General features: G+C 35.0%; 3 protein-coding genes across 5 annotated transcripts; all 3 read left to right on the top strand.

Moving 5' to 3' along the window:
• Positions 1-381: 381 nt before the first annotated feature.
• LOC123549523 (programmed cell death protein 6-like) lies at positions 382-33,227 on the top strand. Of its 3 annotated transcripts, none has more exons than XM_045337681.2 (6): positions 382-529; positions 15,842-15,903; positions 16,611-16,655; positions 17,895-18,053; positions 20,004-20,113; positions 28,697-33,227. In XM_045337681.2, exons 1-6 carry the CDS (start codon positions 432-434, stop codon positions 28,796-28,798), a joined length of 576 nt encoding a protein of 191 aa, XP_045193616.1. In that variant the 5' UTR covers positions 382-431; the 3' UTR covers positions 28,799-33,227. The 3 variants fall into 3 exon arrangements, with proteins under 3 accessions (XP_045193616.1, XP_045193615.1, XP_045193614.1); XM_045337680.2 differs by lacking the exon at positions 20,004-20,113 and adding an exon at positions 21,257-21,366 and having other exon boundaries at positions 383-529; XM_045337679.2 differs by lacking the exon at positions 20,004-20,113 and adding an exon at positions 21,114-21,223 and having other exon boundaries at positions 383-529.
• Positions 33,228-39,476: 6,249 nt separating this feature from the next.
• Positions 39,477-82,648, top strand: LOC123550277 (vesicle-associated membrane protein/synaptobrevin-binding protein-like). The gene is made up of 7 exons (XM_045338702.2): positions 39,477-39,646; positions 52,449-52,601; positions 52,971-53,077; positions 57,881-57,955; positions 62,790-62,891; positions 76,212-76,286; positions 81,345-82,648. Exons 1-7 carry the CDS (start codon positions 39,580-39,582, stop codon positions 81,450-81,452), a joined length of 687 nt encoding a protein of 228 aa, XP_045194637.2. The 5' UTR covers positions 39,477-39,579; the 3' UTR covers positions 81,453-82,648.
• Positions 82,649-89,891: 7,243 nt separating this feature from the next.
• On the top strand, positions 89,892-96,316 carry LOC123549525 (perlucin-like). Its single transcript, XM_045337682.2, has 4 exons — positions 89,892-90,215; positions 90,410-90,516; positions 92,198-92,288; positions 96,001-96,316. Exons 1-4 carry the CDS (start codon positions 90,035-90,037, stop codon positions 96,222-96,224), a joined length of 603 nt encoding a protein of 200 aa, XP_045193617.2. The 5' UTR covers positions 89,892-90,034; the 3' UTR covers positions 96,225-96,316.
• The last annotated feature ends 15,456 nt before the right edge of the window (positions 96,317-111,772 follow it).

Genomic DNA, 111,772 nt, shown 5'->3' with positions numbered 1-111,772 from the left:
ACATATAAATAGCATTGTTTAACATGGTAGTACTTTAACTTCAAAACATGTACAGTACTCAGTTTTATTCTACAATAAACGTCTTGCTGAAGTTATGGCTGATAGTTGTTAAACTTTATTTTCTGAAAGTTCGCAGAAAAAAAGTTTTTGTATTTGTTCAATAGCTTCTATCTAATGTTTTATTTGGTTTTCTTGATGGGTATTCCAAAGTTGGGCACATAAACTCCAGATTAGGTCTAACTTGTGTTTTGTAATCTGGTTCTTTGACTTTAGGCGGACAATGAGTTATATAACATTCCCAGTTTATATAGTACCTTAGTCATATTAAACACAGTCGGTGTTTTTTTTTATTTTGAGACTTTGGCTTCTTTTCATTTAATTGGGTTTTTTTCATTTGGATTCATCGGATATTTCGCAAGACAAATTGCAAAATGGCGTACTACGGGCAACAGCAACAAGGATATGGTCAACCTGGCGCTCCTCCGCAAGGACAGGCTGATCAGAACTTCCTTTGGGGTGTTTTTCAAAGGTGAGAAATCATGCTTCAATCCTAACGTGATTGACTGAGATAATTAAACCTTTCGGTCAGTATAAATCTGATAGAAACCAAAAATGTACCCAAAAATAAAAAGGAAGTGTCTAGCCGTACGGATCCGTACCTCTAGAATCTGATTCTAGAGGTACGCATCCGTACCTCTAGACAAGCCTGTAAGGGGTTTTCTAGGGGTACGGACCTCCGATTTTCTAGAGATTAAGGGTCATTTACATTTCAAATTTTGTTGAAAATGAAATAACAAATAAGACTTCATCATAATTCACCTTAAACTTAAACCTAAATGGTTTACAGACAACACTGTTCACCCGATTTGTTACATTTTCTTTCAAAACGTAAATAACCGAGGAACACCAAATAAATCATAAGGATTCGAACTGGCAGAAAAAAATACAAAGATTAAACAAAATAATGTTAAATATGTTGGGGGAAGAAACTATTTTTAATGATAATTAACCCTTAGGGTATTTATGTTTTCCACTCATTTGGTAGCCGTTACGAGATACAAGGGACGTTTTCACAAACAGTTTTCTTTACTTAATGTCGGTTAATTGATTATTAAACAATCAGTTCTGTGCCGATTATCATTATATCTTGTTAAATAACAAAATAAATAGGTGCATATTATTATGCTTAATTTATTTTTTTTCTGCAGAATTTCAAATAGAAATCATTTAAGGGTTACATGCACTCACTTATAAGTTATCAACAGTTTATTTTACAACAAACTGATCGGCACGGAACATTTTATTCATTTGGAGTTCCTCGGTTATTTTGGTTTTGAAATAGAAGGTAAACAATCGGGTGAACGCTGGTATCTGTAAACCAGTTAGATCCAAGTTTTAAGTGAACACTAGTTAAGTCTTACTTTTTTATTTCATTTTCAACAAAATTTAAGATATATATATAACCCTAAATCTCTAGAAAAAGGAGGTCCGTACCCCTAGAAAACCCCTAACAGGATTGTCTAGAGGTACGGATCCGTACCTCTAGAATCAGATTCTAGAGGTACGGATCCGTACCCCTAGACACTTCTAAATAAAAAAGTCAAAATGTACCCACAAGAAGTCAAAATGTACCCGCTTGTGAAAGTCAAATTGTACACATGTTAGTTAAGAAGTCAAAATGTACCCATGTTATTTTTTATTAGAAGTCAAAATGTACCCATGTTTTTTTTTTACCTTGTTCATTTCCACCAGGAAGTGGACCTAAATTCTAGTGCGAGAAAAACCAGAAATCGAATGGGGAATATGCACCATATCAGGGCATCGAAAATTCCCCTGTCAACAAAAGGTAAGGTAACATTTTGGGCCATATATGCTAAATTCTGATAAAATAATAGCTACACTTGCATATCTATTAAACAAAATTAGGAAAGAATAAAAAAGTTTAAAGCGGACTTGTGTTATTGATTTTTGAATAACAAATAAATGATGGTACACAACAATTCTATTTAGTAATTAAAGTACGGCACAACTGACTGAGGATCTTAAAAACTTAAAGAAAGTCATCTTGATAATTAAATTAGGTGTCACTCCATTAACAGTTTGAAACTTTTGCAGCAATAACTTTTTCTTGTCAACTTGTTGTCAGGTGTGAAAGTACTCTGCTCAGTTGCTGAATGTGTGAAAATTAATCAATGATTGTATTAAAACTAAGTAAATTTAAGTTTTATAACTCAGTATCATTGAATTAAAACCTTACATTTAAAATCGTATAAATGATTAAATATTACTCGGAATTTATGGGTACATTTGATATTTAAAATTTTTTTAAAGTGGGTACATTTTGACCAAACAATGTGGGTACATTTTGGTCTTTTGGGTACATTTTGACTTTACCATGTGGGTACATTTTGGTTTGGGTATGTTTTGACCATAATCCGATAGAAACCAACATAATTTTTTTCAATGATTCAAAAATTATTATCGAACAATCGCCGTTTATTCATCGGTGATACCAAACGACAACTTATCTCAGAATACCCAAAGACACTGGATAAATCCAGTGACACAAATAAACTGAATGAATGGAGTAATAGCTATGCAGGAAGACCTGGGCTGGCGTTCCCTTGAATATCGCAGACTAGACTGCAGACTCATCATGTTTTACAAAATATACCATAACCTGGTTGCAGTTAACCTCCCACCAAATATCCAAGTCCCTCATAGGTTAACAAGACACATGCACCCTCTGTCTTAGTCCAACAAATTGTACGCAAGTCGCGATATTATGATAATTTTTCAGCGTTTGACACTAACTTTTTTGCCAGGTATCCCGAAGGAATACCTGCTGGGAAATTTAGGAATCCCTGCTGAAAATTAGGAGTCCCTGATAACAAAATGTGGTAAGAATATGAAAAAACTAAAATCTAACAAACACAACTGTTTACAGTACTACATGACAACATTCTATTTTATTTCCACTTTATTTCCATTTTACATCAATGACAACAATAGCTTGTATGACTTTTGCTGTAAAAGAATAATGTCATTTCTGTCCAAGTCCTCTTCCCCCTCATCTTCACTACCATCGCACTCCTCTGCCATTTGTTGTAGTTCGTCTAAATGTATGCCGCCTAGTTCATTCCCCCTTATAACCCCCTTATTTGTAATCATTTTTTTGACATAAAAAAAAATTCCTAAAAGTCTCCTTTTAATAAAAAAAAAATTCAAAAAAAAAAATGTTCCGACCTACCTACCCTAATTTTTTGAGCATGTTACCAGATACAAAGATTTTTTAGGCCTTATTAATGCAACTCCCACATCTACTTTATCTAAAACTAGTACATTTTCTTAAACATTTCATATTTTAGTTGTTTTATTTTGCACATTGCCTAAAAGTGGGTGGGGTTTAGTGTTTGCATGCTTTTATTATCAGCAAATTCTTCTAAATAAGAGCTGCTTTGGCATAGGGCTGGGTACCGCCTTGAAAAAAATACCACGGTATACCACGGTTTTTTCCTAATTACCGCGGTATATACCACGGTATACCACCATATTTATCGTAAGACTTACAGCTATGGTAGTGGTCATAAAAATATTGAAAAACTCTCAGAAATACTTAATTTATTATGAGCAACAAAGAAGACTAGTTACTTGACTAGAATTAAAGAAAAAAATACACTGGAATATTAACTTGACTAATGACTAGTTAGATTAATGACCCTTAGTATTTTTTACTAGCGTGTATTCGTCGGAAGACGCCATATTGTCTCTAGGGAAGCACTGGGTCACATGTATATAGGCCGCGCTTGTTTGAAGTTCGATTCGTGCACCCGTTTGATAAACGAGTAACGTTTATGAAGGCTTCATCAGATCGTTTTCAAACAAAAAATGAAAAATTTCGACAACATTTTCCATACTATTTATTTCTTTTTTAATACGTGCAAATACATACTGGGATAATTTAAACTATCATCATTTAAACAAGAAGTCGGGACTCGCCGAATTTACCAGACTCAAAGTAAAAACAAGTGCGCTCATGACGTCGTCAATCTATACGGAATAATCTGGAGGTTTTCGAAGGTTTTGATTGGGGATCACGCGGTCGATCATACATGTTCGCATGTTCAACTGCACCATTGGGTGGTTATTTTTGGAAACTAATAATAGTAGCATGGGAATTCCAGAGAAATAAATCGGAAAATCATGCATGGTGTCAATTGCTGTTACGGAAGGCTACATAGACAATGTAAATTAAAAATAAACAAAAGTAGGGATAATGTTGATAAAATACCGGTATTCCCCGATGGTACCGCGGTATCGTACCACGGGAAGATGGTACCACGGTTACCGGTATACCGGTAATACCGCGCACCTCTACTTTGGCAACAGTGATCATATTTTTCGTAAATGCAGACGTTTTATTGGCTTTTTATTTTAGTTTGTACTAGAAAAATCTTGTAAGAAATGATAAAAATGTTCGAAAATGTCGGTCTAGAAAACGAGTGACAAATACGAAAAACAAAAGTAACAGTTAAAGTTCTTGAAAAGATAACTGTTTTAACTTTATTTTCTCATCATACCACGTATAATTTCTGCTTATTTAATTTGTTTTGCCCAAACAAAGCCTCGGCAATGATAATAAATTTGCTATAGACCGTAACGGCCGACCGGCTCATGTAATCGTATCGAGCACACAAAATAATGGTACAAACACGATAATCTAAGGCTGCATTGTTTATCAGTTAACTTGTAAACATTGATCAATAAACACCTTTGATAATGACAAGGCATATTGTACTAAATACAAACCGTGAGATAAGCACATGTCATTTGGCGTGTGGCGTGACTGACATCTGTCGGTAGCCAATTTACATACGACGCCTCGTCTACTGCCATATTTCCGCTTGTGCTGGCGAACAATATTGAAATTCACTGGGATTTTGATTGACAGGGGGCAGAACTATCGAACTTGGAACGCATCTAAGTAAATTTCCGCGAGTCAAGCCGACACACATGCCGTAATTTATGCGGGTAAAATACAAGTTTTTCTCGATTTTCGCGGGTCAAAATCCGGGACCTCGGGTCAACTGAACGCCCTGGCTTAGCAAAAGACTGATGTTTGAGAGAACAAGACTGGGGAATTTCATTGTTTAGAATCATATTTTATCTGAAAATCAAGAGTCCCGACGGAACACCGAAATTGTGAACTTTAGGATCTCTTGCGGATTTTTGGTGTCCTCGGGATCCCGGGACACCGTTAGTGTCAAACGCTGTTTTTGCATAAGTCAGTACATGTATCTCTCCTCCACGTACAACATAGAAAGGACCTTTCTGTGGTGAACCAGGGCCCACTCTGCCATTAGCCATTGTAGCCAATGGCTATAAATAAAATGCCACTTTGGCTACAAATTTTGCAATTTTAAACATATTCAGGGTTCTAGCCAGGATTTTATGAAGGCATGTTGCAGAAGGATATTTTTTGACGACCAAAGGGATGGGTGCGGGAGGGGTGTCCCCTCTTTTTGGGGGGTATGGGGGTCACCCCAGAAAATTTTGTGTTACTACAACTCATTTTGGTGCATTCTGGTGCATTTCAGAGTGAAAAACATAGTGGTATTTTCAGTGATTAATAAGCATCATTTACATGCACAACAAGAACAAATAAAGATATTGGGTCATAAAAAATCGTATGGAATTTATTTGCTGAATGACAATTAAAAGTTTGTCAATTTTAAGTTGCTAAAAATGTTCATTTACTATTTATTGTATATAAAACACAATTTTAGCACTGCACACAGATCTATTTGTTTAAAGTTTATGTCTTCTATTCCTGTGGAGTTTATTTGCTGAAAACTTATCCATTTTAAGTTTTGAAAATGTCCACTGTTTGTTGTACATAAAACAACACAATCTGAGACTGTCATCCAGGGAAACGCTGGTTTCCATTTTGTATTAATGCCCGATTTCCTTTGGCCATTCGGCGTGGCTGGGAGGGATTCTGAAATTGTGACCGTGGCCGAGTGGTTAAGGTCGCTGACTTCAAATCACTTGCCCCTCGTTGATGTGGGTTTGAGCCTCACTCAGGGCGTTGAATTCTTCATGTGAGGAAGCCATCCAGCTGGCTTACGGAAGGTCGGTGGTTCTACCCAAGTGTCCGTTCGTGATGAAATAATGCACGGAGGGTATTTCAAACTTTTCTCTACAAGTTCTTTTTTGAAAATGACGACAGAAAACATTAATTCTTGCATTGTCTTTTCGAAATTCCGCCTGAGAAAACGCTTTTCATACATGTGAAAAACATTAATATTACGGCGATAATTGTTCAAAAGCATTTTACCGTGTTGCACAATTTTTGACTTAATTCCTTCCATTGTCTTTCCTTGATTGCGAAAAATATTCAGATGATTGTTGAATCATCTGTCATTATATCTAATGACATGTATAATCTTAAAACTTGCGAAAACAGTCACTTTCATGTACATATCACAAGATACCGCCTGTCAAAGGATTTAAAGGCGGAGCTATGATGAATACATCACACGTTCCACATAGGAAGCTGTCATTGGTTTATCGGTTATCTTAACTGGCATCGCTTTACCTAAACTATCGGGTAAGCACGTGGAAGCTTTTCGAATACACTATCGGATTAATCGGGATGTTTATTGGGATGATTTTATGACATGTCGCTATGGCAATTAAGGGATGATGGGGGAAATAAGGGATGTCGTATATACAACTCAAAAGTCTGAAGGCATGTCGCACGCGACAGGCGATAATAGCCTGGCGAGAGCCCTGATATTTTTATATGATTTTAATAGCTTTTTCTTTATTTGGCTACAGCTAATTATTGGCCAGGGCGGGCCCTGTGAACCTTCCATGACGATTCAACGCGGCAATTTTTAAATCGCATTTTAACTATTCATAATTTTAACATGTCCAAAACGTTGTGGAATGATACTAATTTCACTTGGGTATTGATTACATTTTACTCGGACTTTATCATAGACTCCCTGTGTAAAATCTCAAAATTTTAACAAAAATAAAGGTATTAAATCGATATGATATTTTGATGAAACTTCAAAGTTTTGTTGTTTGTAGCATTATCTGGAGCATATGCAGTGAAAAATCTTAATTTGATTTCTACGATAGTGTGATATTAATTGCTTAAGTCACTATATGTTCATTGTAAATATACTTCGTTTATACCCAAGTGGAAACTGGCAGGTACTCGAAAATGCAGCTCTCTGATTGGTCAGTTAGAACCCCTAATGTACTGTGATGTCATGATAAAGTTATGAATTAAAAACCAAAAATATTAGTGGAATTTTAAGATACTTGGAAAGAATATATCCATTATTTCCTTCCATTCAATTGATGTTTATGTGAATAAACAGCAAACACGAGTTTGTCACTGTTTTAAACAACGCACCCTAAAGTTTACACACATTTTACATGGCTCCGATTCGTGTCACGTGATCGATAACGACCAACCGCACTGTCAGCTGTACTGAGTCACAGAGTGTTATGGCGGACATGTAAATACAGCGAGGTAGCCAAATTTATGAAACATTCGTGTTACGATTGCCCAAATTTCAGCGAATTCTGTAGGAAATCTGTCTGTTCGATAGTATAATCATGTACATATTTAATTAATTCAGCGTTTTAGCTTTAAAATAATACCAAAAACATTAAAATCGATCGTAATTTAGACCGTCGCAACTTTATTTTAAAATCACAGGTCGTCTAATTTAAGCAGGCGTCGCACTGTTGTAAGCCGCCGCCATTTTGAAAATTTTCAATCGGCGTGAAAAAAGTAGATAAACTTCACGAATGTAGACTTAAACCTCTTTCAGCATATTATCTTATGCATCAGTCATATGTTATTTCTTGATTTTATTATAAATTTACTTCGAAATTTATTTCAAATACGGCTGATTTCAATAAATAAATTGCCCACGGACGTTCTGAACTCTCGTACAAAATATTGTAAAAAGATCGCCAATATCTACAAGATTGGTACTGTTTTCCAAAAGATTAATAAATAATCAATTAAATGTATAAATCTGAACAAGCTGATGCAAGAATCTGGCATTATTAAAGCTAGAGAATCGAAACATGTATGAAAATTTTCACGGCGTTACGATCGTGCACCTGATAAATTTATGAGTTTCGGATAGGTAAATTTCAGATATGAATTTAAGGTAGACTTTTTCAATTAAGGAAATTTGTACTTTATTTAGAATTCATGATAATAATAATGCAATATTCAATTTCCTTTTGTTATGTCAAATAGTTATAAACATCATGTTCTATGAAATGTAGGGCTGTCATCGATAGAAACGATATCGATGTATCAACGATATTTTTTTGTCGATCGATTATCGATTCCCATTTTCAAAAATCGATATTTTACAGAGAGAAAAAACTATCCAGATAAACACTCAGACCCTCAAAAACAATTAAGCTTACAAAGTTGTAAATTTAGATAAATGCAAAAGAGAAGTGAAGGCAAAACAAAAATGAAATATTTTATTAATTTTTATTTGTTTCTTTTATTTTCATAAATACAAATACAACACAATCAAACAGTAATATGAAAAGTAGGCAATAAAACTAAAAATAGCATTTACAGGAAGGTATATAGTATGCATATGAACAAATAGGATGTTAATCTAACTTAATAATCGATATATCGATGTATCATCGATATTTGTCTTCTGATATATATCGGTATCGTCGATATGCCTAAGTCCCAATCAATGACAGCCCTAATGAAATGCTAAATTTATTAAAAGAAAATAATGGCACTGAACTATTTACAGAATTTAGAAAAAAATGTCATCTCAGCCATTTTTAGCAAACTTTCTAAATTTACTCTAATTCTTATATTTTCTAGACAACATTTTAGAAGTTTTCATCACTTTTGTACAATGGAGAAAAAAATGTTTTTACTTTTTCATTCAAACTTAATTAATGTATGCATTCATACAAAAATAGTGTTTTTTTTTGGCAGATGTGTGAACTTTTATTTTGTTTTTATCTATACCTACTGATGCTGAAGAAATTCACAAAAAGGATTACATAAATGAAAAGAGCAGGAAAAATTACAGTAGCACCAAATTTGAAAAAAAAAAACGACTAAAAAACGTACGTAAAAAATATTGAAATAATTATCAAAATTGGTTCCGTCGTCTCGCGACAGCTTATATAGGATTTATAGGAGGAAAACTTCTTAAAATTGGCTGAAAATTACGACGCTTAAAATGCTGTAACTTTTGATCTAGAAACGATATTTTGATAATTCAAACTGTTCTGAAGACGTTTCTTCATGCATGCTCTTTAATTTGGTGAAATAAGAAGTTTCAAAAATTGGTTTGGGGTTGCTATTTTTACGTACTGACGAAATGCTTTATCAAACGTCCAATCAGAATGATCAAAAGTTTTTGCGGTATGGATTAAAAAACAGGAACACTTCAACAACAATTCAGTTCTGTTCTTTTTAATATGAATATAATTTCACAGATTTGTAAATGCACTATATACATGTACTTTTTGGGGTTGTGAGAAATACAATTTATAATAGTCAGTTCATGCTACAAAAGTGTGGGAGAAAAAACATTGAACATATCTGAAACCACAAGGGTTAACATGTAGCTATTCCTGATGGCCTGATTTATTATACAGGTACTGTAGTTCATGAGATGATTTCTTTACAGAAATATATAATACTAAATTTACAAGTTCCAAACATTTATATTTCTATGTTATATCCAAAGTGATAAATCTCTTCCAGAAAAAACTGCTTTGCAACAGTTCTTGAATAAATGTCTGGGAAGGGAATTGAACCTTTTTATAGGATTTCTGTTTTATTCTGCTAACACCCCTGAAACTACAATGAATCATGCTCTTTTTAATCATCTTTTATACTATAGTAACACTTGAATACAATCAACATATGAAAAAAGTTTAAGAGAGAATATTAACAAGAATCTTCAAGTAATTCTCACATGGTCTGATGCCCAACTAAAAAAAAAAAAGTTTGCCTACCTACCTACCCTATTTTTTTCAGAGCCGTTAGCGGAAACAAGTAATTATTTTTTTTTGGCCTTAAGTATATTGCCTTATCGTGTTTTTACCTAAATCTATTTTCACCACAGAAAAGGTCTTTACTGGTTTTGACGTAAAGAGAGGGATTCTGTCCTATCACGAAAATATCTCAGAATCAGTTCTGACGTCAGATTATTTGGACTACCTCTATCTCTACGACAAATACAGGTTTCCTTTGACTACCACAAGTACTCCTTCTTTCCTCACAGCATTGTACTTTGGAACAAACCCCCAAGTCACATTGCCACCCTGCCCGATCTTGATCAGTTCAAGCGGGCAGTTGTAAAAATGCAGTATTAATCTGGCTTCCGGTGTTTTTACTTTTTATCCTTTCACTTTTTTCTCACTATTAACATTTTAATCATGACTAGAACACTTTTCCAGTCTCACTTTTCCTGACATGTTCTCACTGTCGGGTTTTATCTCTCTCTCACCTATTTACTAATAATCCTACGTGCACTTATTTCCTGCCTTTACCACTCGCGAGAGGGGTTGGCAGTATTCAGAGATAGATTCTGTGAAATCATTAATATTCGTGGGGGACTAATTTTCATGGATTTTGTGGTTGACTCAATCCACGAAATTTAATCCCAACAAACAAGTAAAATTCCCATTCATTTTATGTTCAAAAGTTGAAATCCACGAATTCATATCTCCACGAAATTTCCGTTTTGACCAAAACCACGAAATTTCATGCCCACGAAATTTAATGATTTTACAGTAGTTTATATGGACTGAGACTTAGACGCTTTCCTACAGTGGTGATGGCCCTGAGTTTGATTCCTGGCTAGTACCATTGCGGTGTGTCCTTGGGCAAGACACTTTATCATGATTGCCTCAGTCGACCCAGCTGTTATTGGGTACCGGCAAATTGCTGGGGGTAAGGTATAATTGGTTTTTAACTGTTCTTAAAACAGGGTTGCTCAAAAGCTCTACAGAGCTTATGTTCATTGTTTCATAAAGCAAAAGTAAATGTAATTTATTAAAAAAGTTAATAAATGGCTTCTGAAATTTAACTCTGAAAAACGTTGTACCTTACACTTTTGAAAATGGAAATGTCTAGGGTCCGATAACTGGACCTCTACCTCTAGACCCAGAGTCTAGAGATCGGGTAATCAGTATACTTGTACTGTTACTGTGATACCATTGTGTAACGCTACTGTGTTACCAGTGTATATGATATTTGCTGGGGAAAAACTCTGATTAGTTGTCATAAAGTTATTACATAGTTTTTGTGTAAATATTTTTCTTGTAAAAGCTTTCACTTGGTTGGAGACATATTGAATATGTAATTTTATGGCAATTTTCGATAGTCACTGTTAGTTTCTTTAGCAGTAAAACAAATTCAGAAATTTTTGAACACAATTTAAGTTTAGAATACTAAAGCATACGTTTATTATTCTAATCATTCAGTCCAAAGGTAACATGAAACTGATAAAATATTCCATTACTAAGCACAAATGGCTAATTATGTCTCCCACCACACAGTGGTGTGGGCAGGGTTGGCATGGTACTTTACCGGTGCGGTAATCACCGGTGGTAATTCCCGTACCGGGAAATACTCCTAAAAATTGCAGAAGTGGGAAATACTGGGAAATACTCAAATTTTCAGCAAAAAACAGTTTATTTTGACAAAAAAATGCAAAATATCTGTTAAATAACTAGCATTTGCATGCACACATACACTATGGCAAAAATCATATTATATTCCATTGTCAGACCCCTGGTGACCATGAAAGTTCCTTCATCACCAGTCCAATTCCTCTTTGGACCTTAACATGCGGAAGCAAAACACCAGTTTTGCTGCTTTTTTCACTCCAAGTCTATTTCTAAGTTTTGTTTGAATGACAGCAAAATTAGAAAACACTCTCTCAATGCCACCAGAGCTAGCTGGCATAACCAGAAGTTTTTTTGCTAGTTCACAAAGTTCCAGACACACAGTTTGCTTTGTGTTTTGAAGCATCATCAGATTCTATGATATCATAAAAATTCCACACAGGATCTTTGGGCTTCATATTAATGCTAACTGTCACAGGATGAAAAGCGGAATGAAGTACTTTTGAAAAATAAAAAGCAATTACATGTATTTTGAGAAAGTGAATAAATGCTCAGAGGTTTGACTGATGAATTTCTTTCACTGTTTTGTGAAATCACAATGGTGGGAATTATTTTACAGCAAAATATTGTTACTTTATTTGCAACAAACATGTGCAATAGGATAGTTAAATATGGTGCTTGGGGCTATATTGTATATTCTGTATCATTATAGAATCTGTCAATAATCCACCAATTAGCAGTAACACCTCCCCTGTATTTTGGAGTGTATAATTGGACTATTTGAAAGGAGTGTAATCTTGTCTAAGGTTAGTATGATAAAATTTTTGGGTCAAATTTACAACGAATGTAAGGCCTGAAGAGTATTCCCAAGTATTTCCCGGGAATTACCAGTATTTCCCGGCGTCCCGGGAAATACAAGTATTTCCCGTCTTTTTGCCAACCCTGGGTGTGGGAGACATATTGATTTACTCCAGTCTGTGTGTATGTGTCTGTGTGTGTGTGTCTGTCACAAAACTTGTCCGCACTCTTTAAGTCGAACATTTCTCATCCGATTCTCACCAAACTTAAACAAAATGTGTTTGACCATAAGACCTCGGCCAAGTTCGATAACTAGCCAAATCGGTCCAGGCGTCTTAGAGTTATGGCCCTTGAATTACCAAAAATCGGTCTTTTTACTCTTGTCTGCACTTTAATTCGAATATTTCTCATCCAGTCTTCACCAAACTTAAACAAAATGTGTTTGACCATGACACCTCGGCCAAGTTCGATAACTAGCTAAATCGGTCTAGGCATTTTGGAGTTACGGCCCTTGAATTATCGAAAAATTGGCCTTTTTACTCATGTCCGCACTCTTAGTCAAACATTTCTCATCCGATCTTCACGAAACTTGAACAAAATGTGTTTGACCATGAGACCTCGTGCAAGTTCAATAACTAGCCAAATCGGTTTAGGCATTTTGGAGTTACGGCCCTTGAATTATCGAAAAATCGGCCTTGTACTCTTGTCCGCACTCTAAGTCGAACATTTCTCATCCAATCTTCACCAAACTTAAACAAAATGTGTTTGACCATGAGACCTCGGCCAAGTTCGATAACTAGCCAAATTGGTCCAGGCATTTTAGAGTTATGGCCCTTGAATTACCGAAAAAATCCGTCTGTTTACTCTTGTCCGCTTTCTAAGTCAAAAATTTCTCATCCGATCTTCACCAAACTTGAACAAAATGTGTTTGGCCATAAGACCTTACCCAGGTTCGATAACTAGCCAAATCCGCCCAGGCACTTTTGATTTATGGCCCTTCAGAATAACTGATTGGATCCACTCATCCAGACCATCTAATTGGATCCACTCGTCTAAAACATCTAGAGAAACTAACATTTTTCATAGGGGCAGTTGTGGGAGACATGCGCTTTTCTCAAAAGCATCTCTAGTTATATTAATGTAATACTATCAAATTCGTGATCATGTTTTTCTCGGTATTAAAGGATTATAAATACTTCAGAATCTGTTTCCCATCATTTGCAGTGTATTTTAAACCACGAAAAAATACAAGTCAGAGCAAAATTTTGAAATCATCACCTGTTTTGGTTTCCTCTCTGCCAATACCACTTTATGTATTTCAGTTTAATTTCACTATATCTCTGTTATTACAGATGGGATTTGATTCAAACGTAAAACAATTGTGGACATTATCACACACTTCATATGACACAAGGGTCATAACTCTGTCACCAATATTTCATTAATTATGCCCCCTTTTTACATAAAAATTCAGATTAAAGTTTTGATGCACATTCACTCTATATCTGTTATTACCAAACGGATTTAAAATAATTTTACCACATCATCACCCACATTATATGACACAATGGCCATAACTCTGGCACTAATATTTGATGAATTATGTCCCCTTTCTACTTAGAATTTCAAGTTAATGTTGTTGCAGTTTCACTTTATCTATGTAATTACTTAATGAATTTGATTCAAACTTAAAATAGTTCTTCCACATCATCCTCCTATCATATGACACAAGGCCCGTTACTCTGGCACAACTATTTAGTGATATAGTGACTCGTGTCCCCTTAAAAAGACTTTTTATTTCAAGGAATTTCAGTTTAATTTTGATGCTTTTACGCTATATCTCTTTTGTTACTGAATCAGAATGGATTTTATTCAAACTTAAAACGGTTGTTCCACATGGCCCCCCACATCATATGACTCAATGTTCATGATGCTGGCACCAAAATGCTATGAGTTATGCCCCCTTTTTACTGGAATTTCAGGTTCAAAGTCTGCTCTATCTCATGTGTTTGATTCAAACTTCAAATAGTTGTTTCACATTATTAGCCACATGATATGACATTGGTGCATTACTTTTTCAGAAATTTTCCATGAATTCTGTCCCTTTCATACTTACTTGATAATTTGATACACTTCTCTATCTCTGTTATTACTAAATACTTTTGACACAGACTTAAGCTATTGTCCAATATCTTCATCCACATTGGAGTAATTAAACATTCCAGTGACAGCTCCAGCTTCTCAGATTTGCCCAGTTTCACTAACCAGCATTGAAATAGTCGAGCATGCTGTCTCCCGTGACAGTTCTTGTTATTGCTAGACTTTATGAATTATATATGGAGAGTTATCCTACTTGACCTGGTGTCCGCCTTCACTTTGATGTCCACACCTTGGTTAAAGTTTTGACACACTTTTTCTGTTATTACTGAATGGTTTTGATCCAAACTTAAAATAGGTGTTCTGCAATCATCATCACCCACATCATATGACACAAGGGCCATAATTTTGGCACCAATAATTTCATGAATTGTGTCCACCTTGTATGCCCCCACCCTTGAATCAGGTATATAGTAATTGCAGTGTCTATCTATCTGTCTGTTGGTCTGGTAGTTTGTTCATCCGGATTTTGTGTCCTGGGTCTGCAACATTTAGGGATTTAAATATTACTTGGCACAAATGCTCCCCATAATGAGAGGACAAGTCATATGCAAGCCCAGACCCCTGGCTAAAAGGTCAAGGTCACACTCAGGGGTCTAAGTTCATCAGGGCTTTTTTCCTGTCAGGTCTTTGAAGCATTGTACCATCCATCAAGGGATTTTATTATCACGTGGCACAAATGTTTCCCATAATGAGGTGATGTGACATACGCAACACCAAGAACCTAACTCAAAGGTCAAGGTCGCTTTTGGAGGTCATAGGTCAGTAGTATTTCTTGAAAGGATTCTATAAATACCATTTACACTGAAGTCTTCAAATTACTCTTGGCGATGCATTAAGCATAGGTTATAGATAATTTATTGACCTTCAAAATTCTTTGGGGTTCTGATTGTTTGATTTGTTTAAAAGAATGCTGAAATCGTCAGAACTCTTTACTGATGGAGATAAAGCATGTTACTTTCCAAAAGCATATGAAAAAGTGTTAAGCACTTTCACATTTTCCTAATTTAACTATAAATATCATATGATACATATAGAATATCCATAATTTTAACCAAAACATAACCCTGAAATCTTTTGTAATATTTTTAGGGAAAATTTGTGTATTGTGGATATTAATAATTTAACTGCAGATGTATTGATACAAAATTTTCAGTTTTGCTGAACACCTATGTTACTATTGTAGTGGTAGAGAGCTTAAAAATATTTTTTCTTTTCACAGAGTGGATAAAGATAGAAGTGGACAGATAACTGCAACAGAATTAGGGCAAGCTTTGAGTAATGGTATGTTCCAAAACTGACTACAGGACTGGGTCCTGATTTCAGGCTTTTATTTGCCAGAATTTCCTTAAATAACCCTATTGAAAAAGAACATTTCACTGATTTTCAGGCTTTAGAAAGTAGACTTTTAGTTGGAATTCCAGGGCTGTTACAAGTTGCATTAAGGCTTACTGGTAACAATCTCCTGTGAACTTACAGTGAATATAATAAGACTTAATCACTTTTAACCCTTAGCCTGCTAAATTTCTAAAATGGACTGTTCCGTCATTCAGTTTGGGCAGTACCATTTATTATTTGAAGGGGTGTTCACTGAAAATTTACTAACTGAATAGCGAACAGCGCAGACCATGATCAGCCTGCACGGATGTGCAGGCTGATCTTGGTCTGCACTGGTCGCAAAGGCAAAACCAATCGCCGCCAGCAGGCTAAGGGTTAATAAACAATAAACAAGTAGCTGTGAAAATAGGCTTATTTGTAGACCATTGTATGTTGTAGTAGATATATGTTGTTGACAGTTGAAAGTAAAACTATTGTAATTTATGTGAGCAAAGGATGTAATTAATGGAAACATCAGATATTTGATCGTATTGGATATATTACCTTATGACAAGGTATTAGGATTCTGAATTCTGTACTGTCTAGGGCATTTTTTCCACAGTCTTAGAATAGTTTCAATTGAAACCTATTTCAAGTTTACAATTTTACTTCAGGAACATGGACACCATTCAATCCAGAAACTGTCAGATTGATGATAGGTAAGTAACAGCAGTTGCATCATCCCTGTCTATTAACCTTTAGCCTGCTAAATTTCTAAAATGGACTTGTCCATCATTCAATTTGGGCAGTACCATTTATTATTCGAAGGGGTGTTCACTGAAATTCACTGACTGAATAGCGAACAGTGCAGACCATGATCAGACTGCACGGATGTGCAGGCTGATCTTGGTCTGCACTGGTCGCAAAGGCAGAATCACTTGCCGCCAGCTGGCTTAAGGTTAAATTAGCTTGGAGCCTCTATGGCTGAGTGGTTAAGGTTATTGACTTTAAGTCATTTGCCCCTCACTATAGCGGGGTCGAAATCTTGTTTGGGGTATAGAATTCTTCACGTGAGGAAGCCATTCAGCTGCCATAGTGATACAGAAGGTGAGTGGTTCTGCCCAGGTGCCTGCCATGATGAAATAATGCCTGAAGGGGTACCTATGGTCTTCAGCCAACATCAGAACTAAAAAAGTGGCCATAGGACTGTAACCCCTCCCACCCACCTATCAGTTGCTTCATAGTTTTCTTTAAAAAACATGCTGGTAAATTTTGTTGAAACAGAAAACCAATTCCCATGCAAATGAATCTTAACTTTGAACATGACAAAATGTATACGTGTAACTAAACACAAATGGACATAAATTGTTTTATGTTTCCTTGAAAGTTTGACTACACATAACATGTTTAGATATATATATCTTTTAGGTCAGATAATTTACCATATTTAGAGCCGCACCATGAGAAAACCAACATAGTGCATTTGAGACCAGCATGGATCCAGACCATCATGCGCTTCCGCGCAGTCTGGTCAGGATCCATGCTGTTCACTTTCAAAGCCTATCGCAATTAGAGAAACTGTTAGTGAACAGCATGGATCCTGACCAGGCCCCGTGTTCACAAAACATTTTTCGGTCTCAGCTGAGTTTGAGTTTGAAATTTTAGTATCAATTTTACTAAAACTTCAAGGTTAAATTCCAACTGAGACTGACCATCAATACTGAATAGCCATTTGAAAATAGTTATTAACTTAAAATTTAGCTTTAAACATGCTATTTAGATGTAAATGACAAATAAGGTTTCATTATCAAACTCAGTTGAGACTGAAAATGTTTTGTGAACACGGGGCCAGACTGTGCGGATGTGCAGGCTGGCCTGGATCCATGCTGGTCGCAAATGCACTATGTTGGTTTTCTCATGGTGCGGCTCAATTAAATTGATGTATGTCATGGTTGCAGGTATGTTTGACAGAGATAATTCCGGCACCATAAACTTCCAGGAATTTTCATCACTATGGAAATATGTGACAGATTGGCAGAACTGTTTCCGTAGTTACGATAGAGATAACTCTGGTGCCATTGATAGAAATGAACTGAAAACAGCTTTAACAAGTTTTGGTAGGTTTTTACTAATGTTACTAAATAATACAACATGTATTTATTGTGAAAAACTGCTTACTTTCAATCTTTTTGTTTTTCATTAGAATTGTGTTTGATCTATTTGTTGTGTGCTTTGTTTAAATGTTTGTTGTGATCTCTAAGTGACAATGACAGTGAAAATCGGTAAACCACTATTCTTGGATTACACTAAAAACCAGTTATCTTCAAGTAATTTGACATGTTCTGATGTAACTAAAAGTCACGTATTGAGCTAGCCAGGAGTCACAGATCAGAAATGTGTGACAGCCTGACATAGTTGGTGAAATTTTATCTGGCCTGGTAAAGGACGACATTTTACAATAAACAAAGACAAAATCTATTTTTCAATGTTGTAAAGATTGGCCGTCTTTTGTGAACACTGCAGATGTCTTGACTTTTACCACAAAATTGAATACTCATAATCGTATCTGTTTTTAGTGCCAAACTGTTTTTTTAGCTCACCTGTCAAGTAGTGACAGGGTGAGCTTTTGTGATCGTCCGTCCGTCTGTTCACAATTTCTTGTGAACACGATAGAGGCCACATTTTGTAACAGATTTTAATCAAACTTGCACACAACTTGTATTGGCATAATATCTCGGTTCCTTTCGAAAACTGGCCAGATCTCATTATGGGTTCCAGAGTAGTAGCCCCTTAAAGGGCCAAAATTTGCTATTTTTGGCTTGTGAACACAATAGAGACCACATTTTGCAGTTGATTTTAATAAAACTTGCACACAACTTGTATTGACATAATACCTCGGTTCCTTTCGAAAACTGGCCAGATACCATCATGGGTTCCAGAGTTATAACCCCTTAAAGGGCCAAAAATTGCTATTTTGGCTTTTGCAGCCATATAGAGATTTCATTTATGGTTTGATTTGATACAAACTTGCAAAATATCTTTAACAACAATAGATCTTGGATTCCATGATGACTCCAGCAGATCCAATCATAGGTTCTGGAGTTACGGCCCCTGATTGACCTCTGAAAGAGCCAAAGTTTGTTCATTTTACCTTGTGAACACGATAGAAGTGACATTTTACATTTGACTTTAACCACACTTACACACAACTTAAGTCATAATGTTATTTCGGTTCCTTTCGAAAACCGGCTAAATTGCATCATGGATTCTAGAGTTACTGCCCCTGAAAGGGGTAAAATTTTCTATATTGGCCCTTTCAGCCATCTAGAGGTTTTATTTATGCTTTGATTTGAAACAAACTTGCACAGAATGTTTATCTTGATGATTCCTAGGCCAAGATAGAAACTGGGTCATGTGGGGTCAAAAACTAGGTCACCCTCTCAAATCAAAGGAAGTGCTTGTTAACACTCTAGAGGCCATATTTATGACCCTATCTTCATGAAACTTGGTCAGAGTGTTTATCTTGATGATTCCTATGCCAGGTTCAAAACTGGGTCATATGGGGTCAAAAACTAGGTCACCCGGTCAAATGAAAGGAAAAGCTTGTTAACACTCTTGAGGCCACATTTATGTTCCTATCTTCATGAAACTTTGTCAGAATGTTCATCTTGATGATTTCTAGGCCAAGTTCGAAACTGGGTCATGTTGGGTCAAAAATTAGGTCACCCGCTTAAATCAAAGGAAATGCTTGTTAACACTCTAGAGGCCATATCTTTGACCCTATCTTCATGAAACTTTGTCAGAATGTTTATCTTGATGATTCCTTTGCCAAGTCCGAAACTGGGTCATGTGGGGTCAAAAACTAGGTCCCCACTCAAATCAAAGGAACAACTTGTTAACACTGTAGAGACCACATTTATGACCCTGTCTTCATGAAACTTGGTCAGAATGTTTATCTTGATGATTCCAAGGCCAAGTTTAACAGGTGAGCGATATAGGGTCATCATGACCCTCTTGTTAGAAATAAGTATTGATAAAGTTTCCAATACAAAAATTGGTTATTTCAGGGTACCGTCTGTCAGACAGATTTTATTTTATATTAATTAAGAAGTTTGACCGTACTGCTAGAGGAACTGTGTCATTTGATGACTTTATACAAGTCTGTGTAGTCATGCAGGTAACAGTGTGTGCATGGAGTTACTTCCCCTTAATGTTGTCACACTAATGGTTCGTGATCAGCAAATAATATCCTGGTTGCTATCACAGAAGTGTGATTGAGGTCCAAATTAGGCAGTGTTTCAGCTTGTTTTTGCTTGCCTTCTAATTAATCACAGTCCAAATGTTTGCACTACTAATTCTGTATGTCCCTGTTAATTAAAGGCATCCGTGTTTATGAGTATTGGGTGGTTATAAAATAACATTTTATGGGAAAATAGGTTTGGTCCTGTTTTATCATACAAATGGGTTGAAAACTGGTTTTACTGAATAAAGAACACCTATATATAACCAATCAACCAACTGGCCAACCAAAGAAAATATATAAACGATAGACCTAAGTAATAAGGGAAGTTATATCTACATGACAGGAGTTTGAAGCATGATCTCAGCAATGTCACCGCGTCTACTGCTGTATTTGAAAATAATGTTTAGCATCATGCTGCATTATGGTCTATGGAGATAATTACATTTTAACATTTTCAGCGTGAAAGAGAAACTGTCACAAAAGTGAAAAGTGTGCATGTTGTTTCTTTGAAGATTATAACAGTACTTTTTTTTTTCAAGAAATTTAAGTCAACATTATATTTACATATATTAAATAAAACTGATGTGTGGGACAGACGTTAGTTACTTTCTCTTCTGATACAATGTAATATCTAAGAAAACATACATCAGAGTGAGCTCCCTTGTTCCAGTTTACACATGCTGTTGTTTATCTCAAATTTAAGTTGATATTTTGTTTGACTTGTTGATTTAAGAATAATCTTTATGAAAATTTGACAGATTGAGATTTTAAACAAAGATGCTTTAAGTTACAGTGGATACTGATGACTAGGTGAAGAAGTGACCGAGACTTATTTGCTGATGCACCATTGGCATTAACTAACTAACCCATTAATACAGACTTAAAAGTTATAAAGGCATGATGTTGCATGGTCTATACTTTCCCGTACTTTCAGGGTACCGACTCTCGGACAGGTTTTATGACGTGTTGGTGAAGAAGTTCGATAGGTCGGGTAGAGGTCAAGTAGCATTTGATGACTTTATTCAATGCGCAGTTTGCATGCAGGTAACTTGTACATTTTAACACTTGAATTTTCAGGATACAAGCTTTCAGACAAATTTTACGATATATTGGTAAGGAAATTTGACAGAACAGCAAAAGGGCAGATATCGTTTGACGATTTTATCCAATGTTCTTGTGTTATGCAGGTATGTTGCCATTCTGTCTTTTTATATCAGGAAGATTTGTATTATTTGCAAGAAGGGAATGAAAACCTGATTAGGGAGATCTTTCTATGTGCATGTGTGTCTGAAAGTTTCTGGAATGTATTTGATGTCTTACGAAATACTGTGTCTGACCATTACAAACTCTTAAAATTCTAGTGAGTCACTGCTTTTTTAGTGTCTTAAAAGGAGTAATTAGAGATGTTTATATCCCTATTGTTAAAAAATGGGGGCATACAAGGTTATTCCTGTCCATATCTGTTGTATTTGTGCATGGTTAAAGCATTAAGAACTTCTTTGTGAGTTGTGGGATTTCGAAATAAATTGTGAAAAATTACTACTGTAGCAAAATTTGGTGTCTCATGCAAAAACCATCTTACCAGTTTAAAGATGAAGGTCAGTATTGGCTAGTGAACTGTCAGTTTATTGATGTTGATTAAAAGTGATAACAGTTTTTAATGTCATTTATAAAGGTCTTACCTGAGAAGTCTAAAGTTTTTTTGTCAGTTTCTTTTCCAGTTTTGTATGCTTTGGTCAATTTTCTAATGTAAACTAAAAGTAGTAACAGTTGTTTGTGTTCGACTAAGTGTAACATTGTGGATTTCATAATAACTTTGCACAAATAGTATCATAACAAGTCAATGTTTTGTGTGCTAAACCCAGCGCCCTAGCTAAAAGGTCATGGGCATACTTTGTAGTTTGAGATCAGTATTCATCTGTTTGAATTATAACTTATGCATTTATGACACCAAAGCAAGATTGTCTGTCATTTGAAAGACTTATATCTCTAGCTCACCATGGATCAGAGATTTTACCATGAAATACTGTTGCTCAGCCAGATGCACTTGGAAAGCATTTAACTGTATTGTATATATCAAACCTATATTCAAGGCATTACATTTTACACATTTTCATTGATTTTACTTTGTAAAAAAAGTAGACATATGGTGAGGTATTTTTACGGACAAAGTGATAAATGCAGTAGTTTCGATAATTTGATTTATTTCATTTTCATCACCCGTAAAACTAACTAACAGGTATCATGTTACATGTTAACTAACTTTATGTGCTCTAATGGTGTAACATGAGGTTATTAACTGCCTATGCTGTAATGATCTAACACGAGGTTATTAACTGTCTTTCCTTTGGGGTAACATGATATCAGTTGACTGTCTTTGCTCTAGTGTTAACACTAGGTTACTGTCAGTGCTCTAATGATGTGACATGAGGTTATTAACTGTTTATGTTCTAATGGAGTGACATGATGTTATTATCTATAGGTGTGCTCTAATGTAACCGCCTCGATAGCCTAGTGGTTGAGCGTCCACTTCGAGTGCGGGAGGTCGTGGGTTCGATCCTCAGCCGCATCATACCAAAGATGTGAAAAATGGTACTGGTAGCTCCCTTGCTTGGCGCACAGCATTAAAAGGGAAACTGGCCTCTTCTCTCATACCCTTGTGGTGATTGATTCCATCAGGAATGAGGTGTCGAGAGTGATTAATATTAGTTGTAGAACTTGTTTCACAATCGGCCTGAAATAAATTAGTATAAACTAAATGTTGTGACATGAAGTGTTCCTGGTCTTATTCTCTACAAAGCATGACTCATGCTTGATTTCAAAAGTGATGTATGTTTTTGCATAAAATGTTCTGTATGTGCATGAATTCTCTCACATGCCTTGGCTGACAGAAATTGGAGTTTGATTGCATCAGTGATTTCTTGAAACACAGTGCTGCAGATAAGCTTTTGGTGCAAATGGGTATTTACCCATCACTTTTTGTCTGAATTGGGTATTCGAAATTTGAATTGGGTAAAAATAATATCATTACCCAGCCTTTTTCAGAAGTAATTGGGTATTTGTTAAAACCAATTGGGTATTTTACCAATCTCGCACTAACAATTGAGAATTTTTTTGCTTACATGGTATATATCATTGAACAGGATTAACTATATACTTAAGTAGCTAAGTACCCTAATGGTGCCCTTCAATGTTAAATGCAAAAATGTATTTAAAATTGTAATGAATGTTCCATACTGTTGTTTTCTTATTCGCTTTTAATGAAGTCGGAAATTAGTTCATCCACAATATCCCGAATGATGTGGTCACCACAATATGCATTCTCCCAAAAGATATCATCCAGTATTGGGGACACTACATCGTCACAAACAGATAACTGTCATTCTTGAACAGTAAAATATCCCACTAATTAGTTTGTGCTGCAACAATGTTTATTCTTCAACTCTTTTACATTTTATCGGCGTAAAATTGTTTACAAAGTATCCAAATAACACCAATCAGCCGACTGAATGGTCCTGTGATTTTTCCGATAAATTGCAACCTGTTCTGCGTAAATGTATAACCAGTCAGTCAAATCTAGCGTTAAAGTCTCATACCCGTTCTAGTAATAAGGAAAATGCGATACGCAAGCGATATTTTACGAATTGGGTATTAGGAATTTTACTTGCGTTTCATTACGCATACTATGAATTCAGTTGGGTTTTCTGCAATTTTAATTGTGTAAATACGCAAGTACGCAGCTTATCTGGAGCTCTGAAACACAAATGTCACATTGCCTTTGACTTTGTGTTAGGTTTAACCCTCGATTTATTATGCCTTTGCGACCAGTGTGTACTATTTCACACAATTCACATGAATGTGCAGGCTGATCATGATCTGCACTGTTCGCCATTCAGTCAGTATCTTTTTGGTAAACACCCCTTTTAACAGTTAATGGTACTGTCCAAATTGAAAGATGGACAAGTTCATTATAGAAATTTAGCAGGATAAGGGTTAAAGCTGTTTAAGAATAGTCAACTTTACCTGACTATTTGCAAAAAAGACCAAGTCATGCATATCGAGGGCTTACAGCGAAACTGGTCTATCTGCTTCTATTTCTATATACAGATAGACCAGTTTCGCTCTAAGCCCTCGATATATGATATAACAGGTTATAACCTTCACTGATATTGTAATATTGAACTTTACTTAAGAAATAACATACCCCAAACTGGTATTTGTTGTTGAATAAATTCATTGTTTTGAGTTCAGATGCAGAGGAATTATATTATGAGGGTGAAGCCTGCGTGATATAATAATATGTATCTGAATAACAAACAGTGATTTTATTCAAGAGCAAGTCAGTGTTTGAGATATACTGTTTGATTCTAACATGATAACAAGAATTATTATTTACATCTTTCACCACTTAACAAATATTTTCCTGTTTTGTGTGGTTTTATTTTGAAACGTGTCACAATGATGTTGTGTAGTATGTTGTAATAATTGTGACATACTAACAGTGATTTTGTTTCGTAATACACAGTTTTGGTCTTCTTTGTTAAATAGGAAAATAAATCAAGTCATGTTAGAGTTAACATTAGCAGTTCCAAAGCTTTTGCATAAAACTTTGTGTAACAAATACTCACTGTACAAACAAGTTGTTGATAATTGTTTAATTTAATCTAAGCACTCACTTTGATTTGTCACAAAAGTAAATTGTACACAATGTAAGGTATTGTGTAAAAAAAGTTCATGTGAATTGTGTGAAATAGTACATAATGTCAGACATTTTTTGAAATAGTACATGATGTCAGACATTTGGTGAAATAGTACACAATTCCAGACATTGTTTGAAATAGAGCATGATATCAAATATTTGGTTAAATAGTACACAGTGTCAGACTTTGGGTGAAATAGTACACAATGATTGTCAAATATTGTGTGAAATAGTACACAATGTCAGACATTGTGTGAAATAGGTCATGATGCCAGACATAGTATATAATAATCATATGGCAGCTTGTGTGACATTGATATTGTCAACCCAAGGGCAGAATGTCACCCGAGGGGAAAGCCAAGTGGTGACATTCTGTTTTGAGGGTTGACATTATCATTGTCACACACGCTGCCATATGATATTTGTTTAATTATACCAAACAAAATTAAGTACATAAAAAGTTAAAAAATGTTTTTAATTTAACAGTTTCATCTTTCGTCTGAATCGCCTGTGTACACATTGAATAGTGACATCACTACAATATGTGAACAAGGGAGGCAATCATTTCATGATTTGGCTAAAAAATTGAAGGAGTTATTTGCCCTTCTATGACATTCAAAATATCAGCGCGGTCACATGACCTAGCTGGCAGTCACTTTCGCTTGGTCACGTGTCAACAAGGTTGAGAGTGTTTTTGATAGTAAAAATACCTCTTTCTCGGTAATAGGATTTTATCATTGTAGACAAAGTGAGGTATAATGATGTGAAATAGTTCATGATGCCTGGCATTGTGTGAAGTAGTTCATGATGTCAGACACTGTGTGAATTTGTACATGATGTCAGACATTGTATGAAACAGTGCTTGATGTCAGACTGTGTGAAATGAGCCGTGCCACGAGAAAACCAACATAGTGGGTATGCGACCAGCATGGATCCAGACCAGCCTGCGCATCCTCGCAGTCTGGTCAGGCTCCATGCTGTTCGCTTTTAAAGCCTATTGGAATTGGAGAAACTATTAGCGAACAGCATGGATCCTGACCAGGCTGCGCAGATGCGCAGGCTGGTCTGGATCCATGCTGGTCACATACCCACTATGTTGGTTTTCCCAGGGCACGGCTCAAATAGTATACATTGCCACGTTCTGTTCATAAAACTTTAGAATGTAAGGTTAGTGCAGCTTATTTCAAGGTATGCCAATATTTTTATGCCCCCGAAGGGAGGCATATAGTTTTTGAACCGTCTGTCTGTCGGTCTGTCCGCATTTTTCGTGTCCGGTCCATATCTTTGTCATCGATGGATGGATTTTCAAATAACTTGGCATGAATGTGTACCACAGTAAGACGACGTGTCACGCGCAAGACCCAGGTCCGTAGCTCAAAGGTCAAGGTCACACTTAGACATTAAAGATTATTGCATTGATGGGCGTGTCCGGTCCATATCTTTGTCATTGATGGATGGATTTTCAAATAACTTGGCATGAATGTGTACCACGGTAAGACGAGGTGTCGCGCGCAAGACCCAGGTCCGTACCTCAAAGGTCAAGGTCACACTTAGACATTAAGGGATAGTGCATTGATGGGCGTGTCCGGTCCATATCTTTGTCATCGATGGATGGATTTTCAAATTACTTGGCATGAATGTGTACCACAGTAAGATGACGTGTCATGCGCAAGACCCAGGTCCGTAGCTCAAAGGTCAAGGTCACACTTAGATGTTAAAGGTCTTTTTTCATGATAGTGCATTGATGGGTGTGTCTGGTCCATATCTTTGTCATTCATGCATGGATTTTAAAATAACTACGCATAAATGTTTGACACAGTAAGACGACGTGTCGCGCGCAAGACCCAGCTCCGTAGGTCAAAGGTCCTAAACTCGAACATCGGCCATAACTATTCATTTAAAGTGCCATCGGGGGCATGTGTCATCCTATGGAGACAGCTCTTGTTATGTTTATATAAAAAGTAAGACCAACTTTGAATGAAATTTTTATTCAGAATTGATATTCTTTACCTGTTAGATACAGTATAGTTTAGACTGTCTATTCCTTTTAGTTAGCATAATCTTACATAACTTGTTTCAGAAATCACATTTTTATGCAAATCAGTTTTTGACAGATTGGTTCATTGATCTTAAATTATCATAATTAAAACTACTGTTTGAAAGTATTATAGAGCAAGTTAACTTGAAAAATATGCATTTTAAGTCATTAATATTTATGATAATTTATGCAGATTTTACGGTTACTTCAGTCCATGAACTTTAATCCTAGTGAAAAAAAGAAAACTTTCGTTCATTTATGTTCAAAATTTGAAATTCACAAATTCAAATCCTCAGGATGTAGGATGGACATATGTGATGGAATAAAACCATTATGGTGCATCTAATGTAGAAGATTTATGTCTACTTGTATTTATGTTTACTTCCATTTATGTCCGTTAATATTAAATTTTAGTTGTACATATATTGAAGTCTACTTATTTATGTCTAAATATATTCAGATGGAACTGATTTCACTAGATGTCCAGTGTTGATTTTATTTCATCACCATCATTTGTTCAGAAGTATTGTTATACTGTTGATATTGTATGTTAAATCATTATACATGTACTTTATAGCTGTTACAGGGAAGATAAAGGGAAGTAACTGTTTCTTGTATGTTCTGACTGGAAAGTATTAGTACATCAACTTTTTCTGGTGACTGATATTCTAGGCAAGCAGATAGAATTTATAAAACTACATTTGCTTTCATGTACTTTCATGGCTGAATTGTTGTGGTTGCAGACTTATAATATCAAGCTCTGCTTGGGTTATCATTTGAGGAAGTCATCTTTCTGGCTTGCAGGGTCTGTGGTTGTAGTCAGGTGCCCACCCAGTGGTGAAATAATGTCCTAATGGGCATTAATGCCTTCCCCCGCCAGTAAAGTCGGCATAGAACCATAATTATGTCACCTGAATTAAAAATCAAACAAAACAAAGACAAATTGTAAAGCTGAACATTTCATTTCTTATAGTTTCACTGTGAAGGAAGCTACATGTAGATCAAGTCTTTATTCAAGAACCATTTGAGTCGCGCCATGAGAAAACCAACATAGTGCGTTTGTGACCAGCATAGATCCAGACCATCCTGCCCAGTCTTGTCAGGATCCATGCTGTTCGCTTTTGAAGCCTATTGCAGTTAGAGAAACCGTTAAGTGAACAACATGGATCCTGATCAGACTGCGCGGATGTGCATGCTGGTCTGGATCCATGCTGGTCGCAAATGCACTATGTTGGTTTTCTCATGGCGCGGCTCATTTCTAGCCATTTCAGAACATGAACTTTGAATATTTTTCATAAGATATATCAGACTTTGGATTTTGTTCATACAATGCACCACTGTTATATAGAAGATATTACATGAGGGTCTTTTCATATTGATTTTATTCAACGAGTTTAATAAATTCAGTGTGGAAAGTCGCAAATATAATATTCTTTTTATCACATGTAAGCTTTTCAAGCCGAAACATAAAAGATTCTACTTTCTTTAACTATTATAAACAAGTCAACTTGACTAACGTCTCCGATACTTTAAACAACATTGACGTCAAAGCTTTATTACACTAGTGTATTATCAAATTTATGTAATAGCTTTATTTCACTCCTGCGATGTCAAACATGTGATAAAAATCTTTAATAAGGTAGTTTTGAATTAAAGTAAATGTTTCCTGCTTAATAAACTTGATAGAGTCTGCAACCACAGTCAGCAAAGAAAGGAGATGCCCATATCAACCGACCTAGAGTTTTATTCAGTTAATTGAAGAATATGTTTTCTGTTACAGACTCTGACGAGTGCCTTCAGACAGCACGACACAGATCAAGATGGCTGGGTGACCATTACATACGAACAATTCTTGTCACTTGTGTTCAGTTTAAAGAGTTGAAGCAGTGTTTTGAACATGCTCAGACATTTACTTATCCACTTTCTTATGTTATTCATGTATATTGTCTTAAGAAGAAAAGAATGTATGGTTTTATTTACATGCTATATATTAAAAGATCACATTTCCAGATTTGAAAATGCTTCTTTAAGTTACATAAAGAAATGTAAATGTGATATAAAACATTTGATACATTAATTATATTGCAATATGTATTTATAAAATCACTCCGGGCCCATTGTCTGTGAAATAGATGGAAAAATGCTTTACCTGGTTCCAGTAAAAACTTAATGTTAACTTATTAACTGTGTTCTTCAATGTTAGTCAGGCGCAACAGACACAAAGCAATAGTTCTGTGTTGTATATGCTCTTATTGATTACCAATACAATTACTTCTGTCCTTTACTACTAAGCAGGATTCTGTTTTTCTACTTGTGCAAAGTTTTGGCTTGGCTGAATGAATTGTATTTCAATTGATAATCTATTTTAAAAAAATGTAGGTTTATTTTTTTGTAAATTGTACAAATATTTTTCCCACCAAAGTGAAATATACATTTATTATTCTTTAATGTTTGGAATACATACATATGATGTTTTGTTGATACTATGTACAATACACCTGTAATATAACTATGGTAAAAACCAGACAATATGTAATAGATTTAAAAGCTCATATTTCAGCATTATTATTAAAATGTAACATCATTGTAAAATAATGGAATATGCTTTTGAAGTTTTAATTATATTTTTTTCTGTTTAAAGGTATTTTTTCCCTTTACGTCTTGAACAGATTATGTTAAAATTGAAAGATTTCATTGTATTGAATAATGTTGTTTAGTAATCATCAAAGTTTGTCTTATTCAAAATAAATGTCAGCATTCTCATGTACATGGCTAAGCCACTGTTCTAAGATTTGCATTAATTTCACTTACCTTTAACCTCTGGGTTCAAGCCCGGCCCAGGTTGTCAGTTGAGGTAGCAGAGTAAGGAATAGGGGAGCCGTAATCTGTAAATTTAAGTGTAGACTGCTCAACCTGGAGGTCATATTTTTTAGCCATCGTGGGGTCATGTATTGACCTTTTGTGACATCAGTATTTGTTTTTCAGGAAGTAGTATTGAACATGATTCAAATAAGAACCAAGCTTTTGTCACAGTCTAGCTAGTTTAATTACTGTGAAATCATTTAATTTCGTGGGCATGAAATTTCGTGGTTTTGGTCAAAACGGCAATTTCATGGGGATATGAATTCGTGGATTTCATCTTTTAAACATAAAATGAATGGGAATTTTACTTGTTCGTTGGGATTAAATTTCGTGGATTGACTCATCCACGAAATCCACGAAAATTAGTCCCCCACGAATATTAATGATTTCACAGTAATATAGAAACATTGAGGAAGCCACCTACCTTGCCTGTGCAAGATCAGTAGTCTTAAGTTACACATAGGTGCCTGAAATAATTGCAGGAGGTACTACAGCATTAAATACTCTGACCCACAGTAAACACTATTATCCTGTGTTAATGATATTGAGGTGTTAACAGAGGATTTAGTCTTGTTGTTGTAGCCTAGGGCATGTTGTGAGGAACAAACAGAAATGACAATTGTTTAATTCTAAATATAGAAAAAACTTCATTACACTACCTATGTCAAAGTTAACACATATTGTTGTTGTTTATGTATTAGGTTGTCAGGGTACGGTTCATATGATAATAATTACAATATCTAATAATTTAAGCAACCCTGCTTGGTTGCCTCAATAGGGAGAAAGCAGATCTAAGGATCGTGGGGTCGTGAGTTCGATCTTTGGGCAAGACCTGTTCTCCCTGACAATTTGATAAAAGGTAACGCGCCTGAAATTGTTTGTCCTCCACCTCAGATTCATGTGGGGAAGTTGGCAGTCACTTGCTGAGAACAGGTTAGTACTGGCACAGGGTCCATAAATATATATTATGATCACAGATAATCCACCACTATGTTACAAAACTAAAAATACAGCAACAAAATGTTTCCAAACCTGCAGAAAAGAGAGTGTCTTCTGCAAAATGCAAAAGAAGAGTGCATGGTGTTACGAAACCAAGTATTTATTTCTTGTATATTTATTTCAATAACACTTTTGCTCCACATGCCGATATCTTTCTGAGTGTTGTTGTTTTAATTTATTGTTGAATGAACATACTTATAGGGTTTGTTCTTTATAAGAACCATATATTGCTTACATTTTATTATATGCAGTGCTGTAGTTTTTTATTAGCTTAAATTTTGTTTATAACCAGTACTGTAATAAGTGGGTAAAAAGATGTAATCAGGAAGACAAATTGGGAGATTTACAGAACCTGGCTATAGTCTGAGGTGTGTGTTACAGAAACTTTGTATACTCTTATAGAAACTTGGTATACTCCGAGGCATGTCTTACAGGATCTAGCTATACTATTAGGCATGTCTTATAGAAACTGGGTATGCTTTGAGGTGTGTCTTACAGGAACTGGCTATACACGGAGGCGTGCCTTATAGAAACTGGCTATACTCGAGTGTCTTACAGAAAAATGGCTATACCCTGTGGCACGTCTTACAGGAAATGGCTATTCTATGAGGCATGTCTTACAGAAAAATGTGAGAAAAATAAATGCTTAGCTTCATATCAATATATACTTAGCCATTAAATTATGATATTGGGCCTATGTTGCCGAGTAGTTAAGGTCTCAGACTTCAGATTACTTGCCCCTGACGCCCCATGTGGTTCTGGATCCATCTATGTATGAAAAGAATTGGAACCACTGCCTTACCCTTGCATGATCGTAAGAGGCGACTAGTAGGGTCTTAACACTTGGTTTTGCATTATCTCTGTGATTCCGGCAGGTATGCAAATTTTGATTCCATACCTCATGTTTTTATTCCGATGTAAATTAGATGTGAAACCAAAATTTGTAGTCCTGTTTGGCGCCATATAACCTGTACTGTGTTGGTGCGCCGTAAAGCCCAAATAAATAAATAAATACTAGCCCCTGACTGCTGTGTGTTTGAAACCTCACATGGAGTGTAGACCTCTTTTGTTTGAGGAAGCTATCCAGCTGGCTTACAAGTCTATGGTTCTACCCAGATGCCCTCCTGTACCTGAAATAATGGCTGGAGAGGCACCTAGGATTTTCCTCCACCATCATAAGCTGGAAAGTGACAGTGTTGTCTGTTTGATGACCTTTGGATATTATTGGCAGATAGATAGGATGTACTTTACGCACGTATACAAACTTATGAATTCTTAACCACTCTTTTGTCTAAAAGCTTTGTCATATCAAATTGCATGTACATATAAGTGTGCTGTTAAAATTTATTTTAGATTGTATTTGAAGTATGACTTTGTTTAGATTGGTGTTTAATACAATATTATACACGTACTTGAGCGTCCTGTAACACATTTTGAAACCCACTAAATTTTTGTTTGTTTCGTTGACAGTAATATTCGTGATGACTTGTACTACATCATACAACCTCTCCAGAGCGACCCTCTCTTAAGCAAAAACCTCTCTATAACAACATCATCAAAATTTCCTTAAGCTGAAATATACTACCAAATTTACCACTCCAGAAAAACAACCTCTACACAACAGTCAATATTTCTATCTCCCAAAGAGTGTTGCTATACGGAGGCTGCACTGTATATAACCATTTATTACTTACTGTACTGAAATAACTTGAACTGATATATAAGAAATAATTACTAACTACATGTACCATTATCATAAAGCAGTAAAATAACATTTTCTTTTATGGTCACATTGCATTCCATTTAAGTCTACCTCTTAAACATGTTTCTTTAAGACAATCTCATAATCTCCAGTTTTGTTATTTACGCAGGAATTAATTTAGAAGAAAGACATGTTTTGTTGACGCATCTTTTTTTAACTCTACTGATACACAAGTCTAGAAATATTGTATGCCATTTAAGTAACTGAATAACTGTTTTGTGTCCTGAAATCAGTTTAAATGACAACTCTAATCATTGCCAAATATTTCAGAAATAAGCAAAAAAAAAAAAAAAAAAAACCCAAAATACCCAGACCAGTCAAGAATTTAATCTGTGACTTCAGACAGTGGTGTAGGAAGACTTTACAACTGTTGCATGCAGATTGAGCTTTTGTTAACTCTCATTTGAAGCAAAGTAATGGTGATTTGTTTTGTAAAGAGACATGATAATAGCTTTGGATTGATTTTTTTTTTTAGAAACATTGAACATCAGAAGTGCATGTTGCATTATCTTCATTTTTTATACTAAAGTGCTTTTGTGTTTAGTTTTTACTTTTCATATCATTGTGTGAAACTCACAATGTGATTTATTGTTAATTTACTGTGCTTTTCATGTTACTGTGCTATCTATAATTACAATACGCATGTATATGTAGAAAACAATTACTAATAAAATATGAAAACTGAAAACGGGACTTTCTGCCTCATTTCAGAAGTATTGAGGCACACATAAACACTGTGGTTCAAGTGCGGGAAAAATGTCCTAAAACCAAAAAGGGGAATATTAACACTGACCCAGAGTGGGTAAATATTGTGTGAACCTTGCTGTTTGTTTACAGGGTGATTTATTAGTATAGATGGATGTTCCGTCGTCCATCGTCCACAATTTCTCCAAAACTACTGGTCAGAAATACCCTGTACTTGTTTTTAGTATCCTGGCAAAATCGTCTCTCAGTTGAGGTGATTAATTGGGTGTTAACACTTGGTTTTGCAGTAACTCTGTGATTCCAGCAGGTATGCAAATTTTGATTTCATACCTCATGTTTTTATTACGATGTAAATGAGATGTGGAACCAAAATTTGTAGTCCTGTTTGGCGCCATATAACCTATACTGTGTTGGTGCGCCGTAAAACCCAAATAGATAAATAAATGCTTTGTTCGTGCTGAGTTTACAGATTCTTAGCTCACCAGAGCACGGAAGTGCTCAAGGTGAGCTATTGTGACCGGTCATTGTCCGGCGTGCGTCATCCATCGTCCATCAACATTTGCCTTGTGAACACTTGAGAGGCCACATTTGTGACCAAATCTTTATGAAACTTGGTCAGAATGTTAGTCTTGATGATCTCTAGGTCAAGTTCGAAACTGGGTCATGTGAGGTCAGTAGGCCAGATCAAAGGAAAAGCTTGTGAACACTCTTAGAGGCCATATTTTTGACAGTCTTTATGAAACTTGGTCAGAATGTTAGTCTTGATGATCTCTAGGTCAAGTTTGAAACTGTGTCATGTTTGGTCAAAAACTAGGTCAGTAGGCCAGATCAAAGGAAAAGCTTGTGAACACTCTAGAGGCCACAGTTGTGGCCTAATATTTATGAAACTTGGTCAGAATGTTTGTCTTAATGATTTCTAGGTCAAGTTCGAATCTGGGTCATGTGGGGTCAAAAACTAGGTCACCTGTTCAAATCGAAGGAAAAGTTTGTGAACACTTGAGAGGCCACAGTTGTGACTCAATCTTTATGAAACTGGGTCAGAATGTTTGTCTTATTGATTTCTAGGTCAAGTTTGAAACTGGGTCATGTTTGGTCAAAAACTAGGTCCGAAGCCCAGTTCAAAGAAAAAGCTTGTGAACACTCTAGAGGCCAGTTGTGACTCAATTTTTATGAAATTTGGTCAGAATGTTTGTCTTGATGATCTCTAGGTCATATTCGAATCTGGGTCGTGTGGGGTCAAAAACTAGGCCAGTAGGCCAGATCAAAGGAAAAGCTTGTGAACACTCTAGAGGTCACAGTTGTGACCCAATCTTTATGAAACTTTGTCAGAATGTTTGCCTTGATGATGTTTAAGTCAGTTTTGAAACTTGGTCATGTGGGGTCAAAAACTAGGACAGTAGGTCAGATCAAAGGAAACGCTTGTGAACACTGTAGGCCACAGTTGTGACTCAATCTTTATGAACTTTGGTCAGAATGTTTGTCTTGATGATCTCTTGATTCCATATTGGCCCGGGTACCCGTGGGTAATTGTTCAACGGGTACCCGGGTACAAAAATTGTACTCGTTTCGGCCCTAATTACATGGAGTTGACCTAGAAAACTTTAACAATAAGGCCTTGTTTGTAGACATTAAAAGACTTGTTTTTTTCAAAATTGTCACATGTTCAAATCAAAGGAAAAGTTTGTGAACACTCTAAAGGCAACAGTTATGACTCAGTTTTTATGAAACTTGGTCAGAATGTTTGTCTTGATGATCTCTAGGTTAAAGTCAAAACTGGCTCATGTATGGTAAAAATCTAGGTCAGTAGGCCAGATCAACTCTGGTGAGCGCTATAGGGCCATCATGGCCCTCTTGTTACAATACAGTTACGAGTCCAGGTGATCGCTTATTTCCCGGGATTAAAGAATTATAGACACTTCTGTTTCCTGTGACTTACCACATATTTAAAACAATGAAAAAAATACGAAAACAATTTTCTTAAAATCATATTCTATGACACAAAGAATAATTATATGTACATGTACACAGTTGAGAATATTTGGCAAGTAATGGCTAGTTCACATTTGTACGAAAGACCCGTGATTACATTTCAGCTTCATTATTTCACGCTTTCTGCTTCATGATTTCACGATTTCCACTTCATGAATTCACGATTTCTGCTTCCTGACTTCACGATTTCACGAATTCAAGATTTCACGATTAAACTTCACGATTTCTTGATTTTGCGATTTCACGATTTCCATTTCACGAATTCACGATTTCTTGATTTCACCATTTCCACTTCACGAATTCACGATTTCACTATGAAACTTCACGATTTCACAGTTTTTATCATTACATGTAGGGCTGAAACGAGTACCCGGGTACCCGCGGGTAAGGTAGAAAATCGTCAGTCCCGGATACATATTCATTACCCTTTACCGATGTATACATTTGTTATTATGGTTAAATAAATAAAGTAACTGGATAACAAACATGAAAATATGTTCGTCGTTATAGCTGATTAATTTACATGGACGAGGTCTGCATCCTGCTGCCTCCTGTACAGAATAATTTTATGCCATCTAAGTTGACATTTTTATGGTGTTTATTTACAAGAAATATAAACTACACCCAAACATGGCTGTCTGCTCCAAATATCCTCGTATAAATAAGGATGACAAACAATGATTATAAGGCACATATTCCGTATTTTCCGTATTAGCCCGGGTACCCGTAGGTAATTGTTGCAACGCGTACCCGGGTACAAAATTTGTACTCGTTTCGGCCCTAATAATAATAATAATAATAATAATAATAACTTTATTTTCTGAAGGTGACATACTAAGTGTACAAATACAGATATTTTACAACTTATTTCCAGTATGGCCTTCAACTGATATACATTCACACATACACACAATCATACAGTCAATTTATAATTAAACATTTATACAAAAATACACATATCAGAATTACTTAAATTTTCTCGACAAACACGTCTCAAATTAAAGAAGTCTTAAATAAACGTAATGTAACAATAACTATGTTTTAAAAGAATTACCATGCGTCACAAAGATTATACATGACAATTAAGATACATACAAAAAAGAAAGTCTGTCCCATAAGATAATAAATAGTTTCAGATTTGAATAATAAGATAGTATGAATATTATTATTATTGGAAACGAATACAGTAACATCAATTCAACAAAATTCTTGTAATTACAAGTAATTAATTGCTAAAAACTATTGTAACAAGAGAAAATTCTTTAAATTATGCTTGAAAGCAGTTATATTATTATCGTGAAGTTTAATGTAAGAAGGAAGTGAATTCCATACGTGTGCAGCTTTGTAGCTAAATGTTTGTTTCAGGTAGTTCGTTTTAGGTTTAACAATAGAAAGATCCATGTTTTCGATTGAGCGCAGACTGTAATGATCATTATGAACAAAATGTAGTAAATCTGAAATGTATATAATTACATGGAGTTGACCTAGAAAAGTTTAACAGTAAGGCCTTGTTTGTAGACATTAAAAGACTTGTTTTTTTTTTCAAAATTGTCGAGATGTTAATTTGTGATAAAATCAAAGATTAGATATTGGTGAAGAAGTAAAGTTCTTATTTTGTGCAGCTGAAGTTTATTTTTTTTAGTGCATAACGTTCATTAAGTACAACGGTACCTTGGGCATCCACATTGACTATAATTCTGCTTCCTTCCCACATCTGAACATGTTATGAACCATGTCTCCCCCATCTTAAAAAGCCTCTCCATTCTCCAATTTGAAACCGTGAATTCGTGAAGTGGAAATCAAGAAATCGTGAATTCGTAAAGTGGAAATCGTGAAATCAGGAAATCATGAAGTTTAATCGTGAATTCGTAAAGTGGAAATCGTGAAATCAGGAAGCAGAAATCGTGAAATAATGAAGTTGAAATGTCACCACGGGTCTTTCGTACATTTGACCTGCGGGGCTTCTGCGGAGACCGTAGACTGTCCGTATCCTCCTTTCCGTGCAGGAGGCGGCAGTGCGATTTTCGTATGGATTCACGGGCTCCGCAGCCTCTACTGTTCTGTTGGTGAAAAGTAAAATCTTAGCCTGTAGACATGTCTAAGGTGGCATTGCACAATCCCCACACGGGCATCCTTAGGAGGCTGCGCGCTGATCGTGCAGCCAACGCACGATTTTCCATGGTCATGGTGCCCAAAAATCGTACCGAGATTGTAGACTCGTGGGACCCTCGCACGACTCTCGCACAGGCGATACAAGGTTGCCACTTGGTGCCCTAGCGGTACACATGGACTCTCACGGATATAAAGCAGTCATCACCTGGTAACCCTACATCGGCCGCTCCATTGCCGTGCGGCGGCCTTGATATGGACAAAACATTTTTCAGATGGTTTTATATATTGGCCATTTCCAACTTTCATTATTCGTCTCTTGAGAGAAATGATAGTACCACTAAGACTCACCCGCCCGCTTAGCTCAGTAGAGATAGCGTTGGTCTACGGATCGCGAGTTCGATTCCCGGGCTGGGCGTATGTTCTCCGTGACGATTTGATAAAAGACATTGTGTCTGAAATCATTCGTCCTCCACCTCATAATTCATGTGGAGAAGTTGGCATTTACTTGCGGTGAACAGGTTTGTACTGGTACAGAATCCAAAAAAAACTGGTGAGGTTAACTGCCCGCCGTTACATGGCTGAAATACTGTTGAAAAACGGCGTTAACCACCCCTCCCCCCCACCCCCCCCCCCCCCAAAAAAATATATATATATATAAAAAACTAAGACTCAGATCGGCATACCTGCGGTTGCAGTTGAGGCAGGTCAGGAGAAAAGAGAGCAGACAGTGATTACAAGCCCGGCCGTCCTTGATGTGCAGCAGTTCTGACAGAGACAGGGGACAATGTGTGTGAAGCTCTGGCTGCTGAAAGGGCAACCCTGGGACACTACGACACCCTGATGCAGGAGTTGATGCGGAAATCGCATGGGAACTTCAAAGCTTACCTCAAGGTCGAGCCATCCCTGTTTCGGGAGATGATGGCCGAACTGACTCCCAGAATTTCTAAGCTATCTTCTCCGCTCAGCCTCTGCATGCACGGAAGCAGTACTGGCGACATGGTTTAGAAAACGCACGACAAAATAAATTTTCTGTTTTTAGCAGCTGTAGCGTGACACTGTATTTTTGTAATTGAAAAAAATATACTGATAGGAAAAAGGAATAAAAGCCTTAAAATTTGATTTCGTATGCAGTCTCATGTAAAAAATACAAAATTACTTATGTTAGATTAGGCATTTACGGACATTTAGTAAATAACAGCCCTTGGTATTGATAGATACATCTAACCGTCTGTAAAATCGCCAGATTCAACATTAAAATGTTAGGTAAAATCTGTATAAAGCTGTTTGGGCTCAATCCATTGATCTTTTGAGATCCCTACACAAAGGTTACGTAAAGATATACATGTTGGCGAGCGGAGCGAGCCGAAAAAAAATGAATGGACGTTCAAGTGTATTTTGATGTAATAAAAAATGCAAGCTTTGCCGAAAAAGGGGGTGCTATTGCACCCGTCGTCCACCCCCCTCACCCCCCCCGCACACCGGTTACGCCCTTGCAATGATTGAAAGTATTTTTCAAAATATTTACGTTCGTAATCTTATAATCAAGCGTAAATGGCTTTTATTTGGCATCATTATTAGTTCAAAATTGTCATAATTTTAGGAATAACGTTCGTATTATCTTCCAATAGATCTATATAACATAATTATTTGCCATCTTTATGTTACTTTAAGACTAACGTTCGAAACAGATCTAGTGGATGCAACTTGACCCCGATGGTTTACCTTTGTATTATAATACATAATGACTATTAATGAGGCACTACCTATTATTGAAAAGGAGTGAACGTAAAACGCTTCATCTCTTTGCATTCATAAATGTTGAAATAGCTCTAATACGAGCTGCACGAGAAAATGGAAATATAAATTTGTGTAAATATTTTAACTAATCAAATGTTAGTAGCTCTATACATACTTCGATAGACTACTGCGTTGTATCAAACTAATTCCAATATATAAATATACACGGCTACCCTAAGCACCCTTATTTCTACAATGAAATAATCGATTTGATTAATCAAAGGTCAACCATCGCGATCAAGTTGCGACTATGTACTATATCTTCCATTTTTTTTAACAATAAACTATATAGAGCGTAAATCATAGCTTTGTTTGCCTTAGTCGTCAAGGGGCGCGTAACTCTTATCGACCCAAATACCCGGTTGTGACAGTGTGAAGTTGAGAATAATGTTTCAGGATTTTATTTTCGATATTTTTTAGACGAAGCAGCCCTAACCATGTCAAACCTAGACCAAGTACTTCAGATTGAACCTTCGGTTCCTTCGGCAGAACTTGTTTTTAGAGGTAATCATTATTTGATGGTATATTTAATGCCACAAGTAGCCATTTTCCCACCATAAATTGGAAGGAATTAGTAGATTCTATGTCCACTTTCTTTTTTTCTTTATTTTTCTTGGTCACAGTTTATAAACTGTTCAGCTTATTGTCGGATGCAGCCGTGTGTTTTCATTAATCCATGTTTAATGTTTAATGTTTTTGTTCGTCTGCTTTAACTTGAAAAAAAATGCGTTACATGTTTTGTATAACTGTAAAGCCTATAGGCCTATAGATTTGTCCTCTTTAATATAGACTTAGTGTACTGATCGTCCTCAAGTTTATTTGCACTAGTATATAGTTCTCTTTAATAGAGATATTGTATACCTTACAAAAGATACAATCTCAGTGTGTACAGTATGTATTCATTTTTAAATAACCCAGGCTTAATGTATAACCTTACTCTTTTATAGTACAAAGTCCTCTTTCAAAATGACAGCTTTATCTTAGCTCATTAGGGAGAGCGGAGATGTACGGATTGCGGGGTCGCGAGTTCGATTCCCGCGTGGGCTTTATATTCTCCGTGACGGTTTGGTAACAGACATTGCAATGGGCTTTGTGTCTGAAATTATTCGTCTTCCACCTCTGATTCATCACGGTGGGGAAATTGGCAGTTATATACGAGGAATCTTTCAAAATATCTTCTACACTTAATTTACCCACCATACAAAACTTTTTTACTATGTCAAATCTATCAAGTAAAATAAGAACTGACTTTTAAGATCAGTCGTAGGAATGTAGCGGTTTGCGTTACCATGAAAACAGTTGATGAAACTGGTCAAGTTCGAAAATTCAGATTAAATTTTTTTTTAAAACTATAACTACTGAATATTTCTGAGTGAAACCTGACATACGGTAGGCCTATTATTACATCAGTACCCATCACATGGATATAACTTAATGGAAATTACTATGTCACTGTCCAAGATATGGAGTGCACGAGCAAAATTACATAGTTGGCACGTGCATAATTGTTTTTTTTAAAGGATTTCTTCTCTTAAAATAATAGATTTATAGCATTATTTTATGTTACTACTAATTTTTATGCTATATTCTCCGTTGAAACTTAAAGAAAAGAATATCACATTAAAATTGTTTCACATTGATCAACAGCGCACTTAAGGCCTATGCTATTTTGAAATTATGAATTAGGTGGGTGGGGTACATGATATTATTTCTGATGAATTTCGAAGTAACTGTAAAACAAACGTTATTCCAATGTGACAATACATCAAAACCATGAAGTGCTGAACTCTTACTTTAATTTAAAAAGTAAAGTGGGAAAAATTATCAGTATGTTCGTGTTACAATTTTCGGGGTAAGTATTCTATGTCATCGTGCATAACTGCGAAAAACTATAACATACATAATAAAGCTAAACTATCCGTGTAAATGTGCTGAGAGCTATTTTTCTATTTCCGTTTATTACTTTTCTAAAAAAAACATTACAATTTACCAGGTGTTGGCAAAATTTGTCATTTTTGTGCACATGCCTTTACACATAAAAGAAGTCCGAACTATAGGTATGGTGTGCGAGAGGGGCCTGAGCGCTTAAGTAGTGCTCATTTACAGGAATTGTCCTGCTCATATATATATGAATTTTATAGGTAGATAAAATTATTTATGTCATTGTTGTACATTTGGAGCAAATCGGTCCTATTCTGAAATATGTTAATTTATATACTACGGTAAAAGCCAATCAATGAATTCCTTTTATACTGTTGAACCAATCGTGAAACGGCATCTTCCTTCTTCGTCAGCATTCAAGAGTGAATAGCACGCTTCTTTCTTTAATTTTATTTTGGCTAATTTCTTGTTTTATCTTACCACCACATCCCAATCCGCCTCCTCTTTCAAGTGACAATTTTCTGATTTTGAAAGATTTCTCTTAATAGGCAAATTCATCTACATTTCTTGATATGCTTTCGGTGGTTATATCCGCCCTAATATGTGAATATATATATTAGGTATGGTATTAGACTGTAATTCCATTCAGATATGAGAACATATCTATTTGTTAAGGACGGTATGTTTCGCCCAGATACGTGAAAATATAAATTTGTTAAGGTATCTTTCGACGTATTATTTAGCATGGATGATTTGAACTGTGAATATATACTTTTTACACTTAACATTTAATTCCACGAGTACATACACATATACATATATATTTACCTTTACCCTTTATACAATAGGAATATGTTTGTTTTACCTGTAAGATTAAAGCATTAACCCCTCGTGAAAAAATAATGCATGTGGCGTTCACTGTTGATTTATAATTGTAATATTATATTTTGACGTTACACTGAAACAAACAAACCCTTTTTGCATATTCATTTATATAAAACAAACAAACAAAAACGGGAACAATGTTTATTTTGTTTGATTGAGAGTAACACCGAAACGACACAATGAACTTTCCCCAGGTTTTGTTGGTGGGGAAAGGCTACAGGGGTCCTTCCAGACATTTTTGAGGCTCAGACTAGTACCTAGATCGAGACACTAACCTCAGTTGGATGGCTTCCTTACGTGAAAAGTTTCACACCTCAAGTGGGTTTTTGTTCCCACGTCGGTGATGGGCGAGGAATTCGAAGTCAGCGACCATGACATCAAGTTTTTCTTTTGCAAGTATAAAACATAAATATTCAATTAAATTTCGTAAACATAACTGATACTCTCAATGACATTTACCATGTCGGAAGTTACAAATGGTTTGCCGAATACACCATACTTTTAAATACAAAAGTTTACACACAATGTGGGTCGGAAAGCACGAAATTTACGTTCTTGAACGTATATGTGAATAGTTACCTTTGAAATGTAAACAAAGGCATAAAAGTAACTGTTTTCATGTTCGTGGTAAGGATCGACTTGTGATTGTCAATGTTCCCGATACGGAATATATATGAATGTATAATCACGAGCCGTTTCATCTTACAGGACTTTTAATAACATAGTAAGCGGTTGTTTATTTATTGTATTTATGTTCTAGTAACCTTTGACACTGATTTCGAGGACAGACCGGGTTTGTGACATATACATGTCTGTTGTTGGGCTGGAAAAAGATAGATCCAAAATTTAAACTAAAAGCTATATTGCATAAATGTTTCGTTATTTCTGTGCACACAATTCGGTTGTTTGAAGGTTAGAATATCAGAAAATTACAGGAAATAAAACATGTCTTTGAAAAAGTACCGATCTTTCATCATTCGTTTGGTTGGCGCATGATTACAAATTTAATGTTAGTAGGCCGTGATGTCCATGAAGCCGTGTAAAGTGATAATTTTGATGACACGTTGGTTTTATTTTGTAATTGTGAGTGATCGTTAAGTGATAAGAAAGATCGGACAGTGGGATGTTATAAAAAAGTGATGTTTTATTTAGATTAGAAAGTCAATCGTACTCTACAATAAGGAACTCTAAGGTAAAATACTCCTTTTATTTCGTTCACTGAAGAAAACATGGCGGACATAGTTTTGTAAAAGAGCGGTGCACGTGTGATTCGTGTAACATAGTTTAACGGCGTTTTCTTAGAAAACTAACGCTCAGCTCATTTACACTGACATATCCTTGATTGAAGAATATATGTATTGTATATATATGAGAGACTTACGGTACCAAATAATTACCCCGATATTTTCCATGCATTTTCTTCTAGTGCACTGTTGGGACATGTTTTTGAGTGTCATTGATACTTTATAATTTATTCGGAGATACATTTTCTTATAATTATTAGTTTCTTTTCGATCCCCGTGCATTTCTCGCGTTGTTACAACAATCTCAGTTTTACATAGGAAGTTTGCATTGTCGAAATAGCATAGTCCTTAAAATAATATTCTAACATGACTCGGTTTGGTTTCCAATTAAACAAAGAAAGAAATCAAGCTCTGTATATTTAACAAATAATCAAGGCATTCGAGTTGTTGTTTACCACGGTTCAGAGTTCAGATGCGTAGGAATTTAACCACGAGGGCGTTAGCCCGAGTGGTTAAATACTGAAGCATCTGAGCGATGAACCGTGGTAAATTAGACAATAAATCACAAGAATGCCTTGATTATTTTCATTCTGACATGCTCATTGATATATTTTAATAAATATTATACTGGGCTTCATTTACTAGAGGAGTAATGTATCGGACGTCATGTGGCACGTCATTTGACGTCATAATGCTGTCTTACCGGTCCGCGCGCCAACCGTTGTTTATCGCAGAATATGCAGAGTTTGATTTCCTTCTTTGTTTAACTGAAAATCAAATCGAGCCATGTTAGAATCTGCGATAAGCAACGGTTGACGATAAGAGAGCATTATGACGTCAAATTGCCACATGACGTTCGATAATTACTCTTCGGGTAAATGAAGTCCAGCATAATATTTATTGAAATATTATTGGCAGTTTTTTCTGTAAAATATGATGTCTAGTCTTAGATAATTTGCTAGTTTTGGGGTGATGGATCGGAAATCAAACTGGGTAACAACCGAGTGTTTGCTTATTTTTCTCGGGTTTATAGCTTACCAATTGTGATTCCGGGTCCACTACCTTAATAAAATTTCTCATCCTCCTTGTACGCAGTTCACAATAATTACATCTTGTTTCATATGCCATGTTGTATGTTACATTGTTTGTAATGTTTATGTCAGATGCCCATAAGGGCCTTGACTTTTGAATAAACTTGAAAACTTGAAACTTGAGCCGATTATTTCAAAGTACATTTTCAATCCCCGTCTCATGAAAAAGAAAAGTTTACAGCCTGCCCGCTTAGCTCGAGGATCGCGGGGTCGTGAGTTCGATCCTCGGGCGGGGCGTATGTTCTCCGTGACTATTTGATAAACGACATTGTGTCTGAAATCATTAGTCCTCCACCTCTGATTCATGTGGGGAAGTTGGCAGTTACTTGCGGAGAACAGGTTTGTACTGGTACAGAATCTAGGAACACTGGTTAGGTTAACTGCCCGCCGTTACATGACTGAAATACTGTTGAAAAACGGCGTTAAACCCAAAACAAACAAACTATCAAATGTTTGACGAACTTTTTTTCACGAGACGGGGATTCATTGTCCCTGCGCAGTTAGTGGAAGTCAACTGCCAAATGCTAAATAAGAAATAGTTAATGCTAAATACCAATAGCATAATGTTAAATGTCACATGCTTAATGCTAAACGCTACATAGAAAATAGTATAATTATGCTATATACTAAATGGTTTATGTCAAATGCTAAATGTCATATAAACAAATCCTTATTGCCAAATGATAAATGGTTATTCTCAAATAATCAAACTCGATGATCTTTATCTTTTCATCTGATGAATGCTATTTTTACTTATTTGAAAGAAAAGAAAAATTTTCTGCCAGTCTAATTTGGAGCAATAACATTGCAGCTGTTACGGGGACATGGAACCGAAACGTTTTGCTGCAAAATGTTTAGACCAAAATATTTAACTGAGACAAGTAATATCAATAAAGTAAAGGCCAACGGTTATATAATGGATGCATTCATCTAGCCTGGGTACCAGTCTGTCGATTTTTGATGTGCGTCTGTTCTGTAAATCGACACCATCAGAAGCTAAACGGCCCATGCAATAACAGCAACTTGCCTCATACATATGAAATAGCGCGTATGTTATGGCAAAGCAAAAAATATCAATGCCTGAATCCCAGGCTAGCATTCATCCAATGATATATTATTAGGTTCTTTATTTCAATGAAAACTTAGCAGTGAGCATTTTGGCATTTATTATTTTAACAATTAGCATTTAGCATTGACAATTACCGCTTGAATGCCAATATTTCACATTAAGCAGTTCGTAAACAGCATTTTGTATTAACAATTTTGCAGTAAGCGTGGCGCATTAGCCTTCAACACGATTATAGCATTTGGTATCAAGTATTTGGCATTTGACATTAAGTAATTGATACTTAGCATTTAGTACTTGGCGTTTAGCATTAAGTTATTGGCATTTAGCATTAAATATTTGTCATTTAGCATTTGGCAATAAGCGTGGCGCACTGGCCTTTCATACGTATCAAAATGCCATATAACATATCCTTTATGCTAAATGCGAAATGCTAAATATCAAATAGCCTTTGCTTATTGCCAAGTGATAAGTGCTAGTCGTCAAATGCTCTAATTCTATGAGTTATTTATCTGTATCCCTTTTTACCTAATGAGTGTTACTTTTAATCACGTGATTGAAGCAATGAAATGTTCTACAGGTTATGAGATTATGTGATCGAAACGTTTTACTGTAAAGTGTTACGAAATTGTTTTTGATAGAGACAAAGTTATGTATAAAGACCAATGACTATCTTAAGGATGCATTCGTAAGTTGATACGTTCAACTCTTTATCTGACTATTGGCATTTATTGTTTAGTATTTCGCGATTAACCATTATCCTTTACGTTTGACAACTACCCCTTAAGAGGCAATATGTGACATTATGCATAAAATAAATAGCATTTTGCAATAACTATTTGTCATTTAGCATTTGTCAATAAGCATGTTGCACCGGCCTTCCGTAGCCTTCCGTAGTAATACATGTTATTTTGTTTTGGCATTTAGCATTGATATCTGATATTTAGCAATTGGAAATTGACATGGCGAACCGGGTTTAAATAGAAACATGGACATTTACATCACTTTGGTAGTCAAAGCCGCTTGAAATAAAGCAGAGTCACTTTTATAATTGATTAGATTGTGGTCTAATCACTACCAATAAACGTTATACATACAAAGATATACATATAGACATCAGAGTTAGTGGATACAGTAGCCCATAAAAGTCAATAGCTGAGTTCAGCCACAGCATAGGCGGCCGTTTCCAACAGTAATATTTTTCACCTGTAAATGTTTAACGGCTACTATTTTTTCTCAGAAAGAACGTAGAACCACCCAGAAATTGTACACAGATGCTCGGAAAAGACATATCTGTTAGATCAAATGATTAAAGTATTCACAGATTGTTCATTAAGGGGACGCATACTTTGAAATTAGAAAAAAGTGGGTGGGGTATGATAAAATTTACCTGCAAAAAAGTACAAGGTTTTGGTATATGAAATGGATACTGTTTCAACTGTTATAAGTACACAAAGGATTGCTCACTAAAATAAAAATGAGAAAACTGAAACAAGAAAGTTATTGTTGAATTACATAAGACTTATTGTGTACATTCAAAGTCAACAATTAAGACTTTTTGGTGCGAAAATAATAGTGCTTCACCTTGTCCAAACATTTATCAATGTCCTACAGATTCTAATTTAAAGAAAGAATGTGAAATATGGTCACTGTCATGCTTTTCATTTTGCATATGTAAGCTAAAACACATTATTTAGTTTGTTTACAAAGTAGTGCATAAGAAAAGATACGGTGGTCAAGGAATGCCACATTCCAAAACTAAAAGAGTATATTCCCCTTAAAACATTAAACATTTATCGTTACAGAAGTCTAGTGGCTTACAATAAGGGCCTAGAAATGTTGCCATTATTGATTTTTAACTTGGTATTCATGAACTACAATGCACTTAAATATCAAAACACATTCAACAAACTTTTGAAAATGTACTGTCTTAAAAATCCCTAAAATAAGGTATGAAATTTGGTTGAGAGGTCCAATCAATGTGTATATGTGCAAAAGTAACATTCTAATCTTGTTCACAAAAGTTACTAATACACAGCAGGCATGTCAATGATCAAAACTGGACGAATATACAGTTATCCTCACTTTAATGTCATTTATAATTTGTCCTTGAATTCTCCACCATACTTTTCATAACTCTGTTTGCACGAGTTGCACGAGAATGCTGTCATTCACGTAAAAAAATGGGGTCAAATAAATTGTAAATGCAATATCATCTAAACGTAATTAATGGATTATGCAGTTCAAGATAAACTTTATCTCATAACGTAACGAACATGTATAATGTTGTAACAACAACTTTACTTACACTTATTTAAGTAGCAGTCGGTTTATAAGTGACTTTATTGATTCATTTTGTGTTTTGTTATTGTTGTCAAAATGTATAACGGAAGTGCCTCACAACTGAAGCGGAAACCAGTTTGATGCGCAAAGTAGTCCAAGGTAAGTAATATTTTTTGACAAATGTCCACAGAAATTAATAATTTTCTAATATTAAAGACGAATATCTGAATAGGATTCATTATTTGATAAGAAATTATAATCATCGACATGTTTTTTTAAAAATCGTACACGTGCTGACACCTAAGTTGTCTCCCGTTGTTTATTAGAGTTACCTTTCGTCCGGCGCAGTAATACATTTGCAGTGAATCGCCGAGAAGTCGTGGGAAAATTAAAAACCATGTAAATAAACTAAAATTAACCACCTTTTCAAGATGAATTTCAAGTGATCGCCATTATGCATTTAAACCGCCTGACCTGTGTAGCATCTTAGATATCTGTTCTAAGGTATTCATTGTGTAGAATGTCATGTTATGCCCTTGCAATGCTAATCCCACTCTGATTTTTTTTGTTTACATTTTTATCAATGAGAAATATGGCGTCCATCCCGAGCTGAAATGACGTGGCGTTAAATTTTTACATGTTTAAGCAAACCTGGTGTGTTAGAAAGAAAATCTCATCCCTTCAACATTATTTGGAACACTGTTATTGTAAAAAACCTGTTTTTTCCTTATACAAAAGCTTAATATTTTGTGTTGAATGTACTTTCACAAAGACCTCTGTTTTCCTATTACATTCATAGTACCACATCCTTATCCACAAAATACTGAATATTACAGGTGTCCATCAGTATTATATCAGTTTAGGAATATGTTTTTTATTTTCCCACCATCGATTTCTTGAATATGCACCCCTTCCGCATTTCTGTATGAACTGTGAATGTAGCAATATGCGTCCCCTTAACAAAGACATTTGCATAAAAGTTTGGAATTTTGTCAGATTTTTTAAATGAAAAATTGTTAGGGGATTTCTATAAATATATCGATAGTTTTCCGACCAGAAATTGGAAATGCGAGCCACGTCCATTTCTTAACAAAACTGCCAAGTTGAATTGCAAGGACTGGCTTTATAGCAAGCAATAGAAATAAATGAATAACTCTACCTACCCATTTACAGCGGCGTTATTTTTCCAGAGGGCGTCAGGATAGCCGGTTATCCAGTGTGATGTTAACTTCCGAGCTGCATATAAACATAGTAAAATAACTTCATCCTGCTCTTAAGTAGGTTTGAAATTTTGATATTCTTGGGTAAATGTGTCATTTTCAGTCAGCTAATGAAGGAAACATCTAGGATGTTTTAAAATATTTTTGTACTAGAGGAGGATTTTATTCCATCTATATACTCATTATTTTAAAGCTTACCCTGATATAAAACAAAACAAGAGGACCATGATGGTCCTGAATCGCTCACCTGTCCCCACATGACCCAGTTTTGAGCTGAGTATGACGTCGTTCTTTTCTATTATTTGACATAGTGACCTAGTATTTGAGCTCATGTGACCCAGTTTTGAACTTGACCTAGATATCGAGATAAAAATTCTGACCAAGGTTCATGAAGATCCATTGAAAAATATGGTCTCTAGAGAGGTCACAAGGTTTTTCTATTATCTGACCTAATGACCTAGTTTTTGAAGGCACTTGACCCAATTTCGAACTTGACCTAGATACCATCAAGGTGAACATTCTCACCAATTTTCATGAAGATCTCATGAAAAGTACGGCCTTTAGAGAGGTCACAAGGTTTTTCTATTAATTGACCTAAGGACCTAGTATTTAAGGGCACGTAACCCAGTTTCGAACTCGACATAGACATCATCAAGATGAACATTCTGACCAGTTTTCAGGAAGATCTCTTGAAAAGTATGGCCTCTAGAGAGGTCACAAGGTTTTCCTATTTTTAGACATAATGACCTAGTTTTTGGCCACACGTCATCCACTTTCGAACTTGACCAAGATAACATCAAGTTGAACATTCTGACTAATTTTCATGAAGATCCATTGAAAAATAAGGCCTCTAGAGAGGTCACAAGGTTTTTATATTTTTAGACCTAATGACCTAGGTTTTGACCGCATGTGACCCACTTTCAAACTTGACCTAGATATCATCAAATTGAACAATCAGACCAACTTTCATGAAGATCCATGGAAATATATGGCCTCTAGAGAGGTTACAAGGTTTTTCTATTTTTAGACCTAATGACCTAGTTTTGGACCGCACGTGACCCAGTTTCGAACTTGACCTAGATATCATCAAGGTGAACATTCTGACTAATTTTCATGAATATCCATTTAAAAATATGGCCTCTAGGGAGGTCACAAGGTTTTTCTATTTTTATACCTACTGACCTAGTTTTTGAACCGCACGTGACCCACTTTCAAACATGGCCTAGATCTCATCAAGATGAACATTCTGACCAATTTTCATGAAGATCCATTGAAAAATATGGCCTCTAGGGAGGTCAAAGGTTTTTCTATTTTTAGACCTACTGACGTAGTTTTTGACCGCACATGATCCACTTTCGAACATGGCCTAGGTATCATCAAGATGAACATTCTGACCAATTTTCATGAAGATCCATTGAAAAATATGGCCTCTAGAGAGGTCACAAGGTTTTTTCTATTTTTAGACCTGCTGACCTAGTTTTGGACAGCACGTGACCCAGTTTCGAACTTGACCTAGATATCATCAAGGTGAACATTCAGACCAACTTTATACAGATCCCATGAAAAATATGGCCTCTAGAGAGGTCACAATGTTTTTACTATTATTTGACCTACTGACCTAGTTTTTGATGGCACGTGACCCTATTTCTAACTTGACCTAGATATCATCAAGTTGAACATTCTGACTAACTTTCATGAAGATCCATTGAACAATATGGCCTCTAGAGAGGTCACAAGGTTTTTCTATTTTTAGACCTACTGACCTAGTTTTTGACGTAGTTGACCCAGTTTCGAACTTGGCCTAGATATCATCAAGATGAACATTCTGACCAACTTTCATAAAGATCCCATGAAAAATGTGACCTCTAGAGTGGTCATAAGCAAAGGTTTACGCACGGACGGACGGACGGACGCACGCACGGACGACGGACGCTGCGCGATCACACAAGCTCACACTGTCACTTTGTGACATGTGAGCTAAAAAGAGCACTTTTTGAGGTACATGTACCGCCCCCAGATTTAGTTCACTGACTTTATTTTCTTTGGTTGATCTCTTGTTATGAGCTTCTAAATATAAAGCAGGGAAAATCTTGTATCAGTCTGTGATAATCTCCTGTTGTGCGACAAGGAACATGTACACTGCAAAAGATTAAATGACCAAAATAATTTATCACTTAACTAAGAATTCCTTAGCCAGATAACTTACTAGTATAACGAATTTTGGTGGAAAGAATTGTAATATTATTATTAATGCAACTACTGTTAGTACTGTTCATTTTGGTGTTATTTTAGGAAAGAAAGTCACGATGTTCCATCAATGTTTTGAAGATTAGTTCAAAATGAATCTTTCTGCAAGGTGAATTTATATGACAAGTTGCATTACAATAAATGTTTTAATTCCATTTGTTTTGGTACCTATCTTATAAAGCTAATTGTAGTTATTGGCCATAAAATATACATATCCATTAAAATATTCTATGTTCACTCACAAGAAATACCTCCCAAAAATTCTATGTCCACAGTTTCCATTAATTTCCATCACATAAGTGTTCTAAGTTATTTTCCATGCTATTTTCCATCCCAAAATTTACTTAGTCCAACTTTCCATGGCAAAAGCTTCTGTTTCCGTATTTCAGCTGTAATCCGTGGAAATCCATGGCAAACTTACCGTTCCGTTCAATGTCCATGGAGAATTTCAATATTCTGCGGGTTTCTATGTTCCATACTAATTGCCACGGAACTCCGTAGAATTCCATGGCAAAGGCCTTAGCCTTATTACCATGACGAATCTACAGACGAGAACCATGCAGTGTCGTTCTTATACATTTGTTTGTTGCTTTTTATCGAGCCCGCTTGCGATGAGCTCGACATATTGTCACAATGACTTGTCCGTTCGAGTTTGTCAGGGATGTAACTTATCCATGGATCAGTGGATTCCTAAATAACTTAGCACATATTTTGGCCTCAGTGACACGGTGTGTCGCATGCAAGAACCAGATTGGTAGCTTAAAGGTCAAGGTTAAATTTTAGGTCAAAGTTCGAAACTCTGTGCTGTTTTGCTTGTTCCGGCTGTAACTCAGCCATAGATTGAGGGTTACTTAAATAACTTGGCACAATTGTTTTTCGCGCAAGGAGACGACAGTCTGTCAAGCTAAGTAGTTGAAAGGTCAAGGTCACACACAGGGTTAAAGATCAAAAGTTGATGCAGTTTCTCTTGTCAGGGCTATAACTTAGCCATAGATGGAGATGTTCTTAAATAACCTGGCAGAAATGTTTGCTGCAATCAGTTCTGTCGCCGTAGCCCTTTTGACAGCTGGCGGGCTCGACATGTTGCCAGTGGGCCTCTAGTTTGCATTTGTTCTTAATAATTGTTTCAGTTTATGTAATAACCCATATACCTTTTCATTATTATTGCATATGATATTTTAAATTATTTTATGTTAAACAATATTCTGTAAAGGCATAATTATGCATTGTATTTTCTATTCATTCGAATTCTGTAAATGAAAACAATCGACTGTTTTCCATATGTAAATATTCGAGACACTGTAAATAGATCTCATATTTTATGTAAAATAATCTGTGGTATTTGCAATACTGATTTACAAAGTTTCTAAATTCTTGGATTTTGTACAGGTCCGTTTAATAAAGTTTCGACAGCATATCTGAAGTTGACCAATCCGTCAGATAAGCAAGTATGTTTCAGAGTAAGAACAACAGCACCAAAACGATACAGTGTCAGACCAAACAATGGTGTAATAGAGTCAAAAGGAACAGTAACTGTGGCTGGTAATACAATTGTACACAGCTTGTAACTTTCTGCAACACTGTTTGTTTTCTGAACTTCGGAAGTTTTATTTATTGTCAAGATAGTAATTCTAAGTGTATTGGAGGTTGAGGTTTTGAAATTGCACGAGCAGCCGCTTTTCAATGCATTCAGATTCTTTTTTAAAAAAAAAAATATAATATAGCAATCAAAAGCCAACATTTAAATAGCAAATGTAGTATGTTGTGTCTTGATTTGAAATGAAATTCAGACAGAGCTCATATATGGATAATGTCTTTAGTGAGGCTTTACTATATTTCGCATCATATTTTGATAATAATGGTGGCATAATAGGACAAAAATGAAAGTAATGCTTATTTCTGTACTCACAGTGATGCTGCAACCATTCGATTATGACCCAAATGTAAAGTTCCTGCATAAGTTTATGGTACAGACAATGTTTGCTCCTGATGGAAAAATAGAAAACCAAGAACAGTTGGTAAGTTCTGTTTTGGTATACATACAAGTCTTAGTACGATCAAGGATTATGAGGCAGAGTTATGAACCCAGTCTCAGAGCTGAAGCTTTTGACTGGTACTAGGCACAGTCTTGGTTTAGAAAAAAATACTCTTTGATATGCATGGATAACCTCAAAATGATTTCCTTCCATAATAATAATAATGTATTAGCAGGGCCTCCCCTAGGCCTAAGAAAGTTGTAGCCACTTTTTTTTTTAGATAAATTGCCAAAATGAAGCTGAATTGCTGGAATCTGGCCGCATTTTGATAAAATTCTTGTAACCATTTTAAACAATCTGCAGCCAGCTGTTTGTACTTGTAGCTTCATTGGCGAATGGTAGAGGAGACCCTGACTGGTGAGCAATAAGAAATTTGATTAATTCAACTATTTCAGCTCACCTTAGCTTTTCACATGGATGAGTTGTTGTGATTATTTTCTGCACATCATATGTCTATTGGATAATTCTGTGTTTCCTTCAAACAAGATCTTAATAGAAATTGATGAAACTTGTCAATGATGTTCTAAGGATGGTTCTGCTCCATAGTAGTTCAAACAGTAGTGATCAGCTGCATAACCTGTTCGAATTATTTCATATACATTTCTTATCTGAAACAGTAGACTTTCAGATTAATTATGTCTCCCACCACACAGGGGCTTGGGAGACATACTGATTTACTCTTCTGTGTGTGTGTGTATGCGTGCGTGCGTGTGTGCGTGTGTGTGTCCTATAAGTCCTTGGCCATGTTTGATAACTAGCCAAATCGCCTAAGGCACCTGAGAATTATGACCTTTGAATTACCGAAATGGGTTTTTTATCCCCCGTCGATGAAATCGGGAAGGTGGGGGGTATTGAAATGGCGTTGTCTGTCTGTGTGTGCGCAGCCATTTCTCAGTAACTAGCAGGTAGAATTTCATGAAACTTTAAATAAACATGAACCAACATACTGCGATGATGCCTGTCAAGTTTTTTTTTGATTGGTCAATTTTCCTTAGAGTTATTGCCCTTTATTTACTGAAAAATGCCCAAAAATGTCCGTTCGCAGCCATTTCTCAGTAACTAGCAGGTAGAATTTCATGAAATTTGTAATCAAGATGAACCAACACACTGCGATGATGCCCGTTAAATTTGTTTTTGGATTGGTCAATTTCCCGTAGAGTTATTGCCCTTAATTTAATGAAAAATGCCCAGAAATGTCCGTCTGAAGCAATTTCTCAGTAACTATCAAATAGAATTTCATAAAACTTGAAATAAACATGAACCAGCATACCACTATGATGCTCGTCATTTTTTTTGCGGGGGTGGGGATTCAGTTTCCCTTAGAGTTATTACCCTTTAATTGTTAAAAAAATCCACAGACTTGTACATAACAAACTAACCAATTGGTAGAATTTCATTAAACTTCTTTCATTCTTTTCCATGAACATTTATTATAAACATGTGAAGTTGTTGCCTTGGTCACCCCCTCCCCCCCTCCCCAAATCATTCCTTTTGATTATTATTTTTTTTTCAAATCTTCCATGAATATTTTATCAACATGCAAAGTTGTACCGTTCCCTCACCTCACTCTCCACTCAGTCATGCCCACCACTCTGATCATGCATCCGCCCGCCTCCTCCACCCCCCCTCAAATTTATTTATTTTTATTTTTTTGTTCATTTTTAATTTTCCATCAATATTTATAATCAACATGTGAAGTTTTGTACCCTCACCCGGTCACCCCCGCTGCCCCTCCCCGCCCCCCAAAAAACATTCATTTTCTGTTAAAATGATTTTGACTAATGAACTACTAATGAAATTATTATTATTATTATTTGTTTCTTTCATTTTTAATTTTCCATCAATATTTATAATCAACATTTGAAATTTTATACCCTCACCCGGTCACCCCCCACCCCCACCAAAAAAAAAGCATTCATTTTCTGTTAAAATGATTTCAATGAAATTATTTGCTTCTTAGTAACATCCTTACATTTTTGCCAGATATACATTTTTTGCCATTCCTCACCCCAAGCCCTTTCGGCGGGGGATCGAATTTGCTTGTTTACTCTTGTCCGCACTCTAAATAGAAAAGACATTACCATAGGTTATTTGGAAGTACAACTCCAGCAATCTGCACCGTCCACAATACCCAAATACAGGAGAAAAATAAGAAATGGAATGACTAGATAGATGATAATTGCACTAAAGTCTTGTGGACTATCAACAAACACTAGAGTCGCACTTAAATATTAAAATCACGTGTCAGCCTTTTCACTTCAAAGGTAGTGGGTAAACAGTATATTAAAACTGACTTACTATTTAGATGATTAGGCAGTTGTTGGAGACATGCGATTTTCTCAAAAGCAGATCTAGTTTTAAACTATTGTTCTCTGGGTGACTTTCTACCAAATTCAGTCAGTAAATATACAGTGAACACCCCTTAGAATGATAAATAGTACCGCCAAAATTGAATGATGGACCAGTCTATTATAGAAATGTAGCAGGATAAGGGTTACATATAGTAACTAAACAAATGTATTTTTTTATAAAAAAAAACTTATTAACTTTTCATGTACTTTCCAAGTGTAGGAACTTTGATATTTTTATACGCCCGTCTCTCTGAAAGAGCGGGGCGTATTATGTGAGCACCGGTGGCGGGCGAGTAGGCCGTCGGGCGGTCGGTGTCCAAAGCATATCGGCTGTCTAAGTCGAACAGTTTTCATCCGACCTACACCAAACTTGCTGACATTGTTTGTGGTCATAATATCTTGGCCACGCCCCAGGCACTCCTGGATTATGGCCCTTGAATTAGGCCAAGTTCGATGACGGGTGCACTCTGTGACAGTCTGGCACTCTTGTTTTCATTTTGTCACATGAATGCTGACTTATGGTACTCAGTTTGTATCGTGATATGTACCGTATAGTTGCTTCTGTATCCCGATATATATTGTATCGTGTAGGGCTGTAACGATACTTTCGAATATTCGATTTAGTCAAATACAGTTTTATCCGTATTGTATGCGTTATTCGCCATTTTCGGAACCGAATATTTATGAATATAAATAAAAACTGCATGATCCACACTAAAATCACTTGAAATGTACCTTAAACACAAGAAATCTATCGAAAACGCTCTCACTTCATAGCGCTTTTCACAATATTTCTTCGTAATACCCAACCCACAACAGTTGATGGATATTTTAATAACATTGTTTTGACATGTCATAGGGCCGATATTTGGTGTTGGTTTACCATTCATAAAATGCTTTACATAATTTTCTGGAGTTGAAATGCGATTGAATTCATAATCAAATATAATTTATATTTGATTTCAACATGTTGGAATTCCCATTTTAAGACATCCGAAAACTGTCTACTTAAACAACATGTCGATCGAGGAGCAAACCGTTGAAACAGGGGATCTTCCCGCCAAATACACGTTGACAGTTTTTGGTAGCGTCTAGTCATATTTTTTTGCCAAACAGTTGACAGTTTTAGTCATTTGAATCCAGTGCTCTTTAAGCTTACATGTTGACTCAGTGTTTTCTTTTACTTTTGAACAGTATTAGTTCTCAGTGTTTGAGTACCTATAGTAAGTACTATAATTTAGTCATCAGACTGTAATATATTGTTAGCATAAGCCACACAATGTTCAGTGACCTTTTAGTATAAAATTCATATTCATGAATAAATATTCGTATTTGTCACCCTGTATTCGTAACACGCATCATATTTGCCCCTTAGTGCATTCGTTACAGCCCTAGTATCGTGAGACTAGAATATCGTTACACGCCTAGAAACATAGTCACCATGAATGTAAAAACACTTACAGAATTTGATTATTATGTTTAAAATTCATTGACATTGAAATAGTTTTGAGCCATTATCTGGAAGGAAATGATAGGTATTTACTTTACACGGAGTGTAAGGAAAAACTCTTTCTGTATTAAACTTGGGTTACCGTGACAGTATGCAATTCTCAAAATAATTTTGAGACAGATTACATATTAATTATAACTAATTACAAGATATCTATGTCGGTATTCCTTTACCCAGTACCCATCTCAGATAATACTGCTTGAATATATTATGTGTATACATATTTATACACCCGTCGCTGAAAGACTGGGGCAGATACTACTACTACTACTACTACTACTACTATTAATAATAATAATACGTGAACACCCGTGGCCGGCTGGCGGCGTCCAAAGCATGTTCTCTCTCTAAGTCGAACAGTTTTCAACCGATCTTTACCAAACTTGCTGTCAATATTTTTTGGCATAATATCTCAGCCAAATTCGAAAACTACCCAAATCGCCCCAGGCAGTTTTTGATTATGGCCCTTGAATTACTCGAAAAACTGCGAATTTAGCATTGTCCGCTCTGTAAGTCGAACAGTTTCTCTTAAGTCGAACAGTTTTCATCCGATCTTCTTCAAACGTCCTGAATATGTTTGTGCGTATAATATCTCGGAAAAATTTAATAACCACTTAAATTACCCCAGGAACTCTTGGTTTATGGCCCTTGAAATACTTGAAATCTGTGAAATTAGCCTTGTCCATTCGAACAGTTTTGATTCGATCGTCAATTTCATCCCACATGGAACCTCACAAATACCTTGATTCCTTCTTACTCTTTTTTTGGGGTTAACAAGGCATACAACATCAACATTATAACCTTTATGATACGTAACTGAATATTTAGACTGGCGTATTCTGTGACAGTCTGAAACTCTTGTGTATATTAGAAAAGAAAATACTGCTTAGTTACATTTATAAACAAAGACAGTATTGTTTTCAGTGGAAGGATGTTCCACCAGAACAGTTGATGGATTCAAAGTTGAAATGTGTATTTGATCCCACTGGGAATTCAGCAGTAAGTAGAGTTTTAGTATGCAGATAAGCTTATATCTTAGGGAAACATTTATATATAAATGCTGCTTTTAAATTAATATCTGTTTCTACAACTGTTTCTCCAAACTTTTTGAAATGTCTCTTCTAAATATGACTTGGACAGAAACAACAATGTCTATTTGAAAAATGTATAGATATCATATGTGCATGAACCAGTGGGATTGGTTGGAGGGTTTCAGCTTGTTCAGAGTGTTTCTGCAGATGCTTTGACGAGAAACAGATGTGTTAATACTATTCTAGCATGAAAAGAGTTTCAATTTCTCTCAGATTTGTTCCTGTGATTTGTAAAATGACAGAATACATTTGCAATTTTTAATTGATAGCATACATGTAGAAGGGTGTGTTCACAGCTTGTGATCTTGTTATCACAATTTTGCTGTTCTGGTAAAACATCCTTTAAAGATATGTATGCTAAAATATACATGTGTATATGTAAGTAATGAAGATACTTGATTTAAGTTGTTTGATTTAATATTCGAGTGTAAACATTCCTACATAGTTGTCAACACTTTCACATGGTACATGAAGAAAAGGGAAAAGCAGTTAAACAACAACAAAAAAAGTTCATACTCGGCTCAACATCCCTACCCGCCGGGCCGAGGTCAAAAAGTAGTGTTTTTATCAGTTCTGCTGAGCTGATGCATTAACACGATTTAGATCAACACCCAGAGCTTAGATACATTGTTACCATATACTGTATTTATTGAAATAAATGTTCTGATCTTATAAAATGATCCTTGTTCGTTAAAACAATTAATATCATCTTTTTCTCGCATTAAATATATAAAACAAGGCGTTTTAGTCCTTTGCTCTTAGGTGTGCTTTTGAGTAAGGCCTTAGTCCCTTGACATTATGGTAGGCATATCGCTAGAGTTATTTGATCCAATGTAACAAAACTTTATGGGAATGTTATTCAACATGATCTTTATTTTGCTAGTAATATCATCTATCCTCTAGAAACATGTTAACATGATAAAGTGAAAGTTTATGTAGTCTTGCATTGTGTACAAGTCACCATAAAGTGACATTTGACAATGTAGAGCTTTTTTATATCATAAATTAGTATAAAAAAAGAGTCGTTGCTGTACACATTATCTGTGTTTTTAGCCACTAACTAAAATGCAGAATAAGTAAGCAACATACTGGAGCAGGAAGTGTCAGTTAAATTTCAACTGACTCCATTATAAACTATAAACATATTTATAAAGTAAAATCTGGAAGTTGACATAGGGATTGTCTTTTTAAGCAGGAAAACAGAGTATTTATTTGAATTTGAAAAAAGCAGTATGCACCTACCTGTATTCACCCTTATAGCTTTCTATACACTTTATAAATTGGCATTTGGAAAAAAAGGAATATACTAATGGTTAAAGAATTTTAATATTTGGAAATTGTTTCAATAAATTTACACCTACTAATAAAATAATAATTGATTAAAAGTCAATGGGTATGAATTGTAAGACCGTATATATTTTAACAGGTAAGTCCTCTTGTATAACGAAAAGATATATGGCGCATATGTTTTTCAATTTTTAGAATTTATATCTTTATATACTGTAAAATTCTGTTTTACCTCCATTTGTTTTATATGTTGAAGTAAATGGATCTTGTTTTTGGCAAGAAATGGACAGATTGCTGTTGAATAGTTGCATCTCATTTGTATTCACTCAGTTGGGACAATGTAACTACAAAGGATGTCACCATCATCCACACCTTATACTGCTGCACGCAAATGGCGGATAGACTGTATGGTGGTTTCCACTGCCACTGCTGTGGTTAACCTTACTTAATACAAATATCACAAATAACAGTAGATATATTCATATTCAAACGTATTGATTTTATGATAAAATTAATGTTTTGGACATACTTCTCCAGTTTTATATTACTTAACCAGACGGACTGTGAGTACACTGATTCAGGTGACGGCATTTAGACATACTCTTTATGGGAGTCATGTTATTAAAAAGGCTATGATTTGAAATTGAAAGCTGGCTTAAAATCATTTGGAGCACTTGAGGATGCAGAAGTAAATAATGTATCAAAATAAGTTCATTTTAATATATCTAACCCAAATTTAGATACATGCATAAGAGATGAATCCTTATCTCCACCAATACTGGTAACTCCAGGCTAACATTATGACAGCATCAGTAAGAAAAGCATATTATCTACACTGCCATAGAAATTAAACTAAAGCAGATTCTCTTGTTAACAAATTTTAAATGAACTGCATCATTTACTGCTTTGTTTATATCTGTACACATGTTTTGTTCTTGACATTTCAATTATCAAATAATATTAATTTTGACCCAGTTTAAAGATATTGGCATAACCTTGACCTATATATGATCCAGTGAATGTATAAGAAATTAAGCTTTCATTGAGTTTCTCAACTATTTACTAGTATTTGATGATTTATTTTCGATGGGTGTTTATTAGATCACTCAGATAAAGGAATTTACCATTTATAATTCATTGCTTACAAGATACTTTTGTTCAGTATGTAACCTACTGTAAGATCATTCGATGGACATACAAATTGTGGTAATGGCTACTATTTCATGGTGGCATTAGTTCATGGAAAGTCTTCAAGTTATTAACGTTTAGCCTGCTGGCGGCAAGTGAGTTTGCCTTTGCGACCAGTGCAGACCAAGATCAGCCTGCACATTCGTGCAGGTTGATCATGGTCTGCACTATTCGCGCTGTTCGCTGTTAAGTTAGTGAATTTTCATTGAAAATCCCTTCGACTAATAAATGGTATTACCCAAATGGAATGAAGGACAAGTCCATTCTTGAAATTTAGCAGGCTAAAGATTAATGCTATCACTGTAAATTCTGTGTAGAAATGGATTTAACCCTAACATGCTGGATACGATTGGTTCTGCCTTTGCGACCAGTGTAGATCATGATCTGCACTGTTTGCTATTCAGTCAATATCGTTTTAGTAAGCACCCCTTTTAACAGTTAATGGCACTGTCCAAATTTGAAGATGTATAAGTTAATCATAGAAATTTAGCATGGTTAATGTAGGTTACACCTTATTTGTTTTTTGTTAGCAAGTCAGCTGCTACTGTCTAACTGAGTCTGATGATACTCTGATATAAAATTTTACACTGCCGCAATTGCTTCTTACTAGTTTAAATTCTGCTTGATTTTAAATTAGTGAAGCATACCTAATCTATGTAAGAATAAGTAGAGTAATTGTACTCATGTGTCGGTGTGCATCTTGATTTGTAAGCTGGTATCCCAGTAAATGCTTTTTTTTGCATTTTGTGTGACCTGTTTTCTATCCCTCATCATGGGAGGAGACAGTTTTATAATTCAAAATTGTTACCCTATTTTGCACCAGTTTATGTCTATTTATTCTGTCATTATTTTAGATAGATAGATAGATAGAAAGATTTCTGTGTACAATGTACATATTTGTGGCAATAAGAATAACAACATACAGATAACAAGGAACAAGTATGCATGTTAAATAAAGCCATGTCATATGCATTGTAACACAAAGGCTGACACAAAAAAGAGATGGAAATCATCTTATTTCCAGTGTGGTCCTTGTGTAGTATAATGTGGTAAGACTTATCACAGAAAAAAAGCCCGAATGAATTAGGTTATCAAAATTCATAGATAGAAATTATAAACAACTAACATTATCACATTAGATGTATTAAAAAATAAGTACTATTATAGTATTATCTAATATATTATTTTGTAAAAATGAGATTGCAAAATTATCTGGTAAAATAAGGTGACAAGTACGCTGCCTGGGTAGTCCAAGCGCGCAGTACTGCACCTTTTTTGTAATACTTAAGTTAAATCAATAATGTAAGATATGAAACTTACTATTGTAAAATCATGCCATAAAACATCTGACAAAAATGTGTAGCAATAAATAAATAAATCGGAATAAAATCGTTCTTGAACCTTAAAGATGATTAAAACAATTTTAAACAAATTCAAATAATACTAATCAGGTGTTCTTTGACCTTTGACTTAAACGTCGAAATTTCTGTTGCATCTCTAAGCTGTTTCACATGGTACAACCATTATATGCGAAAGAGTTTTTACCGAAACCGTTCACTTTTGGAATAGCAAAACGTTTACCATCTGAATAAGAATAATCTGTATTGTCCAAAGCAGAATTAACTTTTAAACTAAATCTTGTAGGGTACTTATGTACTGCACTAACAGGAATAAAATGCTCTCTCATGTATGCAGGAGCAATGTTAGAGTGCATCTTAAAGACATGACATAGAGTTATTTGATTGACCCTACTTGTCACTGGTACAAACAAAATGTAACCAGTTAAGACGTGCAAAATGTTCTTAATCAGTATGTGACCTGGGGTTTAAATTAGAAATAAATCTGATTAATTTGTTTTAAGTATTGAGTTAAACTATAGAACTGCAGAAGACGCATAATTCAAATGACATTGTATGTTATTTTGTGACAGTGGTTTTGAATAGTTGAGCGTTCCTGTCGGCAACTTGTTTTCTTTAATGCTAAAGCTTTGTTATAATTTCGTTTAAAAAATCTGCTTATTTTTATGTTATTTCTATAGATAAGATAGTGCAATATATTTGGAGACTTAAAAAATTTAGTGTCAAATAATAATAAATTGATCATGTAATGAATGTTGTTAATATAAACTTTACTGTCCTTTCTTTTGGTATAGGAGTTGTTTTATTTTTGCAGTAGAATTATTTCAAACTACAGTAGAGGGGTTTGTTTTATATTTCGGAAGAAAATATCTATGAGGATTGTATTTTTTGTCTCTCCAATTTTTCTAGCCAACTGTTGGTAATGGGGATTCACAGAAACCGCAAGACGAGGAAATAAGGCGACTCAAAGAACAGATAAATGCTTTGAAAGAAGATAATTCAAATATCAAGGTTTGTTTTACCCCAGTTCTAGCAAGCTTCACTGAAATCGTATTGTTTTCTTAAGTTGTTTTTAGTTCAGATTATTATACTGACCTAGATGTTTTTGTTGCTACAGTCAGGCCTAAGATAAAATAACATTTGTTTTCCCTCCATCTGCCTTCCCACAAAAATTGCCAATATTGCAAATATGAAAGAAAATCGAATATTATTCTTAGAAGAATGGTTCTGATGCCAGAAGATACACGTCCTCGGTTTACTTACTTTCAATTACGGTGGACTGATGATAAAGATTACAAACTTGTCCTGTCTGTTTGTAACTTAAAATATTGCTAAATATGCAGGATGCACAGTTTAATTTTATATCACAAATTACTTTATGCGTGAAAATACATGAACATAATTTAGTAAATTGTAAAAGGAAATATTTTCCTGACAAAGCTTTATAGCCTTCAGTATTATGCATGTGGTTGGGGTGGACAGCGACATTTAGCCTCTTCAAACCTACTAAAATAATCAACTTTGATAACTCTTGGTTGTATTGTATACAAATTACGGCCCATTTTTAGCTCGGCTATATACGAAGTATTGAGAGCTGTCGCACTCGACCCAGCGTCGGCGTCCTTCCGCGTCCACACTTTTGGTGTAAGTTTTGATGCACTTTCACTTTTTCTCTGTAATTGCTGGATGGATTGGTTTCAAACTTAAAATAGTTATTTCTCATCATCACCCACATCATATGACACAAGGGCCATAACTGTTGCACAAATATTTCATGAATTATACTTTGAATTTTAGGTTAAAGTTTTTATGCACATTCACTCTATCTCAGTTATTACTAAACGGATTTTATTCAAACTTAATACAGTTGTTTCACCTTATCAACCACATCATATGACTAAAGGTTCATAAATCTGATACCAATATTTCATCAGTTATGCCTCCCTTTTACTCCGAATTACAGGTAAAAATGTTAAAGCACTTTCACTCTACCTCAGTTATTACTAAATGCGTTTGATTCAAACTTAGTGGTTATTCAACATCATCACTCACATCATATGACACAAGGAACATAACTCTTGTAACAATATTACATCAATTATCCCCCTTTTTACTTAGAATTTCAGGTTTAAGTTTTGATGCCCTTTCTTTTTTTTTTTTTCTCTTTGGAACCATAAGATATGGCCCGTTTATTTTGTAAAACACACACATACATATATACATACAAAAAAACCAAAGCATAAAGTTTGTACTACATGATCTCACTTATTAACTGAAAAAAAAATCCAACTAAAATATATAGTTCTATTTTCAATTTTCAGTTCTAACTCGTTTTTATATATAATGTACAGTACTTGGATTAACGAGACATTTCATTCTGAATAAGAAAATTTGATGTCTTGTAGAGTGTTATAACATTTCCAGACATAACAGAATGTAGAAAATTAAAGTCTTTAAAACTAATAATCAATTAATATTCATCTTCGAAGGTACAGTTAATCTTACAATTTTCAAATGTGTGTACGATATTAATATTTTGTTTTAAATGAAATATAGTGATTAGAATATACAGGAACTTCAAGTACAAAATAATCAGACGTTAGACTAAAACATTATTATAGATTCTATTAGAATTTAAAATACAAGTGGAGGTACTGAAAAAAAAACATTAATGCGACTGTTACAGAAAGTCTTTACTTTAAAGACATTCACGACGCAAAGTTATGTTCCTTCTTACAGACAGTAAGGACATCAGATTAAGTTATCTATTGTCGAAATCGAAATCGAAACAAGATGTGCACAATTACTGTGTGTCAGTACTTAAAATATACTTTATTTCTAATCAGTATGTGCTTCTTTCAAATACTGGAAAAATTTATTCAGAATAGGATGATTGTACTTCTTATTCTGATAATAATTTTCCAATACTAAAAATTCATTATACAGTAACTTTCATCATATTAATAATTCTTGCCCTGCTATCACTTATCATATAAGATTTATAAATACTAAAGCCAATATGACTTAGAATAATATTAACATCTTGATAAGCTGTGAGGTCTGTTTTATATCCCACGACAAAGTATTCTAGATCATCAAAACGTTTACATATTTTAAGTTTTTGGAAAATGGAATGAATTACATCCCAAAGTGGGGTGACATATGGACATCTAAAAAGAAAATGTTCAATTGTTTCAACGTTCTGACAGTGATTACAACAAGGGGAGTCAGATATTTTCCAAGTAAAAAGATTTTCTTTTGTTGCAATTATTCTATGTAAAAGTTTTAATTTAAATTGTTTCACCCTATTGTCTATGATAATCCTATTCAACATATAATATACGGAATTCCAGTGTATAGACCTTTTAAATGCCTGTTCCCAATATCTATGAATATATGGTTTTTCACTCTTTTTTGATAAAAACATGCTTTTACTTGTTTATTAGTTAAATTGTGTAAATCAATATGTGTCTTTAAACAAGTTTTAACTTTAGTTTGCTTCGACGCTGACTGTTTCAAAGTATTTTTCCAAATTGAAGGAATAGCTTTAACAATCCTAGAATATTCTGAAATCCAGTTAGATTTGTTTTTTAGTTGATTTAAGATAACTTCTTCTTTAATTTCACCATCTTTAATTATTTGATCAATAAAGAGTATATTGGATTCTATCCAATTATTATATATTAAACATTTTCCTTTATATTTTATAAACTGATTGCCCCATATTACCTGCGTTCTTATATCATAAAATGATTTTGGATTACAACTTTTATTTACATTGCATAATTCTATGTAATCCATAACTACCTCTCGATAAAACCGTGGTATAGTTCTTTTTGCAGGGAGGGATTTAAAGGAATCAATATTCATCTTAAAAATTAAAAGATCTCTGCCATACTGGTTTAAAAACAAAGTCGGGATAATTTTCCAATTTGCACCATCTTCTATACATAGAGATCTAACCCATTTCATTTTTAACGTTTTTATATATGAGATTAAGTCAGGTACTTCTATTCCACCATCACTTTTATTTCCAATCAAAATTGATCTTTTAATTTTTTCTTTTTTATTACTCCACAAAAATTTAAATATCATAGAATTAATTTTATCTATAACAAACTTGGGTGTTGGTATTGATTGAATTAAGTAGGCAAGTTTTGGTAGGATTAAAGACTTTATAACCGTCAGTTTTCCAAAGAAAGTTAGATATCGATTACTCCATCTATTAAACAAACTTTGACAAGTTTCAAGTTTATTGTTCCAGTTTAACTGTTCACATTCAATAGTATTTGTTCCAAAGTACGTTCCAAGAGCTTTAACATTTTTTATTGAACTTAATGCTGTGCAATGGCAATTGGTGAGCGTTTTTTGATTTCCCAATTAAAAGGCATTCTGTTTTAAATTTATTTAATTTTAGTCCTGAATGACATCCAAATTCTTCAATTATTTTTAACGCTCCTAATATTTCATCTGTATTTTTCAAGAACAGAGTAGTGTCGTCAGCTAACTGTGTTATTTTGATATTTTTTTACGTTTTCTGGTCTACTTTTATAGATATTCCATTAATATTGTCAGATTGTCTTATTTTGGTAGATAAAATTTCAGCAACAGTGATAAATAAAAGAGCAGAAAGCGGACATCCCTGTCTAATGCCACGATGTACTGGGAAAAAACGTGATTTCCAACCATTATTTATGACCGAAGAACATATATTATTGTAAAGCACTTTTACCCAATTTATAAAGTCTTGTTTAAATCCAAATTTTACCAAAGTATCTATCATGAAGTTCCATTCGATTGTATCAAAAGCTTTTTTAAAATCAAGAAATAATATTACCCCATCTATATCGAACAGTTCTGCGTAATCGATGATGTCTTGTATTTGTCTTATGTTGTAACCAATGAATCTATTTTTAATAAAACCTTGTTGGTCTAGACTTATAATTTTTGGTAGTATCTTTTGTAACCTCTGCGCTAATACTCTGGCAATAATTTTATAATCTATATTAAGAAGAGAAATCGGTTCTCCAATTTTCTAAGTTTTCAGGGTCAACCCTTTTTATACAATAAAGAGAATATACATTGTTTCTGACTTCTTGAAAGCTCTTTTTCCTTGAAAGAAGTTTCATAAGATTTTAGTATCAGAGGTGACAATTTAGTCCAAAACTTTTGATAAAATTCCACTGTTAGGCCATCAAGTCCTGGGCTTTTATTTGTTTCATACTGTTAATAGCCTGGGTGCATCCTCCAGGGATATTGCGCCTTCACAAATATCAGCTTCAGCAAGGGTTAGTTTATTTTCTAGATTTAATTGATTGAGATATACGTCATGGTCACTAGCACGTATAGACGACTTATATAAGTTTTCGTAAAAATTAACTTCTTCGGACAGAATGTCTTTAATACTTGAAACACGTTTATTATTTGTTATCAATGAAGTAATAGTTTTTCTATTTTGTCTAGATTTTTCAAGGTTTAGGAAATATTTTGTATTTTTTTCTCCTTCATTTAAAATTTGTACTCTAGATCTAATTTGGGCTCCAAATAATTTATAATCATAGACTTTTTTTATTTCGCTTTCAACCTCAGCAATTCGCTTATTATCTCCTTGTTCTGTATACAATAAATTTAATTCCTTTTCTAAATGATACAGTCTATTGTGCCTTTCTCTTGATTTCTTTTTTGAATATTTAATGGAGCATTCCTTTATTTCATACTTACAAATATCCCATTTAACTTTGTTATCTAGTGTTAAGTTATTACATCTGTCAATAATGTCATGAACAAGTTTACAATATTCTTCATCTTCAAGATAAGTATTGTTAAGTTTCCAATAGCCTGGGCCTCGTTTTAATGGAGTTTTTAATTTGATGGATATTGCTAAATGGTCAGTACTTTGAATTATTGCAGGTCTAATGTCTGTAGAGTAAACCAAAGGGATTATATTTTTATCAATTAGCCAAAAATCAATACGACTCTTTTCAGTACTGTTTTTTCTCCGCCAAGTGTATTGCTTTTTATCTTTATTAAACTCCCTCCAAATATCAGAAAGGTTATTACTCTTAATTAGTTTGTTAGGTTACTACTAGAAACTATGCTCTGATTATTTGTATTCGCAGACTTTGTAATTCTATCTTGAAGCTCAAGAACTTCATTAAAGTCTCCGCCAATTACCTTTATACCAAAAGAATGATCTTTTAAAACTGTTAAGATAGTCTCAAAAATATGGTTTCTTGTCTTTTTATCGTTTGGTGCGTAAATGTTTAATAAAGAATAAAGATTATTATTTGCTTCTATATCAATAAGAACATATCTTCCATTTTCATCACTTGAAGTATCAATACATTAAAATTTATCTGTTTACTTATTAAGACAGTGCACCCTTTACTATTAGTTTCTCCAAAAGAATGAAGCATTTCCCAGTCACTCAATTCTTTATTTAAATTTGGCATTAAGTCTTTCGTAAAAGTGCGTTTCTTGCAATAATACAATATTAGCTCTTTGTTGCATTAACCATTGGTGAAGTCTAGCACGTTTTAACCTGTCTCTTAGGCCTTGCACATTAAGTGAAATTATATGCAAGATTTCATTAGAAGAAGTCATAAAAAGGTTATTTACATTGTTAATTTAAACTGAAAGATGTATATTCTAACTACATGACATCCTTAATAGAACATAACACAAAGGTTACATGACACTTCCGTATATAAATAACTGTTAAAAACATGTACATAATTGCATATTCATACTTTGAAGCGAATAACAAGTAATGGCATTGCAAAGTTAATCATTTTGGACCTTGTTTTCATTAAAATTGTGTAAATTAAAATATAAAAGGTCTGAACAATGCGCTGTGAATAAATGAAAGAAATGTACATTTATCTATATCAAGCGCGTGATATTTTTAGGCTACTATATACACAACCGTGCCTATTAATTTCACGGTCAATACACATGTGCTTTAAATGACATTTAAATATACAATACAATAAACTGTGCTTTAAGTGACTATATATTAAGATTTTATCATACATGGTCTGGTCTATACAGTAAATAAAGCTATCGAGTTCACGGTCAATACACTACTGAATTTACAGTCAGTACACATGTGCTTTAAGTGACTATATGTTAAGATTTTATCCATACATGATCTGATCAATAGACAGTACATAAAATTTATCCAGTTCACGGCCAATACACATATGTGCTTTAAATGACCTTTATATATACAGATGTAGAGTAAGGTTTTATATATACATTCTAAGTTTTTTAACAGAATATTTAACAACGTGATTTTATTTATGTGCAATATGTAGAGTAAGGTTTTTTTTATATATGCAATACATATGCAATATATCTATCATATTACAAAACTAAGTGCAATATAACTTTTTTAAATAGTTTTAATACATGTCCTTTTACCTATTATTACACTTGTCGTATCTATCAAATAGATCACGACGAAATTCTAACTGTATAACCAAATCGTTTGAGCAGTATTCGCAGTCGATAATACATATCATGAAAATCAAGTAACAAATTATGCTTTTAACAGTTACAGCCGACTGATAGAATCATCTGATCGCGATTTTTTTGCATCATCGTTCATTTTCTCCGCCGGTGTAGGAGGTGACCTTTCTGTGACAATGTCTTTTTTTCCTTTATTTGGAGTCTCATTGTTATTGCTCGTGCTTTTCATGAAGCATTCAATATTTTGCTGGCCACCGATTGCGGTTTTCCTTCCTTTCGCCTGCCTTTGCCCGATTTTTTCTTCTTTTTCACTGTGTCATCCTCGTGACTCTCGTGATCGCTAGCTAACGGATCGTCTGTCGGATTAGGATCACATAGTTGTGTCTCATCTATGTATCGCACGCGCTCATTTTCGGAGGGCGGGGGCTCTGAAGGAGATTTGTCAACGATGCATTGGCCTCTTTTATGACCAAATTCATTACAGTCAAGACACTTCCAATTGTTTGTACATTCCGATGCTTTATGCCCATCTTCAAGGCACTTTTTGCAAGTGATAGTTTTGCCAGTATTATTTGTTTCTTGTCCTTGATGGAATACACGACCCGTAAAGTGACCGAAATGCATAAATTTGGAAGAGGGTCCTTGAGGGTACTTGCTTTTACAACACATAATCTATCACCTGTGTCACAATTTGTCAACTTTCCTTTAAAAACGTAATTTCTCTCGACTTGTCGAGATAACTTCGAGATCTTTGAGCACTAATGAACGAGTTATTATACCGTCATCTACAGACAATGGAATATCTTTAATTCGCACCCGTACGGTGTTTTCTCCGTCAAGTCTGTTCGGTTTGTGTTCAATAGCTTTACCTCCTTACCCCTTAAGCGTACCCCTTCAGTTAATAAGGCAATTTTATCGTGAATGTTGTCTATATATATTCTCCACATACCTCTTACTCTCTGGATCCCGTAATATGAGAACAATCAATATTTTCAGACAAAGCTTCATAAAGTTCCGCGTGTTTGATCCAATCTTGTTTAGCAGGAGGCGTATGTCCAAAGATACTACTCTCTTGCATAAAAACAACAGGCGGTCCGCCATATTGATTTTCCTTACCACTATCACCAACGTGAAAAGGATAGTCACTGGTCGTATTTTCAGTCATTTCGACAGTTTCAAACCTCCGAGTATCAAGCAAAAATACTCCAGAATTCAAAGCAATGAAAATCACGATGAATGTTTTGATTATATCCAAAGATATATGATATATTGTGAGACCATAAACAATCACTACCTTAGTCAGTGGTCGCTTATATCATTTTTTGATGCCCTTTCACTCTATCTCAGTTATTACTAAATGGATTTGATTCAATCTTTCACCTTATCACCCACATCATATGACACAAGGTCCATAAATCTGGTACTAATATTTCATGAAGTATGCCCCTCCCCTTTTACTTAGACGTTCAGGTTAACTTTGATGTATTTTCACTATATCTCAGTTATTTCTAAATGGATTTGATTCAAACTTGAAGTTGTTATTCCACATTATCACCCACATATCATATGACACAGAGTGCAAAAATCACTCTCGCACAAATATCCTTTCCGCTTAGAATTATACTTATTAATTTCTCCTTTTACTTAATACCAGGCCTCCGGAAGGTTTGAAATCTAATCCATCCGAAACGAATTACGTCAATAACGGTTACCCCACCCACCATATATACATATAGTCTTTCAACTTTGTTACGCGATAATTCAAAGAAATAATGGTGTCATGCATTATGGAAGATATACCGTTCTCAGTAAGAAATTAAACAACAATAAAAGTCAATTTGTGTTGTATCTGATTGTTAATTTGTTTTCTCAAAAATACCGAAAAGGACAATTTTAGCACCATTTTACGTCAGAAACGAATCTAATAAAAATATCGTTGTGGGATATCACAGCATCGAGTGGTCTTATGCGTTTGCGTTGTGCTGAAGCTAGCAACTACAGTTTGCAAATATTTAGACGTTGAGCATTTGTGATCGCCCTTCGTCCGTCTTCCGTCCGTCCCTCCGTCGTCCGTCCGTCCAATAGCAAAATTTGCTTTTTGGTTTGGAAACACTTTAGGGACCACATTTTACAATGAACTTTAGTCAACTTGCACACAACTTGTACTGGCATAATATCTTGGTTTCTTTCTTAAACTGGCCAGATCCCATTTTGGGTACCAGTGTTATGGCCCCTTGAAAGGCCAAGATTTTCTATTTTTGGCTTGTGAACGCGACAGAGACCACATTTTGCAATCAACTTTAATCAGATTTGCACACAACTTATATTGGCATAATATCTCGCTTCGTTTCTTTCGGAACCTGGCCAGATCCCATTATGGGTTCTAGAGTTATGGCCCCTTTAAGGGCCAAAATTTGCTTTTTTGGCTTGTGAACACGATAGAGACCAGATATTGCAATCAACTTTAAACAAACTCTCACACGACTTGTTGGCATAATCGAAAACTTGCCAGATCCCCTCATGTGTTCTAGAATAATGGCACCATAAAAGGCCAAAATTTGTGATATTTGGCCTGTGAACACGATAGAGACCACATTTGGCTATAAACTTTTATCAAACTTACACACAACTTGTACTATCAATAAATACTAGTAATGACAATGTCATGACGTCATTGTCTATGTCACTTTCCAGAGATTTTAGGAGTGACGGTAGTGTTCTGCGAATATTTGTTACACAGCTTGCAAAACTAAGCCATCTCACTTGATGAACTGGCAACACTTTAACATTTGGCTCATCCAAAATATCAAGCCAAGCACGCAAGTGCTCAAGCCTTTTACCAGATCGACTGAAATAAGTATTCAGTGTATGTAACATATTTCAAAGTCACCGACTACTCGAGAGTGCTAATCTGTGCGCTATACAGTGCATTTCTAACGTATATGGATTATCAGATTTCAATTTAAATGGTGTTTTATCTGTTTTGCTGAGCTGTAGCAATAACAATATTTAGAATAACACCCAGAGCTTAGGCACATTGCTACCATATACTGTATTTATTGAAATAAATGCTCTGATCGTATGAAATAATCCTTGTTCGTTAAAACAATGTCATCCTTTACTTGCATTAAATATATAAAAATGGAATTGTAGTCTTATGCTCTTAAAGAAGTTCATTCAATTTATCTAATCATGGTAATTGGTCTTGCCGACCATATGAAATTTACCATATATAATTCCAGTATGTAAAAAGCAAAATATAAAGAATTTCAGTTGCAAATGGTGTTAGAAAAGTTGCTGCCCTCCTTAACTCGGTTAAAGCTATAGGGACAAAATATAAAGAATTTCAGTTGCAAATGGTGTTAGAAAAGTTGCTACCCTCCTTAACTCGGTTAAAGCTATAGGGACAAAATATAAAGAATTTCAGTTGCAAATGGTGTTAGAAAAGTTGCTACCCTCCTTAACTCGGTTAAAGCTATAGGGACAGAAAAAGTTTGTGTCATGTGTTTTTCAAAAAATATGATTAAGCATGTAAAGTTGCACACCTTGGGAGTGCTTTGGGGTTTCACTGAGTAAGAATAACATTATGGCAGGCATATCGCTGACATTATTTTATCCAGAGTAACAAAACTTTATGGGAATGTTATTCAGCATATGAAGTTGACCTAGATACCTGACAAGTATTCTGTTTTTTTCCCTGGTAATATCATCCATCCTCTAGAAATAACCTTGCCAGTTCTGATGTTAAATTGAAAGTTTATGTAGCCTTGTATAGTGTATAAGTCACTACGAAGTGACATTAAGTGGAGTCGTATAGGTAGAGCTTTTTTTATATCATAAATTAGTTTAAAAATGTCCTTGCTTTACACATCATCTGTTTTTTTAGCCACTGCCTAAAATGCAGAATAATTAAACGACATAATAATCTGGAGCAGGAAGTGTCAGTTAAACTTCAACTGACTCCATTATAAAGTATAAACATATTTGTAAAGTCAAATCTGGAAGCTGACATAGCGATATACTTTGTTAGCAGGACAACAGAGCATTTATTTGAAATTGAAGAAAGGCAGTATTACCTCCCTGCATTCACCCTTATAGCTTTCTATACACTTTATAAATTGGCATTTGGAAATGAAAGGAATATACTAATGGTGAACGAAATTTAATATCTGGGAATTGTTTCAATAAATTTACATTTACTAATAAAATAATAATTAATTAATCAGTTAATGTGTATGAATTCTAAGATCGCATATATTGGAACAGGTTAGTCCTCTTGTAAAGAGAAAAACATATATGGCACTGGTGTTTTTCAACTTTAAGAAATTATACTTTTATATACTGTGAAATTATAGGCAGAACATTTCATGATTTGGGCCGACATCTGTTTCATAGGGAGATGAATATGTGGATTTTAAATTTTTGATTTACTTTTTTGGTTTGACTCAACCATAAAATCAATGAAAATTAGTCCCCATGAATATTAATGATTTTTTACAGTACTTGCATTGCTGTATCAGTTTATAGTGGTTAAATCAATTTTTTTTCAAAACAATATCTTAAGCTGAATGAGTATCGTGCAGTTACCTGAATCAGCGGGACACCAGAATTGGTGTAGTTTGTTTGAGCATGCGTTTTGTTCGAACAGGGAGCCGTATGACAAAATAAGTTTTTGCTCTGGTTGTGTAAACTTTACAAAATGTGTCTTAAATAACAAGTGATGATGATTTAAAAAACCCATGTGTAAATTTTCATGAATTTCTTATTACTTTGTTCAACAGTTACAAATCTCCTCCATTTTCTTACCAATTGGAATAATGATTTATAGGATGTAGTTTCAGTATCCGCCGGAATTATAAATATATAGTAAAACAGTATGCATTACCCAGAATTAGCATACAGGGTATTCCCAAAATTTCATCTTATATAAGTACTGTTTTACCTCCATTTGTTTTATTATATGTGGATGTAAATGAATCTTGTTTTTTGACAAGAAATGGAAAGATTGCAGTTGAATAGTTGCATCTCATGTGTATTCACTCAACTGGGACAATGTAACTACAAATGATGTCACCCTCATCCACACCTTATAATGCTGCTTGCAAATGGCGGATAGACGACTGCATGGTGGTTTCCACTGCCAGTGCTGTGGTTAACCTTACTTGATACAAATATTACAAATACCAGTAGATATATTCATTTTCATTATAAGAACGTATTGCTTTTATGATAAATTTAATGTTTTTGACAAGCTTCTCTTTTTTCAAATTACTTAACCATACGGACTGTGAGTACATTGATTCAGGAGACGGCATTTAGACATACTGTTTACAGGGGTCATGTTATCAAAAAGTCTTGAAATTGAAAGCTAGTTTTAAATAATTTGGATCTCTTGAGGATGCATAAGTAAATAATGTATCAAAATAAGTTCATTTTAATATATTTAACCAAAGTTTAAATAAATGCATAAGAGATGAATCCTTATTATTTTTTTGGGATTTAACGTCGCACCGACACATGGTAGGTTATATGGCGACTTTCCAGCTTTAATGGTGGAGGAAGACCCCAGGTGCCCCTCCGTGCATTATTTCATCATGAGCGGGCACCTGGGTATAACCACCGACCTTCCGTAAGCCAGCTGGATGGCTTCCTCACATAAAGAATTCAACGCCCCGAGTGAGGCTCGAACCCACATCGATGAGGGGCAAGTGATTTGAAGTCAGCGACCTTAACCACTCGGCCACGGAGACCTTATCCCACCATAACTGGTAACTGTAACTCCAGGCTAACATTATGACAACATCAGTAAGAAAAGCATATTATCTACACTGTCATGGAAACTAAACTGCAGCAGATGTTCTTTTTAACAAATATTAAATGATTTGCATCATTCAGTGCTTAGTTTATCTGTACACGTATGTTTTGTACTTGACCTTTCAGTTACAAAACAATGTTTATTTTGACCCAGTTTAACGACATTGGCATAACCTTGACCTACATATAACTTTTCTATTCATACTGACTTATTTTCCAGTGAATGTATAACAAATTAAGTTATCATTGAGTTTCTCAGCTATCTATTTCCTGATTTATTTTTCATGGGTGTTTATTAGATCACTCAGATAAAGAAATTTACCATTTGTAATTTATTGCTTACAAGATACTTTTGTTCAGTATGTAACTAACTGTAGGATCATTCCATGGGCATAGTAAAATGGTGATGGTGGCAAAAACTGCTATTTCACGGTGGCATTAGTTCATGGACAGTTTTTCAAGATATTAACGTTTAACCTGCTGGCGGCAAGTGAGTTTGCCTATGCGACAAGCGCAGACCAAGATCATGGCCTGCACTGTTCGCTGTTAAGTCAGTGAATTTTCATTGAAAATCCCTTCGACTAATAAATGGTATTGCCCAAATGGAATGATGGACAAGCCCTTTCTTGAAATTTAGCAGGCTAAAGATTAATGATATCACCGTAAATTCTGTGTAAAATGGATTTAACCCTTACCATGCTGGACACGATTGGTTCTGCCTTTGCGACCAGTGTAGATCATGATCTGCACTGTTTGCTATTCAGTCAATATCATTTTGGTAAGCACCCATTTTAACAGTTAATGGTACTGTCCAAATTAGAAGATGGATAAATTATATTTTAAAAATTTAGCATGGTGAGGTACAGTGTTGTTAATATAAACTTTACTGCCCTTTCTTTGGTAAAGGAACGGTTTATTTTTTTCAGTAGAATTATTTCAAACTGCCTCAGAAGGTTTTGTTTTATATTTCGGAAGAAAATATCTATAAGGATTGTATTTTTGTATCCTTGATGTTTCTAACTAACCGTTGGTAATGTGGCTTCACAGAAACGTCAAGACGAGGAAATAAGACGACTGAAAGAACAGATAGATGATTTGAAAGAAGAGAACTCAAATATCAAGGTTTGTTTTACCCTCATGTAGCAAGCTTCACTGAAATCATATTGTTTTCTCAAGTTGTCACAGTTGTTTTTAGTTCATATTATTTCAAGAATACTGAGAACTGTTCTACTGACCTACATGTTTATGCTGCTACACACCTTGGACAAGATCGTATCTCAGTAACAATTGCATTTTATTGAAAATTTACACAAAGCTTCCAAGTCAGGCCTAAGATAAAGTATCATTTGTTTTCCCTCCACCTGCCTACCCAGAAAAATTGCAAATATGAAAGAAAATTGAATATTATTTTTGGGAGAATGGTTCTGATGCCAGAAGATACACGACTTCAGTTTTCTTACTTTTAGTTACAGTATACTGATGATATAGATAAAAAAAAATATCCTGTCTGTTTGTAACTTAAGATATTGCTAAATATGCAGGAGGCACAGGAGGCACACACAGTATAATTTTATATCACAATTTACTTTATGTATGGAAATACATGAACATGATTTAGTAAATTGTAAAAAATATTTTCCTTACATACCTATATAGCCTTCAGTATTATGCGTGTGGTTGGGTGGACAACGACATTTGGCCTCTTCAAACCTACTAAAATAATCAACTTATAAATTATCCTGTCTGTTTATAACTTAAAATATTGCTAAATATGCAGGAGGCTCAGTATAATGTTATATCACAAATTACTTTATGCGTGAAAATACATGAACATTAGTAAATTGTAACACAAATATTTCCCTTACATAACCTACTATATAATTATGTAAGGGAAATATTTGTGTTACAATTTACTAATGTTCATGCGTGTATGTTGGGTGTGTGTGTGTGTGTGTGTTTTGGGGTGGGGGGGGGGGGGGGGGGGGGGGTTGGACAACGACATATCAGACCTCATCAGACCTACTTGTTATTCCATATCATCACCCACATCATATGAAACAAGGTGCAAAACTTACTCTTGCGCCAATATTTTATGAATTATCCCCCTTTTTGCTTAGAATTATACTTATATTTATTTAATGCTTTTTATCTCTCTTATCCAGGGCTCCGGAAATTTTGAAAACCCAATCGGTCCGAAACCAATTACGTCGCGTCAATAACGGTTACCCCTCCCACCGTATATACATGTAGTCTTTCATTTTTAAAGCGATAATTCAAAGAAATAATGGTGTCATGCATTATAAATTTTTTACCGTTCTCAGTAAGTAATCATACAACGGTAAATGTCAATCTGTGTTGTATCTGTTTGTTACTTTGTTGGAATTTTCTAATTTTCTCGAAAATACCGAAAAGGACAATTTTGCCGAGGCATTTTAGCACCGTTTTACATCAGAAACGAATCTTATAAAAATATCGTTGTGGGATATCACTCACAGTCTCGAGCGGTCTTATGCGGTTGTGTTGTGCTGCAGCTAGCCACTACATTTTGCCAATTTTAATAAAATAGTGCCGCCCCTGTGCCACGTCATCATTTTCTTGCTTTTTTCAGTCTGCTCAGATGAAGTTCCACTACTAAGTTTTCTTTTCTTTCCATTTACATTTTCAACATCTGAGCTATTTTCAGTACAGAAAATGCATTGTCTGCCCTTTCAATTGAGCTATAATGAACAGAGCCGCCACTTCGGTTTTCATTTACATCAGTGTTGCCAGACAGGATGCCATTACAAGTCTGATTTTCAGACCGATTTACTGATATTGAAATCGGGTCACAACTCCTGTTGTCTTTTGCATGCAGGTTGCCAGCCTGAATGTCACAAACGGTCATTTTTGCAGACCGATTTATTGAAACCGGCTCGCTACTGGGTTTGCTACTCCGGTTTTCTTTATCATTCGGGTTGCCAGCCCAATATTTTTGTACAGTAGGGTTGCCAGTCCGATTTTCTGTACTAGTTTGAGCCGTGTTGCCAAGTCGACTGTTACTTGTTTGAACGTCGCAAGAATATTGCCTCGAGCCATTTCAACATTTGAAAAGGTCACCTGAATGTAGAAAATCATCCATATTATACCCTATCTGGCACGAAGTATTAATTTTGCCGGTGTAATGAAGTATTTCGACCCCCATAGAATAACGACCCCCCGGTCATTATTCTATAGAAAATGTGACTCCTTTCCTGTAAAATATTGACTCCCCTTATAAAAAACTGACTCCCTTTGAAAACTCTATAAAATAACGACCCCCCGGTCATTATTCTATAGAAAAACTGACCCCTCCAAGTAAAATACTGACTCCCTAAAGATGACTCCCTTCGAATCTCATAGAATAACGACCCCGGTTATTACTAGTATTCTATAGGAAAAGTGACTCCTTCCATGTAAAATACTCACTGCCGAAATTACTACATTCGAACTCTCATACAATATCGATTCCCGGACATTATTCTATTTAAAAAAGTTACTCTTTCCGTGTAAAACACCGGCTCCTAAAAAGACTTTCTACGATAATATCTATTAAAAAGTGTTCCGATCCCCACCAAACCTAACGGACAATTTTACTAGATCTACAACTCTAATACCCTCCATTGCCAATAGTTAACATTTTGATTGTACTACTACTACTGGTGCTGCTACTTCTATTGCTATTACTACATGTACTTCTTCTTCTTCTACTACTACTACTACTTCTACTACTATTGCTACTACTACACCTGATACTACTATACCTGCTTCCACTAATACGTCTTGTACATCTACCTCCTCTTCTCCTGCTGCTGTTGTTGCTGTCACTTATTCCTCTGCTGCTGCTGCTGCTGCTGCTGCTACTACTGCAACTGCCACTACTACTGCCACTACCACTACTACTTCTACTTCTACTACTACTACTACTTTCTATTGTTGCCGCTACCGTACTTTACTGCCACTGCTAAGTATTGCAACTTCTATTATTACTAAGTTCTATGCTAGCAGTTCCTTGTGCAGTTTTCTTCTGAAGAATAACTTCATACCGAAGTTTGCAGGGATTATTGACAGTGGTGTGTTTTGTGAACGTATTGTGAATTGTTATTTTCCTGAAAAAATGTATACACCAAGATACAGCGTCTAGAAATAGAATCCCTTTTCCCGTTGCGGAATGCTCTGATTTCTGTGTCAAGTGATGGTATCTGGGGCTAATGGTCAAACGGACGGACGGACAAGGGCAAATCTATATGCCCCCCTCCCCCGAGTGGGGGCATAAAATGCAGCAATTAGGCCTTAAATACACTAAATTTGACCAAATGACCGGGGGTCGTTTTTTTATGGGAGTCAATATTCTTCGTGAGGTTCAGTTTACTTCACGTGGGGGAGTCATAGTACTATGATCTGGAGGTCATAATACTATGACCGGGGGGTCACTTTTTCTATAGAATAATGACCGGGGGGTCATTATTCTATGGGGGTCGAAATACTTCATTACACCGGCACCAATTGGGATGTTAACAAAACCATTATAATTAATGGCAAACTTTAATTTTGTTAATCATGTATGCAATTTATAAATCTATTTTGTATTTTCTTTACAAATCATGTAATTATAGAAATTATTTATGTCGGCTGCCTGTGTGATTTCTTATTAAACGTGTTTAATACAATATTTTCTTGATTTTTACGCGTGTTCAAACAATGTCTTTGAATTATAACAACCCATTTATTAAGGTCTAATTAATATCTCTTATTCTCGTCAAACAAAACTGCTATCGCGTAAAACTGTCGGTCCAGGTCAAAAGTAACGAAAGCATAAATTACTGAAAAGTTGGCAAACAGTCGTTTTTAAGAAATCGGTCCAAGTCAAAAGCAATCTGTTACAATCAAAGGAGATTGAATACTAAAGTCGGCTAGCTGCATACGTTAAAGGACGAACCGCGCGAACGGTGTATCGACACGTGCTAATTACGGACCGATTACACAGGTGACAATCGGATGTTTGACACGTTTATTGATGATCAGAGGGCGTGAGCAACAATTTCATGCTTGGCAGGTGGTCGTGTATTGAGATTTCAGACCGAATTTTATACTTTTTCTCCATTTTTATCGGACCATTCTTTTCCCGGTTTTTCATTTTATAAATCTGTCTAAAAAGTGAAAACTCAGTCCATAAACGACAAACCGGCAATTCACTATACAGACAACTTGTTGTTTTTTTGTTCAATTTCAAAATTAATGTAAGCACTAACTTTGATTTGTCACAAAATTAAAGAGTACACAATGTCAGACATGAAAAGTACATGTTGTCAGACATTGTGTGAAAAAGTGCAAAATGTCAGAAATTTTGTGAAAATGTACTTGATGTCAGACATCGTGTGAAATTGTACATGTTGGCAGACATTGTGTGAAAAAGTGCAAAATGTCAGAAATTTTGTGAAAATGTACATGATGTCAGACATCGTGTGAAATTGTACATGTTGGCAGACATTGTGTGAAAAAGTGCAAAATGTCAGAAATTTGTGAAAATGTACAGGATGTCAGGCATCGTGTGAAAGTGTACATGATGTTAAATTGTACAGATTCAGATTCATGTCTACTTATATTGATATTGGATGCTAAATTGATTTCAGAAGACATGATAAAATAGACTTGTAAAAATCTAGATAAAGGGAAGTAACTGTTTCTTGCCTGTTTAGTTTTAAAGTTGTTCATGGAACTCCATGCCTTGGTGGTTAAGGTTGCAGACTTACAATCACAAGCACTGGTCGAGTTGTTATTTAAGAAAGTCTTGCAGAGTATGTGGTTGATGCCAGGTGCCTGACCATTGGTGAAATAATATCCTAAGGGTTATTGGGGTCTTCCTTCACCAGTCAAGTTGTAACTTGTGCTATATATACTTTCACTACTTAGGAAATGACATGTATATCAAATCTTCGTCTAAGAACCAATCCTAGCCATTTCAGAACTTTGACAGGGTAATGTTCAAATGTTCATATGATATACCACTGTTATATCCTTTAAGTAAAGTAGCTTTGAATAAAAGTAATGTCTTCATTATAAAGTTAAAAGAGTTTTCAACCATTGTCAACAAAGTAAGGAAATGTTAATAACAGCAGGCTTAGAGTTATTCAGTTAATTTAAGAATACTTTTTTCTGTTACAGACCCTGACGAGTGCCTTCAGACAGCTCGACACAGATCAAGATGGCTTGGTGACCATTACATTCGAGCATTTCTTGTCGCTAGTGTTCAGTTTAAAGTTAAAGAGTTGAAGCGGAGTTTTAAACATGTTCAAACATTTACATATCATTATTTATATTTCATCATAGTTTGTCTTATTCAAAATTAATATCAGCATTCTCATGTACACGGATCAAAATGGCTAGGCCACTGTTCTAATATTTGCATAATTTAACTAACATTTAACATCTTTAGGTTAAAGCCTTGCCAAGTTTGTAAGTTGAGGAAACAGGAAAGAATAGGGGAGTCGTGATCTGTTATTTTAAGTGTTGGCTGCTCAACCAGAAGGTCATGTTTTAAGCAATCGTAGGGTAATGTATTAATTGGCCTCTTGTGACACCAACATTTGTTATTCAGGAGGTAGTCTTGAGCATGATTCAAATAAGCATCACGCTTTCATCAGTATCCAGCTAATTTAATTAAAATAAACATTGAGGAAGCCCCTACCTTGCTTGTTCAACGTTGGTAGTTACATATAGGTGCCTGAAATAATTGCATGAGGTACTACACCATTCCATTAAATACTCCGACCCACAGTATATAATATTTATCTGTGCTAATGATATTAAAATGTTAACAGAGGATTTAGTCTTTAGGCATGTTGTGACAAACAAACAGATATGACTCTTGTTTAATTCTAGATATAGAAAAACTTCATTACATTTGACTACCTTTAACACAGTTAACACAGTTAACACATATTTTTGTTGTTTATGTATTAGGTTTTCAGGGCACTGTTCATACGATAATAATTACAATATCTAATAATTTAAGCAACCCTGCTTGGTTACCTCAATAGGGAGAAAGCAGATCTAAGGATCGTGGGGTCGTGAGTTCGATCTTTGGGTAAGACCTGTTCTCCTTGACAATTTGATAAATGATAATGTGCCTGAAACTGTTTGTCCTCCACGTCAGATTCATGTGGGGAAGTTGGCAGTCACTTGCTGCGAACAGGTTAATACAGACACAGAGTTTAGAAAGACTGATTATGATCATAGATAATCTACCACTATGTTACAAAACTAAAGATACAGGCAACAAAAATGTTTCTAAACCTGCAGAAAAGAGTGTCTTCTGCAAAATGCAAAAAAAGGGTGCATGGTGTTACAAAAAGTAAGTATTTATTTCTTGTATATTTATTTCAATAACACTTTTGCTCCACATGCCGATATCTTTCTATGAGTTTTTATGTTTTAATTTATTGTTGAATAAACATATTTATAGGGTTTGTTCTTTATAAGAACAGTATATTGCTTACATTTTATTATATCCAGTGCTGTAGTTTTTTCTTAATTTAATCCGGTGCTTTTAATTCTTAATTTGAATGTTTGTTTGTAACCAGTACTGTAATAAGTGTGTTAAAAGTTGTAATCAGAAAGACAAATTAGGAGATTTACATACTATGAGGCGTGTCTTATAGGATCTGGCTGTACTCTTAGGCATGCCTTATAGAAACTTGGTATGCTATGACGAGTGTCTTACAGGAACTGGCTATAATCTGAGGCGTTCCTAATAGAAACTGGACATACTCTGATGAGTGTCCTACAGAAAAATGGCTACTGTGAAATCAAAATTATTCATGGGGGATTAATTTTGGTGGATTTCGTGGTTTAGCTCAACCACAAAATTAAGTACCAACGAACAAATTGTGTCCATGATAATGTAAATTGTAAGCAATGTCGCCAAAAAGACATCATAGCCGTCCAGTCTGATCCGTAATTGTGTGCATGCGGCATTACTGACCTGCAGCTGTCGTGTAGTTTATGGGAGGCTCCGTCAATGATAAACATAGGTATGCGTCGGAACAAAACCGACTTTCATTCAGACATTTACCCGTGGTTTGAAAGCGCGTCAAAGTAAAAGTAGATACTAAAAACAGAAGTTTGACGTAGTACCACGTGCCAACTGCACTATGCTGCGGCTGTTCTTTGATTTTTTTTGGCCCCACTCTGAAATGTTTATACAATAGCCTTTATTTTTACTGACACGTAGTAAACTACTATTACTATTAAATATTATAAATTAATCGCTAGATTTGCGTCCGGTGCATTATTACCCAATTCACATTACATGTTCCTCGGCAGGAAATAACACATGCAAAAAATCAACAGCTTGTAATTTTAGATGCAGACGCGCATTCATTTTGCAGAAAACATTCTAATGAAAGTCTAGCTTTGACACTTTTTAATTGGCGCCGAATTTTCTTACTGAATAATTCACAGTTTCATTAAGTTTCGCAAATCAGGGGTCGTATAATTATAGATAACGCGATCGTTAATTAGCACATGATCACTTGCTAATCTCCCGCGGCGTAGATTGCAAATCCGGTAACAGCGCTGTTTGACACGTGTAGATTTCACATGTAAGAACAAAAATATATACTAAATCTATTCCTGTGAAAATTATGATTTTGTTTTTTTCAAAAATTGAAATTCCACGAATTTACGTCCCCAAGAAACAGCCGTTTTGGCCAAAACCACGAAATTCCATGCCGACGAAATTAAATGATTTCACAGTATACCCTGTAGCATGTCTTACAAGGAATGGCTATTCTATGAGGCATGTCTTACAGAAAAATGGGAGAAAAAAATGATCAGCTTCGTATCAGTATATACTTAGGCATTAAATTATGATATGGGGCCTATGTTGCCTATTCGAATAAAAGTCTAGCTATTCTACCACCCTGGCGTCGGCGTTGGCGTCACACCATCTAAGTCCCATAACTCTGCATTTTGATCAAATTATGTCCCCTTTTGAACATAAAACTTCTGGTTAAAGTCTTGCATGCAAGTTACTATCTTCAAAACTAATGCAGATACTGGACTGAAACTCTATAGATACTTTAACATTTAGGGTAACATTTTTGAGCATTGGTTGTCTCAGGACAGCTCTTGTTGGTATCCTGGCAAGATCGTCTCTCAGTTTGTGCCCCTTGACCTATTCTAGGGGCACCTAAAGCTAAATTCAGAAGAAGAAAAAACATTTAAATGTCTTCATCTCATGAGCCACTTGATGAATCTTTCTTCTATAGCATCATTATATGATCCACTCCCAAAATTGTTCAGTTGGGGGTTCATAGTTGCCAGAACTAAAGTAGTAGAAATATTTTTTTTACATACAAGAGGTCACGTTTTGTTTCGGATTTTCGTAAAACCCGCCAGAATGTTTGTCATATATAAAGAAACTCTGACTGTCATAAAGGTCAAGAACTAGGTCACTACGTCAAAGCATAGAAAACTTTGGTCAACATGTTCTGCCTTATTTATATAAAGCGTAGTCCGAATAATTTTAGGTCATATTGGATACTAGGTGATCTAGTATAAGAACAAGAGAACAAGGTCGTGTGAACAATACAGGGCTGTTTTATCACTTAAGCATCTTCTCCTAAGAAACATATGTTCAGAATTACAACAAACTTGGTCAGTAAGATTCTGATATTGAACGAGCTCAAGTTTCTTCAAATGGTTAACCCTAGATGCATCGAAAATTAGAAACCCATTTAGTTGACTTGTTTTCATGAAACACTTGACAGATTTTCACAAAACTTGGTCTGTAGAATCATTTCATGGACATCACCCAGGTTTGTTCAAATGGTCTGGCCCCCTGTTAGGACCGCGAAAAAGAGCTCAATTGGATACTGGGACAAGTTCTAAGAAAATGGGTCCACTGAATACCCTTGCACGATCGTAATAGGCGACTTGCAGGTTCTTAACACATGTTGTACCTCTGATTACAGTAGGTGTAAGTTTTGATTCCATACCTAAAACTTTTGTTTCGATGTAAATGAGATTTGGAACCAAAATTGTAGTCCTGTCTTACGCCATATAACCTGTACTGCTAAACCAAAAATTAAGAAAAAGATCCTTTAATTGACTACTTTATGGATCTTTACCAAATTTGATCTGTAGCATTTGTTTATGGACCTCTCAAGTTTGTTCAAGTTGTTCCACTGTATTTATTTTACCGGACGTCAAAGCTTAAAATAGAAAAAAAAAGATTTAATTGATCTTCACAAAACTTGAATTGTAGCATACGGCCGCGAGAGCTTAAAAGACTTTTTAAAGGACTTCTCATGAATCACTTGGAGGATTTTCGCGAAACTTGGTCTGTAGAATCCTTGTTTTGAATCTTCTTCAGTTTGTTCACATGACCTAGCTTGGTCTCCTTTAGAAACACTAGTGCTTAAATGCATAAACGAACTTTTGAACAAATTCTCGTGTGTCACTTTGTGGATCTTCACCGAACTGAACTGTAACATTTTATGGTTTGTAGCATCCATGTTCAAATTGTCACGCTTGATCACTTTTAGGGGCTCTCAGAGCTGAAAATAAACCTTTAAATGACTTCTTCTGACTAAGCAGTTAATGGATCTTCATAGCATCATATGGTGCAAAGCATCCTTGTATTGTTCTCTTTCAAGTTTGTTCAAATGGTTTTGTTTCACCACATTTATCGGTTGCCAAAGTCCAAAATAGAAAAATTCTAAAATACATAAATGCACATCTTACAGTTTCCTTCTCTTACACAGAAAGTTCTGATTTTTTCTCTCATTTGTCGACTTCGACGATGTAATAAAGGTAACCAATATATTTATAGCTCACATAGTTTGTTTCAATTGAACTTCCTACTTCAGCAGATTTGTCAAGAGTTATAGAAGGTAAGACTGAAAATGATTTAGTTCTATTTTTTAGTGAAAAATGCACAATTCTACGCCTAGAAATTAACTTTCTCAAGAAATACAAATTGACATATATTTGTACGAAATACCTTCTTCTAGAACTTTTAAATCTTTTAAAATGTGTAAAAGTAATGACGGGGAACGTTGCTCATTTTGAAGGAAACTGTAACCTTTTGATTAGAAATCTAGCTAAAATGGCGTAAAAATTAGGACTTTTTGGACCTTTAGAATTTGGCAAAAACTATTTGGCCGGAAAAAGTCAGATGTGCCTTTAAATAACTTATTGTCATGAATCACTTTATGGTGTTTAGCATACATGGATGAACCTTGCCTAAGATTTTCAAGTGGCTCTTCTTGTCTGCACTAAGGGGCCATTAGAGCTTCAAGAGGAAAAATATTTTTATGTAAACAACTTTTTATGAACCACTTGGCGGATAGTCGATAAACTGCGTAGAAAACATCCTCTCGAGTTTGTACAAAGGATTCTTGACTTCCTCCTTCTTGCCAGGTTCCTGACTATTGGATGAATATGTTGTTGCATTTAGCCATATACATGTTTTTAAGGTCAAAGGACAAATTTCAGTCGAATTTGAATTATAGACCCACTATTGTGAGAAAAAGGTCCGGCAATGATATTCTGAGCTAAAATGTACGATTACTGGGAACGGGACTGAATTCGGAATGGAATAGGAGCGGAAATGAGTTCGTCGATATGCGACAAGGCACAAGACATGTCGGACAGGTGTCGTTGTAAATGATACAGTTGGTAAAATACCAAACTATCGGATGACTGTCAATACAAGATTTATCTAGTTTAGGTTCTTTCAGGTTTTAATGATAGATGGCAATAGTATTTTGACCTAAAATTTGGTCAAGCTGTAAGAATCAACAAAGAGTATTTTCGATGTTATGTAATGAGATAACTGCATTTTATCGAATGATACAATACAAGGTATGCGCTTGCATTTGGTGTCTACGCGCTTGAGAAACTCCACAAACCAACATGCATACATGACTTACGTAAGATATTTGTAAAAGTTACACGTTCTGGACAAGATTTTTGTTTTATATGAAATGTTCAAAGAATAAAACGGACAAACTTGTTTATAAATACACGTACATGTATTCCTGCAGAAACGTTGGTCATGAACACTCCATATATTGATCAACAACAAAGGTTTTGCAGTTTTCAACCACTTTTGATGATGACATTTTTATTAATGTTAATTCAGGAGACAATTCAACCAACCATCAAAGTGGATTTTGTTACCGGATCTTATATATCCCCTTTTCTTTGTGCGCTCGAAACCGCACACGAGATGTAGAGTTTTAAATCTGAAGGAGATACAACCTACACTGCGAAAAATCTGTATCTGCGTATGCCTACTGAAATTCCGACGAGGGCTGCCGGGGCCCTCCACAATTAAAAGCTAGAAAGAACTTTTGAGGCACAAAAGAGGACTTGTGCATTGCACTGTTAGTTTAAATTGGTCATCGTCTATTTTCTCTCCTAGACTTTAGAAAACTTGCTCAAATATTTCTACTTCAGTATGTGACTTACATAAACAGGAATATTTTCAACTGTTTTTCAGTTTCTGTCAGACATGGTTTCTTTGCAAAATTTCTCTAAAGGAAACGTCCACTTGGCGGAAGAACTAAGACCATTATGTGACTTTTTTTATGTCATCGTATCATGACATTAAAATGATTTCTACTTTTTAAATTCGAAAATATACGACTTTCAGTATTACATTAATTGATCATTTTTTAATGTATTATTAAATACGTATATGACAACTGACCTAGTTGCACCGATATGTTTGAACGAATTTTATATAGAACATTTTTTTTGTGGCAAAGGCTTTTTTTGCATACATCTTAACACAATATATATTGCTGTAAAACAACATCCATTAACGACATTTGCTTATAAAGGAAGAAATATAACGTAATGTGGGACACACAGTATGGTAGTTATACAGTCATTAGACATATATGCGGCACAGTTCATACTGTATAGATTAGGTAAATTATGTTAAAAAGCTGTGTTCTGCTAACATAGGAACATTGTCCCGTTAATGTTTTTCTGATGTGCTGTGTCATTAGATCTCTCTATATATTTGGCTGTGACGTCTTAGCTACTTGTTTATAATAAGCATAGTGTCAATGATACATCTCGTTAACTTCCTATGACTGGTTGAAAAAATGAAAGCTTCAATGTGCATGTTTATGCATATATAAAGTTAGCATTTTGATTAACTTACATCTTCAACGAAGTCCAGTCATTTTTTTAAGAATCCAAACAGTTCCTCGTTTAAAATGTTATCATTTATGCTCTGCTTGAAACGCACGCACGCACATACACACGCACGCACTCAGTTCTTCGTTTTCAATGTAACCGTTATCCTATCCTATTACAGACTTTGTTTACGTTAAATTAGAATTTGGAAATCGCATATTGTCTTTTAGTCCGTGTCTCAAGTTCATATGTAGATCTATGTATTTCTCATGGATGACAGAGATAATTTCTTTCCCTAAATTAACACATCAAGTAATCAATTACGTACCATTTGTGAAAGTTCTAAAAGAATCCAAGATTGAGATTTTAATCATACAGAAGTTGAAATTGCAAGAAAGGTATTGACAATTAGACAAAAGCTTCATTTCGTCTTATCTTCTGCTGAGGTGTAAAGCAATTCAAGTTTATAGCACAATATCCCCAATTTGTTGTGTCGTTCTTTCACCATTGATAATTATACATTTGAGACCAATTCTTTACACATTCATCTAATTTTATACAGGTTAAAATCTTAATATAAAACATAATAATCAAGCAAATCGACTGTTACTTATTAATTTGCAAAAAAGTAATAATGGTAATAATAACAATAATAATAATAATAAGAAGAAGTCGATTCAAAAATGATTGTTGATGACATAATATTTATTTAAGTGCTGTACAGCGCAGCACAGCACAGCACAGCACAGCACAGCACAGCACAGCACAGCACAGCACAGCACAGCACAGCACAGCACAGCACAGCACAGCACAGCACAGCACAGCTCAGTACAGCACAGCACAGCACAGCACAGTTCTGTTTAATGTGAGGACTGTTTAAAGGAGTGAGTGGGTGTGAGTGTTCTCCATTCTGATAGTTTAAGCGAAATTACACTTATAACACTTACTATTATGTCTAAATCTCTTAAATGCTCGACCAACAACATCTTCCTGATCTGTTTGTCAAGTGCAATCTTTACTGAAGTGAATACAGTCTGATTTATGAGGCACTTCAACATTTACACCATCCCTGAAATTAAGGACGTTTTAACATTATTTGTAAATCCATTCGGTTTCAGTAAACGGTACAATGTCATTTACATAGACACATCTACTCTTTCTTCTCCTTCTAGGCCGAATCCAAGGTCAAGGTAATTGATTTCGCTAAGAAAAGTGTTCCCCTGACTGGAGTCAGAGATGTTGTATTCAATGTCATTTAGGAACATTGAAATTTGATATTTTGTACATATCGAGGCTTGCAAGTTGAAATATGTTTGCTCTTGCTCTTGTGTTTTAGAAAGCTACCAGTAAAGACAGCACATTTTCCGTAGTACAAAACTGACGATCTAATTACCGCTGTATATATAATGTAATTTCCATAAGAAACCTGGCTGAAATATTTACACAATAGTAATTGCATCGCAAAAAATTATGAGAGTTATTTTATCATTTAAAATATAAACAACCTTTATATAATGTAAATGTTTGACAATTTCAGTAGTTTGTGAGACATTATCAAAACTTGGTTTTTGTTATTTGGTAGTTATGGGAAAACCAAAACATTATTTAGCTTGCTTGAGTATACTTAAGTAGCTTCAGTACATTATATTCACCATTTACACTGAATTTATCAACATTTTCACTTGGAGCTTAGCAAAATGATTATTTTGAGAATTTTGAGAATTTTAGGACTTGTAACTATATTAGCGTATTTTTCTCTAAGTAAAGGAGAGGAGCAGCAATGTTCCCGTTACCATTTTGAGGAACAAACACTGTCTAAAGTCTTGAGGCTTGAACACAAACTGGAACTTTTAGAGGATATAGTCAAAAACACGAAAGGTATTTTTTGTTGTCAGTGTTGACTTTGTAAGGCGTTTGAGAAAACCCGGTAATAGAGTCTAACATATGTGGTCCATTTATACCGAATTGGAAGTATATGGCTTAAAAGCTTGAATGCTGACATACCTCATTCCGTATTGCTTAACACTAATTCTTTTTCTAGAAATAATATACAAGATCATTTTATTTTGTAGTATCTGAGTGTAATACACGGCGGCCAGGTTGTCCAGATGGATGGATATCTTTCCAGGGTTCTTGTTACCTATTTCAACACACTCCGAAGGACTTAGTCAGTGCAGAGGTAACATTTTTATAAGCGCTAACAGTTGTTATGCTAGCTACAATGTTCGATTTATTTAAATGTGTCGGAATTTACACAGGTTCAACATTTTACTGGTCAATTTCTAAGATACGAAAAGAACATTTTGAAGCATAGATTACATAGACAACATAAAAGCAGACTCGGTTTAATTGAGTCTCTTCATGAGAGGTAATGAAATGTGTAACACCGCTCACCTCCTGCTTAAGTTTTTTAAGGTTAAACTGGCTGCTCTCCATGATCCTAAAGAACAAAACTTGTTGTTGGTCAATTTTCTATAGTAGTCAGTCAGGCCTTTAACATGTTGATGATTTAATTGGAAGCTTCAAGCCAGATGCATTGTACTCAACTGCATTAAGGTATTAGATCACTAATAGAGAACCTCCTTTCTGATGAGTATTCAATTCCTACCATAACCTACTTTTACTGCATGTTTAGAGGGGCGTAGGTTCAAGCCCTACTGGCACCAATTTGTTTTTCTTTTTTTCCTTTTTTTCTAGTAAGTTTTTACTTCTTTCAAGACTTATTATTGATTTCTTGTACAAAATCGAAAAAAGATGAATTTGATAAGCGATTTCTTGGTGTTCAAAGTGAATTTACTACTTAAACAGAAGGGATAGAGTTACACATCTTTAAAAATATTGAGTTACATGCGATGAAAGTTCTCTATTTTGTTTTCATTTTTAAATTATATATTGTGAAAGAAATTTAGTTAGGTTTTACGTCTGCCCTGAGGTTATTTTAAAATGAAGAAAGCAAAATTCAAAACGGAAACACGCGATTCTAACTTATTTTTTTCAATGTTGAAGTATGAGTTCTGTCTCATTAAATCCGTTTACTTGAGGCACCATAGAAAAATGATATTGACATTTTTATTTTGTGTTTATAATTGTTTACCAATAGTTTGATGTTTCTTTATAATAATTAAAATTAATGGTAAAATGAGTTCTCCGCAAACGTTTTTGATAGTGGCTCTCACTTTGAAATTTGACTCTAATTAAGCTTGATGAGATACCATAATTGATACAAAATTTATAAAAAAAAAACGGCACGGTAAAAGTTGTTTAAAAATTGCAAAATAGTTCGAAACACGGTTACATTTCAGAGTATACCAAGCAAAGACCATTTTGCAAACATTACTATTAGTGATCTAATACCTTAATCGAACACCTTATATATGTTAGATATTGACGGGTATCTAAAATGTACATTTCTAACATAATTGCCAAACCAAATTGTTTTAAAAATGAGTATAAATTTTGCAGAAAAATAATGCAAAAGGAATATAAGATGTTTAACAGTTGCAAATGGTTTGTTTTAGTCAAGAAGAAGAGCTGGAATTTCCCTTTCATATCCATTGCAAAATGACGTATGCAGTTGTTGAAATATTCAAATTACTAACATATGATTATGTTAACAGGTATTTTATTGGATTCTGAATAAGAAATATTTGTAAAATTTTCACATTGGACAGAAGTAGATTCGACATTTTCACAAGACATTAAAACGTATATTTCTGGTAGGGTATTGTACATTTAGGTTCCTTAGATATCTATAATAGGGTATATTATGAAGACTCGAGCATGTCATAAAGTGTTGATTAAATGTGATCGACTAGCTTTGAACTAAACATACACAATTAAACTCATGCTTTTGTTTCCAGGATTTTTGCGTGGAATACAGTGCTCATATGGTCCGCATCGATAGCGAAATTGAGAATTCTTTCCTGAAGAATCGCCTGAAAGAGTTAAAAGGTCAGATAAGCTGTAAATGAAAGTTTTTTTTGAAAACATATTTGTTAGTTAAATTAAATATGAATAAATAGTTTGCATTTTCATCTCTTTATTTGCGCTGCAAGATCAGCCCAAGAAGCTCAGTACCAAAACCATGCAGTGATCAAGCCGGCAATACCAGGTCAGCCCCACAAGCTCCATGCCACAATCACGCAGTGATCTAAATTGCGCTACAAGTTTACCCCCTAAAGCTCAGTACCACAGTCATACAGTGATTCAGTTGGCGCTACTAGTTAGGTCCCATATGCTCGATGCCAATCATTCAGTGATCCTATTTGCACTGCAAGTTAAGCCACTCAGTGTCAGTGCCACAATCATACAGTAATCCTGTTGGCGCTACCAGTTCAATCCAAAAGCACAGTACCACAGTCATATAGTGATTTAGTTGGCGCTAACAATTCAACCCCAAAAACTCAGCCCCTAACATCCAGCAGACCAGAATCTTAAAGTGATTAAATTTACGCTACCAGTTTAGCCCCTCAATTTCAGTACTACTATGATCCAATCTCCACTTCTAGTTCAGCCCTCAAGATCAGTGCCAAAATCAGCCAGTGACCAAAATTAAACTGCATTACCAGTTCAATCCCACAAGATCAATGCCACAATCATTAGAGATGGTACGTTTTTGAAATTGTGATATGATAGCTTCACGCACTAATTACTCATTATGTATATATTTTCTTCATGTTTCTGTTTGAAAAAAAAAACAAAAACAACAGAACTATTTGATTCCAAAAGCCTCCACAGGGTAATACTTTCAATAATAGTATCAATTCAAAGAAAGAGGCTTTATTGAAATTTCTTTTGTTTTTTTTATGTACTCAAAATCCAATAGTTTAAAACTCATATAACATTCTAATTGAACGAGAATGGTATGCTCATTATTATGAATTCACACCAAAACTACGCCAACATTAATGTAAACGAAGTTATTAAAGATTTTATATTGCAAACAAACCCACTAATCATTTTACCATCAATGCTTTTTTCCACTGATGAATGACTCAAAGTGGGTGATAATTATTAAGTGGTTGGTTGGATATAATTCTAAATGTAAGGCTCACACAGAAAATTGTTTTAAACTTATATGACGAACTTAATGCGGGTTGTAAATGCTATGGATTACTAAAGTTACTTGTATTATATGCAATATTCTAACACGACCAGCGAATAACCTACATACATGTAGAGCAAAATCTATCTCGGGTTATTCTGCAATAAACCACTCACGTTACTATTTTTTCTAACACTGTTGATACTAGTATGTCGTGTTAGAATGGAAATAACAAGTACCCAATTGTGATTTATCGTAGAATAACCCTAGTTTTTCGTTCTTATCCTTTCCGCAGCCTTAACGTACTAAAACGTATTAGCGTCTGATGGCCCTTTCACGCTTCCGTAGAAACAACATTTATTACACGAAACTTATTTTGAAAAAAATTCTGAAACGTCTAGGTCTGCAGCTCTCAAATACGGTTATATCTTACATCTGAGGCATATACTGACACTCTCAGACAACATCAAAAATGACATTTTGAGCGATTTGATGAAGTTCCAAAATTATCAATGTACCCTTGGTCCGTCCACGCGCATACATTTAGACGGGGTGACTCCTGCGCGTGACCCCTGACTACCTACGAATCAAAATGCGGCTTTCGTTTTCAAGTTTAGCATTTCTACTTTCATTTTATTTACTTCCGGAAATAGCTGAAGGTCGAGTGACGTCATTTTCTGTGTTGTCAAAAACATAAATATACCTGACGAGGTTGTATAAATATGTACTGGCCGTCCTTAGATTATGCGAAATGATATATTCTTACGCATAAGAACTCAAAACGCGGGTTATTCTACGATAAACCACTCTTGGAAACTTATTATTTCTTAAGCAACGTTATCGTATGATTTATTTTATATTAATAAAATTACATTTGATGAAAGTGGCACTTTCTGTTGTCTTATTTGCAGCGAAGTACCCCCGAAGAGAATAGAGATGAAAAATATATGAGTACAGGCTCTGAAATATGTTTAAAACAATGAACTGAAGTGAAGTATATAACATTATTCTGCATAGGCTGTTATGAATATGTGATCTCAGTTTTATCTTTTTTTGCTACTGTTCATTGTCTTGTGGGATATGCAGTATGTTTACCCAAACGTTTGCTCACCGACAGGGAGCGTCCTTCAGCACAAAAGTCAAAAACATTTTTTAAATCGTAAAATGGATGTTTTTTTTTTTTTTAATTTTGATGCAACTAAACCTTCTTGCAGGGCATCATGTCTGCTTGTAATATAACTTTAACGTGAAAGTCATGAGAAAAATGTGCATCTTCTATTTCGATGACAAAGAGTTTTAATATAAGGTATTAGATCACTAATAGAGAACCTCCTTTTTGAAGACTATTCAATTCCTATCTTAAACCTACTTTTACTGCAATTCTTAGCGGGGCGTAGGTTCAAGCCCTATTGGGACCAATTTTTTCCCCTTATTTATTATTGATTTCTTGTACAAAAATGCAAAAAGATGAATCTTATAAGCGATTTCTTGGTGTTCAAAGTGAATTTACTACTTAAACAGAAGGGGTAGAGTTACACATCTAAAAAAATATTGAGTTACATGCAGTGAAAGTTCTCTATTTTGCTTTGACTCTTAGATTATATATTGTGGAAGAAATTTGGGTAGGTTTTACGTCTGTCCTAAGGTTATTTTTAAATGGAGTAAGCAAAATTTAAAACAGAAACATAGCATTCGACCTTATTTTTTCAATGTTGAAGTATGAATTCTGTCCCATTAAATCCGTTTACTTGAGGCACCCTAGAAAAAATGATAGTGACATTTTAATTTTGTGTTTTATAATTGGATAGTGGCTCTCACTTTTAAAATTTGTCTCTACTTGATCTTGAGGAGATAAAGTAATACAAAATTTATAAAAACCGGCACGGTAAAAGTTGTTTAAAAATTGCAAAAAAGTGCAAAACACGGTAACCTTTCAGAATATACCAAGCAAAGGCATTTTGTAAACATTACTATTAGTGTTCTAATACCTTAAACAAATATGTGTCTTACCTTATCCGCCTGATCAATTAATGGAAATGGTTTATTTCGTTTTTCTATTACTGTTGATCACTGCTTTAATGTTGGCTTCAGTTTATTAATAATTTTAGAGTTGTTTCCTTGGGTATGTACCATCTCTACATATAGTGATCCAGATCTGCGCTAACGGTTCAGTCCCGCAAGCTCAGTGCCACAGCCATAGAGTGATCCAATGTGCTACTAACTCAGTCCAACATGTTCATTTATTCCTTTTTGACACTAATAAATTGGTGAATACAAAATAAGAAAATAGTAACAACCTCATTCCTTCATAAAATTAAAATATTTAAAGTACTTGTCATGTTAACAATGCAATGCTCTTCAGCAAGTGATTTATTGTTCCAAATAATTCTGGGAAGTAGGAAAACACATGACGTAATATGTAAAGTAAAGTGAAAGTAAAATGTAACAAGCAAAACTTTAAGAAATATTAAGGTTGCGATATGCATAAAATCAAGGTAATGACTGTCAACGTTTGCATTCAAGATGGTTTGTGTATAGTCTATAACATTTTGCCATTTAACTCAACAGTGTGAGGACTGTGCCATTTTATAAAATATATATAAATTTTGTTCTCTACAGATGCTTATTACTCGATTGGTTTGACTGATGTTGAGACAGAGGGAAAATTTAAATGGTATGGTACTGACGACGCGGCTTCGTTCACAGACTGGAATGCAGGCCAACCCGATAATTCTGGAGGAATTCAGGATTGTGCTTTGTTTCATCCTGGTATGGATTTTAAATGGGATGACGGAAGCTGTTCGGCTAAACGTAAATTTATATGCGAAAAGAAAGCGGACTAACATATGTTTGAAAAATATTTTCTAACATTCAATATTAAGTATTGGACTATATGTTCTCCGTAACATGTACAGATATGCTGCTTTGTATGTTTTATATGTATTTTCGTTTTTTAATTATTTCCACAATTGAACACGTTTTCTTTTATCACACGAGATTAGTGCACCATGAATTTTGGTCATATGTTTAATTCCTCACGCTTCCGTGATTTTGGTACTGAAGTAAGAAACACTTTTTCTGCGACTTCCCTAGACTTATGAATCTTGGGAGGTGATGAGGGTGTGTGTGTGGTGGTGGGGGTGGGGTGGGGAGGGGGTGGGGGGCGGAGGGGGACTTTTTTTACAAAAGCTCATAACCTTCCTGTTTAGTTTTCGCCTAGGTATAAACTTTTGAAACGCGTTTGTTTCACAGAATGACCTTTATCTTTCAAAAAAAATGTATAAAATAAAAATAAAATAAAACGGTTCATTAATTCAATTTTATGACAGATTTGATTTATATTTCTTTGGTTGATTTTCTAAAAATAGCCGAATAGTTAACATGTATCTATTTAAAATTATGTTTGTGAAACATGCACCTATTTTCTGGTCCTTCGGGATCATTGATTTCAACTCATTTAGATTTGAAGATTGAATACTGCTTAAGCCGGCGCTAGGGAGCGTGGGCAGTGTTGCATATTCCATTATTGCTCATGAACAGACTCAATCAAACCGATTCTGCAATTTTCACTGTTTGCCTTGTTCTCGGTGCTTCCGAGGGATCTACTTTCCAGATTTTATTTACTTCACAACAGCTGGTGTTAAGTGCTGTGTGGCGGCCGTAAAAAGTCGCCCCGACTTCACCTCAGTGTTGTTATATTTTCTGGTCCTTCGGGATCATTGATTTCAACTCATTTAGATTTGAAGATTGAATACTGCTTAAGCCGGTGCTATGGGACGTGGGCAGTGTTGCATATTCCATTACTGCTCATGAACAGACTCAATCAAACCGAGTCTGCAATTTTCACTGTTTGCCTTGTTCTCGGTGCTTCCGAGATATCTACTTTCCAGATTTTATTTACTCCTAAGTTTAAACTTTGTTCTAAACAGATTTCGTGAAGCTGGCCCCAAATTTTATAAAAGTGTATTTAAAATAAGATTACTATTTCTTTCATTCATTTAATGTTCAAAAGTGTACACCTAGAACATTTACCAAGTGTTTATATTTTTAAATCTATATTGACAAATTATAGTACAACTTGCCAACAATCAATTACAAACACTCTTAGTAAAATATTTTGTATGCAGAAGAAATTTCCACCCACTTGATCATATTTCAGTGTCATATGTACATTGAACTTAATTGAAAATGGCAAATATACAGAAATAAGCTCGACAGCTATTTTCTTGGATAAAAACAAACAGTTTCTTGTGTTGCTTTTGGAACCTGTGTGTATATAATCCTGAGTTTTTTATGGTGACAACGACAATAAACATTTGCTCTAAACATGGTAGTGTTTTCAAAATACAGAATCTGAAAATCTTCACAGCACGTGCTTACCAGGAGGATTTCACTTTTGACTGTTTCAGTGTCTTAAATTTCCTATGTTTTCTAAATATAAAACGCTGTGACAAACCAACAATTATTATTTATCAAAACGTTAGTTACTAAAACTTTCTAAATGTTTGCTGAATATTTATTTTAAGATGGATTGTTATCTTATACATTATAAAGTAATGCCTCAAAAGACCTGTTTTAACTATATTCTTGCCTGTATATTAAAGTTTATCAAGCCAAACCTGTTTCATGCTGAAACATATTTCAAAGCCAACTTTGATTTTAAGGGTAACTGGAGAAATTATTGTTTTCGAAATTTCGAAAAGTTGAAATATTTTTAAAGGACTTTACATGAATCACTTAGAGAACTGAATGGAACCGTTTTCAGTTTGTTCACGTAATTTTGCTTGGTCTCACCAGTGCTTAAATGCAAAAACAAACCTTTTAACAAATTCTCTGTGTCACTTTGTGGATCTTTACCAAACTTGATTGGTTTGTAGCATCCATGTTCAATTTATCACGCTTGATCACCTTTAGGGGCTCTCAGAGCTGAAAATAAACCTTTAAACGACTTCTTATGAATAAGCAGATAATGGATCTTCATAGCATCTTATGGTGCAAAGCATCACTGTACTGTCGTCTTTCAAGTTTGTTCAAATGGTTTTGCTTAACTACATTTATCGTCTGCCAAAGTCCAAAATAGACAGATTCTAAAATTCTTAAATGCAAATATGACAGTTTCCTTCTCGTAGACAGAAATTTCTGATTGTTTCTCTCATTTATCGACTCCGACGATATAATATTTACGTAACCAATATAATTAGTTCGTTTAAATTGAACTCCCTACTCCAGCAGATTTGTCAAAATTGGAAGGTAATATTGAAAATCATTAAAGTGCACAATTTTGCATCTAGAAACTGACTTTCTTAAGAAACACAAATTGTCATATACATGTATATTTGTTCGAAATACCTTTTTTAGAACTTTTAAATCTTTTAAAATGTGTAAATGTAAAGTAATGGCAGATAATGCTGCTTTTTTGGAGGAAACAGTAGTTTTGGGTTAGAAATCTAGCTAAACTGGCGTAAAACAATAAAATAATAATTAAGGAATTTTTCGACCTTTAAAATTCGACAAAATCTATTTGGCCGAAAAAAGTCAGATGTGATATTAAGTCACTTATTGTCTTGAATCATTTAATGGTGTTTACCATACATGAATGAACTTTGCCCAACATTTTCAAGTGGCTCTTCTTGACTGCCCTAAGGGGCCATTTGAGCTTCAAGAGGAAAATATTTTTATGTAAACAACTCTTTATGAACCACTTGACGGATAGTCGATAAACTGCGTCGAAAGCATCCTCTCAAGTTTGTACAAATAACTCCGTTTTATTTCCTCTTTCTTTCCAGGTTCCTGTCTATTGGGTGACTATTTTTTTTTGCATTTAGCCATATACGTGTATTAAAGGTCAAAGGTCAAGATCAGTCGAATTTGAATTATAGACCCACTATTGTGAGAAAAGATCCGGCAATAATAATCTGAGCTAAAATGTACGATTACTGTAAACAGGACTGAATTCGGAATGGAATAGGTGCGGAAATTAGTTCGTCGAACAAAATATGTCGGACAGTTGTCGTTGTTGTTAATAATAAAATTGGCGAAATACCAAACTGCTGGAAGACTGACAATACAAGAGTTATCTAGTTTAGGTTCTGTAAGTTTTTAATTGATGTATGTAAATAAAAAATGGACCTAATATTTGGTCTAGCTCGAAGATCTGTAATGAAAAAATCAATAAATAGTATTTTCGATGTTACAAGGTGTACGCTTGCATTTGGTGTCTGCGCGCTTGAAAAACGCCACATACCAACATGCATACATGACATATTGGTAATAGTTACAAGTCCTGGATTCTGTACTAGTACACACCTGTTCTCCGCAAGTAACTGCCAACTTCCCCACATCACATGAACCAGAGGTGGAGGACTAATGATTTCAGACACAATGTCGTTTATCAAATAGTCACGGAGAACATACGCCGCGCCCGAGGATCGAACTCACGACCCCGTGATCCGTAGACCAACGCTCTACCTACTGAGCTAAGCGGGCGGACGTGTCAAAATGTATAATGAAATACTTTAAATGCAGTTAAAATATTCCATTTTGAAAAAAATCACTCCTTGGGTTATTTTACATGACTGACCAATCAGAACGCACAGACGCTACCTTGTTCCCAAGTATACACTTACCTCATTCCCAGTAGGTTCCCTGTACTTTTTTTGAATGGGTGGTCTCTGACCTATTTTCTGTAGAGTAAATTATCGAAAATATACTACTACAAGTCAGTCTGTCGGAACATGATAAAAAATTCTACTCTTTTTACTATATAAACAAGACAATTTGATCAATGTCTCCTATACTATAAACGACATCGACGTCAAAGATTTATTACACTAGTGTATTAGGCGTAAAAATTGTTTGTTTCCGGTATCCCAACATAACCTAAATTTTTGGCCCGACCCTAAATGTTTTTATGGCCTTGGAGAATGCTTTTTTCAACTTTTTAATAAAAAGTTGCAGAACTTTACGTTTTATGCTTTAAACATAGTCAGTGATGTTAGAAATCAACTTACTGATGCTCTAAAGGCATAATCTACTTATTTGTATTCACTTTTTGACATAAAAGTAATTTCCGAAAAGTCTCACTTAATGAAAAAAATCCAATTTTTTTTTAATTTTCCGACCTACCTACCCTAATAATTTTGAGCATGTTACCGGAAACAAAGAATTTTTTTAGGCCTTATCATTTTTATTTAATGGTTTTATTACACTCCCGAGACGTTAAACATTTGATTGTATATTATTAACTACACACAAACTTTAGTATCATACACTTGATATTGTACATGCATGTATAAAGTAAAACATATCATGTAATATTTTCATTCATTGACTTGATTTTGTATTTCAAACTATTCATTTTTCTTTTGTAATGTTTTGAAAGTAGCCCCATTTTATAATTTATGTTTTGATCCTGAACAAAATCCGATGATTAAAGGAAAAGTATAGAAAGTACAAATCAGCCGTAATGGTATGAAAGTCCACACGTTGCCACGTTTTGTCCGAAAACGAAGTAAAACAAAATGCGATATGTGGATTTAATTTTAATACTTGAAAATATATGATATATAATCATTCTTAGGTCTGATAATTCCGTTTGAACATGAATGCGAGCCTTTTAACTGCATTATTTTTTTAATTAGTTATAATTCAAATATATGTCTGCATGTGATATACCGTATCATGTTATCAGTAGCCTTGCATTTGCGATATTCCAAAACTCGAAAGCAATTGTTCTGATTCGTAACCGTTTCAGATGTTCTCAGACAAATACTTACTAAATGGTGTAATCCTTCTAAGTGCTAGACCCAGATATTTTAAGCGAAATTACACTTGTAATACTTACTACTATGTTTCGAAAATCTCTTAAATGTCCGACGAACCTGTTTGTCAAGTGCAATCTTACCTGAAGTGCATACGGTCTGATTTATCAGGCACTTCAACATTTACACCATCCCTGAAATTAAGGACGTTTTAACATTATTTGTAAATCACTTCGGTTTCAGTAAACGGTACAATGTCATTCACATAGACACATCTACTCTTCTTTCTCATTCTAGGCCGAATATGAGGTTAAGATCATTGATTTAATTAAGGAAAATGTTCCTCTGACTAGAACCAGAGTAGCTGCATTCAAGATCCTTTAGGAACATAGAAAACTGTCATTTTGTATATAGGCTTGCATATTGAAATATGTTAGCTTGCTTTAGAGAGCTATCGGTAAAGACAGTATCTTTTCCTTAGTACAAAAATGGTTATCCATTCCTCATGTGTCATTTACTGCTGTATATACAATGTACTTTCCATAATAAAACCTGACTAAATTATTTATTTACTTAATAATATTGCATCGTATAAACGTGAAAGAATTATTTTATCATTTCAAAAATAGTCAGCCTTTATATTATGTAAATGTTTGACAATTTCAGAAGTAGTTTGTGGGACATTACCGTTCTTTTTTGTTATTTGTAAGTAGTGGGAAAACCACAAAATTATTTTGCTTGCGTTGGTATACTGAAGAAGCTTCAGTATATTATATTCACCACTAACACTGAATTAATTTTATCTTGAATCTTAGCAAAATGATCAATTTCAGAATTTTAGGACTTGTTACTATATTAACGTATTTTTCTCTAACTAAAGGAGTGGAGCAGCAATGTTCCCGCTACCACTATGAGTCCTGAGGCTTGAACACAAACTGGAACTTTTAGAGGATATTGTTAAAAACACGAAAGGTAATTTCTGTTATCAGTGTTGACTTTGTTAGGCATTTGAGAAAATTTGAAACTAGGGTTTTATATCAAATGTTCAAGTACAACTGGAAGTATGTGGCAATGTTTCGCATTAACGTTTACACATACACAACTCTTTCTAGCCCGCCCGCTTAGCTCAGTAGGGAGAGCGCAGATCTACGGTTCGCGGGGTTGTGAGTTCGATCTCCGGGCGAGGCATATATTCTCCGTGACGATTTGACAAAAAACATTGTGTCTGAAATCATTCGTCCTCCACCTCTGATTCATGTGGGGAAGTTGGCAGTTACATGCGGAGAACAGGTTTATACTGGCACAGAATCTAGAAACACTGGTTTGGTTAACTGCCCGCCATTACATAATTGGAATACTGTTGAAAAACGGCGTTAAACCCAAAACAAACAAATAAACAAACAACTCTTCCTGCCTAATACAATGATAAAAATGTTAATTGCCAGGATATTTTGGAGCATAATATTACCCTTTACTGAAATGTATCCAGTCATTTTCTGATGTTGAATTATAATTACACATACGGCATTTTATAACAGATAATTTGCAAAACAGTTTATTTATTAGGCGCATTCAATGTTAAGGTACAAATACAAGATAAATATGAATAAAGATCATAAGATTTAATCGAATTATTATTACTATTATTGGTATGCTATTTTTTACGCGTGTGGGACATGGAGCAAGTCACGCGACAGGTTTTCGATCCTGGACAGATTTTTCATTTTATTCGTAGATGTGTGATACACTAATACTTTATTTAAATGATAAAACATTCTATTTATATATATATTTTTTTTGTTTTTTAAAAAATAAGAAAATATCTTGGGTCACGTGACACGTTTCGACCATCTTCGTATATCACCATAAGGTGGCAGGGGAGCGGTTTCGTAGTTTTGGCCCCTGTCGATTTTCTGTATAAACAGGACAGGGTAGATATAAAGGCATATCTATCTTACTGGTTATTTATCATTATTAATTCTTTAATATATCTGGGGAATGTGGAACGGTTAATGATTCTACATGGCGGGTGTTTTAAAATTCCTAGCTCCGTACTTCCGGTTGAGGCTAAAACATAAATATCAGAACAAAATGTCGGTCATCCATCCACTTTTTTTCAAGTGAAAATTAGGGAAATAAAGTGGTGGTTGGCAGACACATTCCACACCACCTGGGTATGCATCGATGTTCGTACTATACATATATGCTACGAAATTGGATTTAAAAATAGAAATGGATGAACGGCAGAGTTTAAAGTGAGGCCCGGTTAGGCTATTTTTGGTCTATAAAACTTGGGTGCTTTGGCCGATTTTCACTACATCTGGCGTGGAAAGCGACAGGTGCATAGGACCGGAGAGGTGTCTTTATGTAGTCTATAGTATCTGCAATGGTCCATAGTAGTTTCAAAGAAAAATAAGCAAAAATGAGATTTCTATGGATATTTCAACACTGGTACCCAGATGTAAATGTGGAATTCGCAAATTTGCACTCCCCTGCCACCTAAGTTACGACCATCTTCATCTTTCGCTTTCGGATGACCGTGACCTAATTCACACGATCCTTTTGTTTACATTTTTATTCCTGCAATTTTTCCTTTCATGTGGTACATTTGACTTAGATACTAGAATTTTATAATAATTTTGATGTGTATGACGTCATCAGTATCTGCGTACATAACATATAAACAAATAATCAGCTGTTCATTTGATAGAGGGTTAGCTCTAAAGGCAGTACTGATATTATTGGTGGCAGTAAACTAACCTTTAGTCAGTATATTGTACACTGAAGTACTGCTTATAGTTAACTTCGATACTGCATTTATCAGTAGCGATGATAGAGATATGTAAAGTTTGTTGAGTAAATGGAAATGTGTTTTCATTATTAATTTACTTCTGTTAGGATTCTGGTTAGGAAAGTGTGGTTAGTTTGCATAAACGATAGATATTAGATTTTTTTTCAGAATATAATTTAATATATTTAGATTGCCATGACCTGTAGATGACCCCAATTCTTTTTGAAATCATTAGCTCACAAAACATTGCACACAATAAAAAGGTTTATGACTGATCTGAATATATATTTCTGGCTGTGGAAAATCTTTGACTTGTATTTTCTTACCGACTGGCGTGAAATAGACATTGCGATGCTAATTATAATGTAAAGATAAATAGACTAATATCTGAAATTCACATAATTTTGACCAGATGAAGCATAACTTTACACTTCTTATATTTCTAAATAGGTTTATTTCCCGTACTACAAGATTCCTGGTTAAAGGTCAGTAATTCAAATCCTTCTTTGTTTCATATAAAAAACGACAACTTCAGGTCGTCTTTACATATCTTTAGAGAACATCACTTTTTCCTACACCTATTTTTCATGAAAGTTCTATCAACAATTAACGAAAAAATGAAAAGAAAATAGGGGGTTATGTAGTTCCTACTGAAATGCCAGTCAGTTGTGGTCTGAAACCCTAAAAATGGCGCATATTTGCTCTCGTCCGCGCAATAAACGCCTACTTCCGGTTTCGATCTGCAAAACTTGCCATGTGGGGTGTATGAACATGAAAACCATCTCATTTCATGCAGAATATATTCTAGTAGTGAAAAATGGTGATTAAAGTACTCGTTCTACACGAATTTGCGCAAAAAACGGTAAAATTAGGATCTATTTATTATGGACTTCTTTCGACTATACCACGGAAGCACATTTTCGACCGAATTACTGACCTTATTCCTCATCTTCAGTGATAAACACTGAAGTTTGCATTCATTTAATCAATGTCTTCCTTTCTCCTGCAAAACAAAAGGAAAATTTTTTTAAATTACTACAAAATACAATATGCACAAGTAATATCACGGGTATGAAACGTTGCCTGCGGCACAAAATGTGCCGCACTGAAACGAAGGCATCGCGCTTCCGACGGCGCAGGCATTGCGCAGGATGTTTACAAAAATAACGAGCACGGTGAGTAAAATTGAATGTTTTTGGTTATTGTCTTGTTACAGTAAACACTTTTTAGAAATCGGGGAATGCAGCGGGATGTAGTTATGTCTTGCCGACAAATCCATGCCCAGTTTGTGAAGATATATGTAATATTGTTATTTTGCGCGTGTTTTTCATCGGATACAGTAACGAGAAAATTACAAAAGCAGTGAATATTCCGAGTCATTTCACATCCTGCAGAAAAAGGAATGATGTATTTCTGTAGTATATTATAAAAAGACATGATATCTGATCGATTGAGATAAAATACATGTCAAGGAAAAGGCATATCCCCTCGTTCTGCCGATTTTTCAGTCCAGTGCCGCAGGCATCTCAATGGTGTCGCAGGCATCGCGAGGGGCGCAGTCATCTTGAATACTATTTGTAGTCAGTAGTATGTGTAATTTCGACCACCTAACATGTATTAAAGTACAAAAAAAATCAATAACAATGTTGTTCCTCCAGTTATTGTGTAAGACAAATCTTCTGAACCCGAACTTTGTAATATTAATAGCTATTTTAAGAAGTTTGCAGTATTTTTTTCTCGCTGTTTTGGGGAATGGGGCCAGGTCGCTTCCAGCTGGGAAAATCACGTCATTTTATATCGAACTGGGATTATTTTCTCCTAAAATAACAATATTCAATTACTAAACATTACCATTAGTAACAATCATTGTTGCTTACTTCAAAGCAAGGTATGAAAACCAGCATTGGAGAACAAAACTGTCATAACTTTTGTCATTTTTCAGCCAGTTTTGATGTTTTTGTTTCAGCATCAAGTATTGTTGTTTTTATTTTCTTTACAGTTTTGGCGTACTATTTTGATTACCGATGAGCTGAGTTCCCCCCCCCCCACCCAAACAAAAAAAAAAGAAAAACGAAAAAAAAAGAAATGGCAAAAAAAATCACTGTTTTGGCTTTCCGAAGAAAAGGAACGAAACAAGACAAAAAAAAAACCGTAAAAACATGAAACTTCCCTTAAAACGATACTGTTCACAAATTTTATGTGGAAAAGAAGCAAATTATGAAGTTATCGAATGTTAAGTATCTTGTTAATTTTATATTTTCAGATGGATGTGCATTCAGTGTGTATTAAAAGGGAAAAGAAAATGATTTAGAACTCCTTATGGTCAGACGTAAACTTTATGTGTACAGTCATTGCACAGACCTAAATCATATTTGAACGACAAAGAGTGAGTAAAGTACGTTAATATTTTTGTAGAATTTCAGAAATAATTAAAACAAATTAAGCCCCTTTTTGGACAAATTTTTCGAAAGATCTCAACTTCATTGGTTCTTTTCCACACAAAACTTGGGAACAGTAGTTTTAAATATTCTTCGTTCGTATTTAAATATCTTGACCTAACAGTAAATTTGGTGCTGATGTACTGTTACAGAAAAACATGGCGCGAGATGAGCCAAAGAAGTTTCATGTCTTTACGATTTTTGTTTGTTTTTGCGTTCCTTTTTTTTTGGAACGCTGGAACGCAGTAATAGCGATTCTCACCAATACCTTATTTCTTTTCTCTTTTTTTTTTTTGGGGGGGGGGGGGGGGGGGGGGGTGAGGGATTCAGCTCACCGCTTATAAAAAAAGTACGCCCGAACTGTAAAGAAAAAACACTCGATGCTGAAACAAAAGCAAAAAAATTGGTTGAAAAATGACAAAAGTTATGACAGTTTTTGTGCTCCAATGTTGGTTTTCATACCTTGCTTTGAACTAACTATCAATAATTGTTACAAATGGAAATGTTTTGTAATTGAATATTGTTATTTTAGGAGAAATAATCCCAGTTCGATATAAAATGACGTGATTTTCTCAACTGAAAGGGATCTGACCCCATCCCACAAAACAGCGAGGAAAAATATTGCAAACTTCTCAATATAGCTATTAATATTACAAAGTTCGGGTTCAGAAAATTTTGTCTTACACAATAACTGGAGGAACAACATTGTTATTGATTTTTTATTGTACTTTAATACATGTTAGTTGGTCGAAATTACACATACTACTGACTACGATGGTATTCAAGATGACTGCGCCTCTCGCGATGACTGCGGCACCATCGAGATGCCTGCGGCACTGGACTGAAAAGTCGGCAGAACGAGGGGTTATGCCTTTTTCTTGACATGTATTTTATCTCAATCGATCAGATATCACGTCTTTTTATAATATACTACAGAAATACATCATTCCTTTTTCTGCAGGATGTGAAATGACTCGGAATATGCACTGCTTTTGTAATTTTCACGTTACTGTATCCGATGAAAAACACGCGCAAAATAACAATATTACATATTTCTTCACAAACTGGGCATGGATTTGTCGGCAAGACATAACTACATCCCGCTGCATTCCCCGATTTCTAAAAAGTGTTTACTGTAACAAGACAATAACCAAAAACATTCAATTTTTCTCACCGTGCTCGTTATTTTTGTAAACATCCTGCGCAATGCCTGCGCCGTCGGAAGCGCGATGCCTTCTTTTCAGTGCGGCACATTTTGTGCCGCAGGCAACGTTTCATACCCGTGAATATGCTGAAATATGGAGCACCCATAAGGTCGCTGAATTCAAATTACTTATTCATAACTTTTGTTTGATCAAGTCCCTTAAAGATTAAAAATCCATCCATTCATTCAAGGGCTCGCAGCTGGACATTTAGGGTAAGCATCTACGCTTAAAAGCTGGAATGCTGTCATACCTTATTTCATAGTGCTTAACACTCATTCTTTTTCAATAAATAATATACAAAATCTTTTTTATTTTTAAACCAATTCTCTCTCCTTTCTAGGAATTGAGTGCAATGCACGTGGGCCACGTTGTCCAGATGGATGGATATCTTTCCAGGGATCTTGTTACCTATTTCAACACATTCCGAAGGACTTTCTCAGTGCAGAGGTAACTCTTTTCTAAGCGCTAACAGTTGTTATGCTAGCTACAAATGTTCGATTTATTTAAATGTGTCGGACTTTACACAGGTTCAACATTTTATTTGTCAATTTTTAAGATATATGAATTTGGAAGCATAGAACACATCTAAGAAACATAAAAGCAGACTCGGTTTAACTGAGTCTGTTCATGAAAGGTAATGAAATGTGCAACACCGCTCACCTCCTGTTGAATTTTATTAAGGTACAATTAACTGCTCTCCATGATCCCAAATGACTAGTAAATATAACAATACTTGTTGTTGGTCAACTTTGTACGGTAGTCAGTCAGGCCTTGAACATGTTGATGATTTTATTGGAAGCTTCAAGCCAGATGCATTATACTCAGTTGCATTAACCGAACACCTTATACATGTTAGATACTGACGGGTATCTAAAATGTACATTTCTTACACAATTGACAAACCAGACTTTTTTAAAAATGAGTATAAATTTTGCAGAAAAATAATGCAAAAGGAATATAAGATGTTTAACAATTGCAAATGGTTTGTTTTAATTAAAAACAAGTGCTGGAATATCCCTTTCATATCCGTTGCAAAATGATATACGCAGTTGTTGAAATATCAAAATTACTAACAAATGATTATGTAAACAGGTATTTTATTGGATTCTGGATAAGAAATCATATTTGTAGAATTTTCACATTGGACGTATGTATTTTCAAAATTTTATATAAGACATTTAAACGTATATTTCTGATAGGGTATTGCACATTTAGGTTCCTTAAAAATGTATAATAGGGTATATTATGGAGCATGTCATAAAATGTTGATTAAATGCGTTCGACCAGCTTTAAACTTAACATACACAATTACATTCATGCTTTTGTTTCCACTTTTTTTGTGTGGAATACAATGCTCACCTGGTCCGCATTGATAGTGAAATAGAGAACACTTTCCTGAAGAATCACCTGAAAGAGTTAAAAGGTCAGATAAGATGTCATTGAAAGTTTTAAAAAAGTATTTGTCCGTTGATATGAATAAATAGCTCGCATTTTCATTTCTTTACTTGCGCTGCAAGTTCATCCACACAAGTTCAGTACCAAAATCATGCAGTGATCCAGTTGGCGATACCAGGTCAGCTCCACAAGCTCCATGCCACAATCACACAGTGATCTAAATGGTCCCTAAAGCTCAGTACCACAGCCATACCACAGTCATACAGTGATCAATTTGGGGCTACTAGTTAAGTCTCACATGTTTGTTGCCACAATCATACAGTGATCCTATTTGCACTACAAGTTTAGCCCCACAAGCTCAGTGCCACAATCATACAGAGATCCAGTTGGCGCTACCAGTTTAATTCAAAAGCACAGTGCCATAGTCATGCAGTGATCGAGTTCGAGCTACCAATTCAACCCCACAAGCTCAGCCCCTAATGTCCAGTACCAGAATTATACAGTGATTCAATTTGCGCTACCAATTTAGCCCCTCAAATTCAGTACTATGATCATACTGTGATCCAATCTTCATTTCTAGTTCTGCCCCTCAAAGTCAGTGCCACAATCAGTCAATGATTGAAATTGCACTACTAGTTCAACCTCACAAAACCAATGCCGCAATCATTATAGTAGAGATGGTACATAATAATGTCAAGGTTTTTAAAATGTGATATGATAGCTTCACGCACATATTTACTAACTATGTATATATGTTCTTCGTGTTTTTATTAAGAAAAGCACAACTATTTGTTATCAAAAGCCTCCACTGGATAATACTTTCAATAATAGTATTCGTCCAACACTTTGAAAGAGGCTTTATTGAAATTTCTTTTGTCTTTTTGTGAATTCAAAATCCAAGAGTTTAAAACTCATACAACATTCTGAACGAACGAGAATTATATGCTCATTATAATGAGCTCACCAAAACCACTGGCACCAGAACAGAAAGAAAATGTCTCTGTACATGTTATACCTTACCCCAAGTTATTCTGTAAGAATCATGGTCATGAAGGGGAAAATATACTAACCCGTTTCAATCGCGCATTTCATATCTAAAGCACGCAGTTCGGTAAATGTGTACTATGGATATCAAACAAGTGGTAATTTATCTTCCATTGTGTAACGGTCACATTTCTTCAATACTTCTTATCTTACACAAACAACGCGTAGTTTATAGTTTTTTTTCAACGTTACACAAAAAACTTGCTTGACCTTCCCTGGTGAAGTTCCGTTCTAGATTACAAAACCATTCTGACTTGCTGTTGTGAAAATGTTTGTCAATCGTCATTTCACTGCACGTGTCCGCTAATATGAGAAAATGCAGCATAAATGTGCAAAATGAATAAAATAAACAGAACAGATGTAGACCAATGCATGATTTCAATTTAAAAATCATATACAAGATGAGTTTCATTCATCATTTCGAGATTTAGTGTAAAATTGTGATTTTTTTTTTAAATTCTGTTTTTGTTTGTTTACGTTTCGCCTAACATGTGCATACTGCCGTGACCTCTAGACCGGATGTTCATTAGGAAAGGTCACGCAAGTTTTTTCTGTAACGTTGACGAAAGCATAAAATATGTTGATAATCTCAGCAATATGGAATATTGAGACAATGTGACTGGTACACGTTGGAAGATGAATTATCGCTTGTTCAATATACTAGGTACCAATTCACCGAACTGGGCGTTTAAGTTGAGAAATGTACGATTGAAATAGGTTTCTAAATTACTCGCACTCGCTTTTGTAATATCCTTAGGACTGCCGGCACATTTTTATGCAATCTCGCAAAGCACACGTATGTTTTTGACAACACAGAAAATGACGTCAGACAACCTTCAGCTCTTTCCGGAAGTATTGGTCTGTAGTCAGGGGTCACGCTCAGGGTTCACCCCGTCTAAATGTATGCGCGTGGAGACTTCCTTTTTTCTTTTTTTTATTTTGCTAATGGGGAGTCATTTTTTTTTTACAATACCTGGGCTTTAGTACGACATGTCAGCTTTTAATCTACGAAAAAAATATTTGAAATCGGAATAAACACAAATCACACAGGGGTCTGTAACGGAACAAGGGTATATGGAGATTTCTGGAACTTCGTGAAATCGTTCAAAAGGTCCTTTTTGATGTTGTCGAAAAGTTTCGTGATATGCTTCGGATGTAAGATATTCCCGTATTGGAGAGCTGCAGACCTAGACATTTCAAAATATTTTCAAAATGAGTTTCGTATAATAAATGTTGATTCTACGGAACCGTGAAAGGGCCATCATACTCTAATACGTTTTACTACGTTACGACAGCGGAAAAAATACGCAACAACAACGTGGCCTATGATTTCTTTCAACTTAATACAATCACATTGATGAAAGTGGCACTATGTTGTCCTATTTGCAGCAAAGTACCCTCGAAAAGTCAAAGAAATGCTTCAAAATGGGTACAGCGGCAGAAATACGTTTAAAACAATGAACTGATGTCATGAATATAACATAATTCAACCTAGGTTCTTACAAATATGTGATACCTGTTTGATCTATTTTTGCTACTTTTCATTTCTTGTCTGATATAAATTTTGTTTATGCAAAGTTGTGCGCACTGACAGGAGTATTCTTTAGCTAAAAGGCCAAAACTTAAATATTGTAATAACGGTTCTTTTAATTCGTAAAATGGATGCCTTTTTAGTTTTGATTCAACAAAAGCCATAAGGTCGACTTGTAAAAAAACTTTTGCGTGTAAGCCGTGAGAAAAGTCTACATGTTCTATTTT

Source organism: Mercenaria mercenaria, chromosome 6, assembly GCF_021730395.1.
Source record: "Mercenaria mercenaria strain notata chromosome 6, MADL_Memer_1, whole genome shotgun sequence".
NCBI lineage: Eukaryota > Metazoa > Mollusca > Bivalvia > Venerida > Veneridae > Mercenaria > Mercenaria mercenaria.
Note: the sequence above shows the minus strand (reverse complement) of the source record. Positions and strands in the feature narration are given on the sequence as shown.

Coding starts and splice junctions, on each gene's coding strand:
- LOC123549523 (XM_045337681.2), top strand. CDS start 432: ATGGCGTACTACGGGCAACAGCAACAAGGATATGGTCAACCTGGCGCT. Junction 15,904..16,610: donor AGGGCAAGCTTTGAGTAATG/GTATGTTCCAAA, acceptor ATTTTACTTCAG/GAACATGGACACCATTCAAT. Junction 16,656..17,894: donor AACTGTCAGATTGATGATAG/GTAAGTAACAGC, acceptor TCATGGTTGCAG/GTATGTTTGACAGAGATAAT.
- LOC123550277 (XM_045338702.2), top strand. CDS start 39,580: ATGTCAAACCTAGACCAAGTACTTCAGATTGAACCTTCGGTTCCTTCG. Junction 53,078..57,880: donor TAGAAAACCAAGAACAGTTG/GTAAGTTCTGTT, acceptor TATTGTTTTCAG/TGGAAGGATGTTCCACCAGA. Junction 62,892..76,211: donor AAGATAATTCAAATATCAAG/GTTTGTTTTACC, acceptor GTGGCTTCACAG/AAACGTCAAGACGAGGAAAT.
- LOC123549525 (XM_045337682.2), top strand. CDS start 90,035: ATGATTATTTTGAGAATTTTGAGAATTTTAGGACTTGTAACTATATTA. Junction 90,216..90,409: donor TATAGTCAAAAACACGAAAG/GTATTTTTTGTT, acceptor TTTATTTTGTAG/TATCTGAGTGTAATACACGG. Junction 92,289..96,000: donor TCGCCTGAAAGAGTTAAAAG/GTCAGATAAGCT, acceptor TGTTCTCTACAG/ATGCTTATTACTCGATTGGT.